The following is a 105,873-nucleotide window of genomic DNA, read 5'->3' as shown; positions in this document are numbered from 1 at the left end:
TGGTTGCTGCTTAGCTCCAACAACTGCTTCCTGTTGGGGACCCTAAGGAGCCTGGGTGAGCAGCTGAGGAATGGGGAGTAGAGGGTGGCAAGGCGCCCCTCGACGTGAGTGACATCAAATTGGCCACAGCCTGTGTGACCTGTCTATAGCGGTTTCTCAATCAGGCAAACGGGATTTCAGCTTTCATTTTCCCAGCAAGTAGAGTCTTTGTCTTGCAAAATACGCGTGTTTGTTTACAATGCTGCTGTCAAAACACACTGAGATATGATGTAATGTAGGCTGTGCATGGAAAGGCAACTCAAGGCTACTTAAAAAAAATAATAATAGAGAAATAAAATTACCCAGAAAAAGTTGCTGGCATTTTGGCACCAACAACAGCAGTGTGTTCCAGAAGTGGGTTTCAGCAGGTTCTGACCAGTTCTGAAGAACCGGTAGTGGAAATTTTGAGTAGTTTGGAGAACCGGTAGTAAAAATTCTATCCTATCTATTCTCTGCCTCCCAAGTCCCAGCTGATCGGGAGGAAATGGGGATTTTGCAGTAACCTTCCCCTGGATTGGGGTGGGAATCGAGATTTTACAGTATCCTTCCCCTGCCACACTCACAAAGCCACGCCCACAGAACTGGTAGTAAAAAAATTTGATACCCACCACTACTGTGTTCTAGATCAGGGGTCTCCAACCTTGGCAACTTTTAAGACTTGTGGACTCCAACTCCCAGAATTCTGAGATTTGAAGTCCACAAAGTCTTAAAGTTGCCAAGGTTAGAGACCCCTGTTCTAGATTTCTGTTCTAGGTGAAATACTTAGGTGAAGAAAACAAACCTAAATACTCGGCCACAATAAAGTGTTAACTTAAGCGTTAACAATAAAGAAGTTAAAGGGTTAACTTCTGTATGTAATTAAATATTTGGAATTATCTAATTCCAAATAATTAAAATGTGGTCACCTGACACTGGCTTAATTCAGGGGTCTCCAGCCTTGGCAACTTTTAAGACTGGTGGACTTCCAACTCCCAGAATTCCATGGCTGGCTGAGGAATTCTGGGAGTTGAAGTCCGCCAGTCTTAAGGTTGCCAAGGCTAGAGAGCCCTGGCCTAATCTGTGCATTGTGCTAAATAAATGCCTGCACTTTGCAGTTTATAGATCATGGTTTTAATTGATATGTTGGATCTCAGTTAATTCTGGTTTAATCAACAGGCCAGGCTGAGACAAACTGAATGTAGCATGTGGATCCAGGTTCCACATTGGAGGTTAGAAGAACCTTGCTGTTAAGTTACCGAATTTATAATTATGAACACACTATTGGTAACTTTTAATGTGCCCATAATTTTGGATACATGCAACTTTGAGTGTGCTTACCTGTTATATAGATCATGAAATGCCACCATTTATTTTGACTTGTCATAGAATGATTTTTACCTTTTTCAAACAAAGCTATAGCCATAGTAATACTATTTAGGCTTATAGATCACCCCATGGTACTCTGGGAGTTTTACAATGTTATTATTGTCCTCCACAATCTGGGTCCTCATTTTATTGACCTTGGAAAGGTGGAAAGTTGAATCAACCTTGAGCCCCATCAGGTTCGAACTCCAAGCTGTGGGCAAAGTTTGCCTGCAATACTGCAGTCTAACCACTGCACCAGGGCTATAGACCAAATCTTATCCCATCTATCCGATGAGAGAATAGCTAGACCTTTCTGTTGTTTGGCAATGACCAATTTGGCTTCTAGAAGTAAAAAAGTAATGAGTTCTTTAATTTGCAATTGTTTTTTCTGGCCACCAAATATATGTGGCAAAGCTAACTTTGGAGAAAACTCAAATTTTTGTTTAGTGACTAACACATGACATTTCAATCAATACCTTTCCCCAAAAATCTGATTATTTATTTCAGATCCACCAAGAGCTTTTAGCCTTGATGGCAGTGAGATTGCCTCTGAAAGACATCTGCTGGGACATTGGTGGGTTTCCGTCTTTTCTTCAATTCAATTCAGAATAGAGTTGGAAGGGACCTTACAGGGCTTCTAGTTCAAACCCCTGCTCAAGGAGGAGACCCTATATCATTTCAGACAAATGGCTGTCCAGTCTCTTTTTAAAAACTTCCAGTGATGAAGCGCCCACAATTTCTGGAGGCAAGCTGTTCCACCGGTTAACTCTTCTCACTGTTAGGAAGTTTCTCCTTAATTCCAGGTTTCTTCTCTTTGAGATTAGTTTCCATCCGTTGTTTCTTGTTCTGCCTTCTGGTGCTTTGGAAGATCAGTTGATCCCCTCTTTTTCGTGGCAGCCCCTGAGATATTGGAAGACTGCTATCATGTCACTCCTAGTCCTTCTTTTTATTAAACTAGACCAAGGGTCGGCAACCTTAAACACCCAAAGAGCCACAAAGGTCCTAACCGGAAGCCCCCGTTCAATTCTGGAGCTGACCGGAAGCTCAGTTCCCCCATCATAGTCTCCTCCTAACGCTGCGTCCATTTTCTTCTGCTGACTGGAACTTCGGTTCCCCCACCATAGAGTCTCCTCCTAGCACAGCCTCCTTTTTCCTCTACCTGTCCTAACCGAAAGTCCTATCAATTGTGGAGCTGACCAGCAACAGGGAGCTGCAGCAGAGGGATGAAAGAACCACATGTGGCTCCAGACCCGCCTGTTGCTGACCCCTGAACTAGACATACCCAATTCCTGCAACTGTTCCTCATATGTTTTAGTCTCCAGGCCTTTAATCATCTTAGTTGCTCTTCTCTGCACTTTTTCCAAAGATTCAATAAGTCCAGTTGTGCTGGATTAGACAGGACAGGAGACAGATCCAGCAGGACAATTGTTTCCAATGATCCCCAGGGGTTTACAGTCTCACCAATATCTTGCTGAATATTTAGAAGACACAAATGAGAATCTTATTGGGATAGCTAGGTTAAAGTCATCTTGGCTTTGCTGTTGGAACGGGATTCAGATCATGATTTCTTTGGCCAAATTTTATCACATTTTTAACTGTTAAGCTGGCAACTGCAAACCTAGGTTGCATTAACAAAGGGATAGATCAAGATCACTTGAAATATTAATACCACTGTATAAAGCCTTAGTAAGACCACACATAGAATACTGCATTCAGTTTTGGTCACCATATTATAAAAAAAGTGTTGAGACTCTAGAGTGCAAAGAAGAGCAACAAAAATTATTAAGGGGCGGGAGGCTAAAACATATGAACAGTTGCAGGAACTGGGTTGTGTAGTTTAGTGAAAAGAAGGATGGAATGACAAGATAGCCGTGTTCCAATATCTCAGAGGCTGCCACAAAGAAGAGGGAGTCAAGCTATTCTCCAAAGCATCTGAAGGCAGGATAAAAAGCAATGGGTGGAAACTAATCAAGGAGAGAAGCAACTTAGAACTAAGAAGAAATTCCCTAACAGTGAGAACAATTAATCAGTTAAGCTTTCAGAAGTTTTGGGTGCCCCATCACTGGGGGCTTTTAAAAAGAGACTGGACAGCCATTTGTCTGAAATGGTATAGGGTCTCCTCCTTGAGCAGAGGGTTGGACTAGAAGACCTCCAAGGTCTCTTCCAACTCTGTAATTCTGTTCTGGCTTGCTAAAATGGGTTAAGAATCAACCACGCTGGCCCCAGCCACGTCAAGCCCGTAGCCTGCTTATTAAATAACCCATTTTTTTTATTTACACAATGCAGTGAACCATAAATTCACCAAATGACGACACATATTTAAAACTAAGTTCAAGCTGACCAAGCTTAATGTGTTGGTTAAAGCTGCTGTGTAAAACCAGCCAAATGTGGCTTTGGCAGCAGCTTAGCTGATTGGTGCCTGTTTGATTTTGAGTTGTGAAACCCGGGCAACTATAGTCTGTTCAATAAACCACGGAGAAGCAAGCTATCATTCAACTGTATCTACATGCAAGCTTTATTGATCTGAAGAGGCTGTTGTGTACACAGCACACTAAGTAGCAACACAGATACCTCCACTTTACCCTAGGGCAAGCCTGCCTACAGTATGTGTAATGCTGTAGTGCATCAATTCAGGTGATTGTGGTGTATTTTATAGCATGAGGTTATACTACCATCTAGCTGCAAAACCAACCAAATGGAGAGACGCTGGAGAATGACAGTCACCATAAAAGTGCTTACCTAACAATTCCCAGCTTTTACCTTTGCAGAGATCACTCTATCGTTGTTGAAGGTCACCATGTAAGCAAAGCCTCCAAATTAAATTAAATTGGCCCCCAGAATAAATGAAACTGCTATGTTTTTATAGTGTTTATCTATTTGAAATTAAGCCCCCCAGTCACATGAGTAAGATGGCCAGCCATATAAATTGGATGGATGGATGGATAGATAGTTGGGTGGGTGGATAGATGAATAAGTGGATGGATGGATGGATGGGGGGGTGGATGGATGGCTGAATGGAGGGATGGATAGGTGGCTGGGTGGATGGATAAGTGGGTGGGTGGATGGATAGTTGGGTGAATGGATGGATAAGTGGATGGGTGGGTGGGTGGCTGAATGGAGGGATGGATAGGTGGGTGAGTGGATGGATGAGGGGATGTAGCAATAGCACTTAGACTTATATACCGCTTCACCATGCTTTACAGCCCTAAGCGGTTTACCAAGTCAGCCTATTGTCCCCAACAATCTGGGTCCTCATTTTACCGACTTTGGAAGGATGGAAACCTGAGACAACCATGAGCCAGTGAGAATCGAACTGCTGACAGTCAACAAGAGTTAGCCTCCAATACTGCATTCTAACCACTGGGCCACCACGGCTCTTATAGTCTAAATAGCATGACATTTCAATAGCCTAGCTTAGAAAGTTGCGAGATTTTAAACGAAGTGTCAAAGTCTCATGTGTTTTGGGGATCTTGTGAACTTTTTAAAAAAAATAAGTGTTTTTATCATAGTACTCCCACCAGGAAATCCTTGCAGTACCACCATGAACCACCACTAATCCCAGGATCCAAGGTTGGTCTGTAGGCTTGGGTTTAAAGCAGAAATGCAAAACCTGTAGACCAGAAGTGGCTTTAACTACTATCTGGCCTCCAGAATTCTCTAAGTCAGGGATCCCCAACCTGTGGGCTGCAGCCCACTACTGGGTTGTATCCTATTCACAACTGGGCCGTGTGACTAGCAAGTTGTTGCACGTGTGTGTAAGTGTATGCACCGCCCCACTCGCACAAGCATTGCGGGGGCTCATGGCCCCACTCACACGAGTGTCACAGGCACTCGGGGCCTCACATGCAAGCGTTCCGTGCGTATGCAACACCACTCATGAGAGCACACATGGTCCCACTAATGTGAGCAGTGGGTGCTTGCGTGCACACACACACACACACACACACACACACACACACGTACCTGCCCCTCCCTTAAAATTTCCCTCTTTTCTTGCTGCCCCCTCTCTGGGCTGCCATCTGGAAAGGTTGGGGAGCTCTGTTCTAAACTATGACTCCAGTGTGACAACAGTGAGTTGGGCGGTGCATAAATTTAATAAATAAATAAATATGAACTACACTTATTGCACAATGTAAGAAGGATGCTGAGAAGCTGGAAAGAGTGAAAAGAAAAAGCTGCGAGGATGATGAGGGGTTTGGAGACCCTATGAAAAAGGATGAAAAGAGTTGGGTCTGTTTAACCTTTTAACAGATCTTTAACAGATTAACAGAGTTGAAAGGGACTTTGTAGGTCATCTAGTCCAACCCCCCGCCCAAGCAGGAGACCCTACACCATTTCTGATAAATGGCAGTCCAATCTCTTCTTGAAAGCCTCCAGTGATGAAACTCCCACAACTTCTGAAGGCAACTTCTGTTCCATGGGTTGATTGTTCTCACTGTCAGAAAATTTGTCCTTATTTCCAGGTTGAATCTCTCCTTGTTCAGTTTCCATCCATTATTCCTTGTCTAGCCTTCAGGTGTTTTGGAGAACAGCTTGACCCTCCTCTGTGTGGCAGCCCCTCCAATATTGGAAGACTGCTACCATGTCTCCCCTGGACCTTCTCTTCACTAGACTAGCCATGCCCAGTTCCTGCAACCGTTCATCGTATGTCTTAGCCTCCAGTCCAGAGGTGGGTTTCAGCAGGTACTGACCAGTTTTGGAGAACCGGTAGCAGAAATTTTGAGTAGTTTGAAGAACCAATAGTAAAAATTCTGATTGGCCCGCCCCATCTATTCTCTGCTTCCAAAATCCCAGCTGATTGGGAAGAAATGGGAATTTTGCAGTAACCTTCCCTTGGAGTCGGGTGGGAATGGAGATTTTACAGTATCCTTCCTGTGCCATGCCCACGAAGCCACGCCCACGAAGCCATGCCATGCCCTCCAAGCCACACCCACAGAACCGGTAGTAAAAAAAGTTTGAAACCCACCACCACTCCAGTCCCCTAATCATCCTGGTTGCTCTTCTCTGCACTCTTTCTAAACCTAAAGAAGACAAGGCAAAAGGGATTCTCCCAATCTCAGTCTCCCAATCTTTAAAGGGATGTCACAGGCTTGAAGGAATAGATTTATTGTTTATATAGTTGCAACCATTCATTTAACAACCGTCTGAAGGTTTGTTTGTTTTTTTGCATTTACATCCCGCCCTTCTCCGAAGACTCAGAGCGGCTTACACTATGTTAAGCAATAGTCTTCATCCTATTTGTATATTTATATACAAAGTCAACTTATTGCCCCCAACAATCTGGGTCCTCATTTTACCTACCTTATAAAGGATGGAAGGCTGAGTCAACCTTGGGCCTGGTGGGACTAGAACCTGCAGTAATTGCAGGCAGCTGTGTTAATAACAGACTGTCTTAGCAGTCTGAGCCACAGAGGCCCAATAAGTTACGACAGTGCTGGAAAAAATGACTTACAACTTGACCTTGCATAAGCAACTGGCATAGCATCTCCATAGTCATGCACTCAAAATTCAAGCGTTTGGCATCCGACATGTGTGTATGACGGTTGTAGCATCTCAGGGTCACTTGATCACCATTTGTGACCATCCGAGGGGGCTTCTGATCAAGTCAATGAGGGAGATGGATTCACTGAATGACCACAGCAAAAAAAGGTCCTAAAATTGCATGCAACTCATTCAACAACCGTGTTGCTCAGTGATGGAAGTTCCAGTCCCAGATTTCCAGCAAAGAATGCTCATTGATAAAATGGAATATACAGGTAGTCCTCGACTTACAACGGTTCAGTTAGTGACCGTGCACAGTTACAATGGCATTGAAAAAAGTGAGCTATGACCATTTTTCGATGGTTACGATGTTTGAAGCATTCCCATGATCATGTGATCAAAATTCAGATGCTTGGAAACTTATTTATGACCACTGCTGTGTCCCAGAATCATGTGATCACAAATGCAAGCTGCTCAGAGTCTTACTGGATTTAAGACACGTGTGCCAATAAATAAATAAACAAATGCTTGAATATGACAATGACAAAATAAAGCACAGGAGGAATGATCTTGCACATGTAAAAACATCAACAGGTTTGGATTCAAATACACACATTAATCCCCCAAAATGTAAAAATTAATATAAAATGATTAAATATTATATTAATATTAAATATTATAATATTAAATATAAAATGATTAATATAAAATTCCTTGATGAACGTATCTTTTCTTTTATGTACACTGAGAGCATATGCACCAAGACAAATTCCTTGTGTGTCCAATCACACTTGGCCAATAAAAAATTCTATTCTATTCTATTCTATTCTATTCTATTCTATTCTATTCTATTCTATTCTATTCTATTCTATTCTATTCCATTCTAAAATTGAAACCAGAATTGTTCCTTTTGGATCTGGTGGACAAACAATTGGAAAAAGATCATGTAACTTTGTTTTTACGTGTTATAACAACAGCAAGACTTTAATATGCCATCAAAGCCCTGGTGGTGCAGTAGTTAAACTGAGGTACTGCAAGCAAATTCTGTCCACAGCCTGGAGTTCGATCCTGATGGTGCTCTCAAGGTTGACTCAGCCTTCCATCTCTCTGAGGTCGATAAAATGAGGAGCCAGGTTGTTGAGGTAATATGCAAATAATGCTTACACTGTAAACTGTCCAGAGAGTGACATAAAGCGCTATGGGGCAGCATAGAAGCCTAAATGCTATTGCTAAATGCTATATTCATAATGGTGGAATGCTTCAACGTTACTTACAGTGGAGGAATGGATGTTGTGAAATTGATGGGGCTGGCTGAGATGTTGAAATTGACAGCTTTGATTAGAGAACAGATGGAAACCCCTTTTGGACTTTATTTGTGAAACATAAAAAAATAAAGTTGTGATACATGGATTTGATATTAGAAAAAAAAAGTAGATAATAGAAAAAACGAAAGTCATATGTTATAATCTTAGAGTGGGAGGTCAGCTACTTGAATTTATACAAGTAGTCCTTGATTTAGGACCATAATCCAGCCCAACATTTCTGTTGCTAAGTGAGACAGTTGTTCAGTGAGCTTTGCCTCATTTTACATTTTACATTTTACCTCTCTTGCTGCTGCTGTTAAGTGAATCCCTGCATTTGTTAAGTTAGTTACACCATTGTTAAGTGAATCTGGCTTCCCCATTGACTTTGCTTGTCAGAAGGTCACAACACGATCACATTGGGACATCGCAACCGTCATAAATTTGAATCAGTTGTCAAGCATCAAGCATCTAAGAGCCATGGTGGTGCAGTGGTTAGAATGCAGTACTGCAGGCTATGTTTGCTGACTGCTCAGCAGTTCGATTCTCACCCATTCAAGGTTGACTTAGCCTTCCATCTTTTCGAGGTCGGTAAAATGAGGACCCAGATTGTTGGGGGCAATAGGCTGACTCTGTAAACCGCTTAGAGAGGGCTCTAAAGCACTGTGAAGCGGTATATAAGTCTAAGTGCTAGTGCTATCTGAATTTTGATCATGTGACCCCAGGGATGTTGCATCTGTCATAAGTGTGAAAAACGGTCATAGTCAGTGGTGGGATTCAGCCAGTTCGCACCACTTCGGGAGAACCGGTTGTTAACTTTCTGAGCAGTTTGGCAAACTGATTGTTAGAAAAATCATTAGGGTAGAGAACCAGTTGTTAAATTACTTGAATCCCACCACTGGTCATAGGTAACTTTGAACAATCACTAAATGAGCTTTTGTCAATCGAGGACCTGTACTTATATCTGTTGTAAAAGAAAGTTTGGAAGTTATTTCTTTGTATTTCTTTTTCCTTCCTTTTTTTTCGCTTTGATTTTTCTTTCTTTCCTTTTTTCTCTTCACTGTTCATTTTTGATAGCTTTTATCTTTCTAGCTTAAAAACTCTAATAAAGCTATCTTTAAAAACAAATAATAATAATAAAAAGATACAGAGAGTGATATCCACCAGAAGATGGCACTCTTTCCAAGGTAGTACAGAGGAAAACGGTAAGATTTCTGTAAAACGGGAAACTACTGCAGTAGCTTCAAATACATAAACAGCTGGCGCGCTAAATATTTCCAGAAGTAGTTACGGAATGTGGTAGCTTTTAATCTGACCAAAAGGAACAATTTAAGATACCTTGGAAGTTCTGTAATACTTTTATTCATACCTCAATATTGTTCATTAAAAAGGTGAAGATCTCCCTGTCAGTTATGTCCACCCTGGGAGCCAGACATTTTCCATTTCCCACCAAAATGGTATCTATTAATCTACTTGCACTTGCATGTTTTCAAACCGCTAGTATAGAATTGTCTTAAATATTAATTGAAATTAAACTTAAAGCAAATTCTTCCAAAGATGCCTATGGAGATTCTCAATCATCCAGGTCATGGTTGTACAAAAGGTGCTTTTTTCAAGAGGCAATTCTTTAGAATTATTCTGAAGTAAATATATTTATATGTATGGCTAGGAGTTCTTTTCTTTGCATGTCACAACCGTCTTTTATTAGTGGTTTTAATGAAGCATTTCATTTTATTATGTATTTATTTTATTTGTTAAACAAAGTTTATTTATCAAATAGAAATTGTGGATGCCTCATCACTGGAGGTTTTTAAGAAGAGACTGGACAGCCACTTGTCTCAAATGGTATAGGGTCTCCTGCTTGAGCAGGGGGTTGGACTAGAAGATCTCCAAGGCCCCTTCCAGCTCTATTCTGATTGATTGATTGATTGATTGATTGAAATGTATTTGCTGCCTATCTCACCATAGAGCTACTTGAGGCAGTTTACAGCAATAAATAGGAAGAAAATAAAAGAGAAGTAAAATAATAGAATAATAAAACTGTTGGGAGATTCTCAGCTTGTTAATATGTTGTAATTTTATTCCTAGGATTGCTCTGAGGCTCTACTTGAGCTGGTGTGCACATGTGTGTCTTTGCGAGTCCTAGGTTCTACCTGGAGAAGTCCCTGCAGTTTTTTTGGCAACTTGGCAACATTTCAAAAGCTGTTTGCCATTGCGTGCTTCCTGAGGGCTGTGAGAGCTGTGACTGGCTCAAGGTCATCCAGCTGGCTGGACTAGAATTCACTCTCCTGGTTTCTAGCCCAGTTCTTTAACCGCTAGACTGGCTCTTGCAATGAGCTGGTGAGGAAACTTCTATTCTTTGGTTTAGATGGGATTACAGGGGGGCTTTCTCTGGGGCAGGGAGGATCAATTTAATAACAACAACAACAACAACAGAGTTGGAAGGGACCTTGGAGGCCTTCTAGTCCAACCCCCTGCCCAGGCAGGAAACCCTACACCATCTCAGACAGATGGTTATCCAACATTTTCTTAAAAATTTCCAGTGTTGGAGCATTCACAACTTCTGCAGGAAAGTCATTCCACTTATTAAATGTTCTGTCAGGAAATTTCTCCTTAGTTCTAAGTTGCTTCTTTCCTTGATCCGTTTCCAGCCATTGCTTCTTGTTCTACCCTCAGGTGCTTTGGAGAACAGCCCGACTCCCACTTCTTTGTGGCAACCCCTGAGATATTGGAACACTGCTATCATGTCTCCCCTAGTCCTTCTTTTTATTAAACTAGATATACCCAGTTCCTGCAACCGTTCTTCATATGTTCTAGCCTCCAGTCCCCTAATCATCTTTGTTACTCTTCTCTGCACTCTTTCTAGAGTCTCAGCATCTTTTTTACATCATGGCGACCAAAACTGAATGCAGTATTCCAAGTGTGGCCTTACCAAGGCATTATAAAGTGGCACTAACACTTCACGTGATCTTGAATCTATCCCTCTGTTTATGCAGCCCAGAACTGTGTTGCCTTTTTTGGCAGCTGCTGCACACTGCTGGCTCATATCTAAATGGTTGTCCACTAGGACTCCAAGATCCCTCTCACGGGTACTACTATTGAGCAAGGTACCACATATCCGGTACCTGTGCATTTTGTTGTTGTTTTTGCCTAAATGTAGAACCTTACTTTTTTCACTGTTGAATTTCATTTTGTTAGATAGTGCCCAATGTTCAAGTCTGTCAAGATCCTTCTGTAACTTGAGCCTATCTTCTGGAGTGTTGGCTATTCCTGCCAGCTTGGTGTCATCTGCAAATTTGATGAGTTCCCCATCTGTCCCCTTGTCCAAGTCATTGATGAAGCTGTTGAAGAGTACTGGGCCTAAAACAGAGCCTTGGGGTACTCCACTGCATACTTCCCTCCATGTGGATGTAGTTCCATTGAGGACTACACGTTGAGTGCGGTTGGTCAGCCAGTTACGAATCCATCTGGTGGTGGTGGTAGCAAAGTCAGGGGCTGGATTTGAGTCTGGTCACTTCCAAAAGACAGGGAGGAAAATTTAATTTTTCCCACCACAAATACATTATCAGCTGCCTAGAATGCTCAATAAGCAAGCAGCTCTACAGTGTTAAATGATCAATAAAAATCAATCAATAAATATTGGGCAGAGTTCCTGGTTTGCAAAGAAAGAATTGAGTCTTCTGAGTTGGAGAGGGAGAGCCGTGTTAGTCTTATTGTGGCAAAAACTGGTTTATTAATGTTTATTTAATATACACTGTAAACTGCCCAATTCATGACGACTCTGGGCAGTATACACATCTATCAGAATCCTCCTGATTTTTTTGGGTCATCATAAATTAACACAGTTCTCCCACTTTTCCAGTTAATAATTCTTATTAAAAAGCACGAACGAATAACAAATATGCTTGAATTGACAGTTCTAATGTGGCACTCTTAGTGATTTCTAGCTTTATCCTCAAAAAATAGCCCAAGTAAATAGGGAGAGTTGAAACGTGAGGACAAGAAAATACGATTCTCATTTGAACATTCCGCTAAGCCCTCAGCTGATCGGTTTAAAACTTCACCTATGTTGCACAGTAGATCATGATTTATAGCTATCAGCAAACCCAGTCCATGGTGGTTTAGGCCACGAATCATGATTAAAGAACAGGACCGCACAATATGCTTGCAACGTCAAGTTGTGGGGGGGGGGAGAAAAATGCAACATGCCCCCCCCCCCAAATCTGGACATTCAAACTATCCTTCTGGCCCTAAAGCAGAGGTCTTTAAACTTGGCAGCTTTAAGATTTGTGGACTTCAATTCCCAGAATTCTCCAGCCAGCTATGCTATGCTATGCTCTATCAAATCCTGTCCCTGTCAAAAGTGGCGTTCCTCAAGGCAGCGTTCTTGGACCAACGCTCTTCATACTATGCACAACTGATCTCTGTGACCATATCTCAAGTTATTGTGTTCTCTTTGCTGACGATGTCAAACTATTTAACACCACCAACAATACTACTACCCTTCAAAAAGACCTTGACTTTGTATCCGATTGGTCTAAAACTTGGCAACTCCAAATCTCAACCAGCAAATGCTCAGTCTTACATATTGGAAAAAAGAACCCAAACACTAAGTACAAGCTTGATGGACATTACCTTACAGATGACTCCCACCCTGTTAAAGACCTTGGAGTTTTCATATCAAATGATCTAAGTGCCAAAGCCCACTACAACTACATCGCAAAAAAGGCTTTAAGAGTTGTAAACCTAATTCTACGTAGCTTCTTTTCCAAAAACTCTACGCTACTAACCAGAGCATTCAAAACATTTGCCAGACCCATTCTTGAATACATCTCACCTGTCTGGAACCCATACCACATCTCTGACATCAATACAATTGAATGTGTCGAGAAATACTTTACAAGAAGAGTTCTCCACTCCTCTGAATACAACAAAATACCTTATTCCACCAGACTTGAAAACCTGGGATTAGAAAACTTAGAACTCCGCCGCCTTCGACATGACCTGAGTTTAACTCATAGAATCATCTATTGCAATGTCCTTCCTGTTAAAGACTTCTTCAGCTTCAATCGCAATAATACAAGAGCAAACAATAGATTCAAACTTAATGTTAACCGCTTCAATCTTGATTGCAGAAAATATGACTTTTGTAACAGAGTTGTTAATGCTTGGAATATACTACCTGACTCTGTGGTCTCTTCTCCAACTCCCAAAAGCTTTAACCAAAAACTGTCTACCATTGACCTCACCCCATTCCCAAGAGGACTATAAAGGGAGTGCATAAGTGCACAAAAGTGCCTACCGTTCCTATCCTATTTGTTTCCTTTCAATATATGTGCTTTGCACCACATGCTCAATAGAAAAGCGCCAGCTTCCCAGAGCGTCCCTCTCCCAGCCTAAGCTTCCTAAACGTTCCAAAACCAGGCCGGAACCTATCATTGGAGGGGATGGCCGAACAGTAACAACCTCCTCTTCCGGTCCCTTTGCCCGGACGCTCTAGCTCTCCGACCTCGCGGTCCGGCCGCCGAGCTAACGCCTGCGCGCTGCTGCCGAGTCGTCTCCCGCCCGGTCTCTCTCTCTCTCTCTCTCTCTCTCCACCCCCCCCGCTCTCTTTTCTCTCTCTCTCTCCTTAGCCGAAGCGGCGGCGAGTCGCGGGCTGAGGCGAGGCGAGGCGAGGCGGGCGCGGGCTTCCGCCAGCTATGGACCTGGAGGCGTCCGACGAGACGGGCTCCGCTGGAGGAGCCGAGGCGGGAGCCGGAGCCGTCACCCCCGAAGCGGGGGGTTGGGGGGCGCCGCCGGACTCGGCGGCAGGAGGAGGTGAGCGGCGTGAGGCGCCCCGCGGTCCTGAGGCGGGAGGCCACGGGGTCTCCTCCTCGCGCCAGCAGGGGAGGCAAAGTGGGGGGGGGCTCCTCCTCCTCCTCCTTCATCATCGTCCGGGGAAACCGTCCTTTCCCGCCCGCGACGCGCTCGGTTGCTTGCCCGGCCCCACCTGGTCGCCCTCCCGGTCCCGGATTGCTTTTCTCCCCACTTCGGCGTTGAAGTGCCATCCGAGGATGCCGAAAGGCTCCTCAGGAGCCCTTTGATGGGCGGCTGGCTGGGGCTGAAGGTGGGGAGGCCGGTCATTCCCTTCATGATTTGCCCGGTTGCTAATCTTGACCGTGAGGGGGGAAACCGCCATTTGAGGAGGGGGAGGCGGCATCCTCCTCCTCCTCCTCCTCGCGGGGCTCTTGAGGGTAATCCTGTTGCTTTGCTCCCGTTCACTGGAGGAGACCCGTGACTAGGTCGATGTTGGGTGTGGGGGGAAAGACTGTCCGGATCTTGGGCTATTTTGTCAGCAGAGGCGCTGATGGCACAATTCGGGTTTATTATGAATATCTGCCTAAGGATGGGGTGGGGGTGGGGAGACTGGGTTATGAATAACTGATAAATACAGGTAGTCCTCGGTTTGCAGCCGCTCATTTAGTGACCATCACTAAAGCCACAGCGTCACTGAAAAAAAAAGGGACTGAATGACCGGTTGTTTTTTTTCAAACTTTTATGAGCCTTGCAGCATCCTTGTGGTCACAGGGATTTAAGATTTGGATGCTTGGCAGTTGGGTTCCTATTTTGCCACCTTCCCACAGATCTCATTTTGATCATCTTTTGTAATCTCCTGATGTTGTTCTGAATAGGGTTTGTTTTTTTTGTTTACATTTATATCCCGCCCTTCTCCGAAGACTCAGGGCGGCTTACAGTGTGTAAGGCAATAGTCTCATTCTATTTGTATATTTACAAAGTCAACTTATTGCCCCCCCCAACAATCTGGGTCCTCATTTTACCTACCTTATAAAGGATGGAAGGCTGAGTCAACCTTGGACCTGGTGGGACTAGAACCTGCAGTAATTGCAGGCAGCTGGTTTTAATAACAGGCTTCTTACAGCCTTGAGCCACCACGGCCCTTTTGTAGGCCACCTTATTGACGAGGAATATCATTGGGGGAAGCCAGATTCATTGGAACCACCTGAGCAGCTGCGATGATTTGCTTAACAACTGTAGCAAGAAAAGTCGTAAAAGGGAGCAAAATGCCCCTTGACAAATGTCTCACTTTTGGCAGTGTAAATGTTGGGCTCAAGTATGATCGTAAGTCGAGGACTACGTGTAGTAGGACTTGAATTGGAAGTGAAGGTTTAAAGGTAGCCCTGTTTGCCTTGATGTTAGAATAAATATATATAGATAGATACAGGAATCTTGGGAAGGGGTAATCCTAATGGTTATTTAATAATATAATGACACATTGATACAGGGTACTGGTCAGCTGTTAGTACAGATAGTCCTCGACTTACAACAAACAGTTTGTTTAGTGACCAAAGTTACAATGGCACTGCAAAATCTGACTTTTGACCGTTTTTCATAGTTACGTCCTTTGTAGCATCCCCATGATAATATGTTCAGAATTCAGATGCTTGACTCCTGGTTCATATTTATGACTGTTGCTGTGTCCCAAGATTACACGATCCCCTTTTGCGACCTTCTTTCAAGCAACAATGGGGAAGTCAGATTCAGTTAACAACCGGGTTACTAAATTATCAATTGCAGTGATTCACTTAACAACTGAGCAAGAAAGGTGGTAAAATGGGGCAAAACTCAGTTAACAAATGTCTCACTTAACAGAAATTTTGGACACAATTGTGGTCGTAAATCGAGGGCTATCTGTAATACGATGACATTTATTGATATAGGCCATCTATTCAACTGTAGGAATACTGTTAAAATTCATCAGAACATTGAAAATCAGTAACAGTACTTGTTCAGAGGACATGCTGGCAGATCTATCTATACTGGGAGGATGAAAAATGGTCATGGGGTCCTCCAGTATACAATTTAGCGACTTGGTGTTGATAGTGCACATTGAGATGTGTGGATTGGAATACAATAATGGATTTGGGGGCAAAACCAGGAAGGGGTAAAAAGTACAGGTTTTCTGTTACTAGGAAAAGCATTTTTGATATGTAGGGGACTGGAAGTTGCTGGGTATGCACATTAGTACCATACTTATTATCAACCATCAGTGTAATTAGCATTAAAGGAGTGCTTGACTTAACAACCATAATTGAGCCCAAAATTTCTGTTGCTGAGTGAGACATTTGTTAAATGAGTTTTGCCCCCTTTTACTACCTTTCTTGCTATACTTGTTAAGTGAATCACTGCAATTGTTAAGTTTGTAACCTGGTTGTTAGTTGAATCTGGCTTCTCCATTGACTTTGGTTGTCAAAAGGTCACAGAAGCTGATTACATAGAATAGAACAGAATTTTTTATTGGCCAAGTGTGACTGGACACACAAGGAATTTGTCTTGGTGCATATGCTCTCAGTGTACATAAAAGAAAAGATACCTTCATCAAGGTACAACATTTACAACACAAATTATAGTCAATATATCAATATATCATGACCCCAGGACACTGCAATTGTCATAAATATGAATCAATTGCCAAGTCTGAATTTTGATCACGTGACATGGGGGTACTGCAAAAGTTGTAAGTGTAAAAAGTGGTCACAAGTCACTTTTTTCAGTGCCATTGTAAGTTCGGATGTATAGTTTAAAGATGCAGTACATTGTAAGTAACCAGAGAAGAGCATAAAGGGATAATACAGATTTACAGTACATAAATTCATAGGATGAGATAATTGGGTGTGGAATGGAAAAAAAATCAGAATGTAGCCCCCAAGGGTAACTTGAGTTAATGTTGCTGATGTACAAGAATGAAAAGTTGAGGAAAAGGACATTTACAATAGGATGCTGCAAGCAGATCTGCAGGAGAAAAGCTGGGTAGGAAATATTTAAGATTGTTTGGCAGAAATCGGGGATTTTAAAGAGAGGCTAAAAGAGTGGGGGGAGAAACCAGGCATGGGAGGATTAGAGAGAAGTGAAGCAGGGGTATGGGGCTGGAAAAGTGATTATTTACAGTAAATAATGGGTGTCCTGAGAGAGCGAACAAAAGTCTTGGAAACAGGCAAAAGGCAGGAAATACAGTTTTGGGGGATATATTTTGGTGGTGTTAAGAGAGGTAATTTTAGAGAAAGAGGGATGAAGGAGGAGGCAGGAGTGGTGAAAGTCTAGTAAGAGCTAGTGATTGTGTGGAAAGGGGCTTATTCTGCAGTTTTCTGAGTTGAAAAGAGGACAGCTTTGTCATCAGGATGGCGGCAGAAGGGAGAACATTTTTCAGCTGCATGTAATATTGTTTGTGGGAAGGTGGACAGGAGACCCTTAGAAGCATGAAAGGAATATGGCAGAGTACGAACATAATCTGAACATAATCCAGACCCCTATCATCACTCTGACCCTCATGTATTAATTAACTTTATTCTTCATCCCCCCTCCTGAAAAATCCTTGGTTTAAATACGATCTTTCAACATATCCTCCCAAGGATGTTTCTCCCACTTTATCTTTTTAGACTTTTCTGTTTAAAATTGAGAACAAAGCTTGTTTTTTCTTTTCCCCTCCCCCAGGGGATGTTGTCCTGCCGTCATACTAGAATTCAGATAGGGTGCTCTCGCTCTCCCACAATTAAAAACAGTGTGTAAAGATTTAAAACTTACCCCCCCCCTTTTTTTTTAACATGAGTCATTTGCTATGCCCCTAGCATGTGATAAAGAGCCTGGCTAAATCAAGGTTGTTTCCCCCTCCTCCCCTCCAATGCCTGCGTGTGGGTGAAGCTGGGATTCACAATGTGTTCCTGATGATAAGGTACCAAGGGTTGCAATTTATCCTAGATGTGTTAATTTGTGCATACGTTGCCAGACTCCTGTCTGCATTCAGGAATGTCCTCATTACTCTTACCTTAAAGATTCATGACAAAATTTGAATTCACAGTCTTACAGGCAACATTGAATTTTGGATGATGGGACTGAGGCATGACTCTGAATATTTTGCTTGTGTTGGTAGAATTTGTAATGGTCTGTCTGCACCTGTAGGTTATGCTTGATATCCTTAGTCATAGATTAGGGTTCACACAGAATACTAAGCCATAATGCAGTTTGTTTTGTTCTGGTTTACTTAGTTGTTTACTTTACATTTTTCAAACCCTGTCTTTACTATTTTTATAAATAGCTCAAGCTTGTTAAATTCATGCCTCAATTTTGGATCTCAAGGTGGCATACATATTCCTCCTCTTGTCTTTTCCCACAGCCACGGACCGGTGAGGTAGGCTGAGAGAGAATGATTGCTCCAGTCTTCCAGTAAGCTCCATTGTCAAGACTAATAAAAATATTAACTAATAATTTTAACCCAGTGTTTCTCATTGCTGAAACAGCATTGCTGGCTGGGGAATTCTGGGAGTTGAAGTCCATACATCTTAAAGTTGCCAAGGTTGAGAAACACGGCCTTAACCATACTTCAATCTTGAAACTAAGTCTTTAAGGTGTAGACTAATGCCTTAACTATACTTCAGGTTTAGTCTGAAGTATGAACTCTGATGCTGGTATATTAACAACTGTAATGTCATTATTGTAAATCAGGCATTATGGATTTGTGTGTGTGTGTAAATAACTATCAGGTAGGTTTTAAAGCACGTTTACCAACAGTCTCGACATAATTGCTGCATGGTGTTAAGTTGTCTTGGATGTCTTTTACTGGGTTCCGTAAAGCTTGTTGCACGTTGCATATTTGTCTCATGTATATTTAATACAGCTGGGAGTGAAGTTTAAAGAGTCAGAGCGATCATTGATTGCTCTTGATGTGGATTCCAAGTAAGGTATGAGACATAATTAACAAGCTCTGCTTTTCACACAAAGCAGTTTTGCCCCTTCCCAGCCCATGCAGTGGTCAAAGTGGATTGCTGTTGGCTTGGTCACAACCTGAAGAGTGGGGGTACTGGAGGAGGCTGTGGGCACGATGTCTCTTAAATCCTTTGTGGCAGGTGCATTACTAGAAGGGATTTTAAAAATCTCATCAGTATGCAGAGGAATGAGAGCTTGGCCGAACTGTGTTACTGTGGCTGGATTGTACAAGGGTTTTAAAGTGCCATGTGATAAAAATCCTCATCTTGGTACACAGTTTATCCTTTACTAGTCTATCCTGGTTGCAGAAAGAGTCTCCTCAGAAATGCAATGGACCGACCAGCAAAGGAGAAGAACAATAATTCGGTGTCTCTTTTACTAGCCCATTCCATTTCTAGCCTGAAAAAACCCTCAGGCTTTAGAGAGTAAAATGTTTTGCAAGCTATTGACTTGTGGGAAATACCGGTAGTCCTCAACTTAACAGACAGTTCATTTAGTGAGCGTCCGAAGCTACATCACTGAAAAAAGTGGCTGATGACCATTTTTCACACTAACAACCATTGCAGCATTCCCATAGTCATGTGATCAAAATTTGGATGCTTGGCAACTCGTTCATATTTATGATGGTTGCAGTGTCCTGAGACGAGGTGATCATCTTTTGGGAACTTTTGACAAAGTTGAGTCAATAGGGAAGCCACATTCATTTAACGGTTAGGTTACTAACCTAGCATTTGCAGTGATTCACTTAACTTTGGCAAGAAAGATCATAAAATGGGGCAAAATTCACTTAACTATTTCACTTAGCAACAGAAATTTTGGGCTCAGATGTGGTCCTAAGTCGAGGACTACCTGCAAAGCTTCCTTAGAAAGAAACTGAGAGCTTGATTTGTCTAATTTTCAACATATAGTTTGTTTTGCACCTACTTGCACTGATCACCAAGTCTTTCCTGATATTCCAGTTACCCACAGGATCCTGGCGCTTGTAAACATCTGATTGTATAAGTGGCCATTAAGGCTACAATCAGGGTGGATAAAAACTGATGATTAAAATTTTTTTTAAAAAAAATATCAGATTTTAAAATTTTAAATCTGATTCTTTTTATTTAAATCGGATTTTTTTATTTTTATCAATTTTTTTTAATAAAATGTTTTTGGAATAAAAATTTATCTAAAGATAGTTTTCTATTTAAGATACATGAATAATGTAGTTTATTCAGCATGAAATGAAACGTAGTTATGTAGCATGAGGCTCTATATTCTGCAATATTTACGTTTTTGGTAAACATTCAGTGAATCTAGCTGCAAGCTCAGATAACATGGGCACTGATGCATTCACACAATTTCACAGCAGGGATAACAGTTGCCCTTTAAAAATTATGATTTAAATCGAGTTGATTTAAATCAAGCCTTTTTAACTAGCGATTTAAATCATGATTTAAATCAACTTGATTTAAATCAAATTCACCCTGGCTACAATTCAGCTGAGAGCTAATTTCTTTTCTTGAAAATTCTGGTTTGGTTAAAACATTAAGATTCTAGTCCTTATGATTGCCAAACTGGTCCCAGCAGTACATTGGCAATACCTGGTAACATTTGGGTGATGGTCCACATTCTCCAATCTTGTGCAATTTTCTGAAAACTAAATTAGCCTCTCATACGTTGCGGGTTTTTTCTCCCCCAACCTCACAGTCAGAATGTTATAAAAATAGAGATTAGTTATGTGAAATGAGAGATGCCTCCATGCATATATGCTGATTCCTGTGTCATTGGGAGTGGGGACAGTTGGTGGTTTTGTTTGGTTTTCTTTCTGTGCATAATTTGGATTGCCTACGTAAGAATTTAATTTAAAAAAAAAAACCCCCACCCCACTGTACAGTTATATAAAAAGCTACAAGCACAAGCTTTGTAGCTATGAATTCTGTTAATCTGGTGATCAGGCTGCTTCAGCAACAGAAAGCCTGTTATGTAGAATGGCTGATTTTGTTCCCTTTCTTCTGGAAGGTGCTTAAGCAATGTTGTGGGGGGGGGGGCGGTGGGTGTTGTGGAGAAAGAAAGGGAAAGCTGCACATAGCCATTTTGAACAGCACACTTTGCTTTGGCTGCAGCATGGCTCAGGGGTGTGAAGCAGGTTGGGGGGGATATACGTAGAAACCTCCCAGTCCTGAGTAAAGTATGCTGAAAAGAAGGGCGAATGTGGGGCGAGGAGAAAAGGTTGATAGAGGAATAGTTGAGGGGGCTTTATAGAAAAGGTGGCCAGGATTTCACTGTTGCTGCCAAACTTGCCAAACTGTAAGTAGGTACTCCTTGACCGACAACCGTTCATTTAGTGATCGTTCATAAATTATGACGGCACTGAAAAATGTGACTTACGACCGTTTTTCACAATTAGGACTTTTGCAGCAGCATCCTGATCACGTGATCAAAATTCAGACCCTTGGCAACTGGTTCATATTTATGATTGCTCACTTAACTCACTTAACAACATAGATTTTGAGCTCAATTGTGATCATAAGTCGAGGACTACCTGTAGTTTCGTTCTGAGTGGTAGTTCATAGCCTGTCAAATACAAGAAGTCCTCGACTTACAATCACAATGGAATCCAAAGTTTATGTTGTTAAGTGAGACAGTTGTTTTTTCCCCTATTTTACAACCTTTCTGCCATAGATATTAAGTGAATCACTGCAGTTGTTAAGTTAATAATACTGTTCAGTGAATCTGGCTTCCCCATTGACTTTGCTTGTCAGAAGGTCACAAAAGGTGATCATGACCCTAGGACTCTGTAACAGTCTTAAATATGAGTCAGCATGTGAATTTTGATCATGTGACCATGGGGATGCTGCAACACTCGTAAGTGTACAAAACAGTCATGTCACTTTTTTCAGTGCCATTGTGACTTTGAATGGCCTCTAAATGAATTGTAAGTCGAAGGCTACCTGTACTACATCAAATCACGTAGGCAAACTATCATTTGGACTGGAATTTGAACTGAGAAACCATAAAGGTTTGAACTGAAGCGAGCATAAAGCACAGCTTGTATAATACTGTGATTTAAAGTGAGCTCGCAGGTCACGATTTAAGTTCGTTCTGCTTCGGTGCGATGTCAGAATCGGTAAACCTTTGTTTTGCGCTGAAAAAAAGCCGGAGGGAAGCTCCGAAACATATTTTGACTTCTAAATCCCAGTTCATATAAGTCGCAGCTTGGCGTGCCGACTGAACTGAGCAGTGATTCAGAGAGAATTAAGCCGCAGAAGCCTGATTCATACATAACATAAAACCATAAAGTTTGATTTCCAAACCACAATGGCCGGATCTCCCCATTATGGTAAGCCAAAACAAAAACAACACATTATGGGTTTAACACCATGCATGAACCTTGTGGCACAAGGCAACAGAAGGCTAGGTTGCCGTCTATCTCCCTAAAGGAGGGTTTGCTCACTTAATATGCACACAATATTGGGGCTTCCTTTCCACTGCAGCCATGCAGAATTTAGCAAATAAATGATGAGCTTTTAAGGAAAGATTTGAAGGCATTAGGAATAATGCAAACTGACACCGTATCTGCATCCCGGAGAAAAATCAAGGCTAAAGTGGGGAGGGGGCAGCAAGCTTGTATGTCACATTATGCCGGATGATAATGTGATTTGTTTGGGTTTGACCTAGGCCACGTTTGCAAGGCAAGCTAAATAAATCCTGTGTAATGTGAGGCTATAGAGACTTTGGTGTAGCGGTTCAGGCATCAGGCTAGAAACCAGGAGTCTGTGAGTTTTAAGTCTTGCCTTAGGCATGGGGCTAATTGAGTGACATTGGGCTAGTCCAGGGGTCTGCAAACTTGGCTCTTTTAAGACTTGTGAACTTTAACTCCCAGAGTTTCTCAGCCAGCTTTGCTGGCTGAGGAACTCTGGGAGTTGAAGTCCATAAGTCTTAAAAGAGCCAAGTTTGCAGACCCCTGGGCTAGTCTCACAACCACTCTGTCCAGAGAGGGTGAGAGTCAGTACAGGTAGTCCTCAAATTATAACCACTCATTTAGTGACCGTCCAAAGTTACAACGGCACTAAAAAAAGTGCCTTATGCCCATTTCCCACGCTTATGACTGTTGCAACATACTTGTGATCAAAATGCAGATGCTTGACAATTGGTTCATATTTATGACAATTGCAGTGTCCTGGGATCATGTGATCTGCTTTTGCAACCTTGTGACGAGCCAAGTCAAGGGGGAAGCCAGATTTGCTTAACAGCCATGTTACTAAATTAATGAATGACATGCTTCACTTAACTGTGGCAGGAAAAGTCATAAAAGGGGGCACTTACTTAACAAATGTTTCACATAGCAACATAAATTTTGGACTCAATTGTGGTCGTAACTCGAGGATTACCTGAACAGGTAGTCCTTCCCACCATTCCTTTAACAATTGTTCAAAGTTACAACAGCACTGAAAAAAGTGAATTATGGCTGATCCCTGCACTTAAGAGCATTGTAGCATCCCCATAGTTACCATATTTTTCGCACTATAAGACGCACCGAACCATAAGATGCATATTAGCTTTACAGAAGGAAAACAAGAAAAAAAAAATCTGCCTCTGCTTCCCAGCATCCATCCAATATTCATCTAGCTAGCATTCTTGCAGCAAACAGCCTGGTCAGCTTCAGCACATTATCGCAGCCCTAGCTCTTGGTGCTTGGCGGCAGCAGTGGTGATCCTCGCCACCTAGAACAGCTGATTGGCTGTAATCCGGGAGGCTGATCCAACTGCCAATCAGCTGCTCCAGTGTCTCGTGGCGGTGAGTGGCAGCAGCGGTGACAGGTGGCAGCGGTGAACAATGCTGCCACACCAACCGCCCCAATATTTGCTGTATAAGACACCTCTATAAGATATTGTCACCCACCTTTTTTTTGGGGGGGGGGGAAGTGCATCTTATAGTGCGAAAAATACAGTACATTATCAAACTCCAGGCACTTGGCAACCAGCACGTATTTAAAACTGTTCTAGCATCCCAGGGCCCTCTGTGGCTGCCATTTGCAACCTTCCCAGCCAGCTTCTAATAGGCAAAGTCAATGGGTGAAGCCAGATTCGCTTAGTGACTTAACAATTAACGATTGCAGTAATTCATTTACTAACCATGGTTTAAAAAAAAGGATTTAAAATTGGATGTGACTTGCTTAACAACTGCCTTGCTTAGCAACAGAGGTTCTGATCTCAGTTGTGGTTTAAGTCGAGGTTGTAAGTCCAGCAGTGTCGAACCTGCTTAGATGCTACAAATATAGAATGTTGGGGTGGGGAGTTTAGATCATATAGAGTCACTAGCAATGAATGTCATCTGGTCCAGAGGTGAGTTTCAGTAGGTTCTGACCAGTTCTGGAGAACCGGAGCGGAAATTTTGAGTAGTTTGGAGAACAGGTAGTAAAAATTCTGACTGGCCCCACCCCCATCTAACCTTCCCCTAGATTGGGGAGGGAATGGAGATTTTACAGTATCCTTCCTCTGCCGTGCCCACCAAGTCGCACCCACCAAGCCATGCCACGCCCACCAAGCCATGCCACGCCCACCAAGCCACACCCAGTGAACCTGTAGTAAAAAAATTTGAAACTCACCACTGATCTGGTCCCACAGGATAGGATGTTGAGAACAACATTCAGGTAATCCTTGACATACAGCTGTTCATTTAGTGACTATTCGCTAAAAAAAGTGGCATGGGCATTTTTCACCCTTACAATTGTTGCAGCATGGTCACGTGATCAAAATTAAGATCCTTGGCAACTGGCTCATATTTATGACGGTTGCAGTGCCCCAGGGTCATGTGATCAGCTTTTGCGACAAAGTTGTTGGGGAAGCCAGATTCACTTAACCACCGGGTTACTAACTTGTCCACTGCACTGATTCACTTAACAACTGTGGTAAGAAAGGTCATAAAATAGGGCAACTTAGCAACTGACTCGGTTAGCTACAGAAGTTTTGGGCTCAGTTGGGGTTGTAAATCGAGGACTACCTGTATCCATCCTCCAGGGCTGCTGCTTGTTTCAATCTGGTGTCTTCAATCTGTTAAGCAGTCCAACTGGTGATATTACAATTTTCCAAACTCTCCTGTTTTTCTGCCACAAAAGAGAGCAGTTTGTGATACAAAAGGGGGAGAAAAAAAACAATATTTAAAGAACTCTGAAGGTGAGGTAAAGAACCGAGCAATCATTCCTCCTCCACACAGATATCCCCCAAACCCCAAAGCAGGGTTATGGTGGTTGTGGGATGGAGGCTTTGGAGATGGTGGTTTGTCACCTGTGGTGAGGAGGTGGCGCTCCGCTTTGGTCTCTTCAGATGCCACCCATTTTGTTTTGAATGTTCACTGCCACTTACTGCCCTGCGTGCCAGCTGTAGGGAGTGTAATTAAGGCCCACCAACAAAGAGACTGCCTAGTAGGCAGACAGCAAAAGCACAGATGGTGAAATGTTGAGCAGCTATTTCTTTGCTTTGTCCTGGGAAGCACAATATTGATTGCTCAGGCACAGGGAGCTTAATGGATGTGTGAACTGGAATACTTACTCATCTGATCTCTGCAATTCCAAGGTTTAACCGTGTGCTTCAGTTCAGTACTCAGGTGTTTGTCTGGAGTCTAGACCCACTTTTAAGACTTGTACACTACTGGCTGGGGAATTCTGGGAATTGAAGTCCACAAGTCTTAAAAGTTGCCAAGGCTGGACTCCTCTGATCTAGACTTTTCTTCCTGCTTATCGGCAATGTAGTGTCCATGCACTACTATCCTAACCTATAATATGAACTTGTTTGGTTTTCATTTAATGTATTGTGTGAGACTGTCCAATTGGAGTTTATTCGATAAACTGCAGATAAGAATGGCATTTATTTATTATTTTTATTTATTTATTCGTATTTGTATACCGCCCTATCTCCCGAAGGACTCAGGGCGGTTCACAGGCAAGTAAAAACATATATGTACAAATTAAGATAACCATTAAAAAACTTATTCTAAAAGCCAAATTATTAAAAATAGTATAAATATTAAAACCAATTAAAACCACTATAAATTTAAAATCTAGTCCAGTCCTGCGCAGATGAATAAATGTGTTTTAAGCTCGCGACGGAAGATTCGGAGGTCCGGAAGTTGACGGAGTCCTGGGGGGAGTTCGTTCCAGAGGGTGGGAGCCCCCACAGAAGGCCCTTCCTGGGCGTCGCCAGGCAACACTGCCTAGCTGACGGCACCCTGAGGAGTCCCTCTCTGTGAGAGTGCAGGTCGGTGAGAGGTATTCGGTAGCAGTAGGCGGTCCCGTAAGTAACCCGGCCCTATGCCATGGGCGCTTTAAAGGTGGTTACCAAAACCTTGAAGCGCACCGGAAGGCCACAGGTAGCCAGTGCAGTCTGCGCAGGATAGGTGTCATACGGAGCCACGAGGGCTCCTCTATAACCCGCGCAGCCGCATTCTGAACTAACTGCAGTCTCCGGATGCCCTTCAAGGGGAGCCCCATGTAGAGAGCATTGCAGTAATCCAGGCGAGACGTCACGAGGGCGTGAGTGACCGTGCATAGGGCATCCCGGTCTAGAAAGGGGCGCAACTGGCGCACCAGGCGAACCTGGTAAAAAGCTCTCCTGGAGACGGCCGTCAAATGATCTTCAAAAGACAGCCGTTCATCCAGGAGGACGCCCAAGTTGCGCACCCTCTCCATCGGGGCCAATGACTCGCCCCCAACAGTCAGCTGTGGATTCAGCTGACTGTACCGGGATGCCGGCATCCACAGCCACTCTGTCTTGGAGGGATTGAGCTTGAGCCTGTTTCTCCCCATCCAGACCCATACGGCTTCCAAACACCAGGACAGCACTCTGCGACCGGTCGGAGAGATAGGAGGAGAACCACCGATAAACGGTGCCTCCCACTCCCAATCCCTCCAACCGGCGCAGCAGGATACCATGGTCGATGGTATCGAAAGCCGCTGAGAGGTCTAATAGGACCAGGGCAGAGGAACAACCCCTATCCCTGGCCCTCCAGAGATCATCCACCAACGCGACCAAAGCCGTCTCAGTGCTGTAACCGGGCCGGAAACCGGACTGGAACGGGTCTAGATAGACAGTTTCATCCAGGTGTAAGGGAAACTGATATACCACCATACTCTCTACAACCTTCGCCGCGAAGCGAAGGTTGGAGACCGGACGATAATTACCTAAAACAGCCGGGTCCAGGGAAGGCTTCTTGAGGAGGGGTCTCACCACCGCCTCTTTCAAGGCGGCCGGGAAGACACCCTCCACCAAAGAAGCGCTCGTAATTGCCTGGAGCCAGCCTCGTGTCACCTCCTGAGTGGCCAGCACCAACCAGGAGGGGCACGGGTCCAGTAAACACGTGGTGGCATTCAGCCTACCCAACAACCTGTCCATGTCCTCGGGAGCATGACACAGGGATCTCCAATCCCCGGGCTGTGGACCAGTAGCGGTCTGTGGCTCTTCAGGACCCAGGCTGCGCAAGCGAATGAAACCCCATCTGTGTATATTTGGAATCTAGGTAGCAAACGAAACCACACACACGTACATGGTCCCTGGAAAAAATGCCCTCTACGGAACTGGTCCCTGGTGCCCAAAAGGTTGGGGGCCTCTGACATAACATGATGGGTGATCCTATTCATCCTTTCTTTTAGTTTGATGTATGGATTGCATTTCTATGACTTCCCAACTCAGACACTTGAGACTCTTGGTAGTATAGCAATAGCACTTAGACTTATACACCATTTTACAGCCCTCTCTAGGTGGTTTACAGAGTCAGCACAATCTGGGTCCTCATTTTACCGATTTTGGAAGGATGGAAGGCTGAGTTAACCTTGATCTGGTCAGGATTGAACTCCTGGCAGTGAGCAGAGTTAGCCCGTAATACTGCACTCTAACCATTGTATCACTCTGGTTCTTATACAACTAATAATCAACAAAAAGCAATATATAGGTAGTCCTCAACTTATGACTATTCATTTAGCGACTGTTTGAAGTTATAGCAGCACTGTAATTTCCAAAAAAGTGACTTATAACTTCTCATACTTACACCCATCTCAGTATCCCCATAGTTAAGTGATCAAAATTCGGGTGCTTGGTAACAAAACACATATTTATGATAATTGCAGCATCCAGGGGTCACATGATTGCCATGGCGCAGTGGTTAGAATGCAGTATTGCAGGCTACTTCTTTTGATCACCAGCTGCCAACAGTTTGGCAGATCGAATCTCACCAGGCTCAAGGTCCATTCTTCTGAGGTAGGTAAAATGAGGACCCAGATTGTTGTGGGCAATAGGCTGACTCTGTAAACCACTTAGAGGTTAAAAATTGTATACTTCACTTAACAACTGCAGTGATTTGCTTAACAACCATGGTTTTAAAAAAAAGGTAAAATTGGGTGTGGCCAACTTAACAGCTGCCTTGCTTACGGTAGCAATGAAAATCCTAATCTGGAATTTTGGTCATTCAGTCAAAAAGCATCTGTAATTAAAAGTAGCAACAAAAAAAGTGACTAGAATTATTGTTTCAGCTGTTTCATCAGTATTTCCAGTCAGCCCCAGTTCCTGGATTTCCCCCCCCCCCAGAAAAACCAGGTCTTTCAAGCCTTTCTGACGACCCTCAGGGTCAATGCCAGCCACTGTTTATTTGGAAATGATTGGATTTTCTCTCACCTGGTTGACCAGATTTGGGCTTGGAAGATCTGGTTAAAATCTTGTGAAGAAAAGGTTGTTATTCCAGTAAAAGGATTTCTGCAGCGGATGTTAAAATGGGATTAGATGACTCATTAATGCTGCGAGAGAGTGTCTCTGACTTATTTTACTATCACATGAGAACTGTTCAGCCTGCCACTGACCCAGAACCTCCAAAGATTTCTTAAATGTTCTTTGAGAAGGGAATTTTGACATCAGTAGAAAGGAATTAAATCAGCAATCTTCCTACTATATTCTAAAGCAGGGGTGTCAAACTCGCAGACTAGATGTGTCACGTGCCGGCCGCCCCCACCCCTGTTTTAGCAAAGGGGAAAAAAGGTCACAATACATCACATGACGACAACGTGACACTGCGAGTTTGACACCCCTGTTCTAAAGAAAACGAATATGAGAAATGCTTTGCAATAGACTTGGGTGTTATACAGCATTTGAGCCACATTCAGCCCCTTGGCTGTCCCTATCTGACCTGCGTGAGGTTAACTGGAAATTAGAAATCAAATGTAAAATAAATGTATGACATGCAATCTTGGTGGAAAAATTAACTCTTTTTAAGTCAGCTGCTCATCTTAAGATACCAGGGCAGTCTCAACAACCATCTCGGAATGAGCCAAAATATCTGCCAGATGAAATACATTAAAACCATAAAGCAAACATTCCAGAAAACTGAACGGACAAGACGTGTAGAAAAGCAGAGCAAGCTTGTTCCGGCTAAATGCTAGGGAGCTGTCCAGCAGGATAAGGAATAGCCTGCTGAGTGAAGATCGTTGGTGGGATCTAATGGGATCAGAGTTAGTGATGATTGATGAGGACAAAGGTCGTGGAGTAATGGTAAACAGTTCAATAAAGGTATCCACACTGTGTGCATCCTCTGTAAGAAAAAAGAAAAGAAAAAAGACCAACAACTGGCGTAATAAGAAACAGTATTGAAGATAGAGAGGCCAATATCATAATGCCATTAATTAATCAATGGGGCAGCCACATCTGGAAAATTGGGGGCTGTTTTGATTACCACACCTCAGAGCAGATACACAGGGAGTTCTTGACTTACGACTGTAAAATGGCTCATCCATGTAACCCACTCGATTGTATGACTTTTTTGCAATGATCATTAAGTGAAATAAACATACATTATGGGCCAGTTTTGCCAAAAACTGGAAATAGATGCTGGTTTCTGCAAAAACACTACAAAAAATGCGGTCACATGACTGGGGAAAAGATTGGCTGTCAGAACTTCAGAACCAGGTTATAAGTACAGGTGGTCCTTACATTTCTGCTGTTAAATGAGACATTTGTTAAGTGAGTTTTGCCCCACTTTACGATCTTTCTGGCTGCAATTGTTAAGTGAATCACTGCAGTTGATAAATTGGTAACATGGTTAAGTGAATCTGGCTTTCCTGTTGACTTTGCTTATCAGAAGATCACAAAAGGAGATCACATGACCCCAGGATGCTGCAACTGTCATAAGTATGAACCAGTTGCCAAACATCTGAATTTTGATCACATGACCATGGGGATGCTACAAAGGTCATAAGTATGAAAAAATGGTCCTTTTTTCAGTGGCATTGTAACTTTGAATGGTCACTAAATGAACTGTTGTAAACCAAGGACTACTTGTACCACCAGGGAGGTTACTCATAAACTCAACCAATCGCTAAGTGGCCAGTCATAACTCAAGGATTACTTGTAGTGGAAATAGAGAAGGTTCAGTGGATGGCAGCTAAGATTATAAAAGGACTGCAGTAGCTTTTCTATAAGGAAAGGCTGCAATAATTATGGGGGTAATCCTCAATTACAACAGTTCATTTAGTGACCACTCTTAAAGTTATAACGGCACTGAAAGGAGTGACTTATGACCGTTTTTCACACTTAAGACTGTTGGAGCTTTCCCATGGTCACATGATCAAAATTCGGATGCTTGGCAACTGATTCATATTTGAGACGGTTGCAGGGTCCCAGGGTCATGTGATTCCCTTCTGTGACCTTCTGCAAAGTCAATGGAGAACACTTAACAACTCCGTTACTAACTTAACAGCTGCAGTGATTCATTCAACAAATGTGGCAAGAAAGGTCGTAAAATGGGGCAAAACTCACTTAGCAAATGTCTCGCTTAGCAACAGAAATTTTGGGCTGAATTGTGACTGTCAGTCAAGGACTACCTGTATTGTTATATCACAGGGTTCTCCAACCTTGGCAACTTTAAGACTTGTGGACTTCAATTCCCAAAATTCCTCAGCCAGCTTTGCTGGCTGAGGGATTCTGGGAGTTGAAGTCCACAAGTCTTAAAAGTTGCCAAGGTTGGAGAACCCTGTTATATCACCACGTTTATCATAGCCTGGACTTCATCAAAAACATCTTCATCTTTGCCATCTACACAGTGATGGTGAACCCTTTGGCTTTGCCTATCGAATATACTGAAAATGCCTAACGTTGATTGTTGGCATGTCACACGCAGACACACCCCCAAAGAAAAGAAAATTCTTTGGATATGAATGTTTAAATATACAGTCCAATTGTGTGTGTGATTCCCTAGGATCTGCCCCACACCGCTTGCCTTCAGGCAGCGTTCCCTTTCTGCTGACAGGCCCTCGCGGCCTACCTGAGGCAGCTCCGTGTTGTGTAAAGCTTCGTTTTTGAAATGGCTCCGGAGAACGCTCCAATGTGGCCTCTGCAGCCTCTGAACACTGCAAAAGCACATCCCATCCTTGTGCGATTTTCGGAGAGTCTGGAGGCCGCGCAAGAGCATGACCTCCAGTCCAGAGGGTCTGGAGCAGTGGTGGGTTTCAAATTTTTTTTTACGACCGGTTCTGTGGGTGTGGCTTGGTGGGTGTGGCTTGGTGCTCATGGCAGGAGAAGGATACTGCAAAATCTCCATTCCCACACCACTCCAGGGGAAGGATACTGTAAAATCCCCATTTCCTCCCGATCAGCTGGGACTCGGGAGGCAGAGAATAGATGGGGGTGGGGCCAGTCAGAATTTTCACTACCGGTTCTCCAAACTACTCACAATTTCCGCTACCGGTTCTCCAGAACTGATCAGAACCTGCTGAAATCCACCTCTGGTCCAGAGGCTGTGTAATAGTCCACTCCATTCTTACGCAGCCTCTGATAATTGAACAAGAATGGGGCATGTCTTCAAGAATAGTTGTTGGGTGTTGGTGAACACTGGCGGGTCACCCAAAATGTTGTGGAGTGCCACCACCCTTCATCCCTTTTCAGAGGGCTACACTCCAAGGAGGATTTCAAGAAGGTTTCTAAATAATGTTATGAATCGTTATAACTTGGGAAAAACATTTGAGGTTCTAAGGAGCCATATACTTCAGTAGAAGTGGCCCTCTACTTACAATCACATTTTGAGCCCAAAATTTCTGTTGCTATGTGAGACAGTTGTTGTGAAGTTTGCCTCATTTTTACAATCTTTCTTGCCGCAGTTGTTGAGAGTGAATCACTGCAGTTGTCAAGTCAACATGGTTATCAAGTGACTCTGGCTTCCCCATTGACTTCGCTTGTCAGAAGGTCACAAAAAGGGATCACATGACGCCGGGACCCTGCAACCGTCATAAATATGAACCAGTTGCCAAGCGTCTGAATTTTGATTGTGTGACCATGGGGATGCTGCAATGGTTGCAAGTGTGAAAAAGAGCCTTAAGTCACTTTTTTCAGTGCCGTTGTAACTTCAAATGGTCACTAAGTGAACTGTTGTAAATGAAAGATTACCTGTATTCAGAAGCTTAATGTTGTGCGGTCTTATTTTAAACATTGAAATACTGTCGGATAATAGTCTCTGGAGTCCTTCCTTTATGCTACTTGTGCCTGCTTCTGGGTAACAGTTTTTCTAAGGAATTGGTTTTCTGTATACCTTTTTCTTCCAGCACTCTCACTTTGTTTAAACTTTTTGTCTTGACCTCAGCCTGGATTTGTGATCACTACTCAACGGGGCAGAGAAAATGTTGTTTACAGAACAGATCGTTCCAAAACTATATCTTAACGTCCCGATGATGCTCTTTGTGCCCTTAGCGGTCCAGAAGAACAGTCATTGGTCCTTATTACCCTCTGTCTTCTGCATGTTTCTTTGAGCGTAGAGCAAATTAGACAGGGTATGCAAGGAAAAATAAATCTTCATATGCTCGGTTGAACCTGCTCTGGGATAAGATCTAATTTTTCCTGCCTTTTTTGCCTTTTTTGAATGCCCTAGTATTGCTTTCTTAAACCATTTTACAATTTTTCTGGGCACAGTTGTTAAATGAATTGTTGCCGTTGTTAAGTTAGTAACCCGGTTGTTTGGGGGAAATCTGGCTTCCCCATTGACTGCTTGTCAGAAGGTTGCAAAAGGGGACCTCGGGGCCCCAGGACACTGCAACGGTCGTAAATATGAGTCAGTTGCTAAGTGTCTCAATTTTGATCACGTGACCATGATGGTCATGTGATCAAAACTGAGACACTTGGCTGCAGATGTCACAAGTACGAAAATGGTCATAAGTCGCTTTTTTCAGTGCCATTGTAACTTTAGACGTTCACTAAATGAACTGTTGTAACTCAAGGACTACCTGTAAACAATGGGAAGATGTCAGCCTTCCTGGGACAACACATAACTCCGCCAGACACAAGTTAGCCTAAATCAGCCCTGGCATTGATTTCAGTTTGTCAACGTCTTCGGTGTCTTAATTTGAGAGAAAGGCATTTTATTCATGCATTCACTTCTCCAGTATCAGAATGTCTACGAAGATGAATAACTTTTTGTGGATGGTTTCTGTTCGTGCTGTCATTAATATTGCCAGCATTTTATCTTCTTTGACATTAGTTTATAATTCAAGTGCAGTTGAGGGCACTTCGGTGCACCAAAAACTCTTACCATTCTGCATGCCCTATTTCATTATTCATAAATTAATAAATACTCTATTAAGAAACTAGTCTCTGGGCATTAATTAGGATGTAATCAAAATTAGGCAACAAACCAGTTCTGCCGAAGCGGCCGCTTTTCTTCCAGCTTGTTTGGTCTGCTGGACTCTCATCCTGGGTGTTGTCTCATCCCCAAGTTACAGCAGGCTGCATTACAGCAGGGGCCATGGCTGTAAAGGGGGGAGTCTCTAGGGGGCATGGAAATGAGTACCCCAGAACTGCTGCTGAAGGTGTTGAGTTCTATCCAGGGACAGCTCCCTGGATCAGGGGTCTCCAACTTGGCAACTTTAAGCCTGGAGGACTTCAACTCCAGGTGGTCCTGGAGTTACAGCAGTTCATTTAGTGACCGCTCAAAGTTACAACAGCCCTGAAAAATGTGACCTATGACCGTTTTTCACACTGTAGCATTCCCATGGTCATGTGATCAAAATTTGGATGTTTGGCAACTGACTCATACTTATGGTTGCAGTATCTCAGGGGGTCACGTGATCACCTTTTCTGACCTCCTTATAAGAGAAGTCAATGGGGAAGCCAGTTTCATTTAACAGCCGTGTTACTAAACTAGCAATTGCAGTGATTCACTTAACTGTAGCAAGAAGGATTGTAAAATGGGGAGAATTCACTTAAGAAATGTTTCGCTTACCAATATAAATTTTGGGCTCAATTAGGTCGTAAGTCGAGGACTACCTGTACAGCATTGCCTGGCTGGCATAAAATTAGTACTTGCTTCCCCCCACCCCGAAACTAGGCCATGTATGACCTTCTTAAGGAGATAAGTACCCCCTTTCCTGGGGGGGGGGTACTTATCTCCCAGCAGATACTCAGTGGAGAAGTTTACTTTTTAAAAAATAACCTATGTTGTTCTTTCGAATTGGACTTACGTCTTGGCTCTTTAAAGAGAAGTATGCAGAAATTCTTGTTGCTGTTTTTCTTCCTCTCCTAAAATAGCCGATTAGGCCCTTCTGGGGCTTTAGTCAGTGCTCACCTACCTGGGCTATGCTTGGCTCAGGAACTTTATTACTTGCAAGTTAAGCTGCTTGGGTTAATTAGCCTCAATGTTGCCACTAATCCCCAGCTCTGGAAATGGTACAGGAAAAGAGCTTAGCTAGCACATTTTCCCTTGGATCCTTCCTGTAGCAATGGAGGAAGGCCCCTTATCCCTTCAAACGTTTCTCATCTTCACAACGTACCGCTGCGAATATCCTGCAGCTGAGGACTACTCTCTTGTTTCCTTGTGGCTGCGTTATTGTGCGCTGCTTCTTCTTCGTATGCCAGGAAAAACTAGCCGCATGTGAAATCCAGCTTCCTGTATGACTTCCTTCTTGCCTTGATCATTACAGCAAAAATCAAATAGAATTCTTGGCTGGGAATTAAAGACCCCATGGAATTGTCAACAAGGAGCTTTTGTCAATCAGAGGCAGGCTAAGTTACTCTCTTATTACGGAAGCTAAATGAAAAGATAGCGTGTAACAATGCTTGCCTTGTATAACTTGCATGGGCTGCAGACATCCTGAAAGAGGAGCAAAATAAACATAGGGGATGATGAAATGTCATCTGTTAATTGACTATTTTTAGCATGCACCACTTTTCTCTCTAAAGCAGTGCTTCTCAAATAGTGGGGCGGGCCCCCCAGGGGGGGCGCGAGGCTCCGTAAAGGGGGGGCGCGTTTGACCTCGGCAAACACTGTCATAACAAGCTAAGCCCCGTGTTTACAGTTGCGCGGGGGGCGCGAAAATGTTTTCTTCTTCCTAGGGGGGCATGACAGAAAATAATTGAGAAGCACTGCTCTAAAGTATAGTGAGGTGGTTGACCATTTTAAATTATGGCTTAGAGCACACTGGCATTAACAGCTTACCTTCTAGTTGATCAGAGGTATCTGCAGGGTGTGGTCAAAAGAGTCAAGATGGAGGACTGTTGTGATGGAGGCTTTGGGTTTTGTATGTTGTGTGGGTATGTGGCATGCGTTAAAAAAGGTGCAGCTTCAATCACGTGATTACCATTTGCAACTTTCCCAGCTGGCTCCCCCACTCACTGGGGAAGCCTAAAGGAAATTGCAACTTGAAATCATGTGATACCTTGCTTAACAACCATGGGTGATTCACATGATATGTCACTAAATGACTGCCTACTTAACCAATTTTCCAGTCTCTGTTGGGCTTTGTGAGTTGAGGACTATCAGTAGAATTTTGTGTGTTTATTGAGCATTATTAGTTTACTATACAACAGACAAAAGGGCAGAGAATGGCTAGATACCAATGGGGAATCTATGACCTTCCAAAGTTTGGTTGATAGTTATGAGCCTTCAAGTCTTTGTGGACTGTTAGTGATCACTTATGTCAGGGGTCCCCAACCCACGGGCTGTGACCCTCTATCAGTGAACAATGGGCAAGCCTACAAAACTCCACTCGTGCGAGCAGTAGGCACTTGTGCTCACACACAAAGCTCCACTCACACAAATGGAACTTCGTGTGTGAGCACAAGAGCCCTCTGCTCAGGTGCCGTCCGCTCACACAAAAAGGGCTTCGGATGAGTGGAGGGTGCAGGTGCTTGCCATTTGCACCAATGGAGCTGTGAGTGTGTGCCTGCCACTCACACGCCGACTTAGATCTTTTCTAGGATATTTTGTCTCCAGTCCGGCCATTTAGATCTTTCATCATTGCTATGGCTGGCAATGCTTTTCCAGTAATGGCCGGCACTACAACCGAACCCAACATTTTTAGTGCTTAAGTGAGAAAATTGACTGAGTTTTGCCCCATTTGATGATCTTTCTTGCCATGGTTCATAAGTGAATCAGTGCAGCTGTTAAGTGAGCAGCACACTTGCTAAATGAATCTGGCTTCCTCATTGACTTTGCTTGTCAAAAGGTCACAAAAGGTGAACACAGGACCCTCAATACTCTGCAACCGTTATAAATGTTAGTCAACTGCCAAGCGTCTGAATTTTGATCACGGGATGCTGCAACGGTTGTAAGCGAAAAATGGTCATAATTCACTTTTCCCCCCCAGTGCCGTTGTGACTTTGAACGTTCACTAAATGAACTGTTGTAAGTCAAGGACTACCTGTGATATCCGAGCGCCATTCATTCACAGCCTCTGATTGAAAGCATCACCACCTGCTCTTCGGCTAAGAAGGATTCCAAGGTAGATGATAATGCGTAATAACAAATCTCCGCCTGTAAGCTTCCTATCCAAAAATAACAAAAAAGAAGCAATTAGGACGGTGAAAGAAACAAAACAGAAGCTAATTTTACAAGCCCTAGTTTTAAATAAGGGTTTTTTTTAGAGGGATGATTTAAAAAAAAAAATATCTCTCTGCAGCTGCTGCTTTTCTGTGCAGTGGATGAAACCAGGCTTCCTGAACCGGATAGTTTAGTCTTGAGAGAGAAGACAGAAAAGGACTGATAATTTCTCCAAATAATGAATTAAAAATAATTAGGGGAGGTAGTTTGTTTGGCCTTGGGGCTGCACTTTGTTTTTCTCCCCTGCCTGGAGAAGAAGGCGTGTACCTGGTAACACAAAAATCTTTGCTGGAGTGGGCAGAGCTGAAAAGCCTCTTTTCCTATTTGTATAGTGTTTTTTTTTTAAAAAAGGGCAAATGGGTATCTTAAGCCTTGCAGAGGCTTAAGGCACTTATTTTGCCCTTTAAACAAACAGAAACAAGGGGGAAAAACATCTGTTTCTTCACTGGGAAAATCCATCTGCTTTTTTTCCACAAGGGGTGGTTCAGGGAATACCACATACGGTAATCAGTGCCTTAAACATTCAAGGCTCATCAGTTTTTGCCCCTTGGCTGCCCCATCCTCCAAAATATTTTTTTTAAAAAACCCAAACCACTCATTCTGGGGTACCCAAAATCGTATTTTAAAATGACACAATCTAGAATTCTGAAGTCTCTCCCCCTGGTCACTGCGTCCTTACCCTCCTACCATCGGGAGGGAGATATAGAAGTATAGCCAGCCGCACAAACAGGCTGAAGAACAGTTTTTATCCGTGGGCTGTCAGACTCCTGAATGAGAAATCACATCATAACTATGTAGTATGATGGACTGCAGGGCCAGCGCAAAGTGTAACATGTTCACACTGGTGCAATAGGACGGGGTGTTTTGTTAATAGGATTTGTTGGGTTAGGGATTTTTTGTTTTCACTGTGAGTTGTATTGTGTTGGGGGATGCACTGAGGGAGCTCAACCAATCTCATTGTACATATGATCTTCCGGGTGCAATTCAAGGTGTTGGTTATCACCTTTAAGGCGCTCCATGGCATAGGACCGGGTTATCTACGAGACTGCCTGCTGCTACCAATAGCCTCCCATCGACCCGTGCGCTCTCATAGAGAGGGTCTCCTTGGGGTGCCGTCGGTCAAACAATGTAGACTGGCGACCCCCCGGGGGAGAGCCTTCTCTGTGGGGGCTCCTGCCCTCTGGAATGAGCTGCCTCCGAGGATACGTCAACTTCCTGATCTCCGGACCTTTCGCCGCAAGCTAAAGACCTTTCTATTTCATCGTGCAGAGCTGGCTTAATGAAGTTTGTTATTGGGGTTTTATTATAGTCTTATATTTCCTTCAGTCTTTAATTTTAAGTAGTTTTTAAATGTTTTTTAACTTTTTTGAGTTGTGTTTTTATCCTGGCTGTAAACTGCCCTGAGTCCTTCGGGATAAGGGTGGTATATAAATTAAATAAATAATAATAATAATAATAATAATATGTTGTGCACTGATAATAAAGATTTGAAATTGAAATGGAAATCCAATATGCTGTAAATCTGTGTCTCAGCCATACCACTTCAGAAAGTATTACATGTAGTCCTTAACAGCCATTTGTTTTAGTGACTATTCAGATTTACAATGACATTGAAAAAAGGGATTTATGACTGGTCATTGCACTTAATGACCATCACAGCTTCCTCATGGTTACGTGAACAAAATTTGGGCAGTTAGCAAGAGCATATATTTATGACATTTGCAGTGTCCTGGGATCACACGATCCATTTACAGCCTTCTCAGCTGGCTTCTGACAAGCAAAATAGAAGTCAGATTCATTTAACGACTGCATAATTTACTTAACAACTGCAGTGATTCAGTTAACAACTGGGTCAAAAAACGGTTATAAAGCCCGGTTAAAAACAACTGCCTTGCTTAGCAATGGAAATTCTAATCCCAATTGTAATCATAAATCGTCCATATTGGGCAGAGAGGAATCACAAGTCTTAAGATTCTTTTGTTTGAAAACTGGGATTTGGGGATGTTGATTTAATTGCTTCCTTTGATTTTATTATGGTGGTGTGATCCTCCCAGAGTTATGATACATAAGACGGGTAATCATATAAGCATCTGGCATAAATAAATGCTAGTTTTCTGGGTGGAGAAATGAGTTTTGTTATTCAGAGTCGTAGATGGCCTTATTAAGGTTTGTACGGAAATGTAGGCGGAACAATTGAGATGGAATTTGATTGCTTGAATGTGACAATTTGGCAATGGGTAGAAAGCTTCCCAAGTAATCTGGTTCATTTACTTACAGGGATGTGGCTGTTCCAGAAAATATTGAATAGGAACAGTTTTCCTATGCAAATGAATAGAATTCTGATTACCATATTCATTGCAGTATCTATAGCCTGTTCAAAGACAATATATTATTTGATGCAAGGGGGAGACAGCCATGTTTCAAACTATTTTTTTAGAAAAGTCACCTAGAAAAGCAAATTCTGTTGGGGGGGGGTGGTGTCCTTGGCGCTCTTGCTTGTTTTCTTGCAGATGTTTTATTACCCAAACTAGATAACATCAGTGCACTGATGATGTTACCTAATTTGGGTAATGAAAGATATGCAAGAAAACAAGCAAGCTCAGAGAGCACCAAAGATCCCTCATTTCAACCCTGAGCTACAAACATTCTCCTTTATTGGGAGCAAATTCTATCCAACTTTGAAATTGCCAAACTTGCCTGAAGTGGGAAATTTTTGGAGGCAAATTTCTACTCCATAAAATTTTCCAGCCCACATCTCTGTCTTATTGAGAAGAAAATCCCATTATCCTTAATAGAGGCTGTTTATAAGCAGACAACGTGGTGCGCTTAATGTTTCATTGCTCACATAACTACTCTGGAAATATTCCGACTTCAGAAAAGCAGCTTGGAACATACCGCTAATTGTTCTGATCAGAATAATGCTGGAACATTCCAGCAAGGTTGGAACAGTTAATTTCAAATTTGAATCAGCTATTTTGAATTTGAAATAGTTGAGAGTTGAAATATTTTGCATGTCCAGTTGTACACATGCACCATCTCACCAATGGTGGGATTCAAATTTTTTTACTACTGGTTCTGTGGGCGTGGAGTTGGTGGGCTTGGCTTGACTTGATGGGCGTGGCTTGGTAGGCGTGGCAGGGAAGGATACTGTAAAATCTCCATTCCCTTCCCTCTCCAGGGGAAGGATATTGTAAAATCTCCATTCCCTCCCTGCTGGGACTCGGGAGGCAGAGAATAGATGGGAGCTGGGCCAGCCAGAGGTGGTATTTACCGGTTCTCCGAACTACTCAAAATTTCCGTTACTGGTTCTCCAGACCTGGTCAGAACCTGCTGAATACCACCTCTGAGCCTCACCTTTAGGAAGATGGAGAGAAGGGAATAGTTGAAAGGGGGGGGAAAACACCCTGCTCATTTTGAGTTGGACAAAATGAATTTTTAACGGGAAAGTTTGATTGCAGATTTGGAAGTTTCCTGTAAGAAGGACAGAGGGAAGCCATGTTTTCTGGCAGCATTCATCCCAGAGCTTCTACCTAGGTTAGGAATGGGATTGTAAAAAAACAGCCTGTGTCTGTGTTCACCTCCTTACCATGTTCTTCTTTTTTCAGGGCTGGCTTTGAAGAAGACGGTTCTAACAGAGGTAAACATTTGCATTTATTGGCCTATTATGTTTTTTGGTTTTTACATGTTTTAGGTGCATTCTTAGCTGCTTTTGGAAATGCAGTTTTATATACTCTTTATATTCCGTGAGAAACAGATCTAGTAAATGAAATAAAAGTTAACAGACATAGGCTATTTCTCTGAATGTACAGCTAATAATCATTTCTGCAGATATCCATGGATCTATAGGTTCCATAGATTGTTAGAGCAGAGAACATATGCCCATGGGAAGGTTTTGTTTTGTTTTTTAAATAAAGCTAGTGATTTCCGGTAGAGCACATTAATCAGAGTATTTAGTAAATATGCTAAAGAATTTGAGCACCAAGTTCTCTGGGGTTCTTTAGGCCAGAGGTCTTCAACCTTGGCAACTTTAAGACTTGTGGACTTCAACTCCCAGAATTCCACAGCCACAAAGACTTGTGGAGTTGAAGTCCACAAGTCTTAAATTTGCCAAGGCTGGAGACCCCTGCTTTAGGTAAGTGACTTCCTCCAGAGGAGTGTTCTTGAATGAATGAATGAATAAATGAATGAATGAATGAATGAATGAATGAATGAATGAATGAATGAATGAATGAATGAATGAAAATGTATGTACAGTAGAACCTCTGATCACGAATGCTTCTGACCACAACCAAATCGGGTTCTGACCAAAAAATTCACAATTTTTTTTCCATGGGGGATTTCCTCTTTCATGCCATTTTTTTTGTAAGCGCCATATTTCCAAAATTAGGTTTGGGTCATGACTATATCATAACAAAGTTATGGAACGAATTATGGTCATGACCAGAGGTTCTACTGTATGTATGTTGACTCTATAAACTGCTTGGTGCTGTAAAACATTATGAAACGGTATGTAAGTTTAACTGCTATTGATATAATACAGGTAATCCTTGACTTAAAACAGTTCATTTAGCACCGTTCAAAGTTACAACATCACTGAAAAAAGTGACCTATAGCTGGTTTGCCCACTTATGATCGTTGTAGCATCCTCATGGTCATGTGATTTACATTCGGATGCTTGACAACTGACTCACATTTATGACGGTTGCAGTGGCACGGAGTCATGTGATCTCCTTTTGAGACCTTCTGTCAAGCAAAGATAATGGGAAAACCAGATTCACTTAACAAGTGTATTACTAATTTAACAACTGCACTTAACGAATGTTGTAAGGAAAGTCGTAAAATGGGGCAAAACTCACTTAACAAATTTTGTCATTCCACAACATAAATTTTGGGCTTACTTGTGGTTGTAAGTTGAGGACTACCTGTATTATATTTCACCACCATTTTATCACCCAGCTAGTTTTCATGACTAAGTTAGGACTAGAAATCACAATCTCATTGTGATTGGCCTAAAGTCACCTAGCTGACTTTCATGGTTAAAGCAGAACTAGAATTTACTGTCTCCTACTTTGTAGCATGATGCTACAAGACTAAGCTGGCTCTGAAATACCATGTCTCCCCGAAAAAAAGGCCCTTTTCTTATATTTTTTTGAACCCTGAAATAAGTGCTTGGCCTTATTTTCGGGGAGATCTTATTGTTTTGGGGCGCATGGAGCAAGATCGGGCTTCTCTTGCCGTCTTATCTGATTTCTAGCTCTGTGTTTAAATATTTTCGGGGAGAGACTTATTTTAGTGCACACACTCAAAAGCCCGATTGGGCTTATTATCAGAGGATGTCTTATTTTCAGGGAAACAGGGTAGCCTTTTCTTTGACTCCCATAACTACAAGCTCACCCCCTTGTTACAATCTTGACTCACAACGCTGCCCCAAAAGAGAGGGGAGGCATTTCTGCTTTGTTAAAAATCAAGGTTTACGAACAACTACTACAAGGGAACAAGGAGTTCAGATCACATTGTATGTCTTTTGTAAAGATACTTGGGTGCCCATCATAATCCCTGCAGCATTTTACAATTGCCTGGATGTTCCAGCTTGAAGGACAGCTCATTTTACATGAAGAAAATAATTCAACCTATCTGATCGTGATAAGGACAGATAAAAATGATAAATAAAACCTATTTCAGCAAAATTTGATTTAGTTCACGTGCTCCCCTTAGCATGTTGAACCTGGGTTCACCCAGGATACTAAGCAATCACAGGTATAGTTTGGGCTGAGATGATGAAGATTTTGTGCAAACCAACTCATTTTCACTAAATCAGCAAAGCATAATTAAAACAACCATGGCTTAAAGGCATGACTCATCATTCCAGTTGAGAAATTTAACACAAGACTATTGAAAGAGCCGGAAGGGGAGGAGAAGTGTGTTTGTGTGCAAGTGAATTATTCACAAATGCACATTGTTAGTACAGCAAACAGCTTCAGTTCAACCCACGAGTGGCTTTTTTGCTATACACCTTCCATCTGGAATGCCTTGTTTTGCATACTTACCCTGTGATGTCACCTCTGTGTATTTTAACATTATTTGTAACCTTGACATCAGACCCAAAAGGGTGTGGGGCTAACTACCCTTCTTTCATTACCCCACTTTCGTGAGGAAAGGAAAATAGAGGCCAGGATCTGATCCAGCCTTACAAAATAGTTTTCTCCTGGAATTAAGATTCCCTCCCTCCCTCTAAAATTCCAAAAACTGTTTAGGATGGTAAACTTCATTTTAATTATGTTATTGTGTTCCATCTTTGCCTTGTGTTTTAGTTTTCCCATTGTTATTATTGGCTAACCATCCAACAAACATAACTGCCTTTAGACCAGGTGTTTTGCAATAATATTGTAAGCAAGTACCTAGGAACAACAACAATAATAATTTCTGTTATTTCAGTTTTAATAACTTTCACCCTGTTTTACTTGGCTGCATGTTTTAATTAGGTTGCTGGGGGTTGACTTGACTTATTTGGTGATACAGGTAGTGATCACAACCGTTCATTTAGCGACAGTTCAACGGTCACTGAAAAAAGTGACTTATGACCATTTTTCACACTTGTAACCATAGCAGCATCCCTATAGTCATGTGATCAAAATTCAGACAATTGGCAACTGACTCACATTTATGACGTCTGAAGTGCCCCAGGATCATGTGATCACCCTTTGTGACTTTCTGAGAAGCAAAGTCAATGAGCAAACCAGATTCACGTAACAACTGAAGTGGTGGCGCAGTGGTTAGAATGCAGTATTGCAGTCTAATTACTGCCGACTGCTAGCAGTTCAATCCTGACCCGTTCAAGGTTGACTCAGCCTTCCATCCTTCCAAGGTTGGTAAAATGAGGACCCAGATGGTTGGGGGCAAGAGGCTGACTCTGTAAACTGCTACTGGCCCTGTAAACTGCTTAGAGAAGGTTGTAAAGCACTGTGAAGCAGTATATACAGTAATGGCCAAAATTGTGGAAACCTTTTGTGAAAAGTGTATTTTCTAAAACTAACTAATAACACCACTTTTTTTGGGAATAGTACCATAAAATTATATATCAATGGAAAGATAATTTAATCAAGAATGTAATGCAATAACTTTTATGAAGGATTTGCTATTAGAGTAGCCGTTAAGGTATAAAGAAGAAAAGTGAAACACGTAGAAAAAACGAGATATACAAAAATTATCACCATAGAAAAAATGAGATATACAAAATTATCACCATGTCAATTAATAGTTGGGTAACCTTTAGCATGAATTACGGAACCAAATCTTTTAGTTCTGCAACTGTTATAATGTGAAACCAAGATTGAATGATTGCTTCTATTAACTGGGCTTTATTGCTGGGTCGCTTCTGACTAACAAGTTTCTTTAGTCGGCTCCATAGATTTTCAACTGGGTTAAGTTCTGGGCTATTCCCAGGCCATTCCAGCAGTGGAATAGGATTATCTTGAAACTCAAAAAAAAAAAAAGTGTTACTAGCTATTAAACCTCAAAAATACACTTTTCCCAAAAGGTTTCCACAATTTTGGCCATTAATGTAAGTCTTAAGTGCTATCTATATTGCTAGTACTAACTGTGTCAAGAAAAATCATAAAACAGGGCAAAACTGACAAGGCACGTCTCACGTAGCAACATAAATCTTGGACTCAACTGTGGTCGTAAGTCGAGGACTACCTACCTACCTACTACCTACACAGAATGATAAATGATAAGAATACATAAGTAAGTAATGGGTAGATGAAGGGTTTGCAAGGGATGGCCTTGCGTTCTCCTGTATGAATAGAGCCCAAGGACAGGTCTGGAGTCAGAATTGCTCAATTATACAAAGGGATTTTCGTAAGCAGGGCTGCTGTCTGCTACGCTGGCTGAGTTCCTAACTGCCTGCAGTCAGAGAGAAATGCGTATGCAGTCTCTTTTCACTTCAGTGCATAAGCAGTTCTATTATTTGCTGGATTTATCCTTGTTCCAGGCTTGTCATCAGCAATAAGCTTTGACAACTAACCGAGCTATTTGCTGGGAAACGGACTTGGGAAAGGGTCAGGTGCCCTAGAGTAGAACTGCATAAAGATGACAGGGCTATGAGCAACTCTTCCAAATAGGTAACAGATGATAAATAGTGATTGGTGCCTCAGAAAGTTTGTCTTTCCACCCTGGTATGACAAAAAGAGGAAAGGTTGTAGAAGATTTCCTGAGACGAAGACCAGAGAGCGGGAATCTGTCACATTAGTGTCCCCAGACTATGGAGATGGTTGATTTTTATAACAAGGGGATTTGGAAGAATTATCTTTTAACTTTTAAAAAGAAAACTTAAAGTCATTTGTCTTAGGTCCAGCCTCTTTCCTCTAAGGCTTACAGCAGCTTTGCATTGTAATTTTTTTCTTAGACAGACAGAGATCTTTTCTTGCTACAAGTAGCTTGCTTAACAAATTCAAATTCAGAATAGAGCTGGAAGGGACCTTGGAGGTCTTCTAGCTCAACCCCCTGCTCAATCAGGAGACCCTACACCCATGATGTCGAACCTATGGTACACGTGCCAGAGGTGGCAGGCAGAGCCCTGTCTTTGGGCACACACACCATCGCCAGCTGATCTTCTGGTTTCTGGAGCGCACATGTGCTCTGGCCAGCTGATCTTCGGATGCGGCAGAGCACCAGAAACCCGAAGACGAGGTGGCTGGCGTGCATGAGCATGCCGGAAACCTGAAGACCATGGGGTTGGCACATGCATGCGCACCAGCCAGCTGGTCTTGAGGTTTCCGGTGCTTCAGTGCGCGCACGTGCACACACATACTCTCGTTCCGGTTTGGGCACTTGGTGCTGAAAAGGTTTGCCATCACTGTCCTACACTATTTCAGAGAAGTGGCTGTCCAGTCTCTTCTTAAAAACCTCCAGTGTTGAAGCACCTGCAACTTCTGGAAGGTGCGAACTCCCAATGAACAACCATTCAGTGGTTCAGCAACTGTGAGTGGTGATAGTGCTGAATGAATGGTAGTTATCACCTGTCCTCCAAGTAACCACTGTTGCAGTATCTCTGGTCACATAATCAAAATTTGGGTGCTTGGCAGCCCGCCCTATTTATGACTGCAGTGTGCACTTCACATGCCCCCACCCATTTATCTCCCCCTCCTCTCTGCCCCCCCCCCTTTTTAAAATTTATATCCTGCCCTTCTCCGAAGTCTCAGGGCGGCTTACACTGTGTTAAGCAATAGTATTCATCCATTTGTATATTATATACAAAGTCAACTTTTATTGCCCCCAACAATCTGGGTCCTCATTTTACCTACCTTATAAAGGATGGAAGGCTGAGTCAACCTTGGGCCTGGTGGGACTTGAACTTGCAGTAATTGCAAGCAGCTGTGTTAATAACAGACAGACTTAGTCTGCTGAGCCACCAGAGGCCCCTTTGGCTGCCCTGCTCTCCCTCCCTGCCTTACAGAGGCCTCAAGAGGTGTTGCAGAGGCCTTGCAAAGAGCCAGAGGTCCTCTGGGAACAGGGAAGGGGGCAGCAGGTGTAGGTAGTGGTGGCAGCATGCAGGGGAACCCAAAAGGGAGAGATGGGGAGGGGACAGGGGTGAAATCCAGCAGGTTCTGACAGATTCTGGAGAACCGGTAGCGGAAATTTTGAGCAGTTCGGAGAACTGGCAAATGCCACCTCTGGCTGGCCCCAGAGTGGGGTGGGAATGGAGGTTTTGCAGTATCCTTCCCCCAGGAGTGGGGCGGGAATGGGGATTTTGCAGTATCCTTCCCCTGTCACGCCCACCAAGCCACACCACGCCCACAGAACCAGTAGTAAAAAAATTTGGATTTCATCACTGGGAGGGGAGATAGGGAGGTGGTTGGACTTGGAAGAGTTTGGGGTTAAGTAACAAAAGGGATGCCTGAAACCTGTGCAAGGCTATTTCATTCCTTAATTTCCCAGCCATCCCCAAAAAGAAACCTTGACTTCGGCTACTTCTGGAGCAGGACACACTAGATATGGCACTTGGTGCAAATGATGTCCTAATTTAGAGGCTTATAGGAACCCAGTTATTGTGATTTTGAAGCTATAGTTTAAGACTAAGGCTTTGTGGAGTTGGATTTACTAATCCATGATACGAACCCAGCCACAGACTCATTGTTTTAATTCCTCTGCCATGCCAGATCAACCAGATCATTGAGTTAGGGTTGGCTGAGAAATTCTGGGAGTTGAAACCCACGGGTCTTAAAGTTTAGAGACCCCTGCTATAGTCTATCACAGGAGAGTAAAATTAGGGCTTTCCTCTGGAGTTGTTTTCTTAGTCTGCTCTGCCTCACAAGGATGGCATCAGTCTTGCTCTCTCTGCTACTGAATGCAAAGCCTTCTGCCTGATGAACCCCTAGACCCACTTTGCTCCTGGCTCCTTAGCTGATAATTATAACAAGAAGTACTCATCGTTACTTAGGAAGCGGCGGCAGCAGCACTCCTATAGACAGTGCTGAAGCTGCCTTTTCCAGCCAAGCCATTTCTTATTTCCCCACTTGGAGCGTGGTGGCTTTACTAAACGATGGATTAAATGGCTTTTAAAGATTGCCAGCTGCTTTAAGACTATTAGGAGGCCAGCCTGCTGGATGCAGAGTTTGGAAGTACCATGAAATCCAACAACTGAACAGAAGCATCCAGCATTTTCCTGTTGCAGCAGGTTACTGAGGGAGCTTTAGGCTTTTTCCTTGGAGGGAAAATGGCTCATTGGACCCTCAGACTTCCCGTCATCCTTTGACCTGTCATAGGTTTATTAGTCTTACCTGGTATGGAGAAGGAGAACCAGCATATCCCGAAGATGTTTTTTTCCAAGAGGCAACTGGACTTTCTGGTTTTTCTTTGAAGACGTTTCGCTTCTCATTCAAGAAGCTTCTTCAGCTCCGACTGGATGGTGGGGAATGGAAGGATTTCTACTCCTTGCAGACAGCTGGTCATTTACTCAATGACTCTCTAAAACAGGGGTGTCCAAACTTGGCAACTTTAAGACTTCTGGGAATTGAACTCCACAAGTCTTAAAGTTGCCAAGTTTGGACATCCTTGCTCTAAAAGAATGCAAATGACCAAACAGCCTGCAAGACATCTAAATCCTTCCTTTCCTTCCAGTTAGCTTCTTGGATGAGAAGCGAAACGTCTTCAGGGAAAAACGAAGCCCAGTTGCCTCTTGAAAAAAAGCACCTTTGGGACAACCATGACCTGGATGTCCGAGAATCTCCATAGAGAACCAGGATAAATTTTTCTTTCTAAATAAATGAAGCTGATCAGGAGATTTAGGGTAGAAGAAAACACTTCCTCACACAGCGCAAATTAGCTTGTGGGATTTGTAACTACAAGATGACGTGGTGGCCGCTAACTTAGATGGCATAAAGAACAGGTCTACAAAAAGCTTTCGGCTTTAAAGAGTCCCTGTTTTCTCCATGCTGCAGCAGCGCAGAGGAGCAATGGTGGCAGAAGGCTTGGCCTTTGACTCCTCTTTGTAAAGCAGTGAAAGAGATCAGCTTGGCTCCCCTGAGAAACGAGATCTTACCACTAAGATGAAACTTGGCCTAATCTAACAGAGCTTTTCAACGTTCCTTCTGTACCGACAATTAATATTCTGCGCTTTTTCTCTGCTTGCTTTGATCTCCTTCCTTCTGCAGCCGCCATCGCTGACAGGGCAGCCGGGAGCCAGCCAGGGAAAAAAAATAGGCCACCGAGGAGTTGACGCATCAGGGGAAACGACGTACAAGAAGGTCTGATCTCCTGGAGGGTGGATGTTCTGATGGTGGAATAAGAAGGAAAAAGTTGGAACTGACTCAGGCCCCTCCAAACACTGCTTTATCCCAAAATTAAGTATCCCTGCTTCTGGAGAGTCTTGGTATAAGATGGAGGAGGGCTGTGTGATTAAGCCCAAGGCTACTTTCCTGAGGCCTTTAAAATCCCCTCTGACTACAGTCGGAGGCAGGAGACGTGAAAACTGAAGGAAAAGCCTTATATTAGAACTAAAACCTGGGTCTCCCTTTTTCTGGTCCAACACCTTCATCTCAACGCCAGATTGACTGTTACGAAGTGTTGCTCCCAACCAGTGAAGAGTTGCTGATCTGTATGTTAATTTGTCCCAAAGGTGCTTTGCCCAAAAGGCAACTGGACTTTCTTGGGTTTTTTTTCTTCTCAGTCAATCAGAATAGAGCTGGAAGGGACCTTGGAGGTCTTCTAGTCCAACCTCTGCTCAAGCAGGAGGTCCTATACCATTTCAGACAAGCAGCTGCCCAGTCTCTTCTTAAAGACCCCCAGTGATGAAGCACCCACAATTTCTGAACTGCTCCACTGGTTAATTGTCCTCACTGTTAGAAAGTTTCTCCTTAATCCCAGGTTGCTTCTCTCCTTGATCAGTTTCCATCCATTGCTTCTTGTCCTGCCTTCTGGTGCTTTGGAAAATAAATTGACCCCCTCTTCTTTGTAGTCTAGAATAAAGAAGGACCCCTAAGTCCTTCTTTTCTCTAGACTAGTCAAACTCAATTCCTGCAACTGTTTCTCATATGTTTTAGTCTCCAGGCCTTTAATCATCTTAGTTGCTCTTCTCTGCACTTTTTCAAAAGCTTCAACATCTTTTTTGTAATGTGGTGATGAAAACCGGATGCAGTATTCCAGGTGTGGTCTTACTAAGTATTGTAGATACCTTACTGTACTAATAGTTCATGTGATTTTGATTCTATGCCACTGTTTATGAAACCAAGGATAGTATTAGCTTTTTTTGGCTGCCGCCGCACACTTCTACCTCATATCTAATCTGATCGTCGACTAGGACTCCAAGGTCCCTCTCACAATTACTGTTTTTGAGGCAGGTTTCGCCTAATCTCTACTTGTACCTTTGGTTGTTTTTTTGCCTAAGTGTAAAACCTTGCTTTTCTCCACCTTAAATTTCTTTCGTTGGATAGGGCCCGTTGCTCAGTCTATCAAGATCCATTTGGATACCGAGTTTGTGTTCTGGGGGCTATTCCTGCCAACTTAGTGTCATCTGCAAATTTGACGAGTTCCCCTTCTATTTCCTCAGCTAAGTCATTTATGAAGCTATTGAAGAGTACTTCTCATCCAAGAGGCTTCTTCAGTTCTAACTTCAGTTAGAACTAAGTAAGTTCTTGGATGAGAACATTTTCAAAGGAAAAACCAAAGTCCAGTTGCCTTTTGGAAAAAAGCACCTTTGAGACAACCATGACCTGGATGAATGAGAATCTCTATAAGACATCTTAAGTTAAGTCTTACTCAACTCAACCTATTCTTTGTTGGCTGCCACAGACCACCTCAACCACGCTGAAGGGGGCAATCCAGCTGGGGATTGGCTATACGGTGGGAAACCTGAGCTCCAAGCCTGAGAGGGATGTTCTGATGCAAGATTTCTACGTAGTGGAGAGCATTTTCTTTCCCAGGTAAATATCCTGCTATTGGAAGGGAGACTGGCCTACGTGAAGAGGGAACTGAAGTTGGCCGAGAGCCAGTTCATTTTACTTATTTATTTATTTATTAAATGTATATGCCACCCATCTCCCCATCAAGCTGGCTGGCTGAGGAATTCTGGGCGTTGAAATCCACATGTCTTAAAAGTTGTCAAGCTTGGGAGAGCCCTGCGCTAACTACCTCTAACATAGAACACTTCCATTGGGACCCCGGCCCAATTGGCAGAACCAGGTTTTAAGGCCCTTCCAGAAGCCTAAGTGGGTGGGAATGGATCTCACCTCAGAGGGCATGGTGTTCTAATCTAAAGCAGTGGTCACCAACTAGTGATCCGTGAGAAAATTTTGGTGAGCCGCAGAAAAATTATTTGCATTTTTTTATATTGCACTAAATCAGGGATCTTCAAACTATGGTCCCTGGGCTGGATACATGCAATGAATGGTTGTTAGAGAGTCTCCCTCTTTGGGGTCTTTTTGTGTGGGTCAGAGGGGGGCAGAAATTCCTACTGGAGGGGGGCTAGAATGAAGTGCCGCTGGTGGCGAAGAGCCAGAGGGCCTTGTTCCAGTGGGACTGCCTCATGGCCTCGAATTGGCTGACCGTCTCGTCGTTGAGCCTCCAGGTGTTGGTAACTGGCCTTGCACTCCCGCAGGTCTTCCCTCTGCTTGGAAAGCCTATGCTCCTAGTCCTCAGTGAGGTGCTTTTGCTGAGCCTCCTTCTCAGTCAGATCCAATTTGAACTGAGCCAGCTGTTTTGCCAATTCTTTCTCGTGGTGGCTGCTTAGCTCCAACAACTGCTTCCTGTTGGGGCCCTAAGGAGCCTCAGGAGGCAAGGAGTGGCTGGGAGGGGAAGGGCGAGTAGAGGCTGTTGAGGCGCCCCTCCATGTGAGTGACATTGAGTTGGCCTCGCCCACCCAGTCACATGACAACCTAGCCACCCCCACCCAGCCAGTCATTAGGCAGATCATATTAGTGGTCCGCAGGATTTAAAATTATGAATTTGGTGGTATCTGAGGTCCGAAAGGTTGAAGACCCCTGATCTAAAGGGTGGGAATAACGGCAAAAAAAGGCTCTGTGTCTGGACCCCGCCAGCCAGAATTCCTTGACCGATGGGGTCCACAGCATGCCCCTTCTATCGGTGCAAGTGGGGCAGGCCAAATACACTTGGGGGGGGGGATAAACAGTTCCTTAGGTAAGCTCGAGTTACACCCCCCCCAAAACAAATAGCCAAAATGGAAGGTCTTTATCTTACCAGTGGTAAAAGTGATGCATTTCGTTATCAATTGTAGGAACAGCAGAAATGAAAGTATGTGTCTCGTTTAGTGCGAACATCTGTTTCTGTCTTTCCAAAATTTAGCGAAGGCAGTAATCTCACTCCAGCGCACCATTATCCCGACTTCAGGTTCAAAACATACGCACCCGTCGCTTTCCGCTATTTTCGAGAACTTTTTGGCATTCGTCCGGATGATTATTTGGTAAGATCTGCTCGTCTTTCTTGTCCTTTGCAAATAAAAAAGCACAAGTAGTCCTCGACTTGCGACCACAATGGAGCCCAAAATTTCTATTGCTAAGCAAAGCAGTTGTTAAGTCGAGTTGCGCCCCAATTTTTTTTACAATATTTTTTACTACACTTAAGTGAATCACTGCAGTTGTTAAGTGAATCATGCAGTCGTTAAGTGAATCTGACTTTCCCCCTTTGACTTTGCCTATCAGAAACCAGTTGGGAAGGTTATCAATCATGATCACACGACCCCATGATAGTGTAACTGTCATAATTGTCAGTTGCCCAGCACCCAAATTTTGATCCTGTGATGCTGAAATAGCCGTAAGTGTGAAAATCGGTTCTAAGTCACTTTTTTCAGTGCAGTTGTAACTTTCAACGGTCACTAAACCAATGGTTGTAAATTGAGGACTACCTGAATTGGGGTTAGGATGCACTGCCCAGTAACCTATGGCAGAGATCCTCAACCTTTCCAGGTTGGTGGGGGGGGGAGGGGAGAGGTGATGATTTTGTGGGAGGAGCAGGGGCAATGTGTGCGAGCGCCCAGAATGTTTGTGGCGACAGTCACACAATTGGGGCCACAAGCACCCACAACGAGGCTTGCGCGAGTGGGGCCGCAGATGCCCCTGATGACACTTGCACGAGTGGGGCCATGCTCAGGCCGGCCACTCACGTGGCCCAGTGGGGATTAGGCCACGGCCCATAAGTTGGGACCACCCTGACCTATGGAATGCGTGGGTCAGGGCCTTTCAGCTGGGATGGGCACGTGGGGAGAAGCCTACTGACTTTGTTTCCCACCTATGGTTGAATTCTTCTTGCCTTCTCAGTATTCCTTGTGCAACGAGCCGCTGATCGAGCTCTCCAATCCTGGGGCCAGTGGCTCCCTCTTCTATGTCACCAGCGACGATGAATTCATCATCAAGACTGTGATGCACAAAGAGGCAGAATTCCTCCAGAAACTTCTTCCGGGTTATTATATGGTGTGTATCCCACCCTGTTCCTTGTTGGCTTTTAAAAGTTTGGGAAATGTATCTCCGTGAAAAGGAAGAACGGGCAAAGCCCACCATCTGTAGAATTGCTGTTTTCCCCATTAGGCCCTGTTGATGAAGATGAAACCGGTTTTCCAGAATTTAATCCCAAACCAGAAAAAGCTCAGAAGACTAAATATCCAGAAAACCCCTAGATCATTCCAGGAACAGATGTATGAATTGGCCTGGCCTAGAATGTGAATCAAATGTTCTAGGATGTTCTGGTCTTGGAGTTGTATGAATAGGCATCAAACACATGCATGTCAGTAACTAAATTTGGCGTATGCTGAACATGAAAGCAAGCAATGTACTACAACTGTGAGGTGCTTATCCTAGAAATGGGACTTTCAGAGTCAGTTGATAATGAGATGGGTGGTATATAAATTTAATAAATAAATAGGAGTCCCAAAGGTGCTTTTTCAAGAGGCATCTGGACTTTCTGGTTTTTCTTTGAAGACGTTTCACTTCTCCTCCAAAAAGCTTCTTCTCTGAAGCTTCTTGAGTCAGAAGCGAAACATCTTCAAAGAAAAACCAGAAAGTCCAGATGCCTCTTGAAAAAGCACCTTTGGGACAACCATGACCTGGATTTTCATTTCATTTCATTTATTAAATTTCTATACCGCCCTTTTCCCGAAGGACTTAGTTCACAGCCAACGTAAAACAGAATTCATACAATATATATAGATAAATTAAAAACACTGTAAAAATCTGATTAAATTTTGGCTAACAATTAAAATTAAGTTATTAAAATCAAATAATAAAACCCCAGTTAAAACACAACACATTAGGCTAGCCGTGCACAATGAAACAAGAGAGTCTTGAGCTCGCGTCAGAAGGTCCGGAGGTCGGGGAGTGATCGTAACCCCGGAGGAAGCTCATTCCAGAGGGTAGGAGCCCCCACAGAGAAAGCTCTCCCCCTGGGGGTTGCCAGCTGACATTGTTTGGCTGACGGCACCTGAGGAGACCCTCCCTGTGGGAGCGCACAGGTCGATGGGAGGCTACCGGTGGCAGCAGGCGGTCCCATAAATACCCCGGTCCTAAGCCATGGAGCGACTGAGAATCTCCATAGACAAATGAATAGGAGCCTGTTTGATCTAGTAATTAAGGTACTAGACTAGAAACCAGGAGACTGTGAGTTCTACTCCCACTTTAGGCATGAAAGACGTCTGGGTGACTTTGAACCAGACACTCATTCTCAGCCCACCTCACCGGGTTGTTGTGGGGAAAATAGGAGGAGGAAGGAATATTAGGTATGTTTGCTGCCTTGAGTTACTTATAATAATAAAAGTAGGATAAATATCTAATAAAAAGGGAACCTCAGAAGACATCTATAACTAGAGGAGGAAGATGTTGAAGGATGCAGTTTCTTTCCCATGAGGAACCCTGGTTATCTCAAGTGCAAAATTGGATGGTCGAATGCGTAAAGATCAAGTCTTACGCCCAGCATATTCTATGTACCTTTTAAAATCTCCCCCCCCCCCCCCACCCCAGAACCTGAACCAGAATCCACGGACGTTGCTGCCAAAGTTCTACGGTCTCTACTGCGTCCAATCCGGGGGCAAAAACATCCGGGTGGTGGTGATGAATAACATCCTGCCCCGGGTGGTGAAGATGCACTTGAAATACGACCTCAAAGGCTCCACCTACAAACGCCGGGCGTCCAAGAAAGAGAAAGAGAAGTCAAGCCCCACCTACAAAGATTTGGACTTCATGCAGGATATGCCCGAGGGCATCATGCTGGACGTGGACACCTTCAACGCTGTGGTGAAGACACTGCAGAGGGACTGTTTGGTAAGTCCAAAGAGGTGACCGGCCATCCTGAGCTCAGAGGAATCTATTGTTAACAACCCGGCAAGGAGGAGAGAGAAATACAGGTAGTCCTTGGCTTACAGCAGTTCATTTAGTGACTGTTTGAAGTTACGCCACTGGAAAAAGCGACTTACGACCGTTTTCCATACTTATGGCTATTGCAAACATCCCCAAGGTCACCTGATCAAAATCCAGACACTTGGCAACTAGTTGTATATTTATGACAGTTGCAGCTTCCCGGGTTTCTGGGATCTCCTTTTGCGACCTTCTGACAAGCAAAATCAATGGGGAAATCAGATTCACTTAACAACCTCGTTACTAGCCTGGTAACTGCAGTGATGTACTTAAACGTGGCAAGAAAGGTTGTAAAATGGAGGAAGACTCATTTAATAAATGTTTCACCTAACAACAGAAATCTGGGCTCAGAAATTGTGGTCGTACGTTGGAAGCTCGCTTCCCATTATTCAGGATACTGTTTATAAGTGCTATATGCTTAGAGCTCGAAGCATTGTTAGAGACCCCACGCGCCCCCTTCACGATCTGTTTCTGTTGCTCCCCATTGGGAGGAGGTTTTGAAGGGTTTTTTTGTTTTGTTTTGTTTTGCATTTATATCCCGCCCTTCTTCGAAGACTCAGGGCGGCTTACATTATAGTCTTCATTCTATTTGTATATTTATATACAAAGTCAACTTATTGCCCCCCAACAATCTGGGTCCTCATTTTACCTACCTTATAAAGGATGGAAGGCTGAGTCAACCTTGGGCCTGGTGGGACTTGAACCTGCAATATTGCAAGCAGTTGCTGTTGTAACAGCTTTGTTCCCTATGCCATCCATCTGGTGAACTCACAGGATTCTTTCTTTTCGCCATATATGCAGTATGTCACAGGAGCACACGCCCTCACATTTTGTAAATATTTAAGTATATCTTTTCATGTGACAACACTGAAGAAATGTCACTTGGCTAAAATGTAAAGTAGTGTGTATACAGCTTGTATAACAGCGTAAATCTGCGGTCCCCTCAAAATAACGCAACGCACAGCCATTAATGTCTAAAGTGCTCACTTTTGTTGCCAGCAGTTTAGACATTAATGGCTGTGCGTTGCGTTATTTTGAGGGGACCGCAGATTTACGCTGTTATACAAGCTGTATACACACTACTTTACATAGTAGCCAAATGTCATTTCTTCAGTGTTGTCACATGAAAAGATATACTTAAATACTTACAAAACGTGAGAGGGTGTATTCGCTTCTGTGACAGACTGTATGCATACATCTCAACTAGACTGTGTTGTTTCTGTGTCATAATACATGTGGATATATGCATAATTTTCTATTTATTTATGTTTATGTAACGGTGACCCTTTGAGAGCTGCATGCAACGCAATTTCATTTTAATGTTTATTTATTTATTTATTTTATTTATTTATTATTTAGATTTTTATACCGCCCTTCTCCCGAAGGACTCAGGGCGGTGTACAGCCAGATTAAAACAGAACAATATACAAACTAAAACCATAGTTAAAATAACATATTCTATAAATGGCCGAAAATTAAAACCGTCAAATTTGACCCGTAAATAAAATACACCAGTTAAAATTATTAAAATTTAAAAATGTAAAAATTTAGGATATTAAAAATTAAGCCAGTCCTGCTTGAATAAACAAGTACGTTTTCAATTCATGGCGAAAGGTCCAAAGGTCAGGTAATTGACGTAAACCAGGGGGAAGTTCGTTTCAGAGGGTAGGTGCTCCAACAGAGAAGGCCCTTCCCCTGGGGGCCGCCAACCGACATTGCTTGGCGGACGGCACCCTGAGAAGACCCTCTCTGTGTGAGCGTACGGGTCGGTGGGAGGCATAGGGTAACAGCAGGCGGTCCCGTAAGTATGCCAATTAGTCTACATTCCAAGTGACAATACAGTTATCCTAAGTCTTAAGTTCTAAGAGCTGTTCACCTAGCAAGTGTTAGACCCTCCCTGGCTTTTCTTGTACTTTCTCCTTTTTTTTTCTCCCATCACCTTCAGGTGCTGGAGAGTTTCAAAATCATGGATTACAGCCTGCTCCTTGGGGTGCACAACATAGACCAGCTGGAACGGGAACGACAAGTTGACGGGGCCCAAAGCATGTCTGATGAAAAACGCCCCGTGGGACAGAAGGCTCTGTATTCCACCGCCATGGAGTCGATCCAGGGCGGGGCTGCTCGAGGGGAACCCATTGACACGGATGACACGTAAGTCACACAGGCAGTTTTGAGTAACAGGTACTCCTCGGCGTACAACTGTTCATTTAGTGATCATTCGAAGCGACAACGGCACTGGAAAAAGTGACTTAGGACCATTTTTTTACACTTTTGACCGTTTCATCTTCCCCCTGGTCACATAACATAACATAATAACAGAGTTGGAAGGGACCTTGGAGGTCTTCTAGTCCAACCCCCTGCCCAGGCAGGAAATCCTACACCATTTCAGACAAATGGCTATCCAACATTTTCTTAAAAACTTCCAGTGTTGGAGCATTCACAACTTCTGGAGGCAAGTTGTTCCACTGATTAATTGTTCTAACTGTCAGGACATTTCTCCTTAGTCTAAATTGCTTCTCTCCTTGATTAGTTTCCACCCATTGCTTCTTGTCCTGCCCTCAGGTGCTTTGGAGAATAGTTTGAGTCATGATTGAATGATTGATAACTGAGTCACATTTATGACAGCTGCAGTGTCCCAGAGTCATGTGATCCCCTTTTGCGACCTTCTGACAAGCAAACTCAATGAGGAAACCAGATTCACTTAATTATGTTACTACAACTGCAGTGATTCACTTAACAACTGTGGCAAGAAAAGACGTAAAATGGGGCAAAACTCACTTAACAAATTTCTCACTTAGCAACAGAAATGTTGGAGTCAATTGTGGTCGTAAATCAAGGATTACCTGTACAGGTAGTCCTCGACTTACAATTGTTCATTTAATGACCATTCGAAGTTTATAATGGCACTGAAAAAAGTAACTAATGACCATTTTTCACATTTAATGACTGTTGCAGGGATCAGAATTCAGATTCTTGGCAGCTGGCATGCATTTACAATGGTTGCAATGTCCTGGGATCATGTGATCTCCCTTTGCAACCTTCTGACAAGCGAAGTCAATGAGAAAGCCAGATTCACTTAACAACCATATTACTAACTTAATAACCTCACTGATTCACTTAACAACAGTGGCAAGGACGGTCGTAAAATGGGGCAAACCTCCCTTAACAACTGTCTTGCTTAGCTACAGAAATTTTGAGCTCGGTTGAGCTCGTAAATCGATGACCACCTGGATTGCTGAGCCTTTGAAACAGATGTCCAGGGAAGGTTTTAGCGTGCTGTGAACGATGTGGCTGTGTTGCCCAAGAGTTAATGATCTGGAGCAGGGCTGTCAAATTCCCGGCCTGCAGGCCAGATATGTCACACACTGGCCACGCCCACACCCGGTTTAGCAAAGGGGATAGAAGTCCCAACATGTCACATGATGCCGCCATGACAACATGAGTTTGACACCCCTGATCTGGAGTGTTTAGGGATAGGGAAAAATTTGTAACCAAGGAGGTTGGGCATCCGCAGGGTATGGTCAAAAATGCCAGGATGGTGACCACAATCCTGCAATTGAAGCTCCGTCTGGTTTTTTATGTTTTATGTATGGTCTGTAAAAAAACAGAGCTTTTTCCATACCATCCCATCCACCATCATGACTCTCCATACCCTGTGGATGTCCCCGAAATTGAGAATGCAGATCACCGTCCCAGGCTAATGTCCTTTTTGCCTCAGACAAAAGATGGCTCCTTGGATTAGTAAAGCTTTTTATATATCTCTTAAATTGGCCTTTGTTGTGTCTGCACCCCCCGAGCTGGGCCTCCTGCCAGAAAGTGACTCGGAGCCAGGCCTCCTGCCAGAATGTGACTTGGAAAGTGAGGGGGAAGGGCCATCAGGATTTACCTCGGGAGCACCGGCTTCCCTGGCTCAGCTCCAGGAGCCAGAGGCAGGCCAGATGGAAGAGATAACGAGGCCTCCGTCCCCTGACTCTTCCCCCCCCCAGGCCACGCCTTCAGGTCCAGCTGATGACAGTCAGGCTTGGTTGGACCCTAGGTTTCGTAGGCAGGAGAGGAGGGAACAACAGAAGCAGGGGTGGGACAGGCCTAGGAAGTGCTGAGTCATGGAGTCACACCCCACAGGATATAAAGGCAGCTAGAGCTGCTGTGCCTCTTCGTAGCATGCAAATCAACTGAGTAACTAAGAGCTGAAGTTTGTTCCTGAGTGACTCATCAGCGTTGAGGTAGATAACAGAGACACTTGGCAGACATTCACTATTCTGCTACCAGAGCTGATAGTGCCGGCTAATTAAGCCATCACTCGGACAGAGGCAAAGTGGGGACAGAACAGTCTTGACTTCTGGCAATTGCCTGGACAAGCCCCTCCAGTTTTCTTGGCACCATTTTCGGAAGCGGTTTGCCATTGTCGCGTCCTCCCTAGGGTGGAAAGCAAGATACTGGTCCAAAGTCTCCCAGGTGACTGGGTGCCTAAGATGGAACTAGAACTCACAAGTCACCCAGTTTCTAACCCGGTGCTTTTAACCACTACCTCAAACTGATTCTTCTGCCAGTAGCTTATTCTGCTTGTTTTCTGCCCTTCTGGGAATGGTTGGGCCCTCCAGATGGGCGAAGTCAGGGGTGTCAAATTGGATTTCTTCGAGAGATGGATCAGCATTGTAGTTCTCTGGGGGCCAGCCAGGGAAGGGTGGACACGGGACGGACGCCTAGTGCAGCACCCTGCCAGCCAAAACAGGGCACAGGGGGGCCTCACGTGGTCCCCCACACCCCGTTTTTGGCCTGGATGGCCTCCTGCAGCACCCTGCTGGCCAAAATGGGGTGCTGCCCCCCCATGCCCCGTTTTGGCTGCCAGATGCACTTGTGCATCTGGCAGCCTCCTTTGCTATTTCTAGATTGGCCCCGCAGGCCAGATTTTTTTTTATTTATTTGAATTTATATCCTGCCCTTCTCCGAAGACTCAGGGCGGCTTACAATAGTCTTCATCCATTTGTATATTATATACAAAGTCAACTTATTGCCCCCAACAATCTGGGTCCTCATTTTACCTACCTTATAAAGGATGGAAGGCTGAGTCAACCTTGGGCCTGGTGGGGCTTGAACTTGCAGTAATTGCAAGCAGCTGTGTTAATAACAGACAGACTTAGTCTGCTGAGCCACCAGAGGCCCTTTAAGCACCTTGTGGACCGGATCTGGCCCATGGGCCTTGTTTTTGACACCCCTGAGCTAAGTGTTTCTAATAAAAAGATGTTAATTCCCTGGAAACAGAGGAATGTGTGAATGTATAACAGTGATGGAGGGTTAACATAGTATTTATACGGTAATCTCTTTATGCTTTTGCCAACTTCTAGGGGGAGGAGGGGAGAAATCTTCAGCCATGCTCACAAAGCCTGGCATCTTAACCTCTTTTTTGGGAGGGGAGGGGGGGATGGTTGGGTTTAAGTGCCCTTCCTTGACTTCCCTTTTCTCCCTCTCGGAGCTTTTTCAGGGTGCCTGGGGAAAGGGAGAGAGAGAGGGGGGTGGGGGGAGGGGATCGTCTCCCATCTCAAATGCTAAAGAAAGATTTCAGAACATGAGGCATATTGGAGAATGCAATTTGGAACAGCTGAAGCCACTGGAAAATCGCCAGCTCCCATTGCCCTAAATGAGAGGCCATTGTGTTGAATGCTCATCAGCATTTAATTCTTCGCAGTGATTCAGCCAATTCTTTGCAGTGGCAGATTTAGGTGTCGCTCAGATCCCCAGTCGCAGCTAAATCTGTCTCCGTAAAGAATTAGCCTAACATATTACACCCTTGGTAAATGAGTGCGAGTCCAAATCGGGGTGCATAGTGTGATCTTCCTCCCCAGGGACTGCAATGGCTGGGGATGATGGGAGTTGTAACACCTTTTTTTTTTTTATTTACATTTATATCCCGCCCTTTTCCGAAGACTCAGGGCAGCTTACAGTGTATAAGGCAATAGTCTCATTCTATTTGTATATTTACAAAGTCAACTTATTGCCCCCCAACAATCTGGGTCCTCATTTTACCTACCTTATAAAGGATGGAAGGCAGAGTCAACCTTGGGCCGGGCTTGAACCTGCAGTAATTGCAGGTTACTGTGTTCTAATACCAGGCTCCTTACAGCCTGAGCTATCCACGGCCCTTAGGTAGTCCTCTACTTACGACCACGTGAATTTCAATTGCTAAGCAATGCGGTCATTAAGTGAGTTGTGCCCAATGTCATGCCTCTTGCTGCAGTCGTTAAGCCAATCACCCCGGTCATTAAGCAAATCATTTGATTTGGAGGCTTGGCAGCCGGCATATATTTATTTCTTTTCTTTTCTTTTTCATATTTTTAAACTGTCCATCTCCCTCATGCAGGGGCTCTGAGTGGTACAAAATGTCTCTGCGTGTCACACAGGCAGATCCAAAACGTGACCTTGCATTATTCCAAGGATGGATGGTCCATGTAGATTTTTGTGATAATTACTCCCTTGGATTTAATTACACTTGATCGTGTGTGAGAGAGTGAGGAGAAGAAAGTAAGAGTGTATGTGCACCTTGAGGCAATTCACACAGTTGGGAGACCATTTTAAGCATGCCTTGGAAACCCTTTGTGTTCAGGGGAATGGAAACTGGGCATTGCACCCACTACCATTTATTTGTAACCTGCCTTTGTTATTTTTACAAATAGAATAGAATAGAATAACAGAGTTGGAAGGGGCCTTGGAGGTCTTCTAGTCCATCCCCCTGCTCAGGCAGGAAACCCTACACCACTTCAGACAAATGATTACCCAACACCTTCTTAAAAACTTTCAGTGTTGGAGCATTCACAACTTCTGGAAGCAAGTTGTTCCACTGATCAATTAATAACTCAAGGTGGCAAACATAGCCAACACACCTTCCTCCTTCAATACACATTTCCTCCACAACAGCAACCCTGTGAGTGAATTGAGCTGAGAGTGATTGGCCCAAGGTAACTGCCCTAAGGGCAGTTTAATGTTTTAGGCAGTACTAGAACTCACCATCTCCTGGTGATTGGCCCAAAATCACCCCAGCCGGCTTTCATGGCTAGAATTCACATCTCCCACTTTCTAGTCTTGACCACTAGACCAAAGTGGCTCTTACTTTAACTAAGCAAGTAGATACTAACTGTCTCTCCTTTGTGCTTTCAGAATGGGAGGAATTCCAGCAGTGAATGGCAAAGGAGAGCGTCTGCTACTGCATGTTGGGATCATCGATATCCTCCAGTCCTACAGGTGGGTGCTATCCCTGTTCTGCTTTGAGAGTTCAGAACATCTTTTTCTTTCTTTCTTTCTTTCTTTCTTTCTTTCTTTCTTTCTTTCTTTCTTTCTTTCTTTCTTTCTTTCTTTCTTTCTTTCTTTCCTTCCTTCCTTCCTTCCTTCCTTCCTTCCTTCCTTCCTTCCTTTCTTCCTTTCTTCTATTTCTTTCCTTCCTTCCTTACTGCCTCTCTCCCTCCTTCCTTTTCTTTCTTCCTTCCTTCATTCTCTTTCTTCCTCCCTCCCACCCTCCTTCTTTCCTTCTCTTTCTCTTTCTCTTTCTCGTTCTTTCTTTCTTTCTTTCTTTTTTTCTTTCTTCCTTTTTCTTTCTTTCCTTCCTTCCTCTCTCTCCCTCCCTCCTTCCTTCTCTCCCTTCCTTCCTTTCTTCCTTTCTTTCTTTCTTTCTTTCTTTCTTTCTTTCTTTCTTTCTTTCTTTCTTTCTTTCTTTCTTTCTTTCTATATGCCGTCCATCTCACAGATCTTAGCGAGTCTCATGAGATATGTAACTTTCTGAGTATCTGGCCCTTTATTTTATAAACAGTTGAAATATCTATTTGAACAACAAGAACGTTAGAGGTGGTCCTTGACTAATAATGGTTCATTTAGTGACCAATTTAAAGTTTCAGTGGCTCTGGGAAAAAAATGACATCCTGTCCTCACACTTGCAAGCGTTGCAGCACCCCTATGGTCACATGATCAAAATCCGGGCCTTCTGTAGCTGGCATGTCTTTATGATGGTGGCAGGGTCCTGGGGTCATGTGATCACCTTTTGCGGCTTTCCTAGCTGACATACGATTCACAGAGGCTTTCTTTCTGCAATGAGTTTTAATGCCAAAAAAATAGATGTTAAAATACAGAATCTGAAGAACAGAGAATCTGAAAAATCAAGGTAGAAACCCTTCAGCCTTTGTTTATCACAGGTAGTCTTTGACTTGCAACCGTTCATTTAGTGGCCATTCAAAGCTACAGCGATACTGAAAAAAAGCATCTTACGACCGTTTTTCATTCTTGTAACCAGTGCAGCATCCATCCCATGGCCGGCCATGGGATCAGAATTTGGACCCTTGGCATGTATTTATGACAGTTGCAATATCCTGGGGGATCCATGCGATCACCTTTTGCAATGGGGAAGCCAGATTCACTTTACCAACCGTGTTACTAACTTCACAACTGCAGCGATTCCGTTAATCTGTGGCAAGAAAGATTATAAAATGGGGCAAGACTCGCTTAACAACCGTCTCGCTCAGCAACAGGAACGTTGCGCTCAACTGTGGTCGTAAGTCAAGGACTATCTGTACTAAGTGAAAAAAAATTGGGTCTTTTTGAATCGTTTGAATCCCTTTATTCTTTTACTATCAGGCACTTTGTAGGAGACCCTGTTGAGTGAACTAGCTCTTTTTCTTTCCTTTTACACAATAGCATAACGTGTTGCATTCCATCGAGCAATTTCCAATTTATCCAAATCTAGACATTATTACAATTTTGTTCCCTGTTTGGAAGGGAGGCTGAGGGACAAATTGTTTTCTTCTGATCTCTGGAACGTTGCATCGTTTTTCTTAATGCCGTCATCCATCAAAAGGAGCCTCTGGAGTTTGTTTTGATCACTGGGTCTCCTTTCCAACATCATCTTAGCTATTCTATGATTAGCCTTTGATGCAAAGTCCCTGGACTGGAAGGGAATGTTCTTGCTGTGACTTTTCATTAGTCATGTTTGCAAAACTGCCGGCCATTCTTTTCCAGTCGATCATTAGTCATCTAGCACCAGTTATTCATAATGGGGGCCGGAATTTGCATTATAACTCATGATAGTTGTAAAATCAAAGCACCCACATGACTGTGTCCAATTTTATGACTTTTTTGCAGCAGTCGTTCAATGAACACAGTGGCCGTTAAGGGAGCACCATGGTTGTTAATTGAATCAATGTAGTTTCTATGGGCGCTTTTTGTTGGACATTGGCCAGAAAGGTGTAAATCGGCAGGAAAAGGTCATAAATCATGGTTACGTGACTGCAGAACACAGCGACCGGCGATTAAGTTGAGCCAGTTGCCAAGTTGAAATGCGGTCATGTGACTTCAGGGGATGTGCAGCCATTGGTACTCCAGAACTGGTTGTAAGTCAACGACTACCTGTAAGAGACAGATTCCACTCGAAATATGGAAAGTTTGATTAAGCTCTGTATTTCTTTCTGTATTTCCTCTCATGGTAGTCTACGGTTGTTGTTGTTGATGTTGTCCACTCACCAAGTTGTGTTTGACTCTTCATGGACCATAACACGGCCATGTTATCCTCCACGGTTATCCTCCTATCCAAAAGGAGGGGACGGCAGAGGACGAGATGGTTAGAGAGGGTCATCGACACAATGAACGTGAATTGGGCCCCTCTGTCCTCCACTGTTTGAGTTTGCCCCAATTCATGTTCATAGTGTTTCTAATCATCTCATCCTCGGCCGTCTCCTTCTTTTGGCTTCCATCTTTCCCAACATCAGAGCCTTTTCCATATGGTTGTCAAAATACAGGTAGTCCTCAACTTACGACCACAACTGAGCCCCCCCCAAACTTATGCTGCTAGGTGAGAAAATGTGTTAAGTGAGTTTTGACCCATTTTATGACTTTCCTTGACACAATTTGTTAAGCGAATCACTGCAGCTGTTAAGGTAGCAACACAGTTGTTAAGTGAATCTGGTTTCCCAATTGACTTTGCTTGTCAGAAGGTTGCAAAAGGGGGATCATATGACCCCAGGACACTGCAAGCGTCATATATATGAGTCAGTTGTCAAGCATCTGGATGTAAATCATGTGACCATTGGGATGCTGCAACGGTCTTAAGTGTGAAAAATGGTCACAAGTCACTTTTTTCAGTGACGCCGTAGCTTTGAACGGTCATTAAATGAACTGCTGTAAGTGGAGGACCACCTCTAGATAGATCTTGATAGTCCACGGACTTCCCCTAATCCTGCTCAACTTTAATCCTGTCTCTGACTTCCTTGGTGGAGAGCAGAGAGGTGTGAAGTCCAGTTAAAAGTGCAGTTCAAATCCTACCCATTTTATATGTGCAACACACACAAGTCAGTGGAACTTTGATTGCGTCATTATGGCTGTCACCTTGACTTTTTTGACCACACTCTGAGTGCACCCGGAGAAGAGACTGGCGTTTGGCCCTGTTTTTATTTGGTTCTTTCATTCCCCCTCTCAATCCTTTGCTTGTCTGTTCCTTCCAGATTAATCAAGAAACTGGAGCATACGTGGAAAGCTCTCGTCCATGATGGGGTAAGTCTGAACCCAATTAAATGGTAGCAAATGATGGTCCCACATTGTCCTCAGTTGTGCTGCCCCCTTAAAGGGAACTAGCAGACGAAATTAATCTATTCATAATAAAGAAGATGTAAACCTGTGATAGGGATGGGGTGGTTCAGTGGCTAAGATGCTGAGCTTCTCAATCAAAAGGTTGGCAGTTCAGCGGTTCGAATCCCTAGTGCTACATAACGGGGTGAGCTCCCGTGACTTGTCCCAGCTTTTGCCAACCTAGCAGGTCAAAAGCACATAAAAAATGCAAGTAGAAAAATAGGGACCACCTTTGGTGGGAAGGTAACAATGTTCTGTGCGCCTTTGGCGTTTAGTCATGCCAGCCACATGACCACGGAGACGTCTTCGGACAGTGCTGGCTCTTCGGCTTTGAATCAGAGATGAGCACCGCCCCCTAGAGTCGGGAACGACTAGCACATATGCGCGAGGGGAAGCTTTACCTTTAAACCAGTGATTCTCACCTTTTTGTTCACCATGGACTCCCTTTAAATACCTTTTGTGGCCCCAAGACTTAACTCAAGATTTAAATCATAACATTTCTTCAAGCCTTCGTGGAACCATTGTGAAGACATTGTGGCCCCCAGGGATTTGCAGACCACAGGTAGAGAACCACTGTGCACATGGGGCACTTGTGTTTTGTAATTCTCAGTGTACCATAACAGACATTCAGACAACATATCAGTCCATAATCATGGATTATTGGTGAAAGCTGTCGTCAGCCGTACAGCTAGGAAACAGCTAGGTTCAAGGTTTCATAGACTCAGAATCATAGCAGTGTGGAATTCAAAGGGACCATAAGGATTATCTAGTCCAACTCTCTGCAGACATTCAATTCAAATGTTGGAGTTGGAGTTGGAAGTGATCCCAAAGATCATCTAGTCCAGCCATAGACAGGAAAGGCAATTAAACTATCGTTGAAAATTAGCTGTCCGTGCTCTTTAATTACCTCTAGAGTTGGAGAATCTATACCCTCTGCATACAGACCGTTCCACTTGTTTACGGGTTTGGTTTAAGCTTACTGTGTGGGTTGCAGAATGTCTCTGCGCACAACTGCAGAGACCTTCTTGTCTCTTTATAGAAATTAGGTTTGTGCTTGGCTATTCCTTAAAGCAGGGGTGTCAAACTCAAGGCCCGGGGGCTGGATCTGGCCCGGGGGGTGGGTGCTTAGATCTCGCCCAAGGAGGTGCCCTGGAAACAGCAAAGACCCAGCTCATGGTGTCTTTGCAGGCGAAAACAGAGCTCAGGAGGGCTGCAGGCTGCCATCCTGAACCCTGTTTTCACTGGCAGAAGGTTGCAGGAGGCTGTCGCAGGCAAAAACAGAGCTCAGGAGTCCATTTTTGCTGGCAGAGCGCTCGGGCCATCACAGGTGCCCCCGACACGAGTGACGAGCCATGCCTACCCTCTCACGCCACACCCACAGGTCAGACACAACCCCGATGCAGCCCTCAATGAAATCTAGTTTGACACCCCTGCCTTAAAGCCTTTTTCTTCTAGTTTCTGGTTGAATTTGGGAAAAGGTGGATCTACCTTAGGAGGAGCTTAAACATGGCTGCTTTAATGAGCAACAGAAAGGTTTGCTTGGAATACTTTTCAAAACATCCATAGAAGGGGTGAAATCCAATTGTTTTCCCTACCAGTTCTGTGGGCGTGGATTGGTGGGCGTGGCAGGGGAAGGAGATTGCAAAATCTCCATTCCCACCCAACTGGGGCCAGCCAGAGGTGGTATTTGCCAGTTCTCTGATCTACTCAAAATTTCTGCTACCAGTTCTCCAGAACCTGTTAGAACATGTTGGATTTCACCGATCCATAGTCCACATTTATATTCTGGTATACTGATAACATTTTTTTAATGAATCCTGCAGTCCGATTTTTTTTTCAGAGCTATGGTTTTATAACGCATGACATTTTTACAAAAACTTTTTTTCCCTTTCCTGTTTTCCTAGGATACGGTGTCAGTCCACAGGCCCAGCTTCTATGCAGAAAGGTTCTTCAAATTTATGACCAATACGGTGTTCAGGAAAAGCTCTTGTAAGTGTTGATTGCTTTCATTGGAGCCATTAACAATGCTATTGGGGGTCGAAGGTGCTTGCTGGTTAAAAGAGCATCTGTAGGCAGCTATGGAGATAACAATCTTGGAGGAACTACCCAGAAGGGGTTAAGGCAACAGCAGATGTAGAAGTGGGCCTTGAACCCATGAAGGAGGAAAAGCATTAGAAAGAGGCTCAGATAGCTTCTCCCCGACTCCCTGGCAAGATCCTACCTCAGTAAACTATATGATCTGCCGACATTTATGGCTAACGTAACTGTGAGTTCACTGAAGGGCCAAACACCACTTTAAAATCAGTGTACGCATATATACAAGTAATTCTTGATTTACAACTATTTGTTTAGTGGCCATTCAAAGTTACAACTGCACACAAAGAATGACTTATGGCCATTTTTCACACTTATAACTGTTGCACGTTGCAGCATGCTCATGGCCATGCGATCAAAATTTGGTTTGGCCACTGGTTGCTATTTATGACGGTTGCAGTTGTCCTGGGGTTATGTGATCCCATTTTGCGACCTTCTGATGAGTAAAATCAGTGGGGAAGCCAGATTCACTTAACAACCGTGTTACTTACTTCACAATGGCAGTGATTCCCTTAACTGTGGCAAGAAAGATAGTAAAATGGAGCAAAATGTCTCGCTTAGCAACAGAAATGTTTGGCTCAATTGTGACCATAAGTCAGGGTCTACCTATATAGTATCACTACAGATAGTCCTCAATTTGCGACTACAGTTTCAGAAACCAAAGTTTTCCTTGCTAAGCGTGGCAGATGTTTAAGTGAGTTTTGCCTCACTTTACATTTTTGCTACAGTTCTTAAGTGAGTCATGCTATTTATCAAATCTGGCTTCCCCCATCAATTTTCCTTGTCAGAAGCCAGTTGAGAAGGATACAGATGGTGATCACATGGCCCTGGGACAGTGCAGCTATCATAAATATGTGCCAGTTGCCAACCACCTGAATATTGATCACGTGACCATTGAGATGCTGCAACGGTTGTGAGCAGCGATGGGATTCAGCCGGTTTGGACCAGTTCAGGCGAACGGGATGTTCATTTTAATCTGGTTCGCCGATTTGGTTGTTCCAAGGACTAGCTGACCCCGCCCACCCCTCCCCTCCCAGAAGTCTCCACACGGCCCGTTTTGGATGCCAGGTAAGCGCAGGAAGCTTGCGGAGGCTCTGGGTGTCGTGTCCCACTCCTCCGCTGACGGCCGGGTCAGGGAAATCCGAATCAGGCATGCCTCTGCAGCTCTGCCAAAGTCCTAGCAAAGTCCTCAGGGCAGGCAGGAGACCAGGAAGTGACTTCAGCAAGATATGTTTAGACTTTGCCTGACTCAGAGACTGCCAGAAAGCAGGTCCTTTATATAGGCCATGGGGTGTGGCTCCATGACTCAGCACTTATCCAGACCTGCCCGTCCCTTCCTTCTGTTGCCTCCGTCTATCAAGTCTTCTGACGCGAGGGTCACTCCAGTCTGCAGCTTTTGGCAATTGACCTCCCTCAGGCTCACATGCTGTGGAGGAGGAGGAGGGGTCTAGTTGCTCCGTTTGCCTGGGCATGGAGCCAGAGCGGGGGGCTGGAGATACTTCCTCCTCTTCAGCCTGTCTGGGCATGGAGCCAGGGCTGGGGCTGGGAGGCATACTAGGACATTCCTCCGTGTTTGGAAGCAGATAAGAAGGCCCCGGCTGTGGTGAGAGCGGGCAAGACACAACACTCCAGAGCCCAGGGGAGGCCGTTTTCGCCCTCCTTGAGGCTTGAGGAAAGCCTCTGGAGTCTGAGGAGGGTGAAAAATGGGCCTACTGGAAGTACCGGAAGTCCGGAAAAGGGCCCATTTCTGGCTTCTGGAGGGCCTCCAGTGCCCAGGGGAGGCCGTTTCGCCTCCTTGAGGCTTGAGGAAAGCCTCTGGAGTCTGAGGAGGGTGAAAAATGGGCCTACTGGAAGTACCGGAAGTCCGGAAAAGGGCCCATTTCTGGCTTCTGGAGGGCCTCCAGTGCCCAGGGGAGGCCGTTTTCGCCCTCCTGGAGGCTCCAGGAAAACCTCTGGTGTCTGGGGAGGGTGAAAACACCTCCCCCCCCCCCCGGCCGTGGTTCAGGAGGCCGAGTAGGCCACACCCCTGAGGCCACGCCCACCCAGCAACTGGGCAGCGAACTGGTTGCTGAAATTTTTCAATCCCATCCCTGGTTGCCGGTGTGAAAAATGGTCATAAGCGGTGGTGGGATTCAGCCAGTTTGCACCACTTCAGGAGAACCGGTTGTTAAACTTTGTGAGCTGTTTGGCAAACTGGTTGTTGGAAGAAATCATTAGGGCAGAGAACCAGTTGTTTAATTACTTGAATCCCACCACTGGGATAAGTCGATAAGTCATCGTTTTCAGTGCCGTTGTAACTTCAAATGTTCACTAAAGGAATGGTTGTAAGTTGAAGACTATCTATATAGTCTTTCTGTGAAGTTGGTTTCTTTATCTTGCTTACCTTGTAGGGTTGGCAGTACCATATAAATATGTGGCGATTTCCTGCCTGTATTTTGCAGAATATCTGCCTCATGCCCTTTCTAAATCTGTTACATGTTATCCACTGTTGGCAAGTGCCTCATTTAGTAACCATTTGCAGTTTAACGATAATTATGCAAAAAAAAAATTACTTTGCTACGAATACTCACATTTACAATCTTTATTATGTCTACAAAGCAAAGGAAAGTTGAAGCAAGATAAGCACAGTTGCACTCGGTGACTGCTTTGCTTAATCGTCCCCCTTTGAAGCAGGACAAAACAGCACAATATTCTTCCCTCCTGCTCATGTTGTGTTTGTTTTTTGCCACAACCACAGAGTGCTAGAAAATCAGACTAGCAAGAAAGAAAACTTTCTAGGGTCAGCAACAATTTGATTCCAGTGATCGAATTAACTTCTGAATTTTTCTAATCTATCCTTTGCCCAAAGTTGAGGTCCACCCATTGAATTAAATTTTGGTTCCTGGCCTACCTACCATCCATCCGTTGCCTATCCCTATTTTATGGGTACCCTTCTGCTAACTATTAAGAATATAGGGAGTGTCTTCCTGTCAGGCCCAAGAGTTCATTTCTTCCATGCTGGTTTCCTCTGGCTCACAGTGGTTTTTTGGCATAAAGAGCCTTTCGTGGCATTTATTAGAATAGAATAAAATAACAGAGTTGGAAGGGACCTTAGAGGTCTTCTAGTCCAACCCCCTGCTTAGGCAGGAAACCCTTCACAACTTCAGACAAATGGTTATCCAATGCCTTCTTAAAAACTTCCAGTGTTGGAGTATTCACAACTTCTGGAGGCGAATTGTTCCACTGATTAATTGTTCTCACTGTCAGGAAATTTCTCCTTAGTTCTAAGTTGCTTCTCTCCTTGATTAGTTTCCACCCATTGCTTCTTGTCCTGCCCGCAGGTATTAAATTTTGAACTCTCTTCAGAATTTAGCAGTGAATTATATACATTCTAGGAATAAGTCAGGAGACCAAACCTGGGACATTTTATACACAAATTATCATACCTACATACATAAATTGCAGTGAAGGGGGTGGGGAATGAATTTTCTCATATTAGCAGAAAAATGATTACCTTTTCAAATAAGGGTCTATACATCTCTTTTCTGGTGCCTTCTCCAAGTTGGTTTTTCTCAACCTTGGCTGGGGAATTCTGGGAATTGAAGTCCACACACCATAAAGCTGCCAAGGTTGAGAAACACTTCTCCAGGTATAAAGCTTTCAATACCAAAAAGAGATTTAGTTGCCAAACAGGTGATCATTAGTAGATGGCCTACTATAATTTGGTCCCAGGGCTCTTAAATTTCTCAGGGGAAAAGATGGCGGTTATTTTCAGGAGGAGGGGGTAAGTGGGCTTTCTCTTCTAATAGAACCTCCTTGCTTTTTTTTTCTCCCCTTCTTCTTCTTCTCTTTGACCTCTTCTGTGACACTTGTCATTGCTCTAAACCCCTCGCTCTCCTCTGCAGCCCTGAAAGCTTCTCCCTCAAAGAAAGGACGGAGTGCCTTGTTAGCCGTTAAGCCATCCGGCCCAATGGCTGCGTTCTCTGCCAGCCAGATTCCTTCGGAGAAGGACGAAGTGCAGTATGACCTCCGGGGAGCCAGGAGTTACCCCACCTTAGATGACGAAGGTATTGTGGGTCACTCAGGGCCTCGCTTCTGATTCCCCTGGAGCTGCTCCTAAGGCCCAGGACAAGCTTTTCCCCATCCTGGCCTCCTTTAAATGGGTTGGTCCTGCCGTTCCCTGAATTCCCAGCAAAGTTAACTGACTGGGGAATTCTGGGAATTGTAGTCCCAACACCCTGGAGGATGCTAGGTTGGGGAAAGCTACCTTAGCGGCTCGGCTCGGCTCAGCTCAACCCATCCCGTCCCCTTTCCCCCGTAGTGCCGGTAGGTCCCGCCGTCCCACTGCCATTCCTTCAACTTCTTGCTATGCTTTTGCAGGTGCTAAAGTTAACCACGACAGGGGGGAAGGTAAGAACACTCATTTGTCCCTCTGTTAGTTGGTAGAAAGTAGAACTATAAGAGATGGTGGGCTTCAGGTCATTCCGCTTGAGGAGCGGAAGCAAGCCAAGACGGCTCATGATCAAGCAAGCTGCTTAATCCCTCCCAGTTGGCATCTCCTGCCTGCCAGACCAAGAAAAGCTTCAGACAAATTTCAAATCATTTGTTAATTCCAGCCAATTTCCAATTCCAATCAACTCCAATCAATTTAGAGTATAAACTGAGAGCAAACCCCACTTCTCACTAGCACTGATGATGTTACCTAGTTTGGGTAACGAAATGTCAGCCAGAAAACCAGCTCAGAGCACCAAGGGCCCTCAGTCCAGTGGTGAAATTCAAATTTTTTTCTACCGGTTCTGTGGGCGTGGCTTGGTGGGAGTGACTTGGCGGGCGTGGCAGGGGAAGGGTACTGGAAAATTTCCATTCCCACCCCATTCCAGGGGAAGGATACTGCAAAATCCCCATTCTCTCCCCACTCCTGGGGGAAGGATATTGCAAAATCTCCATTCCCACCCCACTCTGGGGCCAGCCAGAGATAGTATTTGCTAGTTCTCTGACTGCTCAAAATTTCTGCTACCGGTTCTCCAGAACCTGTCAGAACCTGCTGGATTTCACCCCTGCCTCAGTCATTTGTGCACTAAGACTGTTATCTGCTCTGGGCTCCCTTTTCTTACAAGGCAGAATCATAAACCAGAGTTTGAACCTGGTTTCTTTAATCTGGAGCTTTCGGTTCCTCTCGGTCTTGGTAGCCAAAGCTGTGACATTCAAGGCATCCGGAGGGTGTGCTAGATTGCATATTTCTCCCTGATTGCAGCTATTTCTACCAACAGGAAAAGCCAACTGGGAGCGATTGTTCCAATTGCTGCTTAATTGTGCTTGTCCCATTGGGAGCATACATGCAAAATGGGCCAAAGATGGTACCTTTAAAAGAAAAATCCTTCCTGTATGTGACTTGCAAAAGACGATTCTGCTTGGTATCCCAGACAACATTGTGGGAGTGTTGGCAGCAGAAATGTCCCAGCACTTTATTAGAAGGCTGTATGACTTAAAGCGGGAGGTCTCTACAACCTTGGCAGTTTTAAGACTCGTGGACTTCAACTCCCAGAATTCCTTAGCTAGCATGGCTGGCGAGGGAATTCTGGAAGAATTTTAGGAATTGAAGTCCACAAGTCTTGAAAGTTGCCATGGTTAGAGACCCCTGATCTAAGGCATTCTTCCCCAATCTAAGGCCCTTCAGAGCAGCAGGCCAAAATGATTCTGGCTTGGAATTCTGGGAGTTAATTTTTCAAGGAATTTTAGTGGCATTGGCTCCGAACGGCCAATTTGAGCAATCTCCCTCCCCCAAGCTATTTACAAGTTGTTTTGGAAGTTACCGCACACACAGACTTCGTCCTCCCGCCACTTCCGTGGTCATTTAATCACATTTTGGGTTTTTAGCAACTGGCTCACCTTTATGGCTGTTTGCACCATCCTGTGGTCATGTGACCATGATTTGCAAATGTTTTTGTCATTATGTGGCATTTAACTTTCAGTTTCCAGCAAAAAAAAAAAAAAATGCCCATTGGGGGAAATAGATTCACTTCACAACCACCACGTTGGCTCTATGACTACCCTAAAAATGTTTTTAAAAAATCAAATCTGGTGATAGGATGCCTCGATTTATGACTAAAACAACTTACAACTGTAATTCCAGGCTCAGTTATGGTCGTAAACTGAGGATTACCTGTATATTATTCAAGACAGTGTTTGGGAGGTGTGTGTTAAAAAATAAGAGAAATGGGTAAGGACAACCTTATTCAGCACAGAAGAGAGAAAGAGCAATTAATTCTTAGAAGCACCAATTGAAAGAAAGAATTTCCACATTGAGGTTCTACCGCAGGGCTCTAATCTTATGCAAATTCCTCTTCTAACATTCTCTCTCTCTCCCTCCCTCCCTCCCTCTCTCTCTCTCTCTCTCTCTCTCTCTCTCTCAGTCTCTCTCTCTCTCTCTCTCTAAATTGGATGTGCTTTGCTCTTGGGAGTTGTGCTTGCATTTGCATGTATAACAGATAATTTATAGAAATGAATTTTGAGGGAGGATTTACAAGTTGGCAATGTTGAAGCACGAAAAGAGATGGGAGCAGAACCAGAAGAATTTCCTATCCTTATCTTTGGTGTTTTAGAATGCTAGTTAAATATTTCTTATTGATGCTCTCCGCTCCTGAAAATCTCTAAAGAGAGTGCAAGATTCATTGGGAAACAGGTGTCATGTAAAATCTCAGCTCCTGTTCCTGAGCAGAAATAAGACTTTCATGTTTCTCGGTTTTGTCTGCCACAAAGAAGGACCTCAGGCGGCTTCATTTTTTTTTTTTTAATTGAAATTATGAATTGGTTACACTCCTTGTTCTATAACGTGATCAGGACTATTCAGGTTATACGAGGATCATTTGCCATGGTCCAGAAGATTACAGGTGTTTGTTGTTTTTTTAACGCAGCCTCAATATTCTTTCTTTTTATTCTTTCTCTTCATCCGGGGCAATACAGGCCGACCCGATCTTCTTCCCTGCACCCCTCCCTCTTTCGAAGAAGCAACCACCGCCTCTATTGCAACCACGCTCTCTTCCACATCTCTTTCCGTGCCGGAAAGATCTCCTTCCGAATCTTCGGAGCAGCCCAGATACAGGTGAGCCCTGATTAAATCCCTCTCGCCTTACTTTCCCCCTGTTTAGCCAGAACTCCCAAGAATTTAAGTTATCTCAAGTTGTTTCAGAGATCCAGAAAGCAAACAGGTTGCTTCTGCATCCCTTTCTATTGGAACAATTGGCAATAAGAGTATTGGCAGTAAGAGTATACTTACGGGACCGCCTGCTGTTACCTTCTGCCTCCCATCGACCCGTACGCTCACACAGAGAGGGTCTTCTCAGGGTGCCGTCCGCCAAGCAATGCCGGCTGGCGGCCCCCAGGGGAAGGGCCTTCTCTGTTGGAACACCTACCCTCTGGAACGAACTTCCCCCCGGTTTGCGCCAAATATCTGACCTTCGGACCTTTCGCCGGGAATTAAAAACTTACTTATTCATCCAAGCGGGACTGGCCTGATTTTTAAATTTTAAATTTTAACTTTTTGTAATTTTATATGGGTTATTTTAGGTTGGGTCAATTGACGGTTTTAATTCGGCCATTATTGAATATGTTTTTTAAATTGATATTTTAACTTTGTATATTTTATTGTTTTTATCTTTGGCTGTACACCGCCCTGAGTCCTTCGGGAGAAGGGCGGTATAAAAATTTAAATAAATAAATAAATAAATAAATAAATCAGCTTGGAGAGGATGGGTTTATTTACTTATTCGGTGGAATTTATCTGGTTAGGCTGTGGGTGCTTACAAATAGGCGCATAATAAAAATGTCATTATAATAATAGCAGAAATAAGAGAACAATATAACTCATTTTAATAGCACAATCTAATTCCAGTACCTGTGTTAGGTGTTTACCACTTAAATTTGCTTTATTTCTTTATCTCTGCCTTATATAAGAGTGGTGCAGTGGCCTAGAGGTGGAGCTCTTGTCTCACGATCAGGAGGCTGTGAGTTCAATTCTAGGTAGCAGCAGATATTTCTGTCTCTGGCCACAATGAATAATTATCTGCTGCAAACTCTGCATTGGCAACAGGAAGGGCATCCGGCCAGTAAACGCTCGGCTCCATTCAGTTGCCCTGACTCTACCCTGATATGAGGGATTACGGAGTCATTAAAAGACAAATATATACCATGTTTCCCCAAAAATAAGACCCTGTCTTATATTTTTTTGAACCCTGAAATAAGCGCTTGGCCTCATTGCCATGAGCTCAAAACCCGATTGGGCTTATTATCAGGGGATGTCTTATTTTGGGGGAAACAGGATATATAAAAAAAAGGGGGTGCAATGGCTCAGCAGTTGGAAAACTGACAGCTTGGGTTCGAGACCTGAGCACTGCTTGACGAAGTGAGCTCCTGTTACTTGCCCACCTAGCATGCAAATGTGAGTAGATAAATAGGTACCACTTTGGTGGGAAGGTAACAGTGTTTTGTGCGCCTCGGCATTTAGTTATGCTAGCCACATGACCATGGAAGTGTCTTTCGGACAACGTTGGCACTCTCAGGTAAGAAACAGAAATGAGCACTACCCTCTAGAGTCGGACACAACTGGACAGGGAAAACTTTTACCTTTACCCGTTATGTATATGCCACTCGGTTCCCGAAAGGCTCTTGAGAATGCCATAAGTGGAGGTGATCCATCCTTCTTTCAGGCTACTTCATAGAAGGGGAGCCCTTACATTGGATGTCTATGGAGATTGTCAGTCATCCAGGTCACGGTTGTTCCTGAGGTGCTTTTTCAAGAGGCAACTGGACTTCCTTTGTTTTTCTTTGAAGACGTTTCGCGTCTTCAGTTGCCTCTTGAAAAAGCACCTCAGGGACTTACATTGGATGAGACAGAGAGAGAAAGCTACTTTGCTACCTTTTTAGTCATTCTCATGAAGTGTGTTTTTTGCACGGTGTCCCTTCACAGGCGGCGCACACAGTCCTCAGGACATGAAGGAAGGTGAGTTGGAAACTTTTGCACCTCTTGGCCGCCTCTCTAGGAATCCCTCAGTGTCATTGCAAGTCCGAGCAGTGTTTTATTCTTTTTAACTCTCCTATGTACAAGGCCTCATAAGCTCACATTCTTATATGACTAGGCCCGTAGATTTCTAATGCTTTACTATCTCCATACTTTATATGAATGCAATGTCGTAACTGATCTTCCCTAGTACAGATAGCCCTTGAAATATGACTGTTCGTTTAGAGACTCTTCAAATTATAATGAGCTAAGTTGGGTTGTTATTTTATAGGTAGTCCTCGACTTACAACAGTTTGTTTAGTGACCGTTCAAAGTTACAGTGGCACTGAAAAAAGTGACTTATGACCATTTTTCACAGTTACAACCTTTGCAGCATCTCCATGCTCATGTGATCAAAATTCAGACGCTTGGCTCATGTTTATGACAGTTGCAGTATCCCAGGGTTATGTGATCCCCTTTTGTGACCTTCTGACAAGCAAAGTCAATGGGGAAGCCAGATTCACTTAACAACCATGTTACCAACTTAACAATTGCAATGATTGATTTAAACACTATGGCAAAAAAGGTCGTAAAATGGGGGGAAAACTCACTCAACCAATGTGAAAATATAATATAATATAATATAACAACAGAGTTGGAAGGGACCTTGGAGGCCTTCTAGTCCAACCCCCTGCCCAGGCAGGAAACCCGACACCATCTCAGTCAGATGGTTATCCAACATTTTCTTAAAAATTTCCAGTGTTGGAGCATTCACAACTTCTGCAGGCAAGTCGTTAACAATAGAAACTTTGGGCTCAGTTGTGGTCGTAAGTCAAGGACTACCTGGATTTATTTATTTTTCACAGTTTTGAACCACCCATCTCCCTCGGGGTTGTTTGTTAAAGTGGGGGTCATTACTGGCTGGCAGACTATAGCTTTTAGCTAGAAAGTTATCTTCAATGAAAAGACTTTTTAGCAGGGGATGCTGAAAAAAACCAGAGCAATATCCTAGAATAGTGTTTCTTAATCACGGCAGCTGTAAGAAGTGTGGACTTCACCTCCCAGAATTCCCCCAGCCAACCATCAAAGTAAATGCTGATTTCCATCGTAAATTGTAGTCACGTGACCATGGGTGCCACAAACAACTGCAAATGCTAGTTGGTTCCCAGTGCCAAAGTGTGGTCATGGGATCATTGGTGGAGGAGGGGAGACTGAGAGGACAGGGTCTATGACAGTTTGCTGTGACCAACTCGCCACGGCCAACACTCTGCGGGACTGCTCCCTGGAGCAGGGGTCTCCAACCTTGGCAACTTTATATCTTGATGAAGGTATCTTTTCTTTTATGTACACTGAGAGCATATGCACCAAGACAGATTCCTTGTGTGTCCAATCACACTTGGCCAATAAATTCTATTCTATTCTATTCTATTCTATTCTATTCTATTCTATTCTATTCTATTCTATTCTATTCTATTCTTTAAGCTTGGAGGACTTCAACTCCCAGCAAAGCTGGCTGGGGCATTCTGGGAGTTGAAGTCCTCCAGGCTTAAAGTTGCCAAGATTGGAGGCCTCTGTCCTGGAGGACAAGAGTTACACTGTTGTCAAAGAAATAATGGAATGGAATCATTAAAGAAAGGATGCAAAATTAAATCTGAATAACAAAAATTAAAATATTTTTTATTTATTTTAAATAATTAAATTGGATTGATAAATTGTCCTGCAGTGAGTTGGCCATGGTAAGGTGGCCAGAGGGAGTTGCCGTGGCAAGTTGTCCCACTCCAGGGTGGACACAGCCACTGGAGGTTTGAATCTGTTGTAAGTAGCTTTGGGATGTGTGTCAATGGTGGGTTTCAAATTTTTTTTACTACCAGTTCTATGGGCGTGGCTTGGTGGGCGTGGCAGGGGAAGGATACTGTAAAATCTCCATTCTCTCCCTAGTCCAAGGGAAGGTTACTGCAAAAATCCCCATTTCCTCCTGATCAGCTTGGACTTGGGAGGCAGAGAATAGATGGGGGCGGGGCCAGTCAGAATTTTTACAACCGGTTCTCCGAACTACTCAGAATTTCCGCTTCCGGTTCTCCAGAACTGGTCAGAACCTGCTGAAACCCACCTCTGGTGTGTGTGTCTGTTGGAGCTTTGAATGGTCACTGAGCAACCGATCATAAATCAAGGACTGGCTATGCTAGATTTCTGAAGTAGGATTTTTTTTTTTCCTTTTCTGCAGGACTCGCGATCAGACCCGAGCCGAAGATGACCTCCAGCAGATCACCGTGGAGCTCAAGCCGAAGTGTGATATCGAGATTGTGGTGCCTGATGTGGCTGCTGCAGGGTTAGAGCCTATTTCTGTTACAGATCAGCCGTTTTCAGCCGAGCATGCCTTCATGCTCCTATTTAATGCATGCAATCTCCAAACATTACTCAGGGAGGCATCTTTCTATAGTAGATGGGAAACCAGCTGTGAATTCTCCTCACTATTTCAAAAAATAATTCCCGAATTGCGAGCTTTTTTCCCTGCGGCAGAGGAAACACATAGAATGCAAACAATTGGTTTAAAAGCCCCTTTTGTGCTTTAATTTAAAAATAGCGTCCCTTCCTATATATAATACAAGGATGATGTGATACAGGTAGTCCTCGATTTACAACAGTTTGTTTAGTGACCGTTCAAAGTTACAACGGTACTGTAAAAAGTGACTTACAATCGTTGTTCACACTTAGAACCACTGCAGCATCCTGATGCTTAGCAAATGACTCGTGGTTATGACGGTCGCAGGGGTCCTGGGGTCACATGATCCCCTTTTGCAACCTTTTGACAAGAAAGTGGAAAGCCAGATTCACTTAACAACCATGTTACTAGATTAACAACTGCAGTGATTCGTTTAACAAACTGTGGAAAGAAAAGTCGTTCAATGGGGCAAAACTCAATGTCTCACCTAGCAATGGAAATTTTGGGCTGAATTGCGGTCGTAAATCGAGGACTACCTGTACTTCTTTCAAGTCTGTATCCACTACACATAGAAACCAAGTCTGGATGGAGGATGGCTTTCTTTAACATCTGCTGTGAGCCGACTTCCCAAAAATGGGATGATAAACAGTCTTGCGCTATTAAGACAACATATAATTCAATTTGACACTCACACACGCCCAGTTCATACAGGCGTGTTTCACTCTTCTGCTCAGCTGTCATACAGTTTGTTTAGTTTTGGCTGGGTACACATTGTGTGAGATCAGCCGTTGCAGTTGTAAATCACAATGGATGGCTGGATGCACTTAAGGATTCAGTCTGTTGTGGTCCCTTCAGCAAAATATAGTTAATCAAACCAGAACACTGTAGTGCTTGAATTCCATCTCCTTTTCAAAGGGATGATCAGTCAGTAGCTCTCAGTTGCCTGAAGGTTCAAGCATAAAGTAGAAATGTTACACATATTTATTGATTAATTCAAATTGTAGGGCTACGCATCTGAACAAGGACTTTGGGTGGCAAACAAAATTAAAGTAAAAACACTTGCAATAATACAAAATTTAAAAGGCATAAGAGAGCCAGTTTGGTCTACTGGTTAAGGCACCAGGCTAGAAACCAAGAGACAATGAATTCTAGTCCTGCTTTGGGCATGAAAGCCAGCTAGGACACTTTGGGCCAATTATTTTCTTTCAGCCTAACCTACCTTGCAGGATTGTTGTGGGAAAGATAGGAGGAGGAAGGAGTATTAGATATGTTTGCCACCTTGAGTAGTTTATAATAATAAAGACTGTATATGCTAAATAAATAAATAAAATATCCCATAATCACTAGTACAAAAAAAATATATATCGATGTCTGCACACACTTGGAGCACAAGCCCAGAGCCAGTTCTTTATGGGCTTTGCAACAGTCCAGAGGGAGAATGTTCCATAGGGAAGATGTGATGATTGAAAAGTGTGTATTACTTGGAACAGGAGTCTCCAACCTTGACAACTTTAAGCCCGGAGGACTTCAGCTCCCAGAATTCCCCAGCCAGCAAAGCTTAAAGTTGCCAAGGTTGGAGACTCCTGACTTGGAACACTGACAGCGTGTCTGTAAGTCTCCACCAACCAGCATTCCTCAGTCGATGGGAACCAAAGCATGTCCATCTTGCCTGACCAGATTGGATGGCTAGAAACAACTGAGAGAAACAGTCCCTCAAGAGGATACCTTTTCTTATCTTTTCTTTTATGTACACTGAGAGCATATGCACCAAGACAAATTCCTTGTGTGTCCAATCACACTTGGCCAATAACACACTCAAAACCGTAGAAATGGTGGTAGATTTTAGGAAAAACCCTTCCATACTTCCACCTCTCACAATACTTGACAACACAGTATCAACAGTAGAAACCTTCAAATTTCTGGGTTCTATCATATCGCAAGATCTCAAATGGACAGCTAACATCAAAAACATCATTAAAAAAGGACAACAAAGAATGTTCTTTCTGCGCCAACTCAGTAAGCTCAAACTGCCCAAGGAGCTGCTGATCCAGTTCTACAGAGGAATTATTGAGTCTGTCATTTGCACCTCTATAACTGTCTGGTTCGGTTCTGCAACCCAACAAGAAAAACACAGACTTCAGAGGATAATTAGAACTGCAGAAAAATAATTGCTACCAACTTGCCTTCCATTGAGGACCTGTATACTGCACGAATCAAGAAGAGAGCCGTGAAAATATTTGCAGATCCCTCGCATCCTGGACATAAACTGTTTCAACTCCTACCCTCAAAACGACGCTATAGAGCACTGCACACCAGAACAACTAGACACAAGAACAGTTTTTTCCCGAAGGCCATCACTCTGCTAAACAAATAATTCCCTCAACACTGTCAGACTATTTACTGAATCTGCACTACTATTAATCGTTTCATAGTTCCCATCACCAATCTCTTTCCACTTATGACTGTATGACTATAACTTGTTGCTGGCAATCCTTATGATTTATATTGATATATTGATCATCAATTGTGTTGTAAATGTTGTACCTTGATGAACGTATCTTTTCTTTTATGTACACTGAGAGCATATGCACCAAGACAAATTCCTTGTGTGTCCAATCACACTTGGCCAATAAAATTCTATTCTATTCTATTCTATTCTATTCTAAAAATTCTATTCTATTCTATTCTATTCTATTCTATTCTATTCTATTCTATTCTATTCTATTCTATTCTATTCTATTCTATTCTATTCTATTCTACCTAGTCCCAAGCCATGAAAGCCTTTCAAAATGACAGTGAGCACCTTGAATTGCACCCGGAAGCACACTGGCAACCACTGTAGCTCCCTGAGTAGTGGCGTTACACGTGCCAAATGACCAGCACCATTAACAACCCCTGCTACCAGTTGAAGCTTCTGGATGCTCTTCAAGGGCTGCCCCATGTAGAATGCATTGCAATAGTTCAATTGTAGCGTTGCTGTTCAGCCAGTAATCAGAGTGTCGGGGTTCCAAGTAATACACCCATAGCGAACAAAACTGAGGCAGGTAGATTCCTTAAAGAAGAGCTTTACTATATATATCATATTGGCACAATTGTGGTGAAAACCGACTCTGAAGGTTCCCATGGTTTTCACCTGATTAAAAGTTTTTCCCTTTCCCCAAACGATCAGTCACATGCTCTAATTGAGATGCCATCCGGTTGCCGGGCAACATCACTTAAGACATATCTATTTTCTCACGCAGGACTGGCCTGAATTTTAATATTTTAGATGATTTTATGGGTTTTAATTTTAACTAGTTTTATAGGGTTTTTGAATGTATTTTAAAATTTGGGCCAAATTTAAATAAGTTTTTTAATTATTGTTTTTAGTTGTATAGTATGTGTCTTGATTGTTGTTTTATTTGTCTGTTAACCGCCCTGAGTCCTTCGGGAGAAGGGCGGTATACAAATTAAAATGTTGTTGTGGTGGTGGTGGTGGTATACAAATTAAAATGTTGTTGTTGTTGTTGTTGTTGTTATTATCATCACACCTTCTCTCTCTTGACCAGGTGTGAGAATGTCCTTGGTTCCCAAGGGAAAGTATTTTGTTTTGGCTACAAAACCCCCAGCTATCTCTATTCCCCTCTGCTCCAGCGTGGCAACACTGATGCCTCACAGTGGCTTTGGTCAGGTCAGCTTCAGGGTTGACCTAGAGCCAATTCAGACGAGTGGTCTTGGCTCCTTCCCCGCTTCGAGGTGGGATCTTGTCGTGCTTTTTTGAGGGTTTTCTGAAGATACTAGGCAGGAGTGCCGAGCACAAAGTCCGAACCGCCACAGCCTCTATCCTCACCCATCTTATCTTCTTTGCAGAGAGGCAGCCTCCTTAGCGTGCGCTACCATGCTGTCGGCGGCAGCGGCGGCGGAGGTTGAGACAGCAAGCCAGGCCTCCGAACCTGCCAGCCAAGCTTCGGATGAAGAGGAGCTCCCGATCCCGGATATCTATTTTGTAAGCCCCCTTTTCATTTTTGTGCAGTTGGTTTGGCTCTTCTCCCCTTCCTTCCGCTGCTTTTCAACTTCACTTGCTCCACCCTTCCCTTCTGGAGACTTAAAGCAAACCAACACACCCGCACCAAGGTACTGTCTTGTCTTGTCACCCTGATGCACATTTACCCCTTTGCATTCACGTTCTTTTTCTGCCAGGTGGCCAGAGAAACCAACTGGAAAAGTCTCTTGTCAGAAAATCTCAAGGTTCCCCTTGAAATAGGGAGAAATGGGGTCCCTCTGGGCTTCTCCACGGCTTCCAAGTGCATTTGTGAATGGTCGTCTTTCCTTTCCCTGCAGGCAGGAACATGTTCAGAGGAGGAAATCTAGGGAGGCAGAGCAGGGAGTAAGTGAGCCAAGGAGCGTGTGTGTGTGTGGTGTGCGCAACCATGCTGTGCTGGATTCTGTGTGCGAAAACCTCAAAATTGTGTCAAGAAGATCTTCATCTTTCCCAGAATCCAGTGGTCTGGATTCTGTTAAGTCTCCTTTGATGTCAAGCGTGAGTCTCTTGGCTAAAAGGAAATGTGGTGGATTTCAGCAGGAATGGGTTTTTTTACACAAACTCATCTAACCTTTGATTGAAGCCGGTGTACAGGTAGTCCTCAACTTACGACCACAATTGAGCCTAACATTTCTGCTGTTAAAGCAAGAGAGTGGTTAAGTGAGTTTTGCTCCATCTTATGGGCTGTTTTGCCACGGTTGTTAAGCAAATCTCTGCAGTTGTTAAGTAAACCATGAGGTCGTTAACCGAATCTGGCTCCCCCTCCCCAATTGACTTTGCTTGTCAGAAGCCAGCTTGGGAAGGTTACAAATGGTGATCACATGACCCCGGGATAGCATAATTGTCATAAATACATGTCAGTTTCCAAGCACCCAAATTTTGATTACATGTCAACACCCATCCTGCACAGACTGCACTGGCTACCTGTGGCCTTCCGGGTGCGCTTCAAGGTTTTGGTGACCACCTTTAAAGCGCTCCATGGCATAGGGCCGGGTTATTTACGGGACCGCCTACTGCTACCGAATACCTCTCACCGACCCGTGCGCTCTCACAGAGAGGGACTCCTCAGGGTGCCGTCAGCTAGGCAGTGTCGTCTGGCGACGCCCAGGGGAAGGGCCTTCTCTGTGGGGGCTCCCACCCTCTGGAACGAACTGCCCCCAGGACTTCGTCAGCTTCCGGACCTTCGGACCTTCCGCTGCGAGCTTAAAACATACTTATTTAATTGCGCAGGACTGAGCTAGATTTTAATTTACGGGTTTTAAATTGGGTTTTATTCTTATATTTTTAATTATTAGGCTTTTAGAATAAGTTTTTTAATTGTTTTTAGACTGTATTTATCTGTTTTTAAATGCCTGTAAACCGCCCTGAGTCCTTTGGGAGATAGGGCGGTATATAAATATGAATAATAAATAAAAAATAAATAATAAATGTCCATGGAGATGCTGCGATGGTCATGTGAAAACCGGTCATAAGTCACGGTTTTCAGTGCTGCTGTAACTTTGAACAGTCATTAAATGAATAGTTGTAAGTCAAGGACTACCTGTATCCCCAAGACATAGCTGTGTCCAGCTGCTTGAAGACACCTTGGAGAGAGGAGTCCGTCTCTTCCCCAACTAATAATCAAATCCCTCTTTTTAACAGAATATTCTTCTAATGTCCTCCTACAGTCTCTCCTCCATAAACCTTCTTTCCTGCACCCTGAACCAGCAAACAGCAGGTCGTTTTTGCCTTGTAAATGTCAGTGTTTCTTCTGAATCTTGACAGCTTTAACTTGTGTGGACTTCAACTCCCAGAATTCCTCAGCCAGCATGGAGGGTGCTGGGAGTTGAAGTCCACATAACTTAAAGCTCTCAGGTTTTGTTGTGTCTGTGCCCCCCCGAGCCGGGCCTGCTGCCAGAAAGTGACTTGGAGAGTGAGGGGGAAGGGCCGTCAAGACTTACCTCGGGAGTACCGGCTTCCCTGGCTCAGCTCCAGGAGCCAGAAGCAGGCCAGGTGGAAGAGATAACGAGGCCTCTGTCCCCTGAGTCTCCCCCCCCCCCAGGCCATGCCTTCAGACCCAGCTGATGGCAATCAGGCTTGGTTGGACCTTAGGTTTCGTAGGCAGGAGAGGAGGGAACAACAGAAGCAGAGGAGGGGCAGGCCTAGGAAGTGCTGAGTCATGGAGCCACACCCCACAGGATATAAAAGGCAGGGAGAGCTGCTGTGTCTCTTTGTAACAGGCAAATCCACTGATTGAGCTGACGTTTGTTCCTGGGTGACTCACCAGCTTCGTGGAAGATAACGGAGGCTCTTGGCAGACGCTGGCTATTCTGCTGCCAGAGCTGATAGAGCTGGCTAATTAAGCCATCACTCGGACAGAGGCGAGGGAGGACAGAACAGGTTTCTTGAGAAACATTGTCCTGTGTAACATCCCTTTAAATCAGGGGTAGGCTTCAAAAATTTTAGCAAGGGGTTTCTCTGCCCGGTGGCTGCGTGGGTGTGGCCTAGTCGGCCTCCTGCACCACGGAGGGGGGTGGGTGGGGTCTGCCCTCCCTGGGCTCTAGAGGCTTTCCTTGAGCCTCTGAAGGGTGAAACGGCTTCCCCAGGCTCCAGAGGCCCATTTTTTGCCCTCCCCAAGCCTCCGCGCGCGCCCTGCATTTACCTGCATCCAAAACAGGCCATGTGGGGACTCCTGGGAGGGGCAAGTCGGGGTGGGAGGGGCCAGCCAGGAGTGGGATTTGGGGGTTCCCCGAACTGCACAGAATCATAGCTAGAGGTTCTCCCGAACCCCCAGCAGCCCATCCCTGCTTTAAAGGTTTACAGAGTGAAGTTGCCTCTTTTCCCCAGAGGGGGTTGCAGACAATTCAGGCATAACTCCGGATGACCACTAGAGGGTCACACAGAGAGGCAGAAACATCTTCGCTGCCATCAGCTGGCGTTTTGGGTTTCTGCAGTCTGCCCTCAGCCTCTTTCTAAGATTTGATTTATTCAAAAAAATTATACGGCTGCCTGACTCACTCACAGTGACTCTGAGCAGCTTACAGAGCTAAGTCCCAATGCGAAACCCAGTAAACCCTTCCCCCTGCAGCAACAATCATCAAACCACTTGACAGGCTCCATATCATCCTAGAGTCTCCAGGCCCTCTAGCGAAACCATGCATTCAGGGCCTTTTGAAAGTCTGCCAAGGTGGGAGCCAACCTTACCTCTACAGGGATGATGTTCCACAGGGAGGGAGCCACCACGGAGAAAGCCCTTCTTACAGTCTGTGGACTTACAGTCTGTGGACTTCCACAGGGCTGGGAAGTGGCTCACCAGGCTAATGTAGCCTGTTATTAACACACGGCTGCCTGCAGTTACAATTACTGCAGGCTCGAGTCCCACCAGGCCCAAGGTTGACTCAGCCTTCCATCCTTTATAAGGTAGGTAAAATGAGGACCCAGATTGTTGGGGGAGCAATAAGTTGACATTGTATATAAATATACAAATAGGATGAGACTATTGCCTTACACAATGTAAGCTGCCCTGAGTCTTTGGAGAAGGTCTTTGGAGAAGGGCGGGATATAAATTCAAATTTAAAAAAAACCACTTCCAACTCCTAGAATTCTGGGAGTTGAAGCCCACAGATTGTAAAGGGGCCACATTTTGTCTCCCCCTGCCCAAATGGTTCTCCTTAGGAGAGGCGACTCATAACATTATCCCATGTCTCTGCTCTGGTAGGTCAGATAGATATAAGGGGGGGGAAGACAGTCCTTCAAATAACCTGGCTCCATTACGGTTAAAGCCATCGTAAGGGGGCCACAGGGCAGCACCCACCCACTGTCTTTCCTTAAACAGACCCTCCTCACCCTTTGGCCTTAATTCTGGATAAAGATACCTCTCTCCCTCTTCCCACTTCACTTCCTCCCCCCCCCCCTTTTTTTTTTTTTTTTTTGGTCACTTCTCCCGCCAGCCAGCAGGAAGAATTGCCCTGTGAATGATGGTTTGGGTTGCCTTTCAAGTGTATGCGAACTGGAGACGCATGTGAAGAAGCTTTGTATTTGAGGTTTTATTTATTTATTTATTATTTAGATTTTTATACCGCCCTTCTCCCGAAGGACTCAGGGCGGTGTACAGCCAGATTAAAAAACAGTACAATATACAAATTAAAACAAAATTAAAATAACATATTCTATAAATGGCCGAAAATTTAAAACCGTCAAATTTGACCCATAAAATTCATAAAAATACCCCAATTAAAATTATTAAAATTCAAAAAGTTTAAAAAATTAAGCCAGTCCCGCTTGGATAAACAAGTGCGTTTTCAATTCACGGCGAAAGGTCCGAAGGTCAGGTAATTGACGCAAACCAGGGGGAAGTTCGTTCCAGAGGGTAGGTGCTCCAACAGAGAAGGCCCTTCCCCTGGGGGCCGCCAGCCGACATTGCTTGGCGGACGGCACCCTGAGAAGACCCTCTCTGTGTGAGCGTACGGGTCGGTGGGAGGCATAAGGTAACAACAGGCGGTCCTGTAAGTACCCGGGCCCTAAGCCCGGTTCTTTGAGGCCTGTTTGTTCTCTCGTTCTCTCTTCCCAGATCTGACTGAGTGTTTTGATTTCTTAACATGCAGAGTTTCCCATATGTGTTTTGAAACGGGTCTCCAACCTTGGCAACTTTTAAGACTTGTGGACTTTAACTCCAAAGCTGGCTGAGGGACTCTGGGAGTTGAAATCCACAAGTCTTAAAAGTTGCCAAGGTTGGAGACCCCTGCTTTAAAAGGCAAAATCCGTAACCAAATGCAAAGAAGGTAGACACAAGGTTGATCTAAGTACCCTAACCTTATGTGTTACGTTTGCGTTACCAACTCTGTTAATCCTGAGAAGGCAACCCCCCTGTCTGAAATGATTATTATAATGGAATGCCTTACATCAGGGGTGTCAAACTCACGTTGTCACAGCGTCGTCACGTGACTCCCCCCCTTCGCTAAACTGGGCAGGGGCGTGGCCAGCCTGTAACGCATCCGCCCACGGGCTGCGAGTTTGACAGCCCTGTCTTATATGTAATCCTTGACTTACAACTAGTCATTTAGCGACTATTCAAAGTTATAAGAGCACCGGGGGGAAAAAGGGACTTAATGACCAGTTCTTGCATTTAATGACCATCATAGCATCCCCGCGGTCAGTCGCGTGATCAATAATTTGGATGCTTGGCCACTGGCATGTATTTAATGATGGTTGCAGCATCCTGGAATCACGTGATCACCATTCATGGCTTTCCCAGCTGGCTTCCGATGAGCAGAGTCGATGGGGGAATAGCTGGATTTGCTTAACGAATTAGTGAGTCACTCGCCAGCTTAACAACTGTGGCAAAACAGAATGTAAAATTGGGCACAACTCTCTGAACAACTTGCTGAGCAACAGAAATTTTGGTCCCAATTATGGTCGTACGTTGAGGACTACTTGGACAGTTATTCAGTTTTGGAGCAGTGGCTACGCAAGTTCACGCTTCGGTTTCATGCACCAACCTGTTTAAATTAGATTATACGTTGATATTTCAAAGGCCAGAGCAGAAGAGAAGCATGGTAAATGTTATTCACTGTGGGCAGTGAATAATTGTCCACTTTTTGCATGTGCACGTCTCCCCTTGTTTGCGCCTAGCGTTCCTAGATTTGCTGTGTCAATCAAGCGAGTCAGAGCTTGCTTGTTCCCGTTCTCTGGCTCTGTGCCCGCTGGACCATTGTTTCTTTGTCCCCCCGAAGACAAAACTCAACATAGCAGGACCAGAAAGTCCTTTGCAGATGATTGATAGCATGACTTCACCCAGATCTTAGAAAAGCTTGCAGAATGCAGAGTATTTTGGCCCTCTGTTTGTATCCATGGGAAGAAAGCCTGAGGAAGCCCCTGGCAGCAGAAACATTATTTTCTCCCATGTCAGCCGAGTTCTCACAACACCCATCTCTTTCAAAGCATGTTTTCCTCACCGGGTTTTCCACCCTCATGCTTGTGCACGCTTACTTTCTCCACCGACATGGTCATTTCTTGTCTTTCGTTCATCCTTTTTCTCCTCTCCTTCCTTTTTCTTTCTTTCTTCCGCCCGCCTCTTTCCCTTCTCATTCGCCTTTGGATGTGCCCTGTCTAGTTCACAGAAGGAAGGTACTGGATTTTCTCCCCCCGCCTGCGCAGGCTCCGAACCGCCTCGGTTTCCTCTGGGGACGTAAGTGATTTTTGCTAGTAGAAAGGGCGGCTCCATCCCAATTTTGAAATGCCAGCTCGGGGGCAAGACACCTGGGCTCCTGCCATGCCGGTGATGGCGAACCTTTTTGACTCGTTGTTGTCAACTATTTGGAAAACGTCTAACTTGACTGTACTGCACCCCCCCCTCCACCTCTGAACAAAAGAGAAACAAATCTTTATCTCCCCACCCATCTAAGCTACCCTAAACAGTGGCAGTCAGTCACAGCACCAAGACTGGGCCTGGAGGCGAAGCCTGGGCTGCAACCTCAGCCCTTAGTGCCACAGCTGCCACTCAAAAAGTCTGCCTTGCACTGTTCTTCCCCAGGATGCACAAGACTTGGGGAATGGTGTGGTTGCCTCTGCAGCCCAGCACTCCCCAAAGTCCGCTGTGCACCGCCTACCTTCAGGCCATGTCCTCTTTCTGCTGACAGGCCCTTGCGGCCTGCAGGAGGCTGCTCTGGGTTGCGCAAGGCTTTCGTTCTTGAAGCAGCAGGAGAGAATGCTCTTCCACCACCGCTGCAGCCGGTAAAAACACACCTCGTTCATGCATGATTTTGAGAGGCTGCGTAAGAACACACCCTGTTCTTGCACGACCTTCAAAAATCACGGGAGGGCAGAACGTGCTTTCGAGAATAGTTGTTGCCAGGTATTGTTTGAACGGCGGTGTGTTACAAAACCTTCTTAGGCAGCCCAAGTCCTACTCTGCATTCGCACTGTAGTTTCCTGGCCAATGTAACATCGCCGCACTAAAACATTGTGGCGTGTCACTTTTGACACAGTTGTTATGGGTTCGCCATCATTGTGCTAGGCTTGCTTGGCCCAGGCCACTGTTAGCTGAGCAGAAGAAGAATCTTAGGATCTTCCTCTGCTTTAAAAAAAGGAAATTGTTTTGAGGCATTTTGAGCTTTCCTGTTTTCATGAGACACATTTGAGCTTTCTTAATAACGAAATGATTTAGGGGTTATTCTGCCCTGCATTAGGATTTTTTCCCAATCTGGAAACAGTTTAAATAAATAGATATTAAATTCACAGCCAGCAAGGATGGCAACAGCCATTCCTAATCCACAGCTTAGTCTTTCAGTGCCACTGATCTTCCTTGCTGTTAACTAACCATAGTTGGGTCTTCCGTGTTACCTTACACAGGTATCCAGCCACCTTTCCTAACCTGGGTTTTTTCTCCTTCTGGGTGTGTTAATTCTCAGGGCTCAAATTCCTGGTCGGCAAGCCTGATACAAATGTAATACACCCTGCTGGCAAGAAGGGAAATTTTGAATAGTATGCAAAAACTAGCTTTCAGTGTTGGTAGCGCATTGGTTAGAATGCAGTATTGCAGGCTAATTTTGCTGACTGCCAGCAGTTCGATTCTGACCGGCTCAAGGTTGACTCAGCCTTCCATCTTTCTGAGGTGGGTAAAATGAGAGCCCAGATTGTTGAGGGCAAGAGGCTGACTCTATAAACTGCTTAGAGAGGGCTGGAAAGCACTGTGCTCTTGTTATTAGAGGAGGGGGGCTTTTTAAAAAGAGGATGAGGAAAGATTTGATTTGATACCTCCCCCTTTGGCAATTCAAAGTTCTCTCGCCTCCATTGTGGTGTTGTGGGTAGAAGAAGCTATGTGTTCCCCCTGGCTTGCCTGCTAGGCCTCCTCGGTTGTTCCGTTGAGGTAGGACATGCTGCACAGACAAGGTATGGGCAGGGACCGCGGCCATTCACTAGCCTTGGCCTGGGTTTTTCCTTCCCAGCATTCTTGGAGTTCCCCAAAGTGGCCTTTGCATTTTCTACTTCCTTTCAATGCCAGGGTTTAATGGCCCTCCTTCGAAAATTTGAACATTTCTGGCTGGAATCCTGCATCCAGTTTTGGTCGCCACGAATAAAAAAATAGGTTGAGACTCTGGAAAGAGTGCAGAGAAGAGCAACCAAGATGATTAGGGGACTGGAGGCTAAAACACATGAAGAACGGTTGCAGTGATTTGATATGTCTAGTCCAGTGAAAAGAAGGACTAGGGTGATATGATTGCTGTTTCCAATGTCTAACAGATTGCCATAAAGAAGAGGGGGGTCAATACGTTCTCCAAACCATCTGAAGGCAGGAAAAGGAGCAATGGATGGTAACCGATCAAGGAGAGAAGCAACCTAGAACTAAAGAGAAATATCCTGACTGTCAGGTCTCCAAGTGATGAAAAGTTCATTCAAAAAAGGAACATGCAAAGTCCATCTTCCAAAACAAATTTCTTTTATTTAGCTAGACATCAAATTGGCAAAGTCTGTTGTAATTCCGGATCTGACACAAACCGGAATTACATCACATAATATTGTAAATTAGAAACATCCCACAAAAGTCACATTCCCCAATGAAAGCAAAATCAACATTGCCCGGTGTCTTCAAACTCCACCTCCAGCTCTCAGCAAAGACAGCCTCTGTTCCCACGGGAAAGAAAGTCACTTAGCCAAAACAGTCCTCACTTATGTAGTATTCTCTCCTCCCAACCTATTGGGTTATTTACGGGACCCCTGCTGCTACCAAATGCTACCAAATGCCTCCCATCGACCAAATGCCTCCCATCGACCATAGGGCAGGTCTCCTCAGGGTGCCGTCGGTCAGACAATGTCGACTGGTGACCCCCAGGGGGAGGGCCTTCTCCGTGGGGGCCCCTGCCCTCTGGAACGACTGCCTCCAGGGTTACGTCAACTCCCTGACCTCCGGACCTTCCGACGCGAGCTGAAGACATCACACGGGGCTGGCCTAATAGTTTTAATGGGGTTTTTTATTAGAGTTTTAATTTTTCTTAGCCAAATTGAATTAGTTTTTTTAAAAATGTTTTTAATTTTTGTGATTGTGGTCTTATTTGGCTGTAAACCGCCCTGAGTCCTTTGGGAGAAGGGCAGTATATAAATTAAAATAAATAAATAAATAAATAAATAAACCTTAAGAATGTGGTGAGCCCGAAAAAAAACCCTTAGGTAAGTAAAGAGAAAGAGAAGGAATAAATGAGTATAATATAGGGCTAACTAAAATGGCTACACACAAGTCAATTTTCGGGTTAGACACTTTTTTTTTTAAATTTACATTTATATCTTGCCCTTCTCCGAAGACTCAGGGCGGCTTACAGTGTGTTAGGCAATAGTCTCATTCTATTTGTATATTTACAAAGTCAACTTATTGCCCCCCCAACAATCTGGGTCCTCATTTTACCTACCTTATAAAGGATGGAAGGCTGAGTCAACCTTGGGCCTGGTGGGACTTGAACCTGCAGTAATTGCAGGCAGCTGTGTTTTAATAACAGGCTATCTTACAGCCTGAGCCACCACGGCCCCCTTGACAGTGGGAACAATAAATCAGTGAGACAGCTTGCCTTCAGAAGTTGTAGGTGTCCAATAAGAGATTGGACAGTCATTTGTATGAAATGGTACAGAGCAGTGATGGCTAACCTTTTTGTCGTCGCATGCCAAAAGCATGGGGAGCATTGGGGGGGGTCACATGCGTGTATGGCCACACCCATAATTCAACGCCCCCTCCGCGCATGCATGAGTGACCCTCCCCCTGCGCTCCCCCTATTTTAGTCACGTGATGGCACGGTGGGCCGGGTAGGCCCATTTTTCGCCCTCCCCAACTCTAGAGGCTTTCTTGGAGCCTGGGGAAGGCGAAAACAGCCTTCCCCATCCCCTCGAGGCCCATTTGCCAACTTCTGGTGAAAATTAGCTGGCCAGCGCATGCATGCGCGCCGGAGCTGAGCTAGGGCAACATTCATGTGCCCACCGATATGGCTCCACGTGCCACCTGTGGCACGCATGTCATAGGTTCGCTATCATGTGTATAGAGTTTCCTGCCTGATCATGGGGTTGGACTGGAAGACCTCCAAGTTCTGGTTTATTATTTTTCAGTGCGGCACAAGACAGGATCCTGCAGTATCTTGCCAACCAGGCTATCAGCTGTTTCTCTATGTGATGTCCTGCCCCATTCATCTCTTAGATAAGCGGAGGAGATAGGCACTTTTCTTGCACAACTTCATTTGGGTTGATCTTAGGATAATAGAGGTGGTCCTCGACTTACGATCACAATTAGGCCCAAAATTTCTGTTGCTAAGCAAGGCAGCTGTTAAGTGAGCTGTGCCTCATTTTACGACCTTTTTGCTACGGTTGTTAAGCTAATCACTGCAATTGTTCAGTGAATCCTGGGTCGTTAAGCAAAGAATTAAGCTAAATTCTAAACCTAGTTGAAGTGTAATTGAAGTTTGCTTTCGATTTTATTTTTGGGAGAGGGAAGGAAGGTCAAGTTGGCAGTCAGTCTCCCTGAAAGGTCACTGGATCTTCACGGCTGACTATATAGGTAGTTATTAATGATAGATCCCAGTGCTGTGCCATAAAAAGCTTTAATAATTAATTTCAGGCTAGGATTAGTTTTAGGATTAGGATTATTCTTCACTGGCGGGAAACACCAATAATCTGTCTTTTGTACCTACTTTACCTTCTCCATAGGCAGCCCCCATCTTTCAATAATGCAAATGGGTGATTATCAAGAGTTTGAGATGCTTACAATTTGTTTATTTAAAAGTGTTAAAAAAAATTCAATATTTTATAGAATTCTACATTTTCCAGGCCAGACCTTTGCGGAATTGATTAATTCCCGTCAGCCGAAATTTCCGCAGGTGCAAAACGATACCCTAATCAAGGAACGACAAGTTCCCAGTTTTGATCATGTGACCACAGGGGTTGTCGTGACTGTCATATTGCGAAGACTGGGTTGCGGGTCACTTTTTTTTCAGTGACATCGTAACTTTGAACGGTCCCTAAATGAACTGTTTGTAAATCGAGGGCTACCTGTGTAAGTCGTAAGTGCCATTGCTGTTGAGAAGCTAAGTTTTAAGGGAACCAAACTCTTTCAACACAATGATTCTCACCTGAGCTGACCTTGATGGGTGCTTTGATAGGTAAGTGGGGTGGGTGGGTGGGAGAGCATCGACTTCTGCGTAAAAGCTGAGCTCCGTCCTTGTGTTTTCTTTTTTCTCTCTCCAATCATGTAGTTTTTCTCGTTGGTGTTGTAGCTTTCATCTCTCTCTTTTTCTCTCTTTCCCTTTTTCCCCTCCCCCTTTCCTCTTCTTATTTTATTCTCCTCCCCGCCCTCTGCTGCTTTCTTTTGCTCTCTGCTTTGCTGTCCGCCAGCCGACAGACGAGAGGAGCTGGGTCTATTCTCCTCTCCACTATAACACTCAAATCCAGTCAGTCTCTGACGAAGAGAGTGATACAGTAAGTTGGTGTTCATGCCTGTTCGGGTTTTTTTGTTGCGTTTTGTTTTTAAGAAGAGAACACAACGGTTGGCACAGCCCACCTTTGCCAGAAAATTGCACTGCCAGCTAATCCCGAGCGATCTTGGGAAGCTTCCTGCATCTGCAAGTGTATGTGCCTCAAAAAGCTGGCTTCCACAAGTCTGCATTTCCTCCTAGACTCACTCAGAAAGGAACTGGAACGTGACTTGACATAAAGCAGCTGTAGGGACTTCAATGTCGCAGTTGCCCAGACGGCCCATTTTTTTGTAGTTCTGAATAATGAAGCACATGGGCAGAGCAGAAGGCTTTCTGAGGGCACCCTCTATGCATTGTGGTGAAATGTAAAATTTTTTACTACTGGTTCTGTGGGCATGGCTTGGTAATGTGACTGGGTGGGCATGGCCAACTTTTTTTTTTTTACTTTGAAAAGCATTTTTTCTACAGCCTCTTCGGCCAAAGAGGTTGTAAAAAAATGCTTTTAAAAGGCTCCTCTGACGATCCCAGCTGAGTTGCCTGATTGTCAGAGGCTTTTCTTTTCTTTTAAAAGCATTTTTTTTTGCCTTTAAAAGAAAAAAAGCCTCTGACGATCAGGCAGCTCAGCCGGGATCGTCAGAGCCTTTTAAAAGCATTTTTTAACAACCTCTTCCACCGAAGAGGTTGTAGAAAAAATGCTTTTAAAAGGCTCTGACGATCCCAGCTGAGCTATGCGATCATCAGAGCCTTTTTTTAAAAAAACTTTTAAAAGCATTTTTTCAGCCAAAGAAAAAAATTCGGCTCATCAGGGCATGGGGGTGGGCAGGGATTGTTGCTACCGGTTCTCCGAACCATTCACTGCCATCACTACTGGATCGGGCGATCCGATCCGAACCAGAGCATTTCACCCCTGCTTCTATGCCCTACGGCAGTATTTCTCAACCTTGGTCACTTTAAGATGTGTGGGCATCAACACCCAGAATTCCCCAGGCAGGCATAGTGGCTGGGGATTCTGGGAGTTGAAGTCCACACATCTTAACGTTGCCAAGGTTGAGCAACACTACCCTAGGGCGCCCTGGTCCTATCAGGAGTTTTAAAAAGCCAGTTCTGTCAGGACTCCTTCATACTGTGGACATCTTGAGGACAACCTCGCATTGACTATCCAGTGGATCCCCATCTGTGCTAATATATTTAGACTCTGGTGAGAGAAACAAGGATGGTATCTCAAGGAAGCCGTTCTCGGATTAACCAGAACCATGATATCAGTAGATTCCAGCTGCCTTCAGATCACCTTGAAGAGAACAGTGCTTTAAACTCTGGGGCAGAAACAGAATAATTGAGAGCCACCGTGGTCTAGTGATCTAAGCCCCAAGCTGGAAAGCAGGAGACAGTGAGTTCTAGTCCCGCCTTAGGCAGGAAAGCCAACCGGGTGACTTTTGGTCAATCACCAGGAGACCGTGAGTTCTAGTTCTCACCTTAGGCGCATGAAAGTGACTTTAAGCCAGTGCCTATCTCTCAGCCCAAACTACCTCACAAGGTGGTAGTGGTGTGGAAAATTAGCTTTCTCCACATCTGCAGAAAATTATTACAATATACTGGCTGAGTCATCTCCTGGGGTCTTCATGTGTGCAAGCCAATTCCAGAGTAAAGGGTTGATCATTCTAGAGAGAGACTAGATTTTTCAGTTGCCACCTAAACCAGGGGTCTCTAATCTTGGCAAGACTTGTGGACTCAACTCCCAGAATTCCTCAGCCAGCAAAGCTGGCTGAGGAACTCTGGGAGTTGAAGTCCACAAGTCTTAAAAGTTGCCAAGGTTGGAGACCCCTGGCCTAGATCCACCATAGGATAATGGCTGTTCTCCTTGCCTGTGCCCAATTCTATAGTTGGACAAATACCCCACGAGTCCCATTTCCTTCCACAAGTCTTAAAGTTGCCCAGATTGGAGACCCCTGACCTAAACCATCTCTATAATTGCTCAATATCCATTTATATCTTCCAATTCTCAGCATAAATCCCGAGAGATTAAAAGCCACCCCTGTGGATTGGACCGTTCCTCTTAATTTTCTCTCCTCTCTTCCTTTTGTCTCCCTTCTTTCCCGCCCCCTGCAGTAACTTCTATGCAAAACTCCTCGAGAGCAACGTTCCTCCTGACGCCGTTTGCGGCATTCCCTTTCGATGTCCCTTGCAGCTTTTCGGAGGGAAGGCGTGGAAGAATGTCGTGCATCAACGTCGGCTGTGCTTCAGCATCCCAGCGTTACCCGGAAAGACAAAGCAAAACCACCCCGAAATCCCATCTCCTTCCTCCCACCATCCTTTCTCCAAAACGTGTATATTAATACCTCTCCAAGCAGTTACCCACAAACTGATCTTGGCCCCAGAGACATCAGAGGTCGGAAGGAATTTGATCCTGGGTCGCCACCTCTCTTTCTTTCTCTCTCTTTCTCTCTCTATTTATTCCCAAAGTGCACTACTGTAGCTCTCTTATCTGTATGTGATACTGTGAACATTTTTTTTAAAAAAAATCATGTATTTATTTTGTTTCTCTTTGCACAAACAGCACGCTTGTGCTTTTGTTTTGGGTTTTTTTTTTCCAAAAATAGTTTTATTGCACTTTTAGGGTGTAGGGGAGAAGGCCTTGTTACAGATGTTGATCGCCTTTGGTGATAAGAGATTAGAAGAAGAAGAAGAAGCCGCCTCTGAGCAGAGGGGCAGCCGGGCAGGAGAGGCTGGCAGAGCTGTGGAGCTGGTTATAAGAGCATCTATCAAATGCCATTTTGGTTGATCACTTGGTGGCCCCCACTTCAGTCTGTTAGCAAGAAAAAAAGGCTGGCTCACGAAGATTTGAAACTTTCCACTGAAACAGGACGTGGAACCTGCCCGAAGCTTCCTTGGTATCTATTTGAGTGGGATTTTTCCTCCCAGTTGAATGTGCATTGTCCCGCCCGCCCGCCGGCCATCTTTGTTGGACAAGGTGGCCGAACCCAGCTCTGTTCCATTGCGAAGCTATGCTTAGCAGCGTCTTCGGGTTGATTTTACGGCAGCCTCCTTGGGCAGAGCACTGGATTTCTGGAAACCTCACATTGGAGGCTTCTTCCTGGCTTCTCTCCCTGCTGCACCCAGCGGAGAAGCTGGGTTGACTTAAGCCATAAGAGGCGCCAAGCTGCGAGGTCCTCAAGATTGGAGAGAAGGTCCCTGGGAAGGCTGGCAGGGGATAAAAAGCACGGAGAAGGCCCGTTTTGGAGGTCTTGGCAGCTTTTTAAGAAGCTGGGCTCTGTTCTAAGGGCCGCGAAGCAGCTCTCACTGAGGAGAGAAGCGCCAGAGGACTTGCTTACAGCCCCTCAGGGTCGCACTGTTGTTGCACACGTCGCTGTTCTCGACACAGAGAGGGCGAAAATGAACTCAGTTGTACCCAAAAAAGGCAGCAGAGAAACATCTATTCCGTGTGGAATAAGCCCTCCTTTTGGGGAAGCGGCTGGAGGGAAAAAATTGCGTCTTCCAGACCCGTAGCTGCTGGAGGATTTCCACAGCTGTTGACAGTATTTTCTTTTTTGGATGGATGGCACAAAACGGTCTCTGGTTTGTGGGTGGGTGGGACGTCTCCTAAATAGCAGCCTTTGGAGATGCAAGATAATCTCGTGAGTGCAGTATTCAAGGCCAGCCAAGTCACTCTGTCCGATCCAGCTGATGAGAGGCCCCAAAGCTGTTTTTTTTTGGGGGGGGGGAGTATTGAAATTTAAGTTGGTGCCTCTGTACAGGCCCTGTTCTTGTAAAATGGAAGACAGAGCCGAAGACGGCTTTCATCTTCCTAGTATTACTACTGCGAGGTGAGAAACCTGAAATTCCTGTGATGTGCAGGTGATCCCTTCACCTCCTGGAGGTCCAAAGTAAGCACCTCCTTGAAGTGCCGTCTTCTCATCAGTTGAAATGGGCTCTCTCTGTGGTCAAAGTTCCCTATAAAAGGGGAAAAGAAAGGAGCAGGTTTAGGACGGCCTTGGGCAAGCAAGATAATGGCTAAGTGCTATCCAGTGCGTGTTAGGTTCTAATTCCATGACTGTGAGGAAACAGGAGATCCTTGTTCTCCGTCTAAGTTTTGGGGGTGTCCCCGTGCTGGAACTTCTCAACCTCTCATTTAAACATTCCAGAACTGGAAATGACGTTCCTTAAAGTGACACTATAGTTTTAGGGCAGATTTTGAGAAAGTTTCTTTAGGCAGCTACAGGTAGAATGGTTTCTCTCTCAACCTTTCCCAGCGGACCTCTGGTTCTGGTTCTTTTCGAGCGCCCAAAGTGGCCTGCCTCCTTCTCAACCTTCTCATTTTCTCCCCTGGCGTTCCAGACTCCATTTCCAACCACCGTAATGTCTTCTCGTCTCTCAAGGTGCCAGTTGTCAGGATGGCACCTTTCTCTTCAGCCTGAGGTGGCACGGCCCTCATTCCTCCCCTGCTTGAACTTGCTCCCCTTGCAGGCGATGGACTCAGGGCAAACTGCGGGCCAAGCTTTAGTCCTTTACAGACCAAGCCACCCGGTGTCTTCCATCCTTGGGTGGAGGTGGGCTGATCCATCTGTCAGCAAAGCAGATGGTCCTGGAGCAAACGGTGGCCTTTCCTTCTCCTTATCTGGCACAAGGCACAATCAAGAGGCCCGTTCTTGTGGGTTTCAAAGATGGCATCAAATCTGGAGCATCCCGGTCAGGTATGGTCCTTTTGGAGTTGGTTGCTCTTACAGTTGAAGGATGGAAATGGCATTTGACCCGTTGATCGGCCAGTTATTGAAGACGATGCTTGCACGATTCCTTGACGTGCATTGATTCCTTTGAGTTGGGGTATCAAACAGAGTTTGGGCACAGTTGGCTCCATCTTCTGTGATTGGCTGGTAGCTGCTGAACTCAGCCATGGACGAGGTTCCCTTTGTATAAGATTGTCAGCTGTGGTTTTCAGCCAAGATGACCAAGACCTCATCCTTGGGAAGCATCTTGTCCACGTCTTCCTCGCCCTGATCCCAGCAAGAAAGTCCGGCTGACAGCTTCTATCCTCTTCCTCCTCCTCTCGGTTTCTTCAGTGGAGAGAAAAATCAGCGCTCGGACCACCAGATACTATTCTGAATGACTTTTGTCGATGTCTACATTAGACTTCCTGATTGTGCATATATGCTATATATATATATATACATATATATATATATACTTACATATGGTTTTTTTTTCTTTTTCCTTTTTTTTTTTGAAAAAGTATTTTTTTAAAAGAACATCTCCATGTTACATGCTTTATACACAGAATGTATAGGATTTAAGGATTGTGTTCGGGGGGTGGGAAAGAGAACAGTTGAGTGATGTTTTCTTTACTTTTTTTTTTTTTTTTTTTGGCAAAGAAAAGTATTCCTTGGGTCACAAAATACTTCTTTGTTGGGGGAGAAATCTTGGCCTTCAAAATGTAAATTGTTGCATATTACAAAGTGGTGCAGCTGAAATGACCTTTTTTTTTTTTTAATGTGAAACCAGGCACAATTTCTATCACGCACATACACAAACCAGAAATCTCTCTTCCCTCTCTCCCCAGCTCTCATCAATAGTTTTTCAAGTGTGTAATACAATTTTATTTTCTATTTAAGCTTCACACGGTCTCTGAGTTAGCCAGAACATCAGGAAGGGGCCAAAAGTGGTTTGTTTCTCCAATCTGGCAAGTGTATGAGGTGTGGACTTCAACTCCCAGAATTCGCAGCCAGCCTTGCTGACTGGGGAATTCTGGGAGTTGAAGTCCACACATCTTAAAAGTGCCTAAAGTTGAGAAACCCCAGTCTAGATCGATACCACCAATTTATTCCTTACATAAGGACATTAAAAGGGGCAGGTGGGTGTCTTAATTGCTATTTTTAAAAGGAAAAAAAAATCTAGACTAGATTCCCTTGCTGATGTTTTCTTTCCGTTTTATCATCTCTTGATCCTAAGCTCCTTAAGAATGCATATTTTTTCCCAGATTTGGAGTCTTTTTCTCCCAAATCAGCCATGCCACATTTTTCTCCAGTGATAAACTTTCCTGGCTACCTCCATCCTTTTAGTGGCCCAAGTGCTAGCAAACTGGTCAAAAACGGCCTCCTTTCTCCCCCCCCCCTTGTTTATTGAGTGGTATTTGTCACTAATCTCACCATTATTTATATCTGTCCAACCTCTGCAACTTTAAGACTTGTGAACTTCAACTCCTAGAATTCCCCAGCCAAAGTTGCCAAGGTTGGACACCCCTGGTTTATACAATGAGCCGCATTCTTCCTTTAAGGAAATGTCAAGTGTTTTAAAATTTCTCTGGCCAAGTTGTAAGAAGGGGAGAATCCTTTAAAATTGAGATTTCTCTCTTGTCGGCCTTCCTTTTCTCTGACAGGAAGCGGCACTCGTGGGATGCCTGTCCAAATATAGAATTGGGCAGAAGCAAGGAGAATAGCCATTATCCTATGGTGGATCTTATCTGTATCATTATCCAACCTTGACAACAGCTATGCTGGCTGAGGAACTCTGGGAGTTGAAGTCCACAAGCCTTAAAGTTGCTAAGGTTGGAGGCCCCGGATCTAGGCCATTCTGAAGCTGATCTCTTACTCATTCCAGTGGCTCCATTTAGACCCCATTTACACTCCATCAAGTCATGATGATCTAAGACCAGGAGCCTTCCAGTTCTTCAGAGATCTGTGGGTCACCACTACAGCCCTACACACACATCCCACTTTTCCAGGAGGAACCAGAAGATATTGCATCTCAAGAATCTTATTTCGGTATGAAGTGCAAAGGTGGGGGGGGGGAGCAAGGAGGAAGAGGGGCTCCTGGTTGGGTTTTGTTTTTATTTTTTTAATTTTTTTAAAAGGTGCTAAGATGGCTTCTCCCACCCTCAAAATGCAGGCATCTAATCGTTCTTCCGGTGGTGGCAGAGCGGCCATTTAGAGTTGTTTTAATGTAATTTTAATTGGGGACGGGGATGGTGGGGGGGGAGATAACGGATCAAGGGGTTTGTTTTGATGTTTTCTGTTGATGTTTCTATTTTGTAAAGCACCCCGTCTATACAAGGGTGACATTTTCTGTTCATAAATAAATAAATAAAGATGGCTTCTCTGCTGAGATTCCTCCCTTGGCCAGAGAGCAAGGAACAACGGGCTGCCTTTGTAGACATAAGTCACCAGCAGGGGAAGAGACCCCCCCCCCACGCCTCCCCTCTTCAAGGCCTTCTCACCTTCAGGCCCATAAGATGAGAGGGAAGGCCAGCAGGCAGGCTGAACCTGTGGCCCACCAGACTTGTCCTGGAGGCAGGTTTTTCCTACTACAGGTAGTCCTCGACTTATAACAGTTCATTTAGAGACTAAACTTGCAATGGCGCTGACAACGGTGACTGGAGACCATTTTTACAGATTAGATTAGATTAGCCTTCATTGGTCAAATGTGATTGGACACACAAGGAATTTGTCTTTGGTTCATATGCTCTCAATGTACAATAAAAAGAAAAGATACATTTGTTAAGAATCATAAGGTACAACACTTAATGATAGACCTAGGGTACAAATAAGCAATCAAATCATCTTAGGAAATCATATAATCGTAAGGATACAGCAACAAGTCATAAGTGGGAGGGGATGGGTGATAGGAACGATAAGATTAATAGTAATGAAGACTTAGTGAATGATTTGGCAGTGTTGAGGGAATTATTTGTTTAGCAGAGGGATGGCCTTCAGGAAAAAACTGTTCATCTGTCTAGTAGTTGTTCTGGTGTGCAATGCTCTATAGCAGGGGTCTCCAACCTTGGCAACTTTAAGACTTGTGGACTTCAACTCCCAGAATTCCTCAGCCAGCTTTGAAGTCCACAAGTCTTAAAGTTGCCAAGGTTGGAGACCCCTGCTCTACAGCGTTGTTACCAGTGGTGGGTTGCTCCCAATTCTCTCCGGTTCTTGCCAACTGGTAGTAAAAACGGAGGGAGGGTCCGCCCACCCATCCTGACGTCATATTTGGAGAGCTGTGAATGTGCAGAAGCTTCTGCACATGCATGCGTGAACTCTCCCGTTGCGAACCGGTAGTAAAGGTAAGTAGAACCCACCCCTGGTTGTTACACACTTAACTGTTTCAGCATCCCCATAGCCACACGTTCAAAATTGGGGCGCTTGGCAACTGACTCCCTATTTACGACAGTTGCAATGGCCCAGGGTCATGTGATCCCCTTTTGTGACCTGACAAGCAAAGTCAGTGGGGAAGCCAGATTCACTTAACAGCCGTGTTACTGACTTAGCAACTGCAGGGATTTACTTAACAGTTGTGGCCAGAAAGGTCATAAAATGAGGTAAAATTCACTTAACAGATGTTTCGCTTAGTAACAGAAATGTTGGCCTCAATTGTAGTTGTAAGTTGAGGACTACCAGTAATCAGGAAACGGTAAGACCCGAAGCCTCAAAGATATGGATATATACCCACCCACTCAGCCATGGCAAATGCTGGGAAACCTCCCCCCTCCTCTTTTTTTTGAGTCAAAATGGGAGATGGTGAAGGTTGGCTCCTTCCTGTATCCCAATGGGTGCTGTTACAGCAACATTGAATTTGGTCACCCCCAAACTTTCAGGGATCAGGAAATGGAGGTCCTCCAGAACAGGGGTCTCCAACCTTGGCAACTTTACGACTTGTGGACTTCAACTCCCAGAATTCCTCAGCCAGCATGTGCTGGCTGAAGAATTCTGGGAATTGAAGCCCACAAGTCGTAAAGTTGCCAACAGAACATGAAGTTCCGACCATAGGAGCAAGACTTCCCAAAGGGTAGTAAATTATCTCTTGAGATACAGTGTAAGTGCCTTGGCTTTGCTTGTCTCGAAGGTGCTTTTCGAAAAGGCAACTCGACTTTCATATTTTTTTTTCTTCAAAACATTTTGTTTTTCATCCAAGAGGCTTCTTCGGTTCTTAACTGAAGTTAGAAGCTTCTTGGATGAGAAGCGCAATGTTTTCAAGGGGGAAAAAAAGGAAGTCGCCTTTCGGAAAAGCACCTTTGGGATAACCATGACCTGAATGAGGGAGAATTTCCATAGAAATTCGATGCACTTTGCTGAATTTCAAGAGGTCTACTGGATATTGCTCTAGTTTTAATTACAAGATATCCAAATCCCAAACTGATGCTAATATTTGTCGCTTGCCTTAGCTTCCCAGGCAGGGATGTCAAACTCATGGCGTTCACGTCGTCACGTGAAGTATCGTGATTTTTTTCCCCCTTCACTAAACGGGTGGGTGTGGCTTGCGTGTGTGATCCATCTGGGCCATGAGTTTGACACCCCTCAACCAAAGGATGTCTTCTGAGCCATTCTCCAGGGTCCTTGGTGCTCTCTGAATTTGGTGGTTTTCTTACAGACATTTCATTACCAAATCAGCTAACAGCATCAGTGTTCTAGGGAGGAGAGGTTGCATTAACTAATTTGGTCATATGCCTGCAAGAAAACTCAGAGACCACCAATTACTCCACAGTTCAATCCTGAGCTACAAATACTCTCTTCTATCAATCCAAACTCCCTTGATAAAGCAAGAGGACACCCAGACAATGAAAGACCTGAGTGTCTCAATATCCTGGCCCAAGAATATCTTTCAACCAGCACTTATTTTGCAATATCCGAGGCTTCCTGTCAAATGAGAGAGAGGTGACCACTAGCTACTACTATCAGTCCTTCAGTTCAATGGTCTCGATCTTGTTATCCTCTCTAATGTTAAGGGCTACACGATCACCTGATTATCACATATTTTGTTACCCTTGGTGGATGCTGTCCTTCCAGAAGAGAAAGCCCAGAGATCTGGAGATACCTGCCGGTCCTAGGAAGGACAGTGTCTTTCAGGGTTCCAAGTAACGCACCCAACGGAATCAAAACTCCAAGGCAGGCCGGTTCCTCAAAGCATGGATTTATTAGGCAGGTCATATTCGTACACCTGGTGAAAACCCGACTCTAAACTCCCACAGTTTCCCCCCATGTTAACAGTAAAGCTTTTCTTTCCACACACATAACACACACCCCATGAGTCCATCACATGGTCCAATCAGGTCACAGTCCAATTATAAATTAATCCCAGTCTCCACCTTTCTAACACTTGGTGAGAATGTCCTTGGTTCTCAGGGGAAAGAATTGTTGTTTTGGCTACAGATCCCCAGATATCTCTACTTCCCAGCTCCCGTTCCTACAGCTCTACCCAGCTCTGCTGTGGAAACCCTGAAGGTGCTAAAGAAAATGGCTTCAGGGTTGACTATCCTCCCTTAGATCAGGGGTCTCCAACCTTGGTCTCTTTAAGACTTGTGGACTTCAATTCCCAGAGTCCCTCAGTCAGCAAAGGTTGGAGACCCCTGCCTTAGATGATGACCAACAGAAACTAAAGGCAAGGTGTGTGGTCCTTGTATATCCAACTCCCTATAGCAGGGGTCTCCAACCTTGGTCCCTTTAAGACTTGTGGACTTCAACTCCCAGAGTTCCTCAGCCAGCTTTGCTGGCTGAGGGACTCTGGGAGTTGAAGTCCACAAGTCTTAAAGGGACCAAGGTTGGAGACCCCTGGCCTATAGAAACCAGGCTCAGCATGGAGAACGCTCCTTTAGTTCAAGGAATTTAGAGGCAAGAGCCCATGATAGGGTAGATTTTCTGGCATGGTATTCAGAAATTGTGACCGTTAAGGCTTTCATTAGAGGGAAGCAGTAATCAGGAGAGTCCCTAAGAGAGTTGGAAGGGACCTTGGAGGTCTTCTAGTCCAACCTCTTGCTCAAGCAGGGAACCCGTGAGGGCAAAACCTATGGCACGCGTGCCACAGAGAGCCATTTCTGTGGGAACGCGAGCTGTTGCCCTAGGTCAGCTCCACTGCGCATGCACACGCACCTCCCACTGGCCAGCTGATTTTTGTGTCTCTGCCGTGCATAGGGGACACACGTGAGCATGCCCATGCCACCCCTCCCCTCCCAGGAGTCTCCACGCGACCTGTTTTGGATGTCAGGTAAGTACAGGGCTTGTGTGGAGGCTCTGGGAGGGCGAAAAACGGGCCTACCGGAAGTCTGGAAATGGGCCTTTTCTGGCCTTTGGAGGCTTATGGAGGCCTGCTAGGCCCAAAATGAGGCGTGGGGGGGGTAGCACGTGCATGGGGCAGCAGAGGGGGCGTCATTTGCACCTGCGCAGGGGGGGTGGGGCGCAAGGGGGGGTCGCATGCGCCTGCAAAGGGGGGCAGGGCGTGCATGGGGGGCATTGCATTATGGATGTGGGCATGCATGTGCGCGCTATCGCACGAGCACTCACACTTTCGGCACCCCAAGAAAAAAAGGTTAGCCATCACTGCCCTGGACTATTTCAGACAAATGGCTGTCAGGCCTCTTCTAAAACTCCAGTGAGAGAAAACCCACAACAGAAAGCAAGTCATTCCACTGATTAATTGTTCTCCCCTCGTCAGGAAATTTCTTCCTAGCATTGGAGAGTGATGAACCTGCCTTGTCCTCGACTCGCATGAGTTGATTCCTACAGGGCCGCGATGGCGAAACTATGGCACGCATGCGCACCGTCGCCAGCTGCTCTTTTGGTTTCTGGCACGCACACAGACCAGCTGTCCGGCGAGCATGCAAGCGCCAGAAACCCAAAGACCAGGTGGCCAGGGTGAGCATGTGACCCAGCCAGCTGATCTTCAGGTTTCCAGTGCTCCAGCATGCACGCAGACCAGCTGGGCAGCGTGTTTGTGTGCACCGGAAACCCAAAGATCAGGTGGACGGTG

General features: G+C 44.3%; 1 protein-coding gene across 4 annotated transcripts; it reads left to right on the top strand.

Moving 5' to 3' along the window:
- The first annotated feature begins 13,709 nt into the window (after nt 1-13,709).
- Nucleotides 13,710-101,240, top strand: PIP5K1C (phosphatidylinositol-4-phosphate 5-kinase type 1 gamma). 4 transcript variants are annotated; one of them, XM_058163498.1, is made up of 18 exons: nt 13,711-13,982; nt 40,349-40,380; nt 48,398-48,490; nt 50,034-50,164; nt 51,543-51,660; nt 52,514-52,666; nt 54,206-54,505; nt 56,544-56,749; nt 61,751-61,834; nt 65,074-65,122; nt 67,102-67,186; nt 71,176-71,337; nt 74,234-74,372; nt 76,236-76,268; nt 78,490-78,594; nt 82,558-82,693; nt 94,073-94,156; nt 96,259-101,238. In XM_058163498.1, exons 1-18 carry the CDS (start codon nt 13,865-13,867, stop codon nt 96,259-96,261), a joined length of 2,031 nt encoding a protein of 676 aa, XP_058019481.1. In that variant the 5' UTR covers nt 13,711-13,864; the 3' UTR covers nt 96,262-101,238. The 4 variants fall into 4 exon arrangements, with proteins under 4 accessions (XP_058019484.1, XP_058019483.1, XP_058019481.1 ...); XM_058163501.1 differs by lacking the exon at nt 71,176-71,337 and having other exon boundaries at nt 13,710-13,982; nt 96,259-101,240; XM_058163500.1 differs by lacking the exon at nt 48,398-48,490 and having other exon boundaries at nt 13,710-13,982; nt 96,259-101,239.
- The last annotated feature ends 4,633 nt before the right edge of the window (nt 101,241-105,873 follow it).

Source organism: Ahaetulla prasina, chromosome 1 (assembly GCF_028640845.1).
Source record: "Ahaetulla prasina isolate Xishuangbanna chromosome 1, ASM2864084v1, whole genome shotgun sequence".
NCBI lineage: Eukaryota > Metazoa > Chordata > Lepidosauria > Squamata > Colubridae > Ahaetulla > Ahaetulla prasina.
This window is presented reverse-complemented; position numbering and strand designations above follow the sequence as displayed.

Excerpts from the sequence above, each read along its gene's own strand:
- PIP5K1C (XM_058163498.1), top strand. The coding sequence starts at position 13,865 with ATGGACCTGGAGGCGTCCGACGAGACGGGCTCCGCTGGAGGAGCCGAG. Across the intron at positions 67,187-71,175 it reads GGTGTTCAGGAAAAGCTCTT|CCCTGAAAGCTTCTCCCTCA; the intron begins GTAAGTGTTGAT and ends TCTCCTCTGCAG. Across the intron at positions 82,694-94,072 it reads CGATCCCGGATATCTATTTT|CCGACAGACGAGAGGAGCTG; the intron begins GTAAGCCCCCTT and ends GCTGTCCGCCAG.